General features: G+C 35.8%; 6 protein-coding genes and 2 pseudogenes across 12 annotated transcripts; 2 read left to right on the forward strand and 6 right to left on the reverse strand.

Moving 5' to 3' along the window:
* Nucleotides 1–19,328: 19,328 nt before the first annotated feature.
* On the reverse strand, nt 19,329–26,452 carry LOC132285554 (putative disease resistance RPP13-like protein 1). Its single transcript, XM_059787748.1, has 4 exons — nt 22,100–26,452; nt 21,068–21,220; nt 19,762–19,853; nt 19,329–19,639 (listed from the first exon to the last, which is right to left on the reverse strand). The coding sequence occupies exon 1, from the start codon at nt 26,247–26,249 to the stop codon at nt 22,104–22,106; it is 4,146 nt and encodes a 1,381-aa protein (XP_059643731.1). The 5' UTR covers nt 26,250–26,452; the 3' UTR covers nt 19,329–19,639; nt 19,762–19,853; nt 21,068–21,220; nt 22,100–22,103.
* Nucleotides 26,453–30,146: 3,694 nt separating this feature from the next.
* LOC132282310 (developmentally-regulated G-protein 2) lies at nt 30,147–40,869 on the reverse strand. 2 transcript variants are annotated; one of them, XM_059783932.1, is made up of 13 exons: nt 40,707–40,869; nt 40,147–40,209; nt 37,543–37,630; nt 37,085–37,152; nt 36,849–36,925; nt 36,216–36,396; nt 35,959–36,015; nt 33,634–33,708; nt 32,605–32,724; nt 32,185–32,355; nt 31,756–31,869; nt 31,472–31,642; nt 30,147–30,566 (listed from the first exon to the last, which is right to left on the reverse strand). In XM_059783932.1, exons 3-13 carry the CDS (start codon nt 37,610–37,612, stop codon nt 30,468–30,470), a joined length of 1,203 nt encoding a protein of 400 aa, XP_059639915.1. In that variant the 5' UTR covers nt 37,613–37,630; nt 40,147–40,209; nt 40,707–40,869; the 3' UTR covers nt 30,147–30,467. The 2 variants fall into 2 exon arrangements, with proteins under 2 accessions (XP_059639915.1, XP_059639916.1); XM_059783933.1 differs by lacking the exons at nt 40,147–40,209; nt 40,707–40,869 and adding an exon at nt 39,648–39,671.
* Nucleotides 40,870–43,366: 2,497 nt separating this feature from the next.
* LOC132285009 (uncharacterized) lies at nt 43,367–62,183 on the reverse strand. Of its 3 annotated transcripts, none has more exons than XM_059787168.1 (9): nt 61,835–62,183; nt 61,409–61,532; nt 57,744–57,909; nt 57,249–57,346; nt 55,928–56,749; nt 46,809–46,952; nt 44,682–44,972; nt 44,477–44,533; nt 43,367–43,768 (listed from the first exon to the last, which is right to left on the reverse strand). In XM_059787168.1, the coding sequence occupies exons 2-9, from the start codon at nt 61,496–61,498 to the stop codon at nt 43,601–43,603; spliced, it is 1,836 nt and encodes a 611-aa protein (XP_059643151.1). In that variant the 5' UTR covers nt 61,499–61,532; nt 61,835–62,183; the 3' UTR covers nt 43,367–43,600. The 3 variants fall into 3 exon arrangements, with proteins under 3 accessions (XP_059643151.1, XP_059643150.1, XP_059643152.1); XM_059787167.1 differs by having other exon boundaries at nt 57,735–57,909; XM_059787169.1 differs by lacking the exon at nt 61,409–61,532 and having other exon boundaries at nt 57,735–57,909.
* A 5,025-nt stretch (nt 62,184–67,208) lies between these two features.
* LOC132281282 (transcription factor MYB73-like) lies at nt 67,209–67,580 on the reverse strand. The gene has a single exon (XM_059782999.1). It carries the CDS (start codon nt 67,578–67,580, stop codon nt 67,209–67,211), a length of 372 nt encoding a protein of 123 aa, XP_059638982.1.
* Nucleotides 67,581–69,834: 2,254 nt separating this feature from the next.
* On the reverse strand, nt 69,835–71,626 carry LOC132285407 (protein ELF4-LIKE 4-like). 4 transcript variants are annotated; one of them, XM_059787587.1, is made up of 2 exons: nt 71,136–71,626; nt 69,835–70,404 (listed from the first exon to the last, which is right to left on the reverse strand). In XM_059787587.1, exons 1-2 carry the CDS (start codon nt 71,275–71,277, stop codon nt 70,058–70,060), a joined length of 489 nt encoding a protein of 162 aa, XP_059643570.1. In that variant the 5' UTR covers nt 71,278–71,626; the 3' UTR covers nt 69,835–70,057. The 4 variants fall into 4 exon arrangements, with proteins under 4 accessions (XP_059643570.1, XP_059643574.1, XP_059643572.1 ...); XM_059787591.1 differs by having other exon boundaries at nt 69,835–70,438; nt 71,475–71,623; XM_059787589.1 differs by having other exon boundaries at nt 69,835–70,438; nt 71,401–71,623.
* A 1,901-nt stretch (nt 71,627–73,527) lies between these two features.
* Nucleotides 73,528–91,603, forward strand: LOC132282787 (transcription initiation factor TFIID subunit 12b-like; annotated as a pseudogene).
* Nucleotides 91,604–97,266: 5,663 nt separating this feature from the next.
* Nucleotides 97,267–107,457, forward strand: LOC132285890 (transcription factor MYB1-like; annotated as a pseudogene).
* Nucleotides 107,458–107,977: 520 nt separating this feature from the next.
* On the reverse strand, nt 107,978–109,281 carry LOC132281283 (uncharacterized). The gene is made up of 2 exons (XM_059783000.1): nt 108,845–109,281; nt 107,978–108,686 (listed from the first exon to the last, which is right to left on the reverse strand). Exons 1-2 carry the CDS (start codon nt 109,279–109,281, stop codon nt 107,978–107,980), a joined length of 1,146 nt encoding a protein of 381 aa, XP_059638983.1.
* Nucleotides 109,282–144,179: the final 34,898 nt, after the last annotated feature.

Genomic DNA, 144,179 nt, shown 5'->3' on the forward strand with positions numbered 1-144,179 from the left:
ATTATATTAGCTATAGAATTTGAAAACATCGTGTGAAAATTTCGCACTCTTATAATTTTTTTTTTGCACGTGTGAAACTTAAGGGCCTCACATTTGAAAGTTTGCCTAGGGCCTCTCAAAATATTTGGAATCTCAAGGCCGGCCCTGCAGAGTCAAGTCACATAAACAGTTCCAAGTTATTCACAGAGCATGTTTTCAAGAAACCACAAAGCTTGTTTTCAAGAAAATATTAGCAGTATACAAAAATTGTAGTATTTCATTTGACCGAACAAAGTCATTATCTTGACATCACAAACAAGACGCTAAAGTTAACCAGAGCAAAGTTAATTCCTTGCAATATAACTGATTGGTTTTGAGTTGTAGTAGATGAACTGAGTACTAAGGTGGTCTGACTCACCACGCCTTGAGCTTATGTACTTGTTCCCTCCTCTTGGAGTTTTTCAGTGTTATCTTCTCCAATTTGGAGTTTCTTACTTCTAATATCACCCTGATGGATCCCTGGCTCATCTTCAAGTTGGTCTCGAGTAGGTTCCTCAGCAGCAGCCTCCTGTTTAGGATTAACAGGATCCTTTTGGGCCTGGATATTAGTTCTAGATTCTGACACTTTGATGTTTCGTCCATCAGTTCTAAAAATACAAATCAAGAAAAAGAAAAGATCTACCTTATTCTTCGGTTAAAAATCTGTTGCAATATCACTATTGCTATTAGGTACAATGGTAACTAAATATACATGAAGTATTCATATCCAAGTTACTGGGTTCAATTCTAATTGCCTGACATTAGACAAAGTGACAGAAACATATCCATATCATTCTGAGGGTAAATATTATTACTCGAGTGTATTCTATTGGAATTGAGGAACTGATGTAGGCCACCATGGGAGCACAAAGGGAAAGGCCATCGAATGCACCAGTGTATGAATAGAGCCAAGACAACAGACTTGTTTCAAAGTCCTGCTCCTCATGTTGCAGATTAGAATTTCACGAAAACTATGTAGATATATAATGTCTCCGTTAATGGAATGAAGAGGCAGTATTGACACATGATGAGAGAAGCCTGCATTATTAATAGGAAACCACCTGCAACTATCTGATTCCATCCCGTCCATATACACCTTGTGCACCAAGGACCATTCAAGCCCATTGTAGTCCTTGAGTTCCCAAATGCTGAGGGAGGGAAAATTATATTGAATAAACCTGAGGCGTCCTTGTTGCTCTCCCAACCAATGTCCAAAGGCCTTGGGGTATCTGTCCTTGGGCTGTCTTAATTCTTATGGTACGAAAATGATTAGTGCTGTTGAATGGATCATAGGCGAAAATCTTACCACGATAAAGGTACAACAAATGGAGTATTCTGTTGCAAGCCACAACACGAGAAAGGTAGGAACACGGACTAAAGTTCTGTCCCCGTGTCGAGATGATGTTTTCAGTCCATTTTCATGTGTCTGAAGAGAATATTTCCATTTTGAGATTGATTGAGCGTGCACATTTGGAATGTAATGGTAGGATATGTTGTGGTTCGAACTCGTGGATTCGAACCACTTTGAAGCTACTTGTGCAGCTAGTACTATCAAAAGAATAAGATGATTTGCAAACAAATTCAATGAGAACCCTTTCTTGGCAAGTGGGTGGTGGAGAAAGCTCAGCCCAATGCATTGTGAGGGGGTTGCGGACATAGTAAACCCTCTGAAAAGTCAAGGTTGAAGATCATAATACTAAGCCATTGCTTGATGCTAAGTAACGAATTGGGCGGGTCTGCTTGTTGTTGATCTGATGATGGGTTCGAAGAGGGTAGGAATTTCGTAGAAAACCCACGAGACTTGGAGATGGGTGTTTGGGATGTTAAATGGACAGCACATTGTGGATCATCGTACTGGAAGAAGAGGGCAAAAGGAGGCACCAAAGAAGAACAATTGTGGGAATAGGATAGTGTGGAGTGATGATCGGTTGGTCAATTAACATCAACCTTCGCAATAGCACGAATCATTGTAAAATAGGGCTATTGGTCGGGTAAGTCGAACCACAGGGACTACGCTAGTCTAATACAACCTAAATGTCTAGAATCATTCTTAGAATGATGAAGGGTGTATAGAGGTTTTGTTGGATGTCACTTAAGCTAGGAAATTAAAAGTGCATAAAACAATAAATTGCAAGAATTCAAGGGAGTGAAGTACAAGTAAAGAAGGCTAGGGAAATGAATCCACCTCCATCCCTATACACATGCTAGGTTAAGATTAATTTAAGGGGAAAACAACATATATGATAGTCATGATACATAACAATACTAGGTTGCTATAATATCCTTAAGAAGTTCATTTAATTAGAAAGGCAAGAATAAACCATCAAAGGTTCACATGATCAACTACCTAAACTAAAATGTAGCTTAGAACATGCTTACTAAGCCAAGGATTATCAAGCCCTAATTTAAATGGTGAATGCACATAAAGCTAAGAATCAAGTATAGCCCATCAAAGGGAAACCCTAAGCCATGAACTATCTAGGTTCTCCAACTCCATGCCATTAAAACCATTCCATGATCTAACTTCCATTGTCACCATGGAAGTGCAAGCAATATGATTAAGAAAAGCAACCATCCAAGACAAGATGAATAACTCACAATAATCATTTAAAACATTCAACATTCATTACAACAAAAATGAGGCTCTTGACCATGGAAAGACTATCAAAAATACATTGTAATCCCCAAAAATAAACTATACTAACACATGCTTACAAGGGAGGGGTTTCATCACCTCCCTAGATGAGGTTTAGTTACCCATTGGTGAACTAGAAGAAGGAAGAAGCATCATCCTCATCTCCATTTTCGAGCTCCTACTGTAGCACTCAAGAACACCCTTCTCCTTGCTCTCTTCTCTCTCCTCTCTCTTACTCAAGATAAAGCTTAATGATATATGTGGCCTTTGGGTAGCCTTTTATGCTCCAACAATACCCTCTCTCCTCCAAGGAACACCTCCAACCACTTCATAAAGAAGGAAGATGGCATTGAGGAAACCAATGTGCAAGTGGGCTGAAATGAGCCATTTCCGAAGGGCATTCTGCCTGATTTTCGAGCACACGCTTGGTGACTTCGAGCACTCTAACTTAGTGCAATGTGCAACATGCTCCTCTTGCTCAGTGCTGACTTATTTTGGGAAAACTGCTATAACTTTGTGGCCCGAACTCCGAATGACGATCTGTTTGAAGCTTTGGAGAGCTAATTCAGTGCTTTAAAAACTTCATGTTTTGATGAAGACCCAAATCTCAAGTCTGGTTGGTCGAAAATGGGGAGAAAGGAAGTACATCAGTGCTGCTAGGCAGTTCTGCGCACCTCTGTTGTGAAGATCATAACTCTCTGCTCCGAACTCCGAATGATGAACCACTTGAAGATTTGGAAAGCTGATTCAGAGCTCTAAATCTTTCATGTTATGAGGGAAGTCCAGTTCTTGAGTTTGGAAGGTCAAAATGGCAAGCAAAGTCCAGGCTCTACTGCTGCCAGAATTCAGCATTGGCACCTTTTGTTGCTCAAGATTCCACAAGGCCTTATTCTTGTTCCATTTTGGCCAATGAACCTGAAAATGCATAAAAACATAGAATTGGAGTTAATCTACATAAAATAATTAATAACTGGACTTTATTAATGTAATTTAGGGCGCTTGAATATACATTATTCGGCGCTTATCACACCCCCAAACTTACATTTTGCTAGTCCCTTAGCAAAACTACAATGAAAAACATAAAGAAAAGACAACCATGGGCATGCTACTACAAAAATATCCTCCATGGAAAAATGAGATAGAAACATAGCTCAAATACAACTTGAAACAGACAAAAACTGGAGATGGGGTCATTGGGAAAACTACCTTGCATATATGAAGCATTGATACAAAAATTGGCTAAATACTTTTCTACATACATGCATCAACATCAAAGTCTATATAAATAACTCAATTATCATCTCTTGAATGGAAATCAACTCTAGCTTCAGTGAAAGTGAATTGAATTCTCAACATGCGGCTTTTACTTTCTTTTCCAATTCCAAGGCACAAGTTTTCAAGTCAATGAATTCCCTTTTACATGAAGTCCCTAAGGCATGATTTTATTTTCAAGACAACTTTTGTTGCTTGTTAACAATTTATTTCAACACATAAGCGAAACATAGAATGGTTGTGCAATGCTGAAGTCCCTTAAGCTTTCTAACCAACCCTTGTAGCAAGCGTTAGGCCAACAACTCCCAAACCAGATGGCTTTAGGGTGCTAAGTGTAGAGACACTCCATAGGGCTTAATAGCTCAAGTTGGAAAGGCTACGAACTCCAACGAACCATGTTTATTACTAGTTTAATTTTTTTTGAATGACCGTGCAATGTTTAAGTCCCTTAAGCTTTCTAACCAACCCTTGTAGCAAGCGTTAGGCCAACAACTCCCAAACCAGATGGCTTTAGGGTGCTAAGTGTAGAGACACTCCTAGGGCTTAATAGCTCGAGTTGGAAAGGCTACGAACGTCAACTGGTCATTTTTTTTTTTTTTTTTTTTTTTTTTTTTTTTTTTTATAAAAAAAAAAAACATGCCAAAGGTATCCATCTATCAGGTTCATCAAATCAGATTAACTAGGCCAAGGTCAAGGTCAATCAAGTTGCATGCCTCACAGTTAAGTTTCCAATGTGCATCTGTGCATTGTGAAGCTTATAAGAGTGTATATCCAGCAAGAATCTAATTGAGGCATTTATACAGACTACATTGTATTTACATGATCATTTCAACTCAAATTTTTCTTTATTTTCAAAATTTTTCAATTGCTTCTATACACAAGGTATTAAACATATGTTTCATCTCCGACAAGTGTCAAGTTATACTATCATTGCTTAGCAAAAATTATGGAACCAAAAATATGCCAAGAGTGCTTGATGCACCCCCAAACTTAAATGACACAGTGTCCTCAATGTGGACATGGATGCAAGTGAGAGACAAAAATGACAACGAGTATAAAAGGAACAACAATACCCAGGGGGAGGGAACGGCATTTTGAGACAAAAACCCCCAAACTTGAACTGGACTGCGCAACCTGGAAAGCAACATGAAGAACCAAAAGAAACAACCACAAACAGCATTAATAGCACAAGCATAAAGACAGAAAACGAATGTATCGAAAGTTAACAGAACAGAAAGAATTTGCATTGCAAAAAGAGTTTACATGATGACAAAAAGAGCTGTACAGGGATCATGTCGACCAGAGCAACCTATACATAGCAAATTCTTACAGTGTAAAAGGAAAACAAAATATACAAGAGAAATAGTTACAGAGGAAACAAAAGAGAAGGTCCACACGCGCAACAAGCTACTGGCCAGAAGGTAAACGGGCGAGGATGGAATGGAGGAGAGATTGAGTCTTACGCCGTTCAGCGGAAGCCAAACGACGGTCCTCAGCAGCAACACGGCGATCTTCAGCAGCAAGACGACGATCTTCTTCAGCACGTGAAGAAGACTCACACAGAGCCTGAGTGCACGCGGACAAAGAATGCTCAAAACGATCTAGTCGCGCATGAATACCGGCAATGGAAGCCCGGATGAAAGCCTGGTCCTGGTGAGAGTCGACCGAAGGCTCTACCCGCGCAGTGGCTGCGTCGGTGGAAACTGCCTCAGAAGGAGGAGGAGGTGGAGCGTGGATGAACAGGGGGGCCGGAGGCGGAGGGGTACTAGAATGGCTCAGAACATTGATCCACCGGCGCTGGGTAAAAATTTTAATTTTGTCGCCTTTTGGTTCGTGGGGAGGAACAACGAAACCCTTGTGCTGAAGGAGTCGAGTGATGAAAAACGGCAAAGGCAATTTCCGATTTTCAACTCGCGGAGCCCGTGCATTATGAGCATTATGCCAGAACTTCATAAAGGTGGACCAAATGAGCTCTGGGATGGAGAACCATTGGCCTTGGTCCATGGCATATAAGGCTTGCAGAAAGAGGCCCCGACGCTCGGTGCAGTGCACCAAAGGGCAAACATTGTGCTTGAAGACAGTGTCAATGAACCATAGGCGTTCCGGAAGATTGGTCTTGCGGATAAAAGACCGGGGCCGAGTAGGATCGTCAATAGGGCAAATGGCAGCGGCAATCTGCGCCACAGTTAATGTATCCGGCTCCTCATATAAAGGGAGATTCTCACGATTGACAATGTCATCGGGGCACTCAATGGGGCAACCAGAAACCTGAATGATGTCGGTCATAGTGAAAGTATAGGCGGTGCCATCAATGGATGTAGTGAGAGAAATGGGTGGCTCTTCAGGGCACTGGAGATTCTGGTAGAAGAGGCGCACTACACGGGGGTAGGCAACCCTGGCAAGGGGTGCGCAAATGTGTTGCAGACGCCGGTTAGTCAATTCGGCGACAGCCCACGAAGTTGTGGGTAGAATGTCAAAGGCATCCGTGAGCGGAAATGAGAGTTCGTAGTTGAGTTGTTTGCGATCCCAAGGATCACGTGGTCTCTCACGAGTGACAGAACGGGCACCTGAAGAGGGTCGAGGAGGGCGAGAAGGACCGGCACGAGACATTTAGAGAGGTGGACTTGGTTGTGAAATTTCAGCGAACACCTGGCGTGCACCACAAAAAGGAGAAGATGAAAGTGAGTGGGATGGAGGAGCAAACCCAAAATTTTTAACAAAGAAACAAGCTCTAGCATTGACAAAGCAACAACAAATCACCAACAAAACCAAACTCCAACATTACTAGCCCATCCTCCGTGTAAAACACCATGAATGAACAAAGGAAAAGAAAAACTAAGGAGGAGGACACAAACCTGAATGTCAGGGTATCCGAGAGCAAGAAGGAAGGCAGGAAGAGGGAGGTGAGAGGATGGGGTGGTGAGGTATTGAGGTGAGTTGGTTAGGCAAGTGGATGCTGAAGGTGGTGGGTGGAGGAGTGCCGAGAGGGTGATGGATGTTGGATGGTCATGCATGCAAGGTGTTGTGCATGCTGGTGGTTGTGAATTTGGTTGTGAGTGGGAGAGGGTCGAGCAGGAGGGTGGGGAAGGTAGAGAGAGAGAGAGGTGAAAAGTGGGTGCAATGAGGGTGGTGAAGTTGGAGCCAAGAGAGGGGGATGAGAGTGAGGTGGTGGTAGCTTCGGGGTTTAAAAGAGAGAGAGTGAGAGCTTGGTTCGAGCACTCGAAGGCCCACTTCGAGTGCTCAAAATTTCGGCAGAGAGTTGGGTGAGGGGCTAGGGTGTGGGAATGAGGAGTTCGAGCACTCGAAGCTTGGTCTTCGAGTGCTCGAAATTTGAGCAGTGGGTTGCAGGAAAGGGTGAGGGGTGCCGAGAGGTGAGCTGGGTGGTGAGGGGTGTGAAGGGTGGCATGCATGCATGGGCTTGCATGCATGCATGGCCGAGAGGGTGGATGCAGGAAGGTTGATGGTGTTGGAGGGGTGAGGAGGTGAGAGGGGTGGTTTGAGAGTGTTGCATGGAAGGTGGTTAGCTGGGTGGTGAGGGGTGGCATGCATGCATGGGCCTGCATGCATGCATGGCCGAGAGGGAGAGAATGTGGGTTTGAGAGGGATGGTTTGGGTAGGTTGCAGGAAATGGGGTTGTTGTTGGGGAGGAAATGGTGTTTTGTGAGGAAGCCGAGAGTAGTGAGGGTGTGAGGGGTGGCATGCATGCATGGACGTGCATGCATGCATGCAGGGTGGTGATGTATGGTTTGGTTTGGGAAGAGAGAGAGAGGAAGGTTGGTGTGCATGGTGTGAGGTTGAATGGTTTGAAGTTTTTGTGAGGTTGTTTGCTGGGCTCGGGATTGAGTGAGTTGGGGTGATTGGATGATGTTGCCGAGAGGGGCATGCAGGGTGGCTTGCATGGATTGTGGGTGGGTTGTGGCGTGGGAAGGGTAAGGTAGTGATGGTGTGTTGGGCTCGAGTTGCCGACTGCATGGAGATGAGTGAGTGGATTGGGAGGTTGAGAGAGAGAAGGTGGAGTTTGGGTGGTGAGAGAGAGTTGAGGGTTTGCATGCATGCATGGACGTTCATGCATGCATGGGAGGAGGGTTGATAGGAGGTGGAGTGATGAGAAGTTTGGAGGTTTGGCATGCATGCATGGGCGTGCATGCATGCATGCAGTGTGGTGAGCTGGGTGGTGAGGGAGGTGGGTGGATGGGGAGTTGGCTGCGAGGATGGGAGTTGGAGCACTCGAAATGGCCTTTTCGAGTGCTCGATATTGTGGCAGAGAGTGAGGGTTGGCTGGGGCATGGAATTCGAGCACTCATACCAGAATTGAGAGTGCTCGAAATGAGGGCAGTAGGTTCGGCAGTATGGGTGGAAGAATTTGGAGCACTCAAATTGGAAGCTAGAGTGCTCCAAAAATGGGCAGTGAGCTTGGGATTGATGGTGAAGACATCTGGAGCAATCCAAATAGAATTTAGAGTGCTCCAAAATAGGTAGTAGCTCATGGAATTTTGATTAGATCATTCGAGCACTAGAATCTTGGCCCAGTGAGCATTTTGAATGGATGCAAGTGCTGAAACAAATGTGTCAAACTTTGCAACATCTTGCTAATGCATGAAGATAATTGAAATTTTTATTTTTATTTTTATTTTTATTTTTATTTTTATTTTTATTTTTTTTTCAAAATGTAACACATTTCCAATGGATGGATGAATTTTGAACTTTGCAAATTCATTCCATTCCAATGCATGGATGTAAAAATTTTTAAATTTGGCATGCCATTCCCATGCATGGAAAAATCATTACAAGCAGCAGCTTCAATTCAAGCCATGCATGGAAAATTTTAAAACGTTGCACATTATTCCAATCTAATGCATGGATGGATTTTTTGAAGCTTTGCATGCATGGAAAGAAATTGAAATTTTGCATGGGACAATGCATGGGGAATTTTGAAAAATTTTCAAACATTGCAAATGCATGGAAAAAATTTTAAACAGTGCAAGAATTTCAATGCATGGATGATTTTGCGAAAATTTTCAAGAATGTATTACAAATGAGACATTATGCACATGAGTAGCATTCCCAAGATCCGATGAAATTGCTAGGAAGCGATGGAAATTTCCGGGAATGAAAATTAGAGTTGAGAAGGTCTAAGAAAAATCAAATTTTTGGCTTTTCTAAACCATTTCCCAGAAAATTTTTGCAAGGCACGAGCAATTTCAAAAAGAAGGAAGCTTGGAAATTGAAAGAATTGCTTCCCTTGCTTTGCTAAATTTAATGTCGATAGCTAGACCAAGCTAGAGCAGGCACTAATCCTCATAAATTGGATCCGTCAAGAGGACTTCCTCAACTTTTCGGGTTAGAATTGTGCCGTCAATGCAAGGCTTAAGCCTTTGGCCATTTACCTTGAAGAGTGATCCACTTGCAGGATCATGAAGTTCGATTGCTCCATGAGGAAAGACGGTAGTGACAATGTATGGACCATCCCATCTTGACCGGAGCTTACCGGGAAAGAGTTTCAAGCGGGAATTGAAAAGCCAGACCTTTTGTCCCGGGGCAAAAGACTTTTTGACGATGTGTTTGTCATGGAAAGCTTTAGTCTTTGCCTTGTAAATTTTTGCATTTTCATACGCGTCATTACGCAATTCCTCAAGTTCATTTAATTGCAACGCACGATTAGAGCCGGCTTGTTTGAGATCAAAATTGAAACTTTTTACGGCCCAATAAGCACGGTGCTCTAATTCTACCGGGAGATGACATGCTTTGCCAAAGACAAGTCGATATGGTGACATGCCAATGGGTGTCTTATAAGCTGTCCGGTAAGCCCAAAGTGCATCGTTTAGCCGTAATGACCAATCTTTGCGGTCCGGTCTAACCGTTTTTTCTAAAATGTGCTTAATCTCCCGGTTAGAAATCTCTACTTGACCACTCGTTTGAGGGTGGTAAGGTGTAGCAACCTTATGAATGACTGAATACTTAGCAAGGACGGATTTGAGATAACGATTTCGAAAATGAGATCCGCCATCACTAATGATTGCTCGGGGTGTACCAAAACGACTAAAGATGTGAGATTGAATGAAATGGATCACGACTTTATGATCATCGGTTTTGGTAGCCGCGGCTTCAATCCATTTAGACACATAATCCACCGCTACAAGGATGTACTCATAGCCATAAGAAGATGGAAATGGTCCCATGAAGTCAATCCCCCACACATCAAAAATTTCAACAATTAAAATGTTGGTGAGGGGCATCATGTCTCTTCGGGACATGGATCCAAGTTTTTGACATCGTTCACACGATTTGCAAAAATTGTATGCATCCCGGAACAAGGTAGGCCAAAAGAATCCGCTTTGAAGGATTTTGTTAGCGGTCTTTTTGGCACTGAAATGGCCTCCACAAGCAAGAGTATGGCAAAAATTTTAAATGCTTGTGGCCTCGGTTTCAGGAATACATCGCCGGATGATTTGGTCCGGGCAATACTTGAATAATTCCGGATCTTCCCAAAAGAAATGCTTGACTTGGGAGAAAAACCGGTCCCTCTCTTGTTTGGACCAATGAGCTGGAATTTTGCCAACCGCAAGATAATTGACAATATCCGCAAACCACGGAAGAGTAGAATGTGAAACTTGAAGAAGTTGCTCGTCCGGAAAGGAATCACGGATGGCTGCAAATTCTGAAGATTTCTCAATAAGTAAGCGAGAGAGATGATCGGCGACAACATTGTCGGTCCCTTTTTTGTCCCGGATGTCAATGTCAAACTCTTGAAGTAAGAGGATCCATCGAATTAAGCGGGGTTTTGTCTCTTTTTTCGCTAACAAATGCCTAAGAGCGGCATGATCTGAAAAGACGATGACCTTGGAGCCAAGAAGATAGGAGCGAAATTTATCCAAGGCGTACACCACAGCTAGCAATTCTTTTTCAGTGGTGGTGTAGTTCAATTGGGCATCGCAGAGAGTTTTGCTAGCATAATAAATGACATGCGGAAGTTTATCCACACGTTGGCCCAAAACCGCCCCTAATGCATAATCGGATGCATCACACATGATCTCAAAGGGAAGAGACCAATTAGGGGGTTTCATGATCGGGGCAGAGGAGAGGAGAATGCGAAGTTTGATGAAAGCTTCCATGCAAGCGTCATCAAAATTGAACGGAACATCCTTGGCTAAGAGATTACACAAGGGCCGTGAGATTTTGCTAAAATCTTTGATGAAGCGACGATAGAATCCGGCATGGCCAAGAAAAGAACGGATTTGACGGACGGAATTCGGAGGAGGAAGATTAGAGATTAACTCAACTTTTGCCTTGTCTACCTCGATTCCCCGCTTAGAAATGACATGTCCTAAAACAATGCCTTCTTGGACCATAAAGTGGCTTTTCTCCCAACTTAGAATGAGATTCGTCTCTTTGCATCTTTGGAGCACAAGAGATAAATTTTTGAGACACGAGTCAAAGGAGGAGCCAAATACGGAAAAGTCATCCATGAAAACTTCCAAGAACCTTTCAACCATATCGGAGAATATGGACATCATGCACCTTTGGAACGTTGCCGGTGCATTGCATAGACCAAAAGGCATGCGTCGATAGGCAAAAGTACCAAAGGGACATGTGAATGTTGTTTTCTCTTGATCTTGGGGGGCGATGGCCACTTGGTTATAGCCGGAATAACCATCAAGAAAACAGTAGAAGCTTTGTCCGGCTAACCTTTCTAGGATTTGATCAATAAATGGGAGTGGGAAATGATCCTTCCTAGTTGATGAGTTGAGTTTACGATAGTCAATGCACACATGCCACCTGGTGGTGGTTCGTTGTGGCACGAGCTCGCCCGCTGAATTTTCAACAACGGTGAGCCCAGATTTCTTGGGGACAACTTGTGTGGGGCTCACCCACTTGCTATCAGAGATAGGATAGATGATTCCCGCATCTAGCAATTTGATCACCTCTTTCATGACCACTTCCTTCATGTTTGGATTTAACCGGCGCTGGACCTCTCTAGTAGGCTTTGCGTCATCCTCCATATGAATGCGGTGCATACAAATGGAGGGGTCAATTCCTTTCAAATCTGCCACTGTCCAACCAATAGCTTCTTTATGCTCTTGGAGCACCGCTAAAAGGTTGGTCTCTTGGTCTTTTTGAAGGTCCGAGGCAATAATGACCGGAAGGGTTTGCTTTGGACCAAGGAACACATACTTGAGATGGGCCGGGAGCGGCTTAAGCTCAAGTTGTGGCGGAGATAACAATGATGGGACCGGAGGAGTGGTGGAAAGTTGGGGAAGTGGTTCTTTTGGAATTTTCCAAGGAGGTACATCCATGATAGCATTAATATCAAGCAAGGAATTGACTTTTTGAATGGCTTGATCAACATCAAAGTTTAAGAAGTCAAAATGAGACATGCAAGTTTCAAGGGGATCTTTGCTTAGGATGAAGGGGAGAGATTCTTCGACCACTTCATCAATGACATCCACAAGAAAACAATCATCCTCATTGGAGGGATGTTGAGTTGCATGAAAGATGTGGAGTTTGACTTGCATGTTTCCAAAAGCAATGTCCATCACCCCGGTTCGGCAATTAATTGATGCATTAGCCGTAGCTAAAAATGGTCTACCAAGGATCACGGGAATGTGCTTTTTTGGGTCATGGACTGGTTCCGTATCAAGAGCCACAAAATCTACCGGGAAGTAGAATTTGTCCACTTTGATGATGACGTCCTCAAGAATACCTCGTGGATGCTTGACCGATCTATCGGCAAGTTGCAAAACCACGGAAGTCGGCTTAAGATCGCCCAAACCAAGTTGTAGGTAGACCGAGTATGGAATTAAATTCACACTAGCTCCTAAGTCAAAGAGGGCCCTCTCGATTTTGCTGTCACCAATGACGCACGAGATTGTGGGGGCACCCGGATCCTTATACTTCGGGGGAGTGCTGTGCTGAATAATAGCACTAACATTTTCAGTCAACCTCACTTTTTTTGGCAAATGATTTTTAGAAGTGCGCTTTTGAGTGCACAAATCTTTGAGAAATTTTGCATAGGGAGGGATTTGCTTGATAGCATCCAACAGGGGCAAGTTAATCTTCACTTGCTTGAAGACTTCCCACATGTCTTGAATTTTACAATTCTTGTTCCCAAAGTGTGTCGACTCTTGAAGACGTTGAGGAAACGGAGCTTTTGGCTCATAAGTAGTTTCCACATTTGGGGAGACATATGTGGGATATCCATGAATGGTATTGGGACAAGAATTTGGATTAGAAGAGCTTGAATTTGGATTTTTCAACGGCGAAACTTCTTCACTTTTGTCTCCATCGACCTTGTTGTCCACCACTCTACCACTCCGAAGGGTGGTGATAGCTTGAACTTGTTCATGAGTCGGCCCACTCGGAGGAGGGGTTTCGTCAATCACATGTATTCCTCTAGGATTTTCAAAAGGTTGAGAGGGAAGCTTGCCCTTGTCCTTTTGAAGCAATTGATTCACCGAGTTAGCTATTTGGCCCACTTGATTTTCGAGATTAGCTATAGATTGAGTATGAGAGTGAACCATTTGGAGAGTAGGCTGCAAGGATGTCAAGAGTTGCTTGTTGGCATCCATTATTTGCTTATTTAATGATTCCATCATTTGCTTGTTTGCAGCTACTATCTCGTTAGTTGGACACACAGGAGGTTGATTGGAGACATTTGGATTGTAAGGAGGACGGTAGCTTGAAGAGGCTTGGAAAGGTCTACCTTGATATTGAGAAGAGGACTGATTTTGCCGCCCTTGGTTTTGGAATTGGGAATTCTGTGGGGCTTGTTGCCGCCACGAGAAATTCGGATGATCTCGCCAACCCGGATTGTAGGTGTTGGAATATGGATTGTTCCCGGGCCGCGAGAACATGGCATTAGCTTGCTCTTGGTTGGGACTAGGAAATTGCTCCGTTGTGGGGCAATCTTCCGAGAGATGGAATGGACTAGTACATGAAGCACAAACTGAACTTGCCGAATTTTGAGACAATGAAGGAGGAAGATGTGGTGCCATCAATTGATAGAATTTATGAGCGATGGCATCCACTTGAGATGATTCCTCCCTTATTGACTTTGGTTGACAGGGGTTGGTGTTGTTTGGAGTGGTTGTGGTCGGAGCCCTACGAGAATTGTGTTGAAGTGAATTTTCACTCAAATTCTCAAGTAAGGTCCAAGCCTCATCCGCATTCTTGGACATGAACATCCCACCACAAGAAGAATCAACCATGAATCTATGGGTTTCGGTCAAGCCGGCATAGAAAGCTTGCACTAATTGCCATTTTGGGATCAAATGATGAGGACACTTCCGAAGAAGATCTTGTAACCTTTCCCAAGTCTCGTGGAGTTGTTCTCCATCAACTTGAGAAAAGCTTAGAATGGAACGCCTCATTTGGTTGGTTTTACTCACCGGATAATACTTCTTAAGAAATTCTTGTTGCAATTGAGCCCAAGAAGTAATAGAGTTGGGAGCGAGGGAGTTCAACCAATATTTTGCCCTATCCTTTAGGGAGAATGGGAAGAGATGGAGATGAAGTGCATTGTCCGGAAAACCTCTCAACCGGATGGTTGAACAGATTTCAAGGAACTCATCAAGATGCTTGTATGGATCTTCATTATCAAAGCCATGAAATGAAGGAAGCATTTGAATGGTACTAGACTTGATCTCATATTGAGCTGCATCGATGTTTGGCATCACTATGCAAGATGGAGAAGCATAGGTGGTAGGGATGAAATGATCTCTAAGAGTCATTGGCTCGATATTAGGAATTTCAGCCCTTTCATTCCCCGGATTTCCTACGTTATCCCCCATTATATTGAATTCAGTTTCAAGGTCCCTTGTAAGAGTGGGTTCCCTAAGGTTCCGTCTAAGAGTTCTTTCAAGAGAATTGATATCAATGGGAGAATCGATTGTGGGTAAGGAAAGTGACCTACGACCGAACATCAACAATAAAGCATATACTCAACAAAGCAATTCATCAACCACAACTCCACATACGATGTTCCCTTTCTCCTCAATTATCAAGACGAAAAATGTAAATGGCCACGACAAGGACCGATGCTTTAACACAAAATTTAAACAGGATAAGAGCCTCAACAAAGGCTTCACAACTAAACTAAAACTAAATTTAACACATGCACAATATTCACAACTCGAAACTAGAAGTCACGAGACTTACCTGGGGTCCTCTAGACTTACAATTTGCTAGCATTCCCACGGCGAGCTTCGAGTCCCTAGAATCTTACAACACTTAAAACACAAAGGTGGTCAAAACACACAAGGAGTATTCACAAGACACAATATTCACAATCAAACTAAATTTAACCCTAAACTTTGGTTGCTAAACCGTTTGCAGTCCCCGGCAACGGCGCCAAAAATTGATCGGTTGGTCAATTAACATCAACCTTCGCAATAGCACGAATCATTGTAAAATAGGGCTATTGGTTGGGTAAGTCGAACCACAGGGACTACGCTAGTCTAATACAACCTAAATGTCTAGAATCATTCTTAGAATGATGAAGGGTGTATAGAGGTTTTGTTGGATGTCACTTAAGCTAGGAAATTAAAAGTGCATAAAACAATAAATTGCAAGAATTCAAGGGAGTGAAGTACAAGTAAAGAAGGCTAGGGAAATGAATCCACCTCCATCCCTATACACATGCTAGGTTAAGATTAATTTAAGGGGAAAACAACATATATGATAGTCATGATACATAACAATACTAGGTTGCTATAATATCCTTAAGAAGTTCATTTAATTAGAAAGGCAAGAATAAACCATCAAAGGTTCACATGATCAACTACCTAAACTAAAATGTAGCTTAGAACATGCTTACTAAGCCAAGGATTATCAAGCCCTAATTTAAATGGTGAATGCACATAAAGCTAAGAATCAAGTATAGCCCATCAAAGGGAAACCCTAAGCCATGAACTATCTAGGTTCTCCAACTCCATGCCATTAAAACCATTCCATGATCTAACTTCCATTGTCACCATGGAAGTGCAAGCAATATGATTAAGAAAAGCAACCATCCAAGACAAGATGAATAACTCACAATAATCATTTAAAACATTCAACATTCATTACAACAAAAATGAGGCTCTTGACCATGGAAAGACTATCAAAAATACATTGTAATCCCCAAAAATAAACTATACTAACACATGCTTACAAGGGAGGGGTTTCATCACCTCCCTAGATGAGGTTTAGTTACCCATTGGTGAACTAGAAGAAGGAAGAAGCATCATCCTCATCTCCATTTTCGAGCTCCTACTGTAGCACTCAAGAACACCCTTCTCCTTGCTCTCTTGCTCAAGATAAAGCTTAATGATATATGTGGCCTTTGGGTAGCCTTTTATGCTCCAACAATACCCTCTCTCCTCCAAGGAACACCTCCAACCACTTCATAAAGAAGGAAGATGGCATTGAGGAAACCAATGTGCAAGTGGGCTGAAATGAGCCATTTCCGAAGGGCATTCTGCCTGATTTTCGAGCACACGCTTGGTGACTCCGAGCACTCTAACTTAGTGCAATGTGCAACATGCTCCTCTTGCTCAGTGCTGACCTATTTTGGGAAAACTGCTATAACTTTGTGCCCCGAACTCCGAATGACGATCTGTTTGAAGCTTTGGAGAGCTGATTCAGTGCTTTAAAAACTTCATGTTTTGATGAAGACCCAAATCTCAAGTCTGGTTGGTCGAAAATGGGGAGAAAGGAAGTACATCAGTGCTGCTAGGCAGTTCTGCGCACCTCTGTTGTGAAGATCATAACTCTCTGCTCCGAACTCCGAATGATGAACCACTTGAAGATTTGGAAAGCTGATTCAGAGCTCTAAATCTTTCATGTTATGAGGGAAGTCCAGTTCTCGAGTTTGGAAGGTCAAAATGGCAAGCAAAGTTCAGGCTCTACTGCTGCCAGAATTCAGCATTGGCACCTTTTGTTGCTCAAGATTCCACAAGGCCTTATTCTTGTTCCATTTTGGCCAATGAACCTGAAAATGCATAAAAACATAGAATTGGAGTTAATCTACATAAAATAATTAATAACTGGACTTTGTTAATGTAATTTAGGGCGCTTGAATATACATTATTCGGCGCTTATCAAGTGACGACTGGAGATGAGACTATTCCAACACTTTGAAACGCACTTGAGAGATGGATGAGTTTGAGTGGAATTCTTTGGAGAATTTCTACGAACAGTTCGTGGGATAGCCTATCAAAGTGGGATTTTGGGGTTACAGAGGAGGATGATGATGAAGATTCCAACGATTTGTCTTCTGGGAGGAGGAGGAGGTCCAAGCACCACCGTCGCGTGTAGGAAAATTATACTACTATTCACCTTTGTTTTTAGTCTGAAGAGTGAACCGACTACTATTTATAATTCTATCATTTACATGCCATTTTTTATTCAAATTCTAGTTTTGTGCATATATTTTGATAAATCAACATTCATTTTCTGCCCATTTCCCGGGAAAAAAATAATAATAAAGCATTCATTTTCTAGTTTTAGTCTGTCCCTATTTTCCTTTTTCAATTGTACATTATCTGTCATTTGTAAATTTATTTTGACAGGTCAAAACAAAATTTTGAAAGTAAAATCGGTGCAAGTAGTATAGACATGGTCACGTGACAATACGTCATTTTATTTTCTGTCAAATTCTGGAGATAAAAAAACATTCATTTTAAGTTTTAGTTGCACGTTATTTGTCATTTGTAAAATTACTTTGACAGGTCAAAACAATATTTTGAAGTAAATAGGTGCAAGTGGCGTTGACACATACACATTTAACACATTAAATTTGAAAAAGAAAAAAAAGGATACAGATATAGTGTGAACACACACGCGCACATATATATATATAAGTATTGTTCTTCAACAGCTATGAGATGCCATCACATTGCAAAGGGAAATTGAAAATTTGAAATGGAAAAATGATTCTTGCTCTGAATAGTTGCAGTGAATTGTTAAAACTATTCTTTTAATTGGTCAATTATATAACAAATAAGGAAGTGGCTACTCAATTGAAATTGCTATTAATCAAGATTATAAACTAACTGAAATGTTTGCTCATAGATAGAAGAGATGGTTGGACATGTAAGTTGAGATGGTTTGAAGGCGTGGATTCGAACCACTCTGAAGCTACTGGCGCAATCAAAAGAATCAGATGGTTCGCAAACAAATCTGATGCTAATACTTCTCGGGAAAGTGGGCGGTGGAGGAAGCGCAACCGAATGCATTGTGGGGGGTTGCATACATAGTAAACCCTATGAAGAGTGGAGGCTGAATAGCATAATACTAAGCCATTGCTGTATGATAAGTAACGAACTGGTTCTGGTTGACGTTGATCTGAATCTGATGATGAAGCATTCCGAGATGGAAGGAAGTTAAGAGAGAACCCACGAGATTCAAAAATGGATGATTCGGATGTCAATTTAACAGAACGATCATGATGGTAGAAGAGGGCAAAAGGAGGCACCAAAGATGAACAATTTCGGACATAGCATCAAGCAAAGTGAGGAGTGGAGATCAAACCGTACCAGCGTTTTGAACGCGCTTGCAGAGATATGGGTTTTGGTTGATGCCCCATCCTTATCTTGGGTGAGCATGAATCACTTTCGTAGAGGAGACCACAAGGCAGCAAAGAGTCGAACAAAATAGAGGATTTCCTTCCGTTCTTCACACAGTGAGATATAAAAGGTCGAACACTTCTTCTAAGTCTTGGAATCTTCCTCCAACTCCAAGAGCAATTGCTAGGAAGAGGGATATCCCAAAAGTTTCTATCTCTAACCAAGTGTCTCTTGGTCCACTCACTTCAAGTGATACTTTCTCAAACAATTTTTCCCAACTGGTAGGTCTAGGTAAAGGTTCCTATATAGATGTGAAGTATTATTAATATATCTGTAGCATTTTAATATGAAACAATGAAGAATATTGAGAAAACAGAATTGAACACTTAGACATATAGCTTAACAGTGATGAACTCTGAACTCTTACTTTTAGTCGTAGAGAGACAACATAGAACAATCCCAAGTTTAACACAGCAACGGCCAGACTTGCATAGAAAAATCCAACTTAATTTACAAGCACCATCAGAAAACCAGGTCATTTCCATGACTAATCTGATGCAGTTCTTTTTGGTTCTGACAACCGAACCCAATCAAATCAGTTGGATCGACCTATCAAAATTTCTTACAACCCAACCGTGTGCTCCAACACCTCACAATAACGAAATCTTAGTGCAGTCATATATACTTCATCTATGCCATGTGTGGTAACGGATTATAATTATATGGAACAGATTGATATATTAATAAGTCATTCCTGGGTGACTTTTCGATAACTACTAGTTTTACTACAAGTGAAGATGATTCATGTAAATGTTCCTAAACAAAGTGAAAGACAGTCAGCCACGCACATGCAATATTGGTTACGTAATCTTCCTTCATAAATGAAAAAGAAACTCCCAAAACCAAGGTACAAATTAGAAAACAGGATCAACAAGTCAACAACACACTGTACAATTCCCCAAACTCACAAGCAACGCAGAGAACTCCAATTCCTCCCTTCAAACATCGCTAAAGCATCCACAGTCACCCTTCCTGGGCACCCATAAATCATAGAACCCCACCAACTCCATGACATAGATATCGTCGTATATACCAACATATTACAACACATTCACACCTTGGAGGATGGAACTCTGGGATTTTGGATCCAAGTGCAAGCCACATCGCCAATCTACAAGTAAAAAATTCTCCAGTGAACTCCATAATTACAACCCAATAAACATTAAATCATAGCAATAAACTCTAAATACAATACAAATTATAACAGAAAAGCAACATTAACTATAATCTCACCTTTTCCCAGACTTGGCTTGTTCGGAAAAGCATCATTACAAATGAATCTCAGCAATGCTGTCTATCTTCAACTTGGTTCGGTTGGATGGACCCTGGAGGTATAGCAAAAAGATATGTGATTTAATCCTTTACGTGTTGCTGGTTTCCGTGGAAAGAATCAAAACAAGGTTTACTTTATTAGCTCTACCGTGAAAACAAAATTGATAGTGCCATTTTTAGGTTATTTAACCATTAGGAAATTCGAAGAATTCTCACTCAAAAAATTAGAAAACTGTCATTTTCTTTTTCTGAGCCATTATGATTCCCAGTCACTCCAGCAGTCAATTTTGTGAATTTTAATGGAAGCTCCTCAATCAATCCGAATCAATTACATATTAGAGATATTATTAGAGATTGTAATTGTAGTACTGCTTTTTAACCTCTTCAAACAGGTCCGACAACAAGATTCAACATAGCAAAGATGTTGCTACCTTTTTGGATCGTGGAAAACGGGATCAGGCTTTTCTGATTGTTGGGAAGAAAAACTTAATTAAGGAACGAATCGAATAGCAAAGAAGCTTAGGGGGCATGGAGATACAAAAGTTGGAACTAGGTTTGACAATTATCAAACTACATATACTAGAATTGCATCAATTCTTGGTCCAATAAAACTAAAAATAATTATGTTAATTATGCATAACCAGCTAATGTTTGATTTATGAATTTAAATTTTCCTATTTTTCTCTTTTATTTAAAGGAAAACTCCTACTTCGAAAGTAGACCAATGCTCAATGATACACTCATACTTAATAGACAAGACGATTAATCAAACTAATATAGCTAAATAGGGGGGAAGAACAATTCAAAACTTCCATTAGAGCACTGCAAAATTTTAATGTCTACAGCAATTAAAAAGATACCAGAGCTATTCTATAGAATTCTTATCTAATAAAACACAAAGATAAATAGAAATTCTGAAACACTGTAGATGAAATTATATTTCTCAAAGTCCTATTCACATCAACATTATTACAAATAAGCATACAAGAGCTATTCTATAGAATTCTTATCTAATAAAACACAAAGATAAATCAGTCGGAGCAGAAAAATCGCACAAGGTTAGTAGCCAAGAGCAGTATCTAGAACAATTTTGAGGAAGCAAATGCAAGAAATAAATTTCACGTCTCAAACTCTATTGAAAACACACACATATAGGTAATGTAATTTTAGAGGTCAGTAATTTTGAAAAGAGAACAGGATGAAAACAACAGCCACAGGGACAGCAAGGGCAGAAAAAATCAGTCCGCAGTGATGCTGAAGAAAATACCTTTAGACGAACTGCAACACCATCCTAAATTGCAAACAATTTCACACGTCTTCAAGTGATTGGAATTGTTGAATCTATAGGAACTGTTACCGGGGTTGCCCATTCGTTAAAAGGACTTCAAGTGATTGGAATTGTCACAAATTTTATCAGCTCCTGTACGTATTACAGCAATTTCATTTATCAGACAATAAGGCAGAGCCGCAGATGCAAAGGAACAGAACTGTGACATACCCAATGCTTCTATTACAACTTCTAACCAAAACAGACTCCAAGTTGCAATAATCTTATTTTAAAGCAACGAGATGCAATAATCTTATTTCCAAGTTGCAATAAAACACGAATATGGTATGAATAAGTTTAAAAAATAATTATATATAATATATTATATAAAAAATTTAAAAATTCTTTTCTTTTTTTTCTTTTTTTCTTTTTTTTTTTTCATTTTTAAACAGCAGTATATATTTCTTAAAGGTAAAGTGCTAGTGTTAAGATTATTTACAGGAAAAAGTATAAAATCAACGTGTGAGAAGATATAAATTAAGATTATTTACGGAAAAAGTACTCCTTTCATTACACGACGTTACAGAATAACAAAAAGCTTCCCTATTCCATAACATTACATGATTCAACACTGACCAATCAAGGAGATGTTTAATTGTTTGGTTAATCAAGTGATCATTAGACCACTACAGATTTTTAATCTATGTAGCAACATTGAACTGTCGTCCATATTTAGGGAACAAAATTAAAATAAAAAAATAAAAAATAAATTAAAAAAAAAAAAAAAAACAACAAGAAGAAGAAGAAGAAGAAGGTACTGTTTTGGTGAAATACATTATTTATTTTCTCGAATTCCTTTTGGCTACGTAATCAATAAAATTAAGCATTTTAAAAAAATAAAATAAAATTTAATTGATGCAAAAGAAAAGAGGAGGAAATTTGATGCACGTGGTGATGATCATATTGGATGTATGCAAAATAAGAGGCATCAGACTTTAGAAAATGAAAAAAACATGAGCTCGATTTGCTTACCTCACTAAAACAATAACATATTGGGGAACTCGGCATCTAAATTGACGTAGGGGATGTTGGGCCAGTAGTCACCTTGGCATCGTTCTCTAAGATTTGGACAACCAACCAACTGAAGACTTAGAAGTGTGGAAGGCAGGCCTTCCTTTGGTAAGGATCGAAGCTTAGGGCAGTGAGAGATGATTAGATGTTGAAGAGTGGTGAGATTTTGGAGGGCCTTCAATGGTATGGATTCCAGATTCGGCAGCTTCTCGATCCTTAATAAGGTTAGAGTTGAAGGAAGCAGATCACGAGGAGGAAAGGAGACCAGCTCTGGATATCCCCCGTCAATTTCGAATCGTCGAAGAGAGGTGAGTCTTTGCAGATCCCACTCCGACAAGGGCTTCTCTAATTTCCCACCATCACGAATAGTAAGTTTGATTAGGTTGGGGGGCAAATTCCAATTCCCTTGATGAAAGGACGTCATAATACATGGACAATCATATATTGTGAGCTCACTTAGGGTTTGACTATTCTGATCAAAAAATGGCAACCGCCTCAGATTTGAACAATATATGATTGTAAGCCATCTGAGGTTGTTGGGGGTAGAGCCTCCTCTTTCCGGGAAGTACATGGACTCCAGACTTTCACAACTGTAGATTTCAAGGGATTCGAGGCTTTGAAGAATCTGGTTGGTCATAGCCAAGGATTGGAGATTCACGCAATTGTAGATTGTAAGCCATCTGAGGTTGGGTAAGCCTCTTTCTGGGAAGGACAACGACTCCAAGACATCGCAATCCAATATATGCCATTCACGGAGACTAGCGAAATTATTATTATTTACGCACCCCTCAACCCCAGGTAGTAGTAACATTTCAACCTTTGGCGACTTCGAGATGCTTAAGCATCCAAGTGATGACATATTAATAACATTGATGTTGTTAAAGTCATCTTCCTTCTCCTTCTGCTGTAGCATCATCGTCGGCTCTGAAACCTTCCGAAAATACTCCAAATTCATGCAATCACTAATTGTAAGAACCTTAAGGGCTGTGGGTAACCCAACGGTGGGCCAGGACGTCAATGATGAACATCTATTAATTTCCAAGTGTTTAAGTCCGCACATGCCATCGGGCAGAGACGTCAATGATGAACATTCATCAATTACCAAGCTTTCAAGTCCGCACATGCCATCTGGCAGAGAGGTCAATGCCTCGCATTTCCATATTGTAAGAGATTTGAGCGTGGGCGAGACACCTGTCTTTGCAAAGAACACAAGTTGGTTGCATCCTATGATGACAAGACTCTGAAGCCCTACCAACGACCGCACCAATGCTTCCTCAAACTGATATAGCCCTATGATATTCTTAACTTCCAACTTACTTAGTGAGATCACATCAACTATACTTTTTAGGACCGCCCCATGACACTCTTCCAAATATAATGTTTCAAGAGAGGGAAGCCTCAAAAGTGGAACCGTAATCAATTTAGGACAATCACGTATTGTGAACACGCGGAGGCAGGGGAATTGACTTGTAGCTTCTTCAACACCAGTAGAACATGACCATTCTTTCCACGCCGGCATGTCCTCAAATGTCAAACTTTCCAATGACGGTAAGGGATGTCCCAGACAAAAATCATCCCTGTAGAACTCAACTCCCAAATTTTGTACTCCATGCATGCCTCGGATGTGTAGCTCTTTGAGCTTGGGTAGTTGCCCCAGTGCCGGTAAGGATATGCATTTTTTACAGCCTCCAAGAGTCAGTTTCACTATTTCAGAGAATGATGGATCACCTATCCAACTTGGAAATTTTGTGCCCCCGTAGAACTCAATAGTGAGCCTTTTCAAGTGTTTGTGTGGTTTTAGCTTCGCAAGCACATCCAATTCAAGCTTTTCTTTTCGAAGATCGTTGAACTCGCTACTCCATGCCAACTCTAATTCTTCAATGTCTTGCCCAGCCCATAAATTCGTCTCATTTTCATCTCGAACATTTTGCAACTCTTGAATAGAAATACTTCCCCGTAAAAGCCTCACATTCATCAACTCTTTTAGTCCTGGCATATTCTGTTTGCCCACAATGAACTTTGACAGTGTTTGCAAATTCGTCAGTCTACCGATCTCTAGGGACATCTCTTGCAATTGCACAGTACCAGCAATGTCAAGATGGCGCAAATTAATTAAATTTCCAATGTTTGGGGGCAACATTGAAAGTTTTTCGCAACCACGCAGCAACAGTGTTTCTAAATTGTAGAGATTACTCACCGATTCACGTAACTGTTTGATTGAAGTCCGAGATAAATTAAGATACCTCAGATGTTTCAAATCACCAATCGAGTCCGGTAGCTCAGTTATGGAATAACCAGACAAAGACAGCACTCTTAAACATCGTAACTTTGGCAATAAATCAAACAATATCTTGTTTGCTAAGTAATAATCTTGAGCAAAATGTGTCTGAATTGGTAATGCTAACAGAGTTCGCAAATGCTGAACTTCACCAAGAGGCCTGAACTTTTGGAGTTGTTCAAATTCTTGACGAATATATGACAAATGCCGAGCTCGGTTAGGAATTTTAAATTGCTCATCACCCTCAAACTTATCCAGCCTAAAGAATATATTCCCGGCAACATGTAGAGCTAGATCATTAAGAAGGTCATGCATCACAAACAGTGATTTACTTGCACTTGACTGTTGAAAAAGCGACCATGATAGCAAATCATCAAAATATTGTTTGCCAAAATCTTCCATCTGATTCTTTTCTGTTGAACGCGGCAAAAGACCTGCCCCCATCCACAACAAAACTAGCTCGTCTTTGTCAAACTCGTAGTCCTTTGGAAATATCGCGCAGTAAGCAAAGCATCGCTTCAAATGAGATGGGAGATGGTGATAGCTCAATTTAAGAGCTGGAAGAATACCACTCTGTTCAGGTAAATCCCATATTCTGCTATTCAATATATTCTCCCACTCACTCTGGAGTTCCTTAGTGCGCAAGAGGCCAGCAAGTGTTAGTACTGCCAAAGGCAACCCTTTACATTTACTCACTATTTCCTCGCCAATTTCTTTCAGATTTGGATGTGCATCAAAGTTTTGTTTCTCAAGTGCATGATGAGTAAATAAGGATAGACATTCATCTTTGGACAGCAATTTTAGACGATAACTTGGAGACAAACTCATGGTTGATACAACGGTTCCAAGGCGAGTTGTGACAATAATTTTGCTCCCAGGTGCCCCAGCCATAAAGGGAGCACGTAGGACGTTCCAATCTTCATAGTTCTCGTTCCAAACATCATCCAAAACAAGAAGAAATCTTTTGCCTGACAAGCTCTCCATTAGTTTTTGTTGAAGCATATTCAGAGTCTCCAACTTGGGAGTTTTTGAAGTGACCGCCTCAAGAATGGCCTTTGTCACTCTAACAACATCATAGTCATCAGAAACGCAGACCCACGCCTTGGGATGAAAATGACCCTCTAGACTTTCATCATTGTAGACCAGCTTAGCGAGAGTTGTCTTGCCAATACCTCCCATGCCCACAATGGGAATGACAGATACTTTGTTAACACTGTCTTCATCCCTCAACAACAATTCAAGTATAGCTTCTTTGTCATTTTCTCTGCCATAAACGTGAGATTTATCTACGGAAGAAACGGTTTCCGGTCTTTTTGGTACTGTGTTGGACATCATATTGCGATCAAGAACTGTTCCAACATTCCTTATCAAATCCAGTCTCCTTTTTCGGGTTTCGATACCTTCTAATCGGTGAGTGAGTTGCTCTACCTTGGACATCATAGTGCTATCAAGCTTAACAGCACTAGGAGGTGGAGTAAAGCAAGTGCAACAAGTTGGGATGAGCTTTCGTACCTTACTAGTACTGCTGCTAGCTTGAGATTCTGGCTTGATCTGCTCCAGTCGCAAAGCTTCGGTATCTAACTCGTCCAGCAGATCATCCAAATGGTAAACGAAGTCGGTGAGATCCTCCATCCACGGCTTGACTCCTTCGTGTGTCATTTGCTTGTTCTCTGCGTCAGCCAGAACATCACGAATATCTGGCAGCATGTCCTGCAACTTCTTCAACTGACCATCGATTTCCTCTCGACGGGCATACTTTGACACCGCCAGAGTGATCAACCTGTCAACCAGCACCTGAATGACCGGCCCGACAACGATTCCCACAGCGTCCATGGATAACAAGTTGCAATAAGCAAAGGAAGAAAGAGATGGGGGTGAGTTTGTGAAAGATTGATCGAGCAATACAACAATATGATAGATCAAAATGGGTTTTGCTGCAACTAATCAGATTCAGACCAAGCTAGTGCAAGACAAAGAGGGTTGACGAAAAGGGTAGAGTCGTTCAAGATTGTCGGCTAATGTGGAAATAATTCATAGCACTTTGTATAGTTGATAGAAAATAAGTGATGGACAACAAATGTGGAATCTTTATTCTCCATCACTCATTTTCAGTAATATCTTGGCTGTCATGGTAACTTAAACTTACTCTGCTACGAAGGAAAGTTGTTGGTTTGATTATAAAATACAGAGTCAGTTTTGAAGGGCTTGCAATTGTATTACCTCCCCCATTCTCAATTGTATTAGAGTTCTTACCCCTCAACAAAATTTGAGGTTGTAAAATGGCGGATGATATTTTCCAACTGCTATGTAAAATTTATTAATTTATTAATATTTTATTTTTTAATTAAATTACAATAATACATTTAAAAAAATTATCTAAGAGACTAATTTTGTTAAACGGTTATAATTTTATTTAAATGGATTGTTCATTAAAAAGAAACTACAATTCTTGTAATGTTCTTATTTTTTATTCTATCAAAAGTAAACTTTTGAAGACTCGTAACTTCAAAATTAAAATGTAAAAAAAAAAAAAATCAAATTCAGATTAAGTGCAAGACAAGGAGGGTTGACGAAAAGGGTAGAGTCGTTCAAGATTGGCTGCCAATGTGGAAATATTTCATACCACTTGTATTGTTGATAGAAAATGAGTGATGGACAACAAATGTGGAATCTTTATTCTCCATCACCCATTTTCTTAGGATGCCATTTCAGCAATATCTTGGGTGTCATGGTAACTTAAACTATTTATTTATTTATTTTATTATTATTATTATTATTAAAGTTAAATGTTAGGAAGGTGGTTGGTGCCGAGTCTCAAACCTCCAAGAATCAACATGAGGCATATTAGGATAAACTTACTCTGCCATGATGAACACAAAGAAAGTTGTTGCTTCGACAGTTTAATAAAATACACAGTCAAATTTAAAGATTTAAAGAGCTTGCAATTGTATTACCATTCTCAATGAGATGAGAAAGGGAAGGATTGGAGTCCACCGAACAGACAATAAGTGTGTGAGAGTTCTTACCTCTACAAAATTTGAGGCATGATGTGGTAAATTAGCATATGATATTTTGACATATACTAACTGTTATGTAAAATTTATTAATATTTTATTTTTAATTAAATAACAATAATACATTTAAAAATATTATCTAACAGACTAATTTTATTCGACGTCTATAGTAAAACGGCTAATTTTATTGCAATTATAAAATACGAGTACAATAAAAGTTTAAACAAACAACAATACATTAATTGAAACTAAAATACATTTTTAAAAAACAACAAAGAAAAATAAAATGACAATGCATAATGTCATACTAAAATAAGGGGTAAATTCAATGGCTAGTTTTATCCAACAGCTATAAAACGACTAGTTGTATTCAACGATTATAAAAAAAAACAGCTAATTTATTACAATTATAAAATACATTTTATAATAATAATAGGAATTCATATATCAAAATAATAGGTAAAATTCATTTAGTATACCACTTTTTGATATGCTAAATTTGACATATTTGATGGTATGTCAAATTCCAAGTAAGCTTTTGAAGTATTGGTTGGAGCTACTCTTGATGCCACCTTATGTCATATAAAATTTGATATATTGATTGGAGGATTTCTTAAGATATATCTTTCCTTGATATAATTTTATATTATGACTCGAAAAATTGGCTAATTTTATTTATAATATAATTAATAATTTCCATTACTTACTGTATTGGGAAATGCTAATCTGAATGAATTGTTCATTAAAAAGTAACTATGATTCTTGTAATGTTTTATTCTGTCAAAACTAAACTTTTGCAGAGTCACAACTTAAAAAAATAATAATAATAATATTATTATTATTATTAAAACTTAAAATTAAAGTCAATTGTTGCAACTTGTGTGGGAGTAAAAAAGACTTTGATTGATTCATTTAATAGCATCTAATTATGTAACATGTTTGCACCAAACATACTTGATTCATTTAATATCATCTAATTATGTAGTAGTACGGTTGCACCAAACATTCTAGAGTTAATAGCAAAATATTAGTTGTTAATTTGTTTGCTTCCTCTCCACTCCCCACCCCTTATTAATTTAATTTTTCTGTATTTTCTATTTAACACCTAAGTTCCAACCAAGATCATGTGATTCATACTAGAAAGTCATAAAAATAAATCTGTGTTAACAAGTAATATATATTTGTGAAATTTAATTTATATTTAGTAAACATAAATACTGATGCAATATTTTTTACCTGAAAGTTGAGTAACATTTACACAAATACAATATCAAGGTCAAATTTTTGTACCACATACATCCATCTTTATACATCACACTCAAGCTGTGTGTTAAATAAGTTTGATGTATCATACTCGAGCTATGTGTTTCATAATGAACTTAAATGCTATTATAACATATTTAAACTCACATTCGACTCCAACTATTATGACTAACAAGTCAAAATACAACCTATTGGCAAAAACATTTCTAATCTTATGAGTAGGCTCCATAGAAGAATGTTGAGAAATCTCTAGCAGGACAACTACAGTTCATATGGTGATAGATATATAGAATTTCACAATCATCTTTAGGTACTAAAAGCACTCTTTTTATGTTGCTTGTCGATCTCTGGCACCACCCTTGATACAAGAACACGATTTAATAAGGCCGGTAGGATCATGTGGTTCTACGCTCCGACTTCCGATTTAACTGATACTACTGTGATTCCTACTATGATCCTACTTCCTAGCAATTTTTCTTATGATCGATCGTTTTGGCAATTTGGATTTGTAATTTATGATTCCTGATCGGGATTTTAAGCACCATGAAGATCCACGGGTTTACCATATTACATACAAGACAATAGAATTAATTCTCAAAATAAAATGGTCTGCTCACCTTCTTCTTAACAATCTGAACCACATCCTCATCCTGAAGCACATGGCTGAGGCCACAATGCTGCGGGTAGTGTCTTAATCAAACACTCCAAAAACTCAAATTTTATGCAAAATACCAAGTTATGCCTAAAGAAATGCTAATCGAAATGAATTGTTCATTAAAAAGTAACTATGATTCTTGTAATGTTTTTATTCTATCAAATGTAAACTTTTGCAAAGTCATAACCTTAAAATTAAAATGAATAATAATAATAATAATAATAATAATAATAATAATAATAATAATAAAAACTTTAAAATTAAAGTCAATTGTTGCAACTTGTGAGGGAGAAAAAAAGACTTTGATTGATTAATTTAATAGCATCTAATTATGTAGTTGCACCAAACATGCTTGATTCATTCATTTAATATCATCTAATTATGTAGTAGTACAGTTGCACCAACCATTCAAGAGTTAATAGTGTTAATTTATTTGTTCCTCTCCACTCTCCACTCCCCACCCCTTATTAATTTAATTTTTCTATAGTTTCTATTTAACTTGCAATTTACGAACAATTGGAATACACCTAAGTTCCAACCAAGATCATATGATTCATACTAGAAAGGCATAAAATTAAATCTGTGTTAACAAGCAATATATATTTGTGACATTTAATTTATATTTGGTAAACATAAATACTAATGCAATATTTTTGACCTGAAAGTTGAATAAAATTTACACAAACACAATATCAAGGTCAAATTTTTGTACTCCACACATCCATCTTTATACATCACACTGGATATGTGAATTTTGTCATTATTGGTGGAGACAGTTATGTTGAAGTAGGTTTGATATGTCATACTCAAGCTGTGTGTTTCATAGATGAACTTAAATGCTATAACATATTTATTTTCTCAAAGTAAGAAAGCTGCCCTATTACCTCACATTTGACTCCAACTACGACTAACAACTCAAAATACAACCCAGAGGCTAAAACGTTTCTACTTTTATGAGTAGGCTCCATAGAAGAATGTTAACAAATCTCTAGCATGACAACTAGTTCATATGGTGACAGATATAGACTTTCACAATCATCTTTAGGTACTAAAACTTGTCAATCTCTGCCACCATCCTTGATACAAGAACACCGCACAAAATTGCAAGCTCCCATGTAGTTATGTCTTCAAGGGAGCCTTCTTTTCTCTGTCAGATATTCGAGCAGGGGCATTTGAATGTGATTTGAACCGACCTCTTCCTCCTCCATCGTCCTTCTCCTGGAAAAGCCAAGTTAGAATGTTAACTTTGGGTGTCAACGTGTATGCTCAGTTCGGTTGCAAGAAGGCATTATAAAAATAATAATGATAATAAGAAGAATTCCGTGGGCAAATATGGCAATGACTAATAAAATTCTAAGTTCTATTCCCAGATAACTGAATTCATTTTCAATAGTATTACTGTATAAATAAAAATAAAAAATAAATAAAAAACAGGGAGCAAATGATTTAGGGAACCCTCTATGTTAGCATACATCTAACTGAATTCATTTTCAATAGTATTACTGTATGAACGAACGACTAAAACTATAATAATGGAACATTTGCAGAAAGAACGACATGAAACTGAGATGGAAAAAACAATGGAGGAAAAAAAAAAAAAACAACTAAGTCTCGTTTTATTTTTGTAACAAAGACGGACAAAGAAAAGAAAGAAGAAAATAAAAATTAAGAAGAATAAAGCAAAACTACAGGAAAATTTTAAAGTTTTGATAATTCAGAAGTGGATAGTATCTACCATTGACGTTGGGTCTCTGGTTTTTGTTTCTTATTTAATGCAATTAGGATAAAAAGTTGGGCATTATATTTAAAATGATTAAATTTATTTGCCCAAATGAGTTGTAGGCCAAAATAAATCCAGAAGAATAACAAAAAACACGATTTAATAAGATCGGTAGGATCGTGTGATTCTACGATCCAACTTCCGATTCAACTGATCCTACTGCGATCCTACTTCCCAACGATTTTTCATGTGATCAATCGTTTTGGCAATTTGGGTTCGTAGATTCGTAATTTACGATTCCTGACCGGGATTTTAAGCACCATGAACCAGAGTGCATCCACGGATTTACCATATTACATACAAGACAATAGAATTAATTCTCAAAATAAAATGGTCTGCTCACCTTCTTCTTAACAATCTGAACCACATCCTCATCCTGAAGCACATGGCTGAGGCCACAATGTTGCGGGTAGTGTCTTGCACTTATGCCCCACACTAGCACATATTTCACATCCTTCACCAGGCTTCTGTGTATGTGGTTACAGAAGTCTTCAACTGTGCAGCCACCTCTATCCTAAAATCACATAACAAAAATAAAAAAAAAACACATATTAAAAAATCGGAAGAGAAAGATAACTATTTCCATCAAAATAAATTCGTGAAATGACATGAGGATATGTTACATACAGCAGAAAGAACGACAGGATCAGTGAAATCAGGTTGCTGGCCCTGTGGTTTTGTATAAACTCTAACAAGCCCCATCTCCTCCCACATCCTTGCAAGCACTCTGTCTAAATTCAGCTGTTTAAGCAGCATAACAAGAGAAGTTCAATTACCTAGACAACAATATAAATCCGAATATACTGATCTGCCTAAAACCACAGTATCTACATATATTTTCTGGCTTGTAATGCACATGAGATATGCAGAATCATGCTTCATATGGAAGAAAAACTACAGAAAAGTTAACAAATGCACTGTCATGCCCTGTCTGAATGTAATAGGTCTGTACATGTCATATAGGTTCAGTTTTTGCACAAGTCCCTTGCTAAAACCAAGAATTAACTAATTTGACTCTGGTGCATACTAAGTGGAAATTTGAAGTGTAAAACCTGCCTTCAAATTGCAGCTAATGACAACAGAATTTGGTTGTCGTGCTAATTTGTCCACATCATCAATACCAATAACATCAATCTTGTTGTAGACATATATACACTTCATGTATTTACGATTCCCCTCAATAACATCTATAAGGTCATCCACTGTAGCATCTTCACGAAATAACACCTACACAGCATCAATAACAAAAAGGGGGGGAAAACATCAGCAAAAGAGCACCTTTTACTTCAGGTAATTATCAAATAACTTGGAAAACCTTGATACTTAACCAAGTCAAGTATATTCCCAGTAAAGTTTTTCGACAAAGTAATTCATTATCTGACTGTGCAAAATAGTGCAATTATTATTCCTCCAGCTATGATGTCAATTATTAGTTCTCTAGCAAATTACATTAATAAAAATGCTGAGACTGAATACCTCTGCATTGTGAATCTTGTATTCATGTAGAATTTGATAGCAAAGCTTCTCATCAACATGAGTCAACGGTGCCGTGCTGTTGAAAGAAATACCCCCCGTTTTCTTCTTCTTGAAATATATCTGCCAATAAAACACGAGAAAATGAATAAGTAAGACAATTCGAGGGTCTGAAATTCCTTACAAAGAAATTGAAGGAAGAAAAAAAATTCTGTTGATAGATAAAACTTATTAAGCCACATACATCAAATTAAGTTTTACCTGGAGGAGCTCGAAAAGCTCAACTGAAGTGATTTTCTCCATAGTATACAAAAAATTACCATAAAGCAATGCATATGCCATAAGGGTAAGGAAAAGTTCCCTACAGGGCCTACACATTAGCACTTTGGGAGAACTATTTAGGTGGAATCTGAACCAGACTCGTGAACAGGGCAAAGGAAGAGGTTCACACATTTTCTAGAAGCGGTCAATTTATAAATATTTTGAGCATAACCATTCAGGAAGAAATTCATAGCCATGGACAATCCAAATTTTCAGAACTAGGGAATCAGTATTTCACAAATTAGAGGAGATGTTTTCAGGAATTGTTTTCGGTAGAGGAAAAGCAGTGCAAGTCAAATTATGGAGAAAAAGCACCAGAACATGTGCTTTAATGCTGTATAATTAGAACTACATCAATAATTTCAAATCAACTTAAGTACTAAAAGATAGCATTTGAGACTTTCATACAATATTCAAGAAATTAATTGCCAAACTTAAAAAATGATCCGTGGTTTTCTTGCTTTATATTTTTTTTTATAAGTCCTGGTTTTTTTTACTTTATTCACTAAAAAAGGTCATGTAAGCTTGTAGAAAAGGATGGTTAAGATACAAAATTTCAAAATTTTAAAGAATCCTGTTCCAAAAAAGCAAAATACAAGCTTGAAGTTAGGGACTAAAAAATAAGAAAGTGAGCCCACTACTTTAGTTGGCAGAGACGTGCTTTTTATATTAGATAAAGTATTATAGGCTATCAATGGCATGACACATTACTTGGGGCGGTCTCTTATTCAAACGCAGGCCTACAGCTTCCAGCTCCTTGGTCAATATTTGCCGATGTCCCTCGCTCTGTAAGAAATTTTCAATTAGTTCACAATTACAGCAAGCAAACAAGAAAGAAAAACTATAATATATTACTATGAAAACATAAAAAATAATATATTCCACAAAATTTTAACTTGCGACACAACATATTGGTAGAGTAGAAGGCAAATGAGAATTCTTTTGAAAGGTTCACGAAGCAGCAAGAATAAAGTGAAGAAGAAACTCCAGAAAAGAAATAAAACGTGAATCACAAAGGAAAATTGAATACTTGTTTCCTTTATTACCATGTATATGAATAAAGCAGTGCCGGAGACGCATAAGGACGAGTGGGGGCAGTTGCACGCACTCAATTTTTGTTTTATTCTAATTTCGTACCTATAATTTTTTTAAACTGCTAACATGCCCCACTTCAAAATTATCAAAACAAAAGGTAAGAAAAAGAAAAGCATTGAGTCTCACTCTTTTTTACACTCAATCTTTTTCCAAGGCTAATATGATAAGAGAAAATTATAAAAGTCTTCTTTCAGTCTACTCCTCAACCCTAAGCCAACAGGTGAAAATCCTCAATTCCCTTTTTTCAACAAATCTCACCCCTCTGAGCAAAATAGATATCTCATTTTAGATTACAAAATAAAACGCTAAAGATTTTGTTAACATCAATAGATTGGATTTTTTTTTTTTTAAGTAATTGGTTCAAATAATTAAAACACAATTTACTGGGATTATTTCATGATATATCAAAACAAGATATCATACAACCTTCAAACATGAAAACTAGTCAAGGACAATCATCAATGGATATGTTTTTGTATTAATTATTTTGGTAAAGAATATCGTTGCCCCCACTAAATTAAATCCCTGGCTTTGCCACTGTAATAAAGAACAAGAACTTGCATCAGAGATAGCACATAGTTATACCACCAACAATAGGTGCCATTTTCCCATTTACAAGATAATCAGAACACCATCAGTGAGATAGTACATAGTTTTTCTTCTCTTTTTTTTTTTTCTTTTTTTTTTCTTTTTTTTTTTTATATATATACAAGAAATAGAGTTTTATTCAATCATGAGGAAAATCCTTGGAGTACGCATTTACAAACCATAGAGGGCACTGGGCACACATCCCATTCAGGATACATGAACCACAATTTTCCCATTTCGCACTTGCATCAGTTTTTTTTTTTTTTTTTTCCCCTCTTGGCAAGAAACTCACACACACCCATTGGCACTTATGGGGACTTCAACCCATACATCTTATTTTGGGAGGTTGAGGAAATACAATTAGGCTACACCCAGGGAAAAAAAAAAATTCCATTAGGCTGTACCCTTGGTCACACCCACATCAGTTTAAAATCTAAACCTCTTCGATCAAAAATACACACATCATCAAAAACCCCAGAGGAAAACTCATCTGCATGTTGCAAAGTCATCACAATCTTGTTATCTCCTTCAACAACTTGATGATGTGTCTTGATTAAATATTGACATCACGTATGTGATAGTACAGCAAAATACTTTAAAAGGTGATATCAAGTCTTCAGGCATATTTACCAAAGGGCCAAATGGCCCAGCGGTACCAAGGCCCAGCCTTCCAAAAGGAGGTCCTGGGTTCGAACACCGGTGGAGGCGTGTGTGTGAGTTTGCTTTACCATCCCAAAAAATAAAAACTTATCAAAAAAAAAAAAGTCCAGGCATATTTCTATTCTTTTTCTGTGCCTAGCATGCAAAAATATGGGACATCATCAAATTTACTAATTGATTTATAAAAAATAAAAATAAATGAAGGGGTTAAATGCTTGTACAATTACAGATTTTACAACATGGTTGAAAACCTAGTTCAACAAAGTTCATGTAATAAAGTGGATTAGAAAAAAAATCTTAAGATGAAGGAGTTGATAACTAAGATGGTTGTATCAGGTCAAACTCCTTTTAATGGCAACATTTTAACAAGAACACAAGCCAGTATTGAAATGTCAAGCCCCCAGGATCTCAATTTCAAACTAGTAACATGACAAAGGCTATGGAGCATCTAAACATATTAACAATAATTATCATAACATCACCAAATAAAAAATAGAAGCATGCTTTTTCTGTTCCCTGATACTATCTGTTACTTTTTAGATTTTTTAGAGAGTGAAATAATATGGAGCAATGAAGAACGCAAATTAAAAAGAATCCATGTGTGGCTTACTGACCTAATCAGGATTAAAATACAATTAATACACCTACAAGCATTAGTAGAAAAAACACTGCTATTACAAAATGGACACTTACTTTTGAGGCATCAAGAACCATCAACACAATGTCAGATGATTTGGAAACAGCAATAACCTGAGATTGGAAAACAAAATTTATTGTAAGGTTTAATGTAAAAGAAAGAATGATATAAAAATGCAGCTCTCGTCTCAGGAATGTTATCCACTCAAATATGACAGAAGATAAATAAGGAAATTGATCAATAATCTTTATACTAAAGAAAAACAACATGAAATAGTATAAAACAAATAACAGAAAGCAAATGAAGCTTTTACCTGCCTACCACGTCCCTTCCCTTCCGAAGCACCTTCAATAATTCCAGGAAGATCGAGCAGTTGAATTTTAGTATCATTATAGTGAATAATCCCTGGAATGCAAGTAAGTGTTGTGAACTCATATGATGCAGCTTCTGAATGTGTTCCCGTCAAGAGCGTTAAAAGAGTCGACTTCCCCACACTGAAAACATGTAAAAGTCACTGAAAAAGGTGTATCCCATAATAGATTCAACCTCGATGGTACTATTCTAATGCATTTGTGCATCTTTGGCAGAATAGGGAGAAAGAAAAGACAGGTTCTGGTATTTTCTAACCCAAGGCAAGTGCAGTCGACAATTGGCAAATCATATATACACACATTTCTAAAAAAGTATTGTTCTCCAATTTGTAGCGTATCAACTAAAAACACTTGGAACTTGGGCCTGCCACCATGACCATGACAAGCATCAACTCAGAGAAAGCTACAAAACTTTCAATTAGCTAAAGTTTGTACCTCCGGCAATGGGACATGTGGCAGAACATTAATCTATTTCATTTCTTTTATTCCTAAAGTAAACATTTGGTCCTTTTTTTTTTTTTTTTTTTTTCACTTTCAAAGAAGACGCACATATCCAGGTGACCAATATGACAGACCTTGGGAATCCTATTAGGGCAACACGTCCATGTCCAAATTTTGTAACTTCAAAGCCCTCTCCAGCTCCACTCGAACCCTGGTTCATTAACATCATCATACTCACAAGCACAAAAGTACAACTTAAGTTCAAAATATTCTTGAAAGAAAAAGAAAGTGCACAATCAATCTATTAAAATCTAACATCTTTACAAGAAAGTGCAGATCAACCACAACAAAATCGTAACAACTTGCATACTTTTGGAGGCTCCAATAATTGTGTCCTCAGTTTTGCTATCTTTGCCTTGAGCTGACCAAGATGATACTCTGCGTATTCAATAGTATAAAATGAATCTCGCAATTTGCACTAAGTACTAAGAAATAAATTTGATTTTTATTTGAGAAGAGTAGAGATATGTAACACATAATGAAATGGAATTTCTAAAATCAAGTAAGACTATAAGAGATTGACAGTGGCATGCAGACATGACACAAAGAAAGCCAAGAATTCAGAGGAATATTAAGCAATAAGCAATTGATCCTTCAGTAACAATAAATTAAAGCAACAATTTTTATGAGAGAGAGAGCGAGAGAGAGTAATATACTTTTCACTCCAGCATCCACTTGCAGATACAATAGTAAAAACTACAACTAGTACAGTGCAAATAGATGAAGACTTGGATAAAAATGAAAATGCTGCTGGACTAAACAAGGAACCTGTGGCTTTATTTTTCTGGGTCCGAGCCATCTCGGCTTCAATTTCTTTAATCCTTTCTATGATCCCCATTTTTCCGTGAGTTTAGCTCTGAGAGAGAGAGAGAGAGATGAGAGAGATGAGTTTTACAACTAGAAATCATGCAAATTTGATAACCAAACCAAATTAATGTTATAAAATAATAATCAATAGCCAGAAACACATAGCAAAGAGAAGCTAGAAAACTGAAAGCTAAATAACCACATACAAATGCAAACAATAAAGTAAGACAAAATCATACAAAAGTTGAGTGCTCCAAAATCATAAGAGTTCAGTGCTCGTGAAAGATTAAATTAGTTAAATCAGTTATATTATTAAGAACAAGGGTAATAAAGTTCTACAACTCTGGTAAGGATTTTTTCAAAAAAAAAAAAAAAACCGTATGATACACCTAATAATCAGCCAATAGGCCCACTACAAAAATATTTAACGAGAAAAAATTAAGTAAACATTCCAAGCAATATCTAACAAGAATATATATCTATATACTTCTAGCAAGGTGCTATAAGCACATATTGTTGACTTTAAGAGAGAATCAAAACACGAGTAAAGTAGAAGATGATAAAGAAGAAGAGAAGAAAGACAAGGTGAGAGAGAGAGAAATGGGGAAAGAGTGAAAGAATGAATAGGATAGTTTCATCCCTCCACCACATTCTATTTATACGAAGAAGTTTCAGAAATTACACATAACCACCCTACATTATATAAGTAACAACAAATAAGCCCCTTATAACACATATAACTTCTAGCAATTGAAGAGCTAAAACATTCACATTGAAATGGTAATAACAACAAAAAGTATGCCCAATTTTCTCCTCAAGCCATAGGGCTGCAAATGAACAGACCTGTTTGCGTACAGGTTAGGCTTGGCTCGATAAAAACTCAGTTCGTGTTCGTTTTCTTAGTAAATGATCAGAACTCAAAAAAGTTCGATTATTAAACGAGTCAATCTCAAACCCTCAGCTCGGCTCATTTGTTCGTAAACATATTTGTGAACAAACTCATCAAATGGCTTGTTTAAAGCTCTTGTTTTATTTACATATATCTATAGATATAATATTATATAAGTTTAGGTAACCATTAATTTTGATTTTTACTTAAAGACTAAGCCCAAGCCCAAGCAACCTAACCCAATTTCATCTCTTTCAAACTAAAACAGCCCAAGCTCATCTATGTATTCCCAACCCATCTGTTACTCATTATAACACCTAAATCCCTAATCTTTTATTATCTTCTCTCTCCAACCTTAGCCATAGAACCCTAGTTCGTGACAGCAGCTACTTGATTTGGAAGGTGCCTTTGAATTGTGGAATTGAAGATTAAGGTGAAGATCTATAATCGAGCCAAGATATGTAGCGATTTCTTCCACCAAGTACTTGTATGACCGCTGGACACATATATGTCGAACATACACCTGCATAGACACAGATTATATGCGGTTCTCTGTGATATGGATAACGAGCTCAACCAAGCAGCTGGAGTTCGCTTGAAAACTCTCGAGCCGAGAGCGATCTTGGCTAGCAAAAGCTCGATCAAACTCAAGCAGAGCTTGATCACCCCTTTGGGGTTGACGAGCAAAGTCCGAACACCCCAATACTCGGCTTGTTTACAGCCGATCAAGCCATCATGTACACTCATCAAAAATAGTAGCAGAATTATACTACAGGGAGAATAATCATTGATAATTTTACTAAAAGGTACAGAAGAGAACCATAAAAAAGTGAGCAAACCACTTCTTGGATGGTGCATAGCCAAAATACGACACTTCAATAACCTTCCAAATAGATATTAAATTTTAATTCGCAAGATAAAATTAGACACTTCCATCGGTTAGATTACTCATAGTTCTGGAGCTTTTCAAAAAGCAGAACTGCCAAACAAGGAAGCTATAAAAAATAAAATCAAAATTAAAAAAAAAAAAAGTATGGGTTAAGGAGGCGAGAGCAGACATGATATCCAACTATTGAATCTGAAATATGGTCTTACAAGTACAACTTAGTGTATCTGACACACATAGATTGTCAATTTGATTAGAATAATAGTATTTCAATCAAGAGGGTAAAACCACCTGACAATGACAAACAAACAAGCACCGGAAAAACTCACTGTGGTTCCAGAGATGTATATATCATCTGTTTTCAAAACATAATGAGATAAGATCAAACAAGAACTCAAGAAAAACCTAAGACTTAGCCTAGAGACAAGGAATGACGAAAGCAATAGAAAGCTAGAAGATGAAATCCAACTAGACTAACAGAGAGCTCAAGTAGAGGAAGACAATGTTCTCTCTTTATTCTCTTGAGAGGCAAGGGAAAGTAGGTTTCGTCCTTCGGGCAGAAAACCTGGCTGGTATACACTTCGCAGAAGAAACTGGGGCTACGGGCATTCCTATTTGTCTTAGTAAAGCCACAATGAGAATAATTATCAGATGGAACAATAAAAACAAGAAGGAACTCCGTTTTTCATTCCCAAAATTTGAATTAATAGCTAATTTGTTCTCAGAATTAACACAATGTTATTACAAAAGAAATAAAATAACATGTAAAAAAGTAATTAATAACAAATACCTCAGGTAACTAACTCCTTCAGACGAAACAAGAGTTCAAAACTCTATCCGCTTGCGGCAGAACCTGCAATCCAAAGCGCATGAGCACAAGAAGTCAATATATGTATGTATATATGTAAATATTTTGCGCAAAATGCAATAATGAAAATAAAAAATAGAAAAAAACAGAGACCATAACTATTTATATATATGTTTGGATAGAACACTAAGAAAACGAAGATAAATGAGAAATGAAAACCTCTGTGCGTTCAAATTATTTTGCAATTGCAATCACTCAGATAATTTCTAAATTAATTGTTCAGATTTCCATATTGAAACATTATTAATAACAGGAAACTGTAAAGAGAAGAAATTCATGAAAAAAAAAATTGGGGTTTTAGGGAACAATCTAAAGTCTCTGGTCAGAGAGATAAGTAAAGTTGGTGGTGTGAGAAGTTAAAAAGTATTGAGGGTGCAATAGAACTAGACGTTATGTATAAGGAGATAGAGAGAAGTCTAGAGAGAGAGAGTGTGTCTCGCAGAAAATGAAGTAGATGTGATGAATTATACATATATACGTACCTGGATTGAGATCGGGTATGAGGAATCGTTGTACTGACGTTGGATGTTCGTCAGTTGCCGATTGCCGGCGAAAAGATGCGCCGTCGCCGTGCAAGTTCAGAGTGAGAGAGAAAGATGAGGGGAAGAAGAAATAATCCCGACCCACAGTATTATGGAGAAAGGGATCTAAGGAAAAAAAAAAAAATCAAAATATAAAATATAAAAATTAAAATAACCTAAACGACGACGTCTTGAGCTGGGTTCTGGCTAATACATTCTGAATTCCTCTCGCCCCCAACCGAACCAAATGATGCTTTTCTTCTCATTCTTCTTGCCAGATTTCAAAATCTTAATTTCTGAATCTTATGAAGAAAAAAAATAAAAATAAATTTGAATACTTTCTCTCACTTGTTCTCTTTTCTTTATTTTTTTTCTTCTCATCCTTTTGAGGATTTCAAAATTATTCAATTTGAAATTCTGATGATTAATTAGTGATGGCATGTTGCCATGTTGTGGGATGGGAACATATTATTAATTCTTAAGGGCAAATTTCGTAAAACCCTCTAAATTATCAATAAGTGATCATAAAACTTCAACCAGTTTTTAAAACCCCCAACAATATAACAACGTTATTATTTTATCACAACTCTGTCAATTGGCCGTTAATGGTATGTGAAATGACTAAATTACCCTTATTATATTTCCTTTTATTTAAAAAATCAAAAAATCATATTTTTAAAACTGAATGAGAATAGTCTACACCACCGGCACCTCTGGACTCATGATGAAAGCCTTACCCTCCAACTGCTTCCCAACGGCATTTGTTCGCTAATTTTCCTTCTCCATTGATGACCACAGATTCGGACTCTGGCTTTGACGACTCCGAAGCTCCTATCCCAAAAGCTTGTCAAGCGAAACCACCAAATGATAGTGAACCATTATGGCCAAATTCACATAATTTTAATTTCAGTCAAATTTTTAAAATTTTTAAGCATTGACAGAATATAAACAATAAGAAAGCAAAAGGCAAAAGTGAAATCTTTGAGAAACAAATCAAGAGATCTTCCTTGTGAGAGAGAGAGATGGATGAAGAGGGAAGGGATTTTGGGTTTTTGAGTGGTGATTGTGTGGACATGAGCCTAGTGTTCGGTGCTCACTTCTTGGAACGCATCATGATTTGTGGTCTTTTGTGACAAGATCAACAGGTTGCGGTAGAAAGCCCATCAAAGGGCTCGCGACGTCACCACGGTAAATTCATCGCCGGTTTGATCACCATCTCCGGTAGAACCTGTAGGGTCATGGGCATCATGGTGTTATCACCTTAGGTCCGCCTACCTGAACCGTGACTTTTGCAAAGAAATCAACGCCATTTGCAGCAGAAAGCCTATCTACGGGTTCGCCGGCGAGAGCTTCATCCAAAAATACACCAGTGCCGATACTCCCTTCATGACAAAACCCGTTCCAGAAATGAGCAGATGATGGTCCTTTGGTTGTGACGACTTCGGAAGGTTGCAAGCTTGTCACCAGATATCAGCTCATGTAGTTCCCGGAAGCTCGTCTGCTGTTCTTCACCAACATTCACATGCCGGGGTATTTTCGTCACAAAAGTCAATTTGTCAAAGCATTTGTTCAATACGCGCTGGGTTAACGGGGCCAATTGCCAGAGTTGGGGTAAAATGACAACGTTGTTATAATGTTGGGAGTTTTAAAAACTGGTTGGGGTTTTATGATCACTTATTGATAATTTTGAGAGTTTTACGAAATTTGCCTAATTCTTTATTGTAGGTGTCAAAATAATTGATATAATAAATGTATTATATGGTGAATAGATTGTAGTGGGGTTTATCTGTCTATTCAGGGCTTTCCAAAGCAGAAAGAATAGAAGAGATCACTTGGAACGTCAAAGCTACCATTAGGTCCATGACAAATCCAGTAATTAATTGGGTTAGCAACTGAACAGCCCCAATTATGTCAGTCTTAATAGAAAAATGCCTCTGAGGTTTTAACCCTGCAATAATAACAGATTCCCAAAAACATTTAGTAATCCATCTTCTGGATATATGTTTCCATCTCGGGTAAGGGAGACGGTAACCTCGGATCTTCCTACTTGAGACGGTAACCTCGGATCTTCCTAATTTTGGATGACATCTCGCCCCAATCATCCATCAGGTAAGCACCACCATCAACAATTGGGAGACCCAAGAGTCATCATGCACACTGAATATTCTAGAATTTTGCTCAACCATAGGATCTTTTAAGTTTGAGTGCTTGCCATCAGACACAAGTTTTATTTTTAACAGGTTTCAACTTACAAGTTCCGAACAGATGTGCCCAAATTTTTCAAACACAAACACACACACACAGAGTACCCTACTAACTGAAACACAGTTCAAATTTGACAATTTAGATTCAAAAATGGGCACATAATTTGCAGACGTCAAAGTTGCAGTGACAAATATGAGGATAAAGCTACAAGCTAAGACTTCTAGAAATCAAAAGGAGAATGTGCTATATACAACTGTCAAGAGCACTTGAAGAAGTCACCAAATGGGATGGCCATAATGCTATATCATGAATGACTAACATGTATATACCCAGATTGCCAAATAGACTGCCCCATCATAGTTAACTCCTTCATCGCAAAATTGGGTATGTATTGTGAAGCGAACAAGCAACAGCTATGAACTCTTTAAGACCCGACAATAAATAATTCGAGAACCAGTTGTTTCAGACCACCTCAAGGTATACAAAATAGATAGCGTACGCGGAGACATGTAGAAACTTAACAGTTAAATGCTACAAGTTAACCATAAACAAAAAGGACTAACTAGGAGGCAATCTTAAACACAGTATACAGTTATAGTGTTCCTTATTTCAATTTATGGACTGTGCTATGTACAACACTACAAGAACCACTACAAGAACCCTGGTCTTGCTTCATTTACACTTCTACCACTACACCCAACAAATTTGCCTGAGCTAAGATGTGGTTCCACCTCTGCTTGCATTTCAGCAAGTTCTCTCACCCGCGACAGAATCGGAGCAGGGATTGGCATTGAAGCATGTTTCCGGGAATTTTGCATCTGCATGTTTACCATAGAAAGAAATTCTAAAAAAGGAAACCACAAAATAAACATAATTAAAACCGCCATGTTTAAATGAAAAGAATATAACCAAATTTAGTTAGAAAAATTAATGCCACATTCATCTCTACTGTTGTATCCCTTTGAAAGTTTCACTCGAATTTCTGAAATTTTCAGAAGCCTGTCGAGTAGGAAATTGCAACGTGCAAAGCAAACTTTGTCACATGTGAACTATACCATGCCTAAGGGAAAGAACAACTAAAAAATCCCACAAGTATTGCACACGTGTTTCCAAAGAGTTCAAAGAAAGCATGCATTCCAAGAGTAGGTGAACCCTAGGTAAGTAACTGCTAATATTAGTGCCTAAGAAGAGAAACAAGATTAAAAAGAAAAATCAGTAATAATAAAAAATGACCTCAGGTATAATGACATTATGGGAATCTTTTTCCAACATCATCACCTATGCAATACAAGAAAAATATCAAAGTAACAGAATATGTTGACAGTAATTCTCAGATAAGGATGATTTTTGTTAATTTGAGTGAATAGTTTACCACCAATTGAACTACATTTTCTTTAACTATCTTTATTTGGATGAGCCCACATGCAGCACATATTTTTCTTCAGTACTAAATCTGAGCGTAATTCCAATCAACAACAAAAGCATGAAAAGAGAACCACGCACACTCATACACAAAAATTACTCACATCTTTTTCTGCAGGCACCTGCGCAAAGCTAGCTCTCAGCAAATTCCTCCACTTGTCCTACAAAAGGATAATTTGATCTCAGCCTAATTACCTCTAGCGCAAAAACGAGTCCTGTATCTAGTACCTCACATCTCTGAGCAAATATATTAGTTCCATATGAATTTATGTTGGACCACTAAAATAATCAAACCTGTCAGATATATACCTTAAGGTCAACTGAAGTTCGGTATGTATAGGAAGCGAATGCAAGCCGTTTTATCTCAGACCACCTACCAGCACCATACCTGGCTACACCATCAACAAGCTTCACAACCTCAGAAAGAGTCCAAGGTCGATGATGTTTCCTTCTCATTCCACCTTTTGCAGTGGGCACAGTTTTTACGTTATCATCTGAATTATCCCCACAAGAAGTCATTTGTTTCAGCTCCACATCTTTCTCCAACTCGGCTGTTTTTCTTTCCAAGTACTCCTTATCTTTCTTCAACTCAGTCATAAGCTGGGCAAATAAGAACATTCCAATAGCACTAAAAAATTTAATATCCATCAGTTTTAACAAATAAAAATATAGCAACCTGAACCTGTGTGAAATTTGAACCAATCATACTAAAAACTCGACCAATCAAGTAAAACCCAAACCTCGTTAGAGATCCAACACAATAGAATTTTCAAAAAGATTCCATTCAAATTTGATCCAAGTCCCGTTCTATTTAGTTTAAAATCCTCAGACTTTCCATCAATGCTATATCTTTGCAATTTTACTCCATACATACCTTTCAAATTGTTTGATACAAGTCTTTCAAAAATGTAAATAAATATAGCACCTGTACGGTGATAATACATAGAATGTGGACCCGTTACAAAGCACAAAATAGAATTTAAGTATGTGATAGGTGTAACACTTTGAAATATATCATGGGGGAATAAGATAAGTTAGAATCAAATGCATGCAGCAAAATAGATGATGGAGAAATAGAAAAGAAAAGTGAATCAAGATAACATCACGTTCTAAAAGCACGGCTTTTATATAATTTTAGAACCAATCTTTATGTCACCACTAATTTCATATTTATACAAGTCAATTGTCGATTGTGCATTCTCAGCATTAACCCTTGCTAGTTGATATAAAATTCCAAAATGATATTACTTCGCAAATCATTACCCTATTATAATACCTTGATACAAAGGAAAATTGAAGGCATTACCGAGTCTATGTCCTGCCTACACACTTTAACATTGGTATTATGTACAAAATAGCTACTCTAGACTCAAACTCATGAATCACGCTTGACAGTTCAAACTTTTACTATTGCATCAAGAAATGACCCCTATATGACGGAAACTAAGAAGATACACTCTAGCTCATAGTCCTATATTTTGGAAAGAAAGTGTACCGTATTTTGTACTGCAACATCTAAATTGCAGATAGTGAATGTGAATCCGTGGATCATATTCTTGCATTGTCCTGTGGCATGTGATTGTTGGAGTTTTATTTTTTGCATGTTTGGCGTTTTTTGGGTAATGCCTAAGCACTCCTCACAATTGATTAACGCTTGGAGAAGTTGTCATGTTAAAGAACAAGCTCGTGATTATTGGAGGATTGTTCCACATTGTGTCTAGTGGTGTTTGTGGCGTGAGAGAAATAACAGATCCTTTGAAGGAAAAGAATCGTCTTTAGCTAATTTAAAATTTCATATTCTTCGTTCTTTGTTCCGTTATGTAAGAGGAAACGCATGCTCCTCGATTGATGATTTCTTTGATCTCTTGGATACTATTGGTCCTTAGATTTTTTTTCTTCTTGTATTAGGGACGCGTTCCCCTTTTGAACGTTTTTCTAATATATTTTTACTTATCAAAAAAAAAAAAAAAAAACCATTTTTTTCTAATTTTTTTTAAATATGCTTGCAAGCCCTCATCCATAAGATATTTCTATCATGCTTCATGGGTCTCATTATGCATAATCAATGCAGGTCATACATCACCGAAACATGCAATACTGTTGTTACCTTGAAAGGCAAACAACCATAGAATATAAAGGTAATTAGCATTATCAAATGGCTTGGCCCTTCAAAATTTATAATTTATTGCAAGATCTGAAGCTTAATCAACCAATCAAGTAGAGGATTATACCCAAACAATGACATAGATGGGACAGGAATGGGTTTAGGCCAAGGGCCATTAACGAGATGCACCAAGACAAACTCTATTTAACAAAACATGACTCAGTGTTCCATTCAAAAAGCAATACATAGAAATTTCATTATCAAAGACATGCAACATTTATCAGGAGAATGGTTAAAATGACATTATGTGACATGTATATAATTTGACTTACAGGTTGTTGAATCCATCCAGGGGCCAACCTGGCCTTAAAAAGGCCATTCCCTCTTTCATTATTTGGTCGCGGACCACGTACACCAATGGCCTTCTTTACCAGTTTGGCTGCCATGTCCATTCGCATGCCACTAGGTTGGAGCTTCTACAGAGTAAAATATAAAGCACATCAATCACTGCATAATAGAATGATTTCCACTAGTACATTATTTTTTCTATCATAAAAACAAGCTGAGTAAAAAAAAGAACCATTGAATCAATAATCACTGGCTTTCTATCATAAAAACAAGATGGTTAAGAAAAAGAACCATTGAATCAATAATCACTCGCAATTTTTCATACAAGAGTGGACATTATCAACTAATTTTCCACATAGATTGATCAGATATACAGAGATCAAATCACTGAGATCCACATTTCACAATAGATAAATTAGGATCTTTGAGCAGAATACGCTGAGCACCAAAATCTGCCATTTTTGTACCTATCATAAAAGAAAAAAAATCTTGTTTTAGTGAGGTACAACTGTACAATTCTGCTTTAAAATCCCTAACAATTTCAACACAGATGCCCCCTTATGCTGCAATAATCCAAGTTGCAGCTCCACGAGTCTGCTCAAAACCAGTCAATTCCTGAGCCATTCATTCTCCCCCCTCGGTGTTTTCCAGCCACTAGAGCAAGTAAGAGGAAACACATGCATAGTTAAAGAGCTTAAGAAAATTATACAACTCCCATATGCTAACCATCATTACTTATCAAAAAAAATATGCTAACCGTCATTAATAATGCATATTGTCATTAATAACACCGATATATAACTGGAAATCATGGTCAGCAAAGAAATGAAACCTATAATAAGCATGGTGCAAATATGCAATAATATAATGATCACTAGGAATAAATTATGTACAAAAGTGGACAGCATTGAGAAGAGAAAATCTCAGTGGACTAAAACGAGTCCATAAACACATCCGTCGAGGAAGTGGCAGCCAAAAGCAAGGAAAGATACTGCATAAGCTGAATAATAACTTGAGTCAATATATAATAACCGTTCTTGTGTATGCTTAAGGCAACACATGTTTCAAACAATGGGAACTCATCTTAAGCTCGGTATACATTACAGTAATTTACATATCGATAGGGAAAGCACATTCAAAGGTAGAGAGTAGTTACAAATAGAACTTAATTAGACCCACAAAGCTAGATAAGTATACAGAAATTTACACTGTAAATAACAGAGTAAGTTCGTACCAAGAAGGTAGACGACGTAAGATAAAAAATTGAACAGATGGAGATGGTGCTGTGAAATCACTATTTTAAGAGAACAGATAACTAATCATCCAAATGCAAAACATACGCAAGTATGATCAGGGAAAAACATATCCAAAATGAATAGAATACAGCCAACCAACAATGAAGCTAAATCATAAGCATGTCATCAGCGGAAATCATAAACCCAAAGTGGATAGTACTACTAACAAATTACCCCACAACATGAAAGGAACAGCCTGTCTGGTTATAACACCGTTGTTATTAATTGCCACTTCAATGTTATTCACATAAATAGTTTACAAGAGTGAAGAGAAAGAAAACTAGTGTTATGCTTAGGAGACAGAATATACTGCTCATACTAGTTGCCACTACATTTCATAGGAGTATTATATTGCTCAAAACTGGGTTGGGTGTTTGGGGGGGGGGGGGGGGCCGCGGGGGGGGGGGGGGGGGGGGGGGGGGGTGTGGGTGTTATATTGACTCCTCCCTCCCTCCCCTTTTTGGTTTTGCCACGCTCACAGCCACTTAAATTTTTAAATTTTGGTTCCTTTAACTTCTAAAAGAAGCATTTTGAGTAACAATCTCTGAAGTTCACACCAGGGTACAAGGGCTTCCTATGCCTTCAACTGAGTAAAGTCTTGTGAAATAAAACATCCCAATCACATTACAAATATAGAGGAGTGTCAAGATTAAGAGATGCAGGGGAGTTTTTGGATTGTATATTGAGTTGACAACTATAATCATCCAATATATCACTTACCGCAATATACACCTAATCTTATTTGAGTGATTCCTCTCAGATAAATTCAATATATCACGCGACATAACAACCAACATTACAAAATCTTGCTAAAAGGCATGGACCTGTTACTATACCACCCAATGCAACCTCTTCTCTTTGGCAATGCAAAATTACTAATGTATTTCCTTCTCTGTAAGAAAGAACCTATGTCATCCTTTCCTTTTCAAAATTTGCAATTCAACCAAAAGTGAAAGACCAAAAGGCAAAAATTTTGAATAAAAATATTGAAAAAAAAAAAAATGGCATGAGACAAAAGTTAACAAAGTCAATCAGCATCAAATAAACACAAGTTGCCTATGAATATAGATATTTTTCTTTCTTCTATTCTTTTTTTCCTCCTCCTTTCAGCTTCTTCCTATAACCTAGAAATTGGTTTCATCCAGATTAAGCAAATCGACATCGTTTCTACCTTGATAGCCTTTACAATGCCGTGGGCGAGCTTGTCCAGCACACAAACAACAGTTGTGGCTGAGAATTTGATGATTTATAGCATGTTAGCAACCAGTCATCTTTTATAGCCATCGATATTTACATTTCTTTCTTAGAGGCATGCAAGTCCTATAAACTCCATCCATTGCCTCAACTACGGCAACTTACTCGCTAAAGTTTTTCACTTGTTTTTGTTAGGAATTGTGTCTCAAACTCCTCTTCTAATTAGGTTTCTATTAAGAGTTGTATTTTATTGGGCTCCAAGAAATTGTAATCCTTGTCCAACAAGGAATTGGGTTTTGGACTCTATAAAAAGATACCTAGGTTATGAGTTGAGACTGATGAGAAGGAGAGACATGAGGAAGTTGATGGGTAGAGCCATAATTCTATAGTGGAGGGTGGGAGCCCCATGAGGGAGTTGATGGGTAGAGGGAGTTTACTAGTTGGGCCAAGCCACGTTATAACTTGTGCTTTGTGTATGATTGCTTTATTGCTTTTTGTTGGATCTCCATGTTTGTTCGCTTCCGCTGTCCTAACAGTTTTTACTCAATTACTCTCTCAAAGGTAATAGAATTTTATGTTCTAAAATTTAGAACTGTTATTACTATTTGTTAGAACCCACTTCCATAGTAAACAATATTGTCCACTTTGGGCTCGCCCTCACGCCTTTAAAAAGGGTTATAACATATGTTGTACATTCCCCCCATATAATTCTCAAACAACTTCTGCCTTCCCAAGTGATGTGGGATCCCATTCACAGGTGTCCACCACGCTCCCGCACACACGTGTCCTCACGTGCATAGCTCAAGCAGCTGGCCCACTTCCTTCTCAAGTCTGCACACTTCCAGTTAGGCATTGGCTTTGATACCATCTGTCAAGCCCCACCACTATAATCAACACTAATATTCGCTTTGGGCTCCCCTTGTGGCTTTAAAACGCGTTGTTAACTAGTAAGATATGGTTACTTCTCTTCACTCCTATGAGTTCAAGTTTGTATACCTGAAAGCAGGGGCAGAGCCAGCATGTGCCAAGGGGCAGCTCCCCCCCCCCCCCCCCCCCAACAAAAAAAAAAAAATATGCTTTTCGAAAAATAATTCTAATTCTTTCCTTTTTTTGATCTTACTCTACTTTTTCTTCAATGTTTTTTCATACTCGTCAAATATATTTACATTCCTTTTCTACAATTAAATTATAATTTTTCCCCTTCATTTCCTTCTTTGTTATTCTTTTCCTTAAAATTTTTTTCTTCCATGTACATTGCCTTGTTTAGTTAGATTTTTTTTCTATTATACCCCACCTGAATCAAATTTCTGGCTCCACCCCTGCCTGAAAGTCTGAGATCTGCCCTCAGAGTTGATATCTTCCACAAATCTCTCAAAATTTTCATTATTGATTTACTTTGCCCTGTAAAGATCTTTGTATCACATTAATGCTAAATCTTCTGCCAGGTATATATAACTCCCAATAATTAAGTTCATCGAACATCTTAACCAATAGGATCTGAAGTTTTTAATATAGCATCCTTTTACTCTGGTTAAACATAACTCCCAACTATACATTCGCATAAGTCAGATCCATCATTTAAGAATTGATAGACCTAAACTCCAAATTGATATTCATCTATGTTCTACCATACTTTAATCCATAAGTAGATTTAATTCCGTAGTTCTAGTTATGCACTTAAATTTTTAACAAAGCTCGCCATGGTGTGCACTTTCTCCCTTAGGGGTGTATTCTATTACATCCCAAACCCTGAATTACGAAAAACTCAACTTCTACCCTAGAATCCAAAAGTCGTGATCTATAAATTTATACAAATGTCCATTGGATCTCATCAATATCCAACAAATCAAAAATATCCATCAAAATGAAATGCTCAATGCTTAGTCCTCCAAAATTCCAAATATCACATGCAACAAGATTACTCACCTTAAAAAATTTCACTCATAACATTGTACATGGACAAATTTTTAGAACCTAAATAATAAAGAATTTATAGTTTTCACTGTCCAATTAAATACATTGATTATTTTGATCTCCTTCTGTGCCATATCCTAAAAAATAGGAGAAGTGAGCTAGACAGCCTAGTTGGAAAGGACTCTACACTTCATTAGTATGTTACAAAAGCATACAATAAAAATTCATGGCACTAATTTATTCCTAAAACAAGTTCATCAAGTATCACTATCATTAGGCAAAAGAATTTTTAACATTATAGTGCAAAGTTATTCACATTTAAAAAAATGCAAGAGCAAGTATAAAGTATGCCAATAAATCAAGTCAAATAATAAGCCATTTTACCAGTTATCAAAATCAATGAGACCATGCATGACAATATCATGCAACCCCAGGATTGTGGCAATCCTATGTGCCACACAAGGACGTTACAGTAGCCCTCTACAAGTGGTGGGCATTCCACCCACCCTACATTCCGTCACACTAGGCTTCTGCCAATAATTTGAATGTGCAGTCCCTCCAAAACACCATCCATCCAAGACAGCTCTGCATCAGATTGTTCCACACAGAAATCAAGCATTTTCTTTAGCACCTCATTCTCACTGGGACTTTTCTACAACTGTCTTTTTTTGTCCAGAAGCCTTCCCTCTATCGTTTGTCTCTTTACTGCAATTTTTTCCCCAACTCTTTTCTCTTATTCTTCGTGCAACTCTCTTTCTCAATCTCTTTACTCTTTTGTTTACACAGTGTTGAGTTGGTGTATGTATGTTATATTTTGGTGTCCATGATGTATTTATAGGGCTCCACTAGCTGCATAATCACAGCTAGAATTCAGACAATAGTTGTAGTTCAGCAACCCATCTCGGCAAATTTGAATTTGAAATTTCATGTCTAATGGCTGCTTAAATGCAACCTTCTTATACAGAACATGGTTGTATTCTTGCATAAGGACATACTTTATATTGACAAATGACATACAATATATATCAAATGGGCTGCTGACTAAGTTGTAAGAGCTGTGGGTCTTCACCATGTATTGGGTAACTACTACTGAAAACAATAATCAGATAAAAAGACTAATCAGAATTTTTATTTTGAACTGACAGCCAGCTTACTCAAATGGAAACTACTGGCATCAGTTCTCTTTTTCCTTCTTCCAGACAAAATTCATCCCCTTCAAAAAGTTTCCACTCCAAAAATATTTATTTACTTGATTTCTTCCTTTCTCAAAATATAATCTTTCCAATATATATACATATATTTCTTGATAATAGTCCTCGCACTTTCCTACCTTATTCGATCTCCCTCTTACTTATTTAAAGCAAGCAAGGTTGTGTACTTCCATACACAAGTTCAGATAACAAAGGCTATAGGTTATCGGTTGTGATGTTTACTAAGGGTCAACCCCTCGGATTTTTAAGTTATTGGCCTCTATTCACACTTACACATCATATGCTTGTGTGGATACTTGCTGAGAGGGTAGGCTATAAAATTGAATTTTATCATATCGAAGAATATCAATTACTGATAATATGCTAACAAAATGTGGTATTTAGTAACTTGGAACCCATATCCATGCAAGAACCCACTTGCAAATGTGACACAAAATATAGTTCAAGAATAACTAAAATACGGTACAATATGTTTTAAATTCATTATTATTATTATTATTTTTTGGATAAGTAAAGGAATTCATTAAAAGCGTTCAAAAGGGGAACGTGTCCCGAATACAAATAAAACAAACAAATTGCCCTAGGGCCCCAAAGAATCCAGGAACTCTATCGTCTCCTCCGGGGAGTGACAATATCTACCCAAACCCCAAAAAAAGAGAGAACTAATAACGAAAGATTTGATAGTAGCAACCGAGGAAGTCTGTCCTTCAAAAGCTCTTTTCTTATGCTCCCTCCACAAACACCACCATAAACATAATGGCGCCATCCTCCATAACCTCTAACCTGTGAAGGCACAAGAGTCCCTCTCCATGCCACCAAGCAACCTCTCACTGTTCTAGGCATAACCCAAGAAACTCTAAAGAGACCCAACAATAAGTTCCAGCAATCCGCAGCCATTATATTTTCATTATTAAATATTAGAAACTAAGTCATCGTACTATTATTGTATATATTCTCCTAATTTTTACTTCTAAGTGTCCATGCTACTATAACAAGTTGTTTACATGTTATCCCAGTGCTGACTTGTGGTATTTTATAAATTGCATATTAGTAATCATGAATTTTCAATAAAATACTACAACTCTATTGTTTACATGTTATCCAGCAGGTTTTGGTATTGTATAACTTGCATATTAGTTAATCATGACTTTTCATTGCAAAATTGAAACTCTAAATGGTCAAGTCATAAAATACTTCAACGTTCTTTGAAGTTCACAAATTCCATCTTTTACAACTAAATTTCATAATTATTCATGCATATCATTATGTGTCTCCCTATTGTAAAGCCTCCAATATCCCCGTCAATATCAATAATTTAAACAGTAGGTTCCACAGCACCTCATAAATTATCACATTCCTATCAATTTAATAAATCCCATTTCTTTTAGCTATGCTGCCATATTGTTGTAAAAGAAAATTGTTAAAAGATAAACAGAACTGGTCTTATGCACAAAGGTAAATCCAGTAGCATGCCATTATAGAGGAAAATATATATTATCTTGCACGTCTATAGCACCTAAACTATGGAGGATTAAAATAGATAACCATTTTGACGCAGCTTGAGAACACGGGTGAAAGTCTAAGGCGGGCGACGTCTTTGTTCAAATATACCAAGTGTTGAAGTATGTAACTAATTCACCCAGCCCAACATCCACAATAACCAAATGTCCCGACCTACACTGGGTCATATCTTTTTTAATATAGATACAATGGTATAATTAACAGTCAAAACATTTCACAACCCAAAAGGATTTAGGATCTACTTTGAATATGATAAACAAAATACTACAACTCATACCCACGAAAAGGGAGGTGTTCCCACCATTCACAATAAAAGCAACGATATGGTGTCAAGGAAAGCATTGATCACGAGAGTGAGAGTGTGTGTCTAATTGATGCATATCAGGACCCACTCCCCACGCTGTGCAAATACTGTCCGCTTTAAGCTACACAAGTGCTCAAGGTTTTCAAAATGCGTCTACACAGGTAGGAGATGGCCCCCTTACAAGTGCTAGCAACTTCTCCCCCCGGGCGATGTGGGGCACATAGAACATATAAACATGATTGAAAACAATTCTCAACTAAACAAAACCTTTTTCAAACTACTTGAAGTTGGTTACATGAATCCTATTTTCCTACTCCGCTCTAAGGCCATAGCCTCGGCCAAACCTCATGTTATCATCTCTCTCCTTAGTAACTCCACACATGTTAATTTGGTCGTCCACTTCCCCTAGCATTATCCTAGATGTGGACCATGTCACTCTTCCAAATGATTTGTCCGGTAGGAAGGAAGAGAGGTGGAGGGAAAATAGGAGGGAAGGAACAAACTTCCTTCGATTGGTGGAGAGTAGAAAAGGAGAGAGGATAATAGGAGGGATGGGTCATCCTTCCTCTTTTACAAATTTTCATCCCTCCAAACAAGGGCGGAAGAGAGGAGGGAAGACCTATTATGGAAGTTTTGAATGATAACACTATCCTAAATTATACAACATTAAATTACAATACTATCCTCTATATATTACAATATTATAAATAGTGATTGGTATAATAGTAAAAACAATTCAAAAATCTCTCTTTCCTTCTCTCCCAACGAACACAATAAATTGTGAGCTTATTCTCTTTTCTTCCATCAAACCGAACAAAAAGAGGGAAGAACATAATCTCTTCTCTACGGATGTCTCGTCCATCTCTTCTTCTCTACCTTCCATCCAAATCTTTTCCTTCCTACCGAATGAAGCATAAATGATGCACATGGTGGTCCTCTTTGCAAATTTGCATATCCAAACCATCGTAATTGATTATCTCAGTTTATTTCTAATTGGTACTACTTCAACCATCTCAAAAATGGTTACTTCCAATTCTATCTTTTCTTTTCTAACTGCACATTTATTTCGACATTGGCATCTGCACCACAGTCCTTTTATGCATACGTTCTTTATTACTTATACAACATTCTAATGCATGAAGAATGGCTAGCATAAGAGCTTTCTTATAGAACTTCTTTAAATCTTAGAGGGATACACCAATCAAACAATTGGAAACAATAAGCATTTATTTTGGAGGGGTGTGATTGTAAGCAACATACACAACTCCCTAACCCACCTACCAAAAGTAATCACCTTCCAGACTACCGGCCCTACCCACATAGTGTGTGTGTGTGTTGGGGGGGGGGGGGGGAGTGACCACAGATTATCTAAATGAACTAAAAGATCTATAAGAAAATGGAAAAAAACAAAAAATGCCAAATTCAAGTTGCCAAATTCAAGTTGCCCAATTAGAGATAGATATACAGCTAAACACGGTCCGCACTGCACATGCTCGGCCACAATAACATATAAAGGACATACAGTCAATTAAACAAATAAACTAATTAAAAGTGTATTGGGCAGTCACCTATCCTTTAAAGTTAAACTACACACAATAAATTTACAAATCCAGATAAAAACAAACCACATTCATATTACTCGGCTAGGTAAGATTTCACATTACCATAAGAGCCATATAGTTTTCCCTTGGACGGCCTCTTCGAAGTCGAGAAACATATGGAACTTGAACCCCAGAACCTCCAAGAGAATCCTGTCTGGTGACAACAGGTCTCACATCTGACCGGACATATTGAACAGGACTGACATGAGATCTCGGAGATGACTGGCCATGTCCAGAACTTTTTACTGAAGATATCAACTTTCCACTATATTCTCCAGATTCTACTTCTGAAAGTTCTTCAATATATCGTTTTGTGGGCTTCCGAACTCTTTTGGCTGCTTTCTGTTCCACATGAAGTTCATCACTAATAGAATCATCTTCCAAGCTAGGATTTCTTGTTCTCTTACCAGAAACATTTATAAGATTTGATGTTTGATTATTGTGGCTAATTGGTGAACTTCTGCAGTCCTCATTCATTGCTCCAACTACTGAATCCTTGGCAAGTGTACCAACCACAGCCTCACAGTTTCCTTCTTTACCCTTCTTCACTACTTTATTATCTTTAATTACAAAAGTTGTAGTTGTAACATCACAAGAATTAGTCAATCCCATGGCAATCCTCCTTTTAAGCCACTGCTTGTCCTTGACAGAAGTTTCCCTCCCAAATGTTGCTTTAAATGTTTCTTGTAGTTCCTTAACTGATAGGTTTTCCAAGCATATTTCCCCCTGTAACTTAGAAAAATCAGGCTTCAAATTAGTACCGACAGCACCAGTTGACCTTCCACTTTCAGTTGGTTCACCAGGTGGGATTGAGCATTCCCCAGCAGTCCCAGACTGATCGATCTGGCTGCCATGTGAACTCAGTGCGGATGAAGGAACAACTTCCTGCAAAGGAAATTTCAGATTGAATCTTCTCATCAGTAGCAACAAAACTTATCACACAGGTGACAGGTTAAATACTACAACCATAAAAGCAAAAGAGAGATCCACAAACAAACACTCTTCCAGATTAACCTTTTGCAACGTCTCCTCAATATACAAGAAAAGGCGTCAAAGGCCAATAAGAATCCAACATAACTAATAACTTGATGAACTGAAATTAACACTAATTTTTAGAAATGGCAGAAAACAAGCAAATAAAAACAATAGCAGTAATGATAGTAATTAGTATTTTTGGCCAGGGGAAAAAAATAAACCACAAAAATGTGGGGTTGGACCTCAGCACAAAATGACTAGAAATAGGCAACCCAAATAAATAAGATTCCTAATTTTGGCAAGCCAGCCGTACGCCTGATTTGTTTAAATGACAATTTTTGTATCCATTCAACTATGTCAAAGAAGGGGGATAAAAAGTGCTTCGTACTGTAGCAAGGCCAAGCAATACCTCAAGTCGAGCATTTAATTTCCCCGAACCAATTCCTGTGTCAAGCTGAGCATTTGACTTCGCCACATCAGCTTCCGGATTATCAGATTGTAAAGTACCTGGCTCATATATCTCATTCAGATAAACATATAACAAAAACACCAATAACAAATAATAGCAAAAAAATCGGCAAATAGATCTACTGAGCCCAAACACCGTGTTGACAACATGCTGACATCAAAACAAGGTATCAAACCCACAAGTTGGAGAAAGCAATATCAAGAAAATATTAAAGTATGTAACATCTAGAAAATGGATTAAGCAGTTTGTTGTAATTTTAGAATATACAACTTCATGAATCAAGGGGATTCCTAAAAAAAAAACAAAGTGACAGGCAGAGTGGAAAAAAGGCAATATACTGTACACGGCTGAGAACCGCGGCTGAGAACAGCATCATTATCATAATGTAGTGGCATATAATAAAATAAAAATTTAGAAATAATTGACCTTCAGAACCTTCTAATCGGGTCTTGCCAGAAGGAAATCCATTGTTGGAAGTGCATCCTACAGTCTGCCCAGTGTCTGCAGCAAAAGGCATTTCACTCTTGTCATCTTCAAGCAAATCCTCAACTTCCATAACTTCATCATCTGTTGCAGGCACTAATCTTCCATCGCCCTCAACCTAGCAATAGATGAAAGAGTTTTAGTTCCCGATTCCCACTTGAAAAATACCACCTTTGAGGGAAAATGAGAATAAATGAACAAGAGGTGCAAACAAAGTAGGCACATCGTGAAGACGATTACAATGAGAACTTTTGTTAGCAATATTTATTTACAAGAAGCTACAATTTCATCAAGCCAACAGGAGAAGCACAAAGGAAAACAAGATGTCAAACCAACCACCAAAGGTTGTAGCCTAGTGGTACTTTCTCACCTTCCAAAGTAGAAGGTCGAGGGTTCAAGTCCTCATAGGGGCAAGTGGGTGTAAATGTGTGTTTCTTGCCAAGTTAAAAAAATAATAATAATAAAATATAAAAAATATTTATATATAAATATAGAAATCACAAAATATGAAGAAAGCCAGCAAGCCCACCCCAACGAACTAGCACCAAGCATTCTACCCACCACTTGCAAAGAATAGAACTACTGCTGGGAACAAGGCCTGAGAAGAGTTTCCTGGACGACATTAGGGAACAAGTCCAGCGATCATTTAAAAAAGAACCTATTCAATCACTTATCAACTATCTCCCTAGAGTTACCATTTGAGAAAAGCACTGTAACCAGGAATCCTTTAGAATACACCCCCTAATGAACTGATCAAATCCCTCATTCTTCAGTGATACCAAACATCTCCATGATTTTAATGATAGATCTAAGCACATTCAAGTCTCCATCCAGGTACAAATGGACACTGCTAGAAGGGTCTGACATATGTAACATAACGGCCTGAGGTTGGTTACACCTCAATATATTGGGATGTAAATTATGTAATAAACTCACAACATATTGGTTATCATGTAATGTAAACCCGTTTGTAACAGCGTAAACAAAAAATAAATAAATCTGGCCTAACCAGATCTCAATTTTTCTCATTTCTTCAACCTTTACTTTCCCAACTCATATTAGAGGCTTGATATAATAATTTTCAGATCCAAGCTACCGGTCCATTAGATCTGTCGTTTTTTTTTTTATAAGTCTTTTTAGGACTTCAGATTTTATTACTTATATGTTGTTTGTTAACTCGATTCATCATCATCATCATCATCATCCTTGCATTAATCCCATATGAATGGGGTAAGCCACATGAATTCTCTCTCCAATCTTTTCTACCCATGCCATTTCACTTATTATATTTAACTTTTTAAAGTCATTTTTAATAACCTCATCCCTTGTTATTTTTGGTCGGCCTCTCCGTCTCTTGCCTTCTATTACACCTAGTGTTCCTCTTTTGACCAACACGTCTCTAGGTCTCCAATGTATGTATCCAAACCATCTAAGTCTACCCTCTCTAATTACTCACCAATGGGTGCTACACCTAATTTTCTCACTTCCATTGGTGACCCTATCTCTTCCAGTCGCTCCATTCATCCATCTCAACATTCTCATTTCCGCAACATTAAGGCGTTGTTCTTGTTTCCTTTTCAGGGCCCAAACACACCGCTCCATACTACATGGTCTAATAACGGTTCTATAAAAATTTCCTTTTAGCCTATGCATTATTCTTCTATCACATGGTACACCACTATGTTAACTCAACTGAGTTCCTAAATTTATATAAATTAAGTGTTTATTCAATAAGTGAGTTTGACAATGCAATTCAAATAACACTTAGTAGAATAAGTTTTTCTTGAAATTTTAATAGAAAGAGATCTTACTTATCACTTAAAATTCAAAAAAGAATATCAAAAAAAAATCTCAATTTATAATTAGCACTTCAAATTCATATCTCACTATTTTCTATACTTTACTTTCAGTGCTATCAAACTTCACCTTAGTATAGCATGAATATTTTCACTTCATGAATAAATCTATGTTTGACAAGATGGTTAGGATCATCAAGAACCTGCATGCATTTACCAGTATTATTATGAATCCATGATGTATAAAATGTCTGGCTGTTTCTTATTTAAGATTTATGAATTACAGTCACAATTATAATTAATATTTGTATAAGTTAGTGCAGGATTCTTCACAATAAATGGTAATTTGTTCTTAAATTATTTTAAAAGATTATAAAATCCAATACAATATTTTTTTTACCATGGCAAGAAAAACACTCACGCACCCACTTTCCCCTATGGGGCTTGAACCCTGGACCTTCTACTTTAGAAGGCAAGGAAGTACCACTACGAAAACATTAAAATGTAACAAATAAGGATCAAAACATGCATATGGTTGGCTTTTTAGTGGTTTGCAAGTTATTACAAAAATTCATGACATCAATAAAAATTCTCCTCAAGATCCCAGGCCTGAAGGAAATATGTCCTCTTTTTTGGGTCAATGTCTCTTAAAAGAACAACTTTAGCAGAAGTAACTTTCATAATTTCTTTTCTAGCACCTTTAACGATTCTAATAAAGTACTCTCTTAATAAAAGAAAATGACCTAAAACTGTTCTCCGTCCCTCGAATTTGAGAAGAGAGACAGTAAGTGGTTTGCTAGCTTGATCCTTTATGTGCATCAAGGATCATCAACCAATTGATATCAATAACAATTACCATTGAGGTAAGTAATTGAAAGGTCGTCAATCTCACAACCAATCAACAGCATCAGTCAAAGAAATACAAGAGGTTGAAAGAAGTGTTTAGCTTCATAAGCATGGCAAGTTGAAGAAATTCCTATGTGATAATAGTTAGCTAAGAAACAATAAAAACTATCTCATGGAATTTATGTTGTTTGGAATGAATGGAATTTAAAACGCGATTCGATTTGTCGGGATTTCAAACACCAAAATATTACTTTGAAATCCCATGGAAAATTGTCGGATACCATGGGATTTGAAATTTACGAAGGCAAAGTTTTCAGTTTACCCAACTCTATTATTTTCTAGTTTATTCCAAACACACAAATGGAATTTCAAATAAATCATTTCATTTCCTTTTCCTTTTTGAAATCTGATTCCAAAACACTGTCTGGAATCAATTTTTTTAAATTTGAATTTTAAAAACATAACCAAATCACGTAACAGAATTCAAAATTTTGAAATGCAATCCACCAAGAAACTCAACCATCTTTTACGGGATTTCAAAACTCAGTATCTAAAATCCCTTCGAATCCAATCCCATTACAATTTCCAAACATTCCAGAATCTAAATAATTATAATCCAAATTTTATCAAATCCCATCATTTAAAGCAATGAAGATTGCATCACATTTGAACAATATGCAGATATATTAAATCCAGTTTTTCCAGAAAGTATCAATGTTGTAAGCCACCAAAGCATTTAAATATAGAAATTTATCCACATACTCATTTGCCAAGTTTAAAAAGCCCGAGTATTTTTACCCAAAATGGAATACTAGTAACCAATTTGATACCCACAATATCTTAATGTAAGACAATTAACCGGAAATGTTTATACTTTCGTCATCAATTCATTTGAATTACCTAATATTCATCCTTTTTCAACCTAAAGATCTTTCTTTCTTTGCAGAAAATAAAATAAAATAAAATTAGATATACCCGAACGAGCTTGTAGACAACAGGATCAGCAACTGTTCCATCCTCGAAGTTAGCATCATCATTTGCCTCAACTCCAATCACTGTTTCCATGGAAAATGCGCCACATGCAACTCAAAAACACAAACTGAAATGGGGGAAATTAATTCCCACAAAGTTAAAAAAAAATTCCCCTTTAATATTTACACACGGAGACACAAGAACACGTACGTATAAAGGGATAACATGTGCCACTAAACATGCTCCTAATTTTCACATTCAAAAATACAATTCACAACTAAAACCAAACTAAAACAAATCCAAGTTCGAGTTTTTGTTCATCAGCACAACACACTACAAATTCACAAATATTGTTTCTCAGCATATGTGTGTGTGCATATTATATATGTAAAACCTACTTCACTAGAACTCGTAAGCAGTCGAACTCACCATAGGACTGTATGGTTATCTGTACTCTGCAATTGACATTATCACCGACGGTAATCCACTGGAAAATGACGATTCCGGTGCTCGGAAGTCGACGGAAAAATATAAGGGTGAAATTAACCAACAAAGAGAGAATAGAAATGGACTAATCGATTGAATACCAAGATTTGAAAGGTTTGACCAGAGTTTGAAAGATCTGAGACTGAGTTTTCAACGATTTTTCAGACAGATTGATAATATGTGTTTGTATATATATTGAGAGAGAGATGGGGGAGAGAGATCACTTTTCTTGTTGAGTTTTCAGTCTTCGCTTTTCTAGTACGCTAGACCTTACCCATCGTACAGTTCCGGAATCGAAAGTTCTTATGAATTGCATTTGCTAAGTGGTCTTGGAGTCCGGATAGCAATTTCGTGACTTTTTACAATTTAATAACTTTTTATTTAATTAGGCATTTTAAATGACCATTTTGTCCTTTAATTTTAAAACTTTTTAATATTGCAAATTTAATTTAAGACAGCAATTTGCGACCTACTTTACCCATAAGTTCCGTAACAAAAATATGTTTCGAATCAAAATAAAAATACAAAGTAAAAACGGTTGTTAAACATGTCGTTTACTTTTATATAGAAGGTGGTGTCCATATCTAGCACAAAAGTAAGCAAGAAACATAAATAAGCAAGAAATGAAAAATGGAAGAAAAAGTTATTTTCTACTATGCATTTAGTTAGTATAAAAATTTATTCAAGAAATTTGTTAAAAATATTAGTTTGTTTTTCTAAATAGCATTAAGTGAAAAGAAAGTTATTGAACTTACTAAAATTACCCTTCTAATTTTAAATGCTAAATATAAATAAAATTGTATTTGATGGTGTCTATTTTTAGTAAAAAAAATAATAAAATAATGAATTATTAAATTTAATACTATAATTATTTATCTTTTATTTATATTTAAAATAAAACTTCATAATATTTTCTTAAGTAGAAGTAGAACTAATTATTGACTTAAGATAAACAAACTTTAAAGAAGAAGGAAAAAAAAACTAGGATGTAGAAACCAAAGGCAATACTAATTTTTTTTATTGCCAATTATATATGAACTTATAGAAAAATAAAAAAATGATTGTTTTGTTTGTCTCTTTGAAACTTAGTAAAATAAGTAAATAAAAATAAAAAACCAAGTATTTTGTGCGAGAAAAATTTTAGAAAAAGATAGGCAAATATAAAAAAATAAAATTTTTCATGACATTTATTTATTTATTAATTAAAACTTAAAAAATATATATTAAAATTTTTATCTTTCCTTCCTTCCTTCCGAAGCCTAATGGACTTCAGCAGTCAGAACTCATATTCTCTTTGGCTGCTGGGATTAATCTAATGAACTTAATCGTGCACTGAAAAGTATAACGAAATTACTCATACTTAATACTATAATAATGAGTATATTAAATGACATAGTATCTCCATCTCGGATGCGCTGCACCTCTGACACCTGACATAACAGTAGCTTTGACCGATGGACATAGGTTCTCTCACACGCGGATTCCATTCTCATACATATATATATATATATATATATATATATATTTTTAAGGTGAAAAAGTTCAAAGTTATACCAATAAATGCAAAAACATTGAGGTTAATTACAACGACACTTCCTGAAATTTGTCATATTGACAGTCATATACAACTTAGTCTTTTTTTAAACAAAGACACCCCCTAAGTTTGTAAATTCGAACAATGACACCCCAAATATGATGAAAATACATGTTTACCCTTTGACCATATAAAATGACCAAATTACCGTCATTCAAAAAATCTCTTCTTCCAAATTTTCCATCTTCCCATTCATTCCCTGTGAGCCCTTCTTCCCCGCCGTCCATCAAGCTGCCACAACCCACAGCCGGGCTTATCACCATCCCGTTATCACCCTCATCCGAGCCATCTACAGCCGCAATCTATTACCCTCCTTGAGTCACATATGGTCTATTTGATTATTATAAACAAAGCCTCAATATTTCAGTTAGTGTAATGTAGAATTATTGAGTCAATTTGAAGATAGATGGAGCTAGGATTTGGGTGGAAAAAAAATTGCAGAAAATATAATAAGGGTGGTGCATAGTGTGTGCAAGATAACCACCAACATCTGGTAGTATAGTCCCATCTTCAAGAATCCCACCCTCACCTCCCACTCCAACCGGAATGTCGTCCCGGTCCATCATGTAAAGAATGTCATAAATTTGATTAATAGCATGCCCAGCATCAGTCCATGCATTAGTGTTAACAATTATTGCTTGCACCAAGTTAAGGTAATGTATATATATAAGAGTCTGAAATTATATCACCAGTGTTGTGCATATGATCAGGAGCTATCAGTTACAAGTGAATATCACTAGAGCTTGTTTCAGTAAACTATATCAAAGAAGAAAAAGAATTAGGAAGCATGATCTCCAAGTGTATATATAGTATATCTAAAGTACCAAAAACAATTAAAGTTTGCTTGGAGCATACTTGTTGTTGTTTGCTTGGAGCATTGAGAGGTTGCTTGAACTCCATATTTTCTGGCGTATTCTATTATTGCCGTTGTTTGCTTGACGCATAGAGAGGTTAGAGAGAGAGTACAGGGTTTGAGAGAGCTCGTTGCCATCATCCGCAAGCTCACAGCCAAAGCCATTCACAGCCAGCCCATCTCCACGTCGGGGTTCACAAGCCGCTGTAGCCAAAGCCGGATCCGTCTCACTGGGCACTGCCACAGTTTATCTACAGCCGCAATTGCAGCCGCCGTGAGTCATCCACGGCAATTCAGTTCTACCGCTGTTCCAAGCTGAACCAGCCCGTCGCCCACGCCCAGCTGTCTGCTGTCCCCATCTCCCCACCATCCGAAGCGGCTGCCATCAAAACTAAGCTCGCAGTCGCCTCCATCAAAACCGATCTTCTTATTTACGGCTTACTTTTCCACAGTCGTAGCCTTCTTCACAACCGCAAGCTGCCTTCGCCATCATCCACGCCCTAATCCACCGTCGCTGCCATCTCGTCGCGAACCAGACCATCACAATTGAGTCTTCCCCACAGCCCATCGCCGGCACCACCTTGCCCGAACCAGCCCATCCTCACCGTCCGAGCTCTTCACCGTCTGTGCGTTTTGGGTGGATAGCTATGGAGCACATTTTTTTTTTTGTCAAATATTTATTCATAAGGCTGTGTTTGGTCAAGAAGGACGGAAAGAGAAACAACAGAGAGAGGTAGTTTAGTCATTTTATGTGAGAATTAAAATATATCTTAGGGCATATTAGACATTTTATGTCACTTAAGGCTGTGTTTGGCTATGTTTTTTTAAAATGGGGTGTCATTGTTCAAGTTTGCAAACTTAGGGGATGTCTTTGTTCAAAAAGGGGTTAAGTTGTACATAACTGTCAATATGGCAAATTTTATGGGGTGTCGTTGTAATTAACCAAAAAAATTAATTTTGTCCTTCCAAAGTCTACCGAAGACATTAACCCATAGATTATCAAAGTATTTGCGATTCCGTTCTCATATCACCATCTTCTCCTCTGTCACAAAATCAAGTTATGTGTGTCTTCTTATTACATTTAAATTGACAAACACAATAATTTTAAATTGTTTATAAATAATTTTAGATTAAAAATACAAAAAATATGTAAACAAAATTAAGTTATGTGTTGTCTTATTATATTTAAATTGACAAACACAACAATTTAAAATTGTTTATAAATAATTTTAGATTAACAAACCAAACAATATATAAACGTGTTACATTTTTTTTTAATATTTTACAGCGTTACAATACAATATTATATATTCCACGAATATTATATTTTTGATGTAAATGCATTAATATCATTTGCATATTGTGACGTAGTAGGTTATAAATTATAATAATTCACTATCTGTTATTACAAAAAGATGATTGACTTAAAAAATAAAAAGTTAGAGTTTACCTTTTTAAGTCGAGGATTAAAAAGAAGAAACAAGAAGTGCTTAACATTAAATATTAAATAGTGTTTTAACTTTTAACTATTCCTTTATAAAATAGGAGGATTTGAAAGAAAATGGTGCAATTATGCAACAATAAAGGTTTCGTTTGTTTCGATGTAAAATCTTTTATTTGAAATTTTTTTTTTTAAAGAAAAATATTATTTTATTTTTACTTTGTCAGTGTTTGGTAAAGGTTTACGTCAAGATTGAAGTCGAATTCATCGAGTGAGACATGTAAAATAACTTGTAAAAAATTGATAAATATATTATTTTTGTTAAATTTTAATATTTTTTTCTTCGTAAATATTATACGACAAACATAAAAAAAAATAATAAAATATTTTTTGAAAAATATTTTGCAGTCCAAACCTAAATTACTATTGGCTTATAAGAAACCCAGACAAGGTCTCTACTTTGAAAAGGAAAGACAATATTGGTTTTACTTTAGTCTTGTGATCATACCAGAAAAGGGATTTACAGAAAATAGACAATTACAATTCAAAAATCAAAATGTTGAAGCCTAAATTACTATTGGCTTATAAGAAACTCAGACAAGGTCTTTACTTTGAAAAGGAAAGACAATATTGGTTTTTCTTTAGTCTTGTGATCGTACCAGAAAAGGGATTTACAGAAAATAGACAATTACAATTCAAAAATCAAAATGTTGCTATTAGAAGCAGAGAATATGTGCTTTGAAATTTAAAATCTTCCAATTTCCAAATCCAAATTGAAGATAATAGTATAACACGTGAAAATATTTTGGTTCTTCCTGTTGATATACTGTTCTTGTTTGAACTAAAGAAACTAGCTTAATGCACATGGATCTCCCATCTTCAAACCAAATAATAATAATAATAAGGTCAAAAGTTACTTTGTCTACCAACCAAAGTAAAAAATAAAAAAATTAATTAATTAATTAATGACAAAAATATTAGGGGTTAGTGTTTAGAGGGAGAAAAGAATGGAAGGTCCGAACATTTCCAACCACTCACAGAATAGGCAAATCCTCCAACTAAAATATTTGAACATTCATGTGTACATGTTTTGAAAGAGAAAGACACAACTATGAAAACATCAAAATAAGTAACTTGAAATTCATTTCCATAATTGGTCCTAATCATCTCCTGTCCCTTGACACACCAGAATTTCTTTTGAATAACCAAGCTACCTTATTTTATTAATTTAGATTAACTTTAGTGACATCTTTGAGATTTGGACAAATAAGATATCTTTTGAGAATAAGTATCACTCAAACCTTAATTTGCTTTTTCGTTATTTTTACCGTTAAAAATATTTGAAATGAAAATTTTACCTTCAAAATTTTAATTCACTTTAATTAAAAAATATATGAATAAATTTAAAGGACAAAAATGCCCTCATTTATTACTTAAAAGGAACGCGAGAATCCACTAATATCCAGACCAGTTCCCATGTTATCTTCTTCACATCATCGATCTCCAATGGCTTCAGCACCTGAACCGGCCACTCATCTCCGCCGCCACCGCCGCCGATCAACGTCGCGGGCTTCCCCTTCAACGTCGAGTTCCAATAATTCTTGATCCACACGATCGTTGTTGAGGAGTGTTGCAATCGTCGCCCACTTGTTCCTGGAACCTTGCCTGCGCAGGCACGATATTCCACCTTCGACGAGAGTTGATTACACCACCGGAGACGGCACGAGTTCCCGGACCTACCCAGAATCGATTGAGAAATCAACGTCCAGTTCCGCGCTTCGTGTTGATCCAATCCCTCCATCGTTGATTCATTGTTCCTCTATGCACCATCGTTATTCCTATGTACACCATCGACTCCATTGTCGATTTGCTGGAAATCAAGAACATAGGCTTCGTTGTTCCTTTGTACACCATGGAAGAAAGTGTCAAACACTCTATGCGATCACATGTGACAATTGTCGATGCGCCAGTGAGACCCAAATTCGATTCCCACCCACTATTTCTTTTGATTTCGCAATCTAGATAGTTAAAGTTTTGACTTGCGAATTCCAATTTTGGAGTTTATGGTTTATTGTATATGATTTTTATTTTTATTATTGGGACAAAGGCAGAAAACACACTTAGGTATACTATGCATAACACTTTCACATCCTATTTGAAAAAATGTAAAAAAAAATACCATAATCTTTGCAAATTGTGTAAAAATACTCCATTTAAAATAAATTTATATTATAATACTAATTTTACTCTTTTATTTTTCTGAAAATGCCCGACCAATGGAGTATTTATGTTAGTTTTTTCATAAAATAGGTGTGTTATACGCACATTGTCTTATATTATTATTATTATTTTTTGTAAATTAATCAATTCCAGTGAGACAGAATAACCATTAACTGTTTCTTTCAATTTATCAATCGGGGAATTCACATATTTGATTTGGGAATTATAATTTTGGAGTTTATGGTTTATTGGGTATGACATTTGGTGGTTACCACTTACTGGATTCAACATGCGTCCTCCAGCCAATATTCACTATCACCACCGCCGACGACTTCCGTAAGGCCTCAAACGTCGTCGAGTCCTCCATCGCCAACCTCAATTCGGTCCACTCTATCTTCCATTCTGAAGAAGTTGGAACAAACCTCTCTCCCCCTCTAATCTCCCAGAAAAACCCCATTCTCTTTTCAGTTTGGTCCTACATCACTTCACTCCAAATGGGTCATCTCCGAAACCGCAAAGACCGTCCTGCCAGTGTTTATGGATTTTTGAGGCACTGGAGAGGACACAATATATATATGGTACGTTATATAAGACATAATAAAGAGATATACTGAGTAATTTAATTAGTAAATTTACAGAATATTTAGAGATATTTTAGTCTTTTATCTAATTCTTTAGGTTAAGGAGTATTTTGATAAAGTCATCGAGTGTTTCAATCATTTTACATCTTTGACGATGTGAAGCTAACCGGTTGGGGTGTGAGTAAAAAACCAAACTTCTATTTGGAGAATGAGTGACAGTAATTTTTAAAAAGTATTTCATTATGATAGTTAGCTAAACCATAGAGTAGTGTCATTGAAATTAACCCTATGAATTATTTTCTTGATTAATGCAGTGCTAAATGACATTTCAAGAGCAGAGATTGTTATTAGTTTGGACGAAACAGTGTTTTTAATTCCAATTAAGACAGTGCTCCCAAAAAGGGACGGACCTAATAAGCAGTTTCATTTTTTTTTTTTTTTTGTATATCTCTATAAAATAATAAAATTGCCCCTACTAAAATTATAGAAAAACCGCACTTTTGTCGGCACAAATTTTTTTTCTTGTTAAAAAAGGCCCCCTCACATAATGTCCTGGATCCATCCCTTCTCCCAAACACAGCGAATGAGCTACTTCCATACTTTTCCCAAAACATCTTCAAACCAAGGGCCAATGATATTCAAGGTCACTATAGAGATGGATGTATCACTCTTCTCCACAGGGACAAAAGGTGAGAGAATCATGAAGTGCACAATAGACATAATATTGAGAAAAGAGTATGTACCAACCCTTCTTTCCAAGACTTTAACTAGAAAGCAAACACTAGAAGGAATATCTTTAGACAAGCATGGGTAAAGAATAAAGAGGGCTGTTGAAAGTTTCCATCAAAGAAGATAAAAAGAGAGTACATCAAGAAATGGATAAGACAATCAACAGAAGAACCAAATCACATTATAAGCCTTTTTGGCAAATCTGAAAGGATGAGATAATGAGAGCAATTAAAAGCTCCAATGTGGAATTCAAGAAATCAAACACGTGTTATCAAACAATAATTCATGATCTCACAAAAATTCCCAAGAAGCAGTTTTGAGTATATGAAGTTTATCCCACTTTTACTAGTCGAAATCTGTAGAATTAATCTAGATGGTATAATCTCTCTTTTTTGTAGGGGAGGTTGGTTGGAACCTGTAGAATTAATCTAGATGGTATAATATCTCTTTTTCGTAGGGGAGGTTGATAGTTCGAACCCTATCAGGGCAATACTGACAAAAAGGATATATATATATACACACACACATCAAAAGAGACCACTAGACAATGAAACTATGCTTGATTACAAGTAGACACCATAGTTGCACTGACTTGCAGTGGGAAATATATAACACTGTTATTTCCTCAGAAAAAAATGGTGAATAAAGTTGAATCTAAAGGTGGAAACTACTGATATTTAAACAGATCATATAGAAGACATGTCTTCTTTTACCAAAAATGCAGAAAGTATATGAGATCTTGGTTAAATTACCGGGACCTCATTCTCTTCTGACTGCCTTTTCCGTCCGATTTCATAGTCCCAACCGAATCCCCTTCCGATGAAGTTTCCATGGAATTGGCGAAAGAGCTCGAAAGATCAGCATAAAGATCAACCACCCTTCTAATGTTGCTGTTGAGCTCTCTAATTAGACCCGCGTTTCGGGTTAAGTTATCGGGGATTTTAGACTCGTGGTTTTGGTTGATCTCATTGATTATCAACTTGTTCTGGTCCAAAATGTCTTGGACCTGCACAAAGCTCATCTGAAATGTCTGCAAAACTTTGCTATCTACTTGGGTTCCATTGTCAATGCCACAAAATATATCACCCTCCATTTCTGTTCCACCAATTCAAACAAAAGCACTTATACCCTGCATTTAAAAAATCAATAAATGATAGGGAATTCTTACCAAAATAAATAGATAAATAAAAAGTTTACTGAATTTAATTTCTGAATGGTACCCAGATCTGATCTTAGCTTTTTCATACAATTGAACAAAAAATCATAACGCAATATATAAAATCATGGAATCATTCAACCAAATTTGTGCATGAAAAACAATGTATGAGGCAAAAACCATAGGTTACAGGTAGGTTTACAGATGTTATTGGAAAAAATTATCAAACACATATATATATTTTTTAACCCAAACCCCCAATTTTGAATGAAAAATCCCAAAACTCGGACACCCAAAAATTAGTCAATTCTAGAGAATTGATAAGAAAAGCAATTCAGGAGAAACAAACAAAAAGATAAAAAGTTCAAAATGGGATGAGTTGCAGGAGACAAAAATTGAGTTAGATGAAATGATACTCTGAATATCAATCAATTAGATAGAGATCTAATCATCAAAGTAGACACATAAAAGCAAGTGTTCTTTGCGAAGCATATAAAAAGAAGTATAAAAGTATTGGAATTTACAGAACAAATAATTAAGATACATACTCAGATAACCAAAAAAATTCATATACTATGATTTTAAAGGAGAAAACAAACATACCCATCAAGGAAAAGCTGATAAAATAAAAAAGAATCTCAATTTATTTTTCGCAATTTTTTTAGCTTACTTGGAAATTCTGGAAAAGAATTTATTTTCCGAAGAGAGAAACGGCAAAGTGAATTTATCGGAGAAAGTGCGGGAAAGGTCGGCAGTGGAATCAAATCTCGGATTGTGGGGAGACTGGGATTGAGCAGAGATCCATAAATCATGAACAGGAGAGAGAGAAGGTGTAATTATATATAGTAATACTTACGAAACTTTGACACTACAAACGGACCCTATCGTTTTTGTTTCTCTCTCTAGATGTTTCTCTCTCTATAAGTTTACTTCACCTGAGGGATTCTGCGTTCACCTATCGTTTTTGTTTCTCTCTCTATATGTTTCTCTCTCTATAAGTTTACTTCACCTGAGGGATTCTGCGTTCATTCGTCCGCGCTTGGTGGTCAGCAGTTTCGGTCATATCGCGATATCGGTTGGGATAGCTCGAACAAGGTATAAACTGACCCATATGTATACGCGAACCATTTGATACTGTTATGGTTTCTGTTTCATAAGACGAGGCAACCGTAGTAACTAGTAAGTTCTATACTTTATAATACAAAAATATATATGTTTTCAATATATAATATATTATATAATAGTGTAAATTATTTTTCCAGACAAAAAAATTTTTGTTTTAAAAATATATTTTATATTATATTATTAAATTATTATGCAATTTTTATTTTATATATACCATATCTATACCATATTATACATAAATATTGAATTGTAGTTAATTTATAATATTATATATTTTATTACATATAATATTCATTATTTAACATTCTTTATTTGTTATAATTATGATATATTATATGTTAAATATATTATATATCACATAATAAATATATACATATTGCATTTATATGCACTTATATATATAATTGTTTTAGTATATCTTATTTTGCACTTATTTTTTTAGTATTATATATTAAGATTTGTGATTTAATTTATATATTATATTTTATTATCATGGCGTATTGTAAATATATGTGAAATAACTGAATTACATACATATTTTAAGCTTTATCGTACGAATAAAAAAATTAAAATTAAAAAATATTATTTACATCTTATAACAAATATGTATTAGTAAACAACATGTTAATAAACGTTATTCTTGCTTTTAGTTTTCTACTTCCACTCGAAAAAGCAAAATAATGTTTTTGATTTTTTAAAATTGCAAAAATAAAAAACGAAGACGATACCAAACGCAACCCCAAACTATTTATCACAACATAGATCAAAACTTATAAACATGATAAAATATGACCAATGGCATGCTCTAAAGCCGACTGAGGTAAACCTCCTCTGAGGTTTAGACAAATTACACATAAGCATACCATTTACCATTTGTTGCTTTACTTTCCCTGATATTGTACCTATGTGTTTAATACCGAAGCGTTTTCTTTCTCCTGTTGATCAAATTTTATAAAATAATAATTTTGCTCTTATCAAAATCTTGCCTTTCCCTTTTATAAAAATCAAGGCATTATTAACTTTTTATGTATAAAGTTCCCTTTTGATAGTCCGCTAATAGATTTAAAAAAAGTCAAAATAATAAACATTAAATGATTTGTATGTCATTTACCCAAAACTTATAAGATGTTAGTGTAAATCACCTTTATCATAACATAAACTAATTAACCGTAATAAAATTTATGGCAATCGTTGCATGGAGGCAGAGAGCCATTAAGGATGGTTGCCCCACTAATTTTTTATTTATTTATACGTCCCAAACAAAAATTATCAAAATTTTAAAACACAGCCTTAACTAAAATTTTAAAAACCTCCTTACTTCTCGTTGGAAAGGGGTGAAAGAGGATAAAACTTAAATTTGCCTGTTATAGTAAATGGCACAACCAATTTATTAAATATTGATACAAAGTAATAGGATTTGCTAAAATAAAATATTTTTTTTATGTTACATGATACAATTGGTTAATAACTTAAGTATCTAAATATTAAAGGTATATGCAAGTTTTTCTCGCAAAGGAGGGAGAAGGAAAATAGAAAGGGCGGGGTGAATAGAGAACCTGATTTACCCCAAATGAAGTTAGGTTAATTCAAATTAATTTTTCTTATTTATTATTTTTTAAATTTTGTGATTGGGCCACATAATCGGAGGAGAGTGAATATAATAGAGAATGTTAATCAAATATTATATTTCATATATATTCCTCTTACTATTTATTAAGTCATTATTATTTATTTATATTTGTTTTTAGGCATGTTCGGTTAACAAAACATTTTGTTTTAAGCCAAACAAAACTAAAACAAAAGAACAGCGTTACTTTGTAGAGTGCTTTGAACAGTAATCAAAACCATAACCATGTTTAGTAATGTTAGATTTTTTTGAAGCAAAAATAATTGTTTTATTTGTATAGTTGAGGAGGCTTTTATTGATTTGTGTTAGAAACTGATTCTCTATCTCTCACGAGGGTATGAAACTTTGGATTTCTTTCCAAAAAACAATGCCCATGAAGTAGCAGAAATGCCGGATTCCTCTCAATTTTCTCGATAACCAAACGGAAAAGAAAAATGGCGGAGAGTTCGTCATCTTCCCCAAAACCAATCCAAACAACGAACAGCGTCGAATCAATCCCCCAAAATCCAGCGAACCTAGCAATGTCCTCTCCTTCAAACATCTCTCCTTCCCCATCAATGGACATTCAACAAATCTCTTCCCCACCTCCCCCTCAAATTCCCTCAACCCCGTCACAGCACCACCACCACCAACAACAAGAACAGCAAATCGCAACCTACTCCTCCGTCGGATTGGATTACCAACAAAAACCCCAACAACAACAACAATCGCAACAACAATTGATTCAGCAACCATCACAACAACAACAACAATTGATTCAACAACAGTTACAACAACAGCAATTACAGCAGAATAACTTGATGGGCACATCGAGTTATCAAGTTCAGCAGAGTTTACAGAGATCACCCTCGATGTCGAGGTTGAATCAGATGCAGCAGCAGATGAGGCAGCAAGTGGGTGATTATGGACAGATAAATTTTGGTGGTGGTGGTGGGGGTGTTCTTTCTCAACAACAAAACCAACAAAATCAGCAGCAACAGATGGGTAGTGGAAATTTAACGAGGTCGGCATTGATGGGTCAGACCGGGCACTGGCCGATGTCACCAGGCCAAGCAGCTGCAGCTGCTGTCCAGTACAGTTTACAGTCCCAATTGTTAGCTTCGGTATGAAATGATACAAACTTAGTGCTTTTCTGTTATTGGGTTGAATTAGAACTGAGAATTGCTAGTTCAAATTGCTAGAATACTGAATTTACCAGAGTTCATTAATTTGCATTGCTAGTTCAAATTGTTAGAGTACGAATTTAGCAGAGTTCCTTATTTTTTTATTTTGTAAATTTTTTGTAAATTTTGAATGTTGTGTGTATTTACATATAAAAAAAAGAATGTTGTGTGTATTTCTTAATAAGGAAAATGGAATTATGGGTGCAGCCAAGGCAGAAAACGGGTTTAGTCCATGGGTCCCAGTTTCATCTGGGTAATTCAACTGGGCAGCCTTTGCAAGGAATGCAAGCAATGGGGATGACGGGGTCTCTCAATTTGAGCTCACAACTTAGAGCAAATGGGCCCTTCCGTATGTGCAGCAACGGATGAATCAGGGACAAATAAGGCAGAAAATGTCGCAACATAATCCACTCATCTCAGCTCAGGTATAAATTTAGCTGTTCTGTTTAATACTTGGGTTAAAGTTTATTTCTTTTCTTTTCTTTTTTTGGTAGGACTTGGGTTGAAGTTTCTGAAGTTGTCACTAAAAAGAGTGCTAAGACACCTTTTAATGGGGGTGCCTAGGTAGTCAAAGTATAGGTTCTCTCTTAATTTTGTAGCCTCGTAGGTGCTCTTTAATTTAAGTTCAAATTATACACCAAAGTTACCCAATGTTCATCCAATTCTGCTTTATCTCATGCCACAGTTACTGTAAATTGCACTTCATCAATTCTAGGGTGTACTTTACAGGGAATATATTATAGCATTTGAGCAATAATTCTGAAACCCGGTGAAAGTTTTCATTGCTTTATGCTCTCTTAAATTATTGCTTATAGTTTGGTACCTTGTATCCTTCTTATTTGTATCTTATTTGAATTGTATATTGTTTTTTTCTGGAGGAGGGGTTAGGATTTGAAATAGAATTTTATTAAATAATATCGTTTGATATTTTCATGATACGCAACATATTGCTTAGAAGTTAGAAATTACATAGCAACATATACTTGTGGGTTATCTTACAAACCACATCTGATTGCACGATTGGCTTGTTGATTGGCCCAACGATTGGCCATCACTAGTTCTGGACCTGATATCCCTGGAGGGATTGACACTGGAGATAGCATTGCGCTGATCCTTATGCCTCTCACATATATCCTCTTGACCCTTTTGAAAACAATGTAAGACTCATTGTCACGTGGATTAAATACCGAAAATCCATAACCATTTGAGAAATAGGTCCTTGTTTAATTAAAGAGTCATCATGGGTTGTTGGACATCTAGAAATTACTTTAATGGACTCCATTGCCGAGTGAGATTGTCTTCACTAGAGAACCCAACTTTGGAGGTTATGGTACGAGATGGGAAGGAGAAGGCATCCCACCTAATCCCATCAAATTTGGACCTTCACTCATCAGTCACTCGAGGTTAATGGTCAAAATGCAAAAAAAAAACATAATTCAATAACATTCCACATAAGGAAACATGTTTTAGCATGTAGCATATTCTACCCAATAAGCATGCATTGGCTCCCATAGTCCCATATTAAAGTGCAAATATAGAAATTACTAAAGCATGCAAGCACACAAGAACTTGCACCGCCAAGAACACGCTCTCCTAATGTGTACCACTTTAATAAGCAAAGACACAAATAATCACAAAAGAGAACAATGGAGCATACCTTATGCAAACAATTCATTAGCCGGTGCCAAACAAGAAAAATAATCATAGTAGTAATGATGATAGTGACAATAAAGAGAAAAAAGGAATAACACATACTAAGCTACACACTATATATCATGGTACACGCTCATAAAGCAAGAAAAAACTAGATGACTTCTAGATCATGTAGTTTCCATTAACCAAATCTTAATTAAAGTCGCAAAATGACTATCAAGATCCACGAGAACTGATGAAAAACAATGAACATTTAACTAGTTAGTATACTCAACACGCATGCAATGATCATGCTCTATCAGAATCTCTAAACTGAACAAATTATTACTATGCAAATTAATACCTACAACATGATTTGGACTATATAATATTGGATTGTCTTCTATAAATTAAAATAATATGAAGACTAAATCTAAAATCAAAATATGCATGAAATAAATCCTGAAATCATCAAATGATTTTAAAACTGTGGAGCATGCAAAGTATCCAAACAACTAAAGGAAGTAACTAAAAATCAAAATTCCAGAAACCTATTCACTCCTTCCCAAGACTTTCCAATGATAAAATTAAGTTATAAATATAGAATCACTCAAAACCTTGGCAAAGATTTGAACTTATTTCTCATAAAACTTAGTCATGCAAAACTACCAACGGGCCAGTGGCCTAGCGGTATCAGCCTCTTACTTCCCAAAGGGAGGTCAGGGGTTCAAGTCTCAGAAGAGACAAGCGTGTGTGAGTACCAACTAGGAAAAAAAAAAAAAGGTCATGCAAAACTAATACTCCATACCAAATTCTAAAAATTCGAAGAACTAGAGCGTGTTTGAACTGAATTCCAGAACCTATTCATGGCCCAAAATATCAAGAATGACCAATTAAAACAAATTAAAATCATTAAAACTGAAGAAAACATAAATTCAGATTTATGGCCCAAAAATTCAGATATAGGAATATATAAATTTCATAACACCTGTAACAACAGGTATGGAAAATCAAGCACAGATCATTTACAATGAATTTTCTAAGACTGATGAATTTATAATGAAATTTCTAAGCATTATGAATTTAGTGGGCATCAACGGGCTTGATCATTAAAATCCATTCAAGAAAAATATAATAAGGAATTTTATAAAATAAAGGCTAAATGAATTTTAATTGTGATATTAAATTAATCAAATCATCCTTAGGAATCATCAACCAGAATTATTTTAAAAAAGATCTGCTAAAGAGCCCTTAATTTAAAATGAAAAAAAACGATACAATAAATGTTAAATAGAGACTAAGTCATATTCTAGGCATTCTTAATCATTGTTAATCACCCTTGTGTTGTATTAGGAAATGGATTAAGGTATTTCTTTACTAAACTGAAGGCACAACTCCGAACTAATGATTGTTCTCGTTTGTGTCAATGAGTCACCATAATGCAATTTTTGACAAGTAGTATGGAATGTGCAGGTCCTAAGTTGCTGGAAGTCTTTTGCGGACTATTCCTACATGTTTTTCACACGGTTTATCATTGTTTATTTATTTTTTCATGTTTATATGGATTTCTTTAGTGAGTTTAAACACTTATACAGTATTTTTATGTTAATTTTTCTGCATATATTGTTTTACATTTATTTTTGCGTACTTGATTTTTAAAATTCTAATTTTCTCTGGATATTATAGGCTCAAAGCCTACCAAGGACATCATTTATGAATCCTCAGTTATCTGGGTTGGCTCAAAATGGACAACCAGCTATGACACAGAACTCTTTGTCACAACAACAGTGGTTGAAGCAAATGCCAGCAATGTCTGGTCCTAATTCTCCATATCGTCTTCAACATCAGAGGCAGCAGCAAGTACTTTTGCAGCAGCAAGTAGCTTCATCACCTCAGATGCATCAAAATTCTATGGCCTTGAATCCACAACAATTATCGCAGCTGGTGCACCAGCAGCAACCAATGGGGCATACACAGCTGCATCAGCAACAGCAGCAGCAACAAGAACAGCAACAGCAACAACCACCACAACAGCAACAACCACCGCAACAGCTTTTGCAGCAGCAGCAGTCTCCCAGGATCGCCGTACCCGCAGGCCAAAAATCTTTAAGTTTGACAGGATCACAGCCGGATGCTACTCAATCTGGGACAACTACACCAGGGGGGAGTTCAAGTCAAGGAACAGAAGCAAGCAATCAACTTCCTGGGAAGAGAAAGATACAAGATTTGGTTTCACAGGTCCTTCATGCAATCTCATTTTGCCACTTTTTTTTACCACGTTAGGCAAACCTTAATGAAAGCTTTGAGATTTGAATTTGCAGAATTTGGAATTTAGGATTAATTGTGAAAGATCAAGAATAACTGTTTATGGCTATGGAAACTTAATGCATGTTGGGCTATTTTTATTTTTGATTTTGTTCTTTTTTTCAATCTAGTCACCTCAAATTATTTACAATACCTGGTATCCATGAAAGTAATGTGGTGATTGTTAGCAATACTTTTTATGTTTTGATTAATTTTGATTATTGGATTTTACATTTTTGGGTGCGCAGGTGGATTCACGAGGAAAGCTGGACCCTGAAGTTGAAGATCTTCTTTTGGAGATCGCTGATGACTTCATTGATTCGGTGAGGCTTGCTAAAACTGCAACTTCTTCTAACCATATGTAGACACACTATGTTTTGCTGTTTAAGCACATGCACATGTATGTGCATCTTGTGCTTTATTTCATGTTTAATCTTTTGCTACATTAAGATTGGTCTCCAAGTTATATTTCTTAATCTTTGCGGTCAAACTTGTAATATAACCATTACATCTGAGAATGGTGTGTACTCATACATATTCTGATAAGATATTCACCTTCTGAAGTGGGTAAATTAAGTTTTGACCACCACCATCGCCGTCGTCATCATCATCGTCATCCTTGCCTTTTTCCCAAATGAATGGGGTCGGCCACATGAATTATTTTTCTCCATTCTATTCTTTTATACACAATGTCTCCTTTTATATTTAATGTTTTAAAATCTGTAGAGGTTTCAAAGGAAAATGACATAGTTTGAAGCCTAAGGACTGACTGACTCTCACATTTGGTCATATCTCAGAGGGAAAAGAAATGGTAAGGACAGTAGGGGAGAGAATGAGAGCAAGAAAAGGAAGCATCTGACTGGGGCCATGATGATCCCTCACGTCAGGGCACAATGCTCTATTTATAGAGGTCGGGCACGTGCCAGTCACAAGGGAGTCATCCATGCGGTACCAGCTATCTGGGTCGCGTGTCATATCAACATCCTTTTCTGTGTCCGAGCACGGATGTCGCAATCCCGTGGGTTTTGTGTCGCGCAAATTACCCGTTTCTACCTCTATCCCACTCGGACGAGGCTCTCATTCAATCCTACCATGCCTCATTTAACCCCGTTTCCTATGCCGGACTATGACAAAGTGTGCTCGTGACACTCACCATAATCTCCTGGGATGATGCCATTACAGGTGATGATTACACCACCCCACCTATCCCGCGCCTAGACTCTAGAGTTGTTTCTCATAATGTTTATTCAGAATGCGCAGCGGTTCGTATCCTTGAACATCATCATGGGTAGCTATTCTTAGCCTTTTCGTGTGTTTTGTTGTGATTGCCAATTGCCCGGTTTAGACTGTGACGTTAGTTTTCCTTGTGATAACCTTGGCAAACAAGTTATGTTTTTGTTTTACCAAAGTTAAATACCAGTGTCTCCCACACAATGACCACCTACCGCAAAAGAATTTTCGTTTACATTCTTTGGCTTTTCAGAACCTGTGCTATGACGGAAACATATTGCCCTTCACTACACACACCTTTCCATTCCGCCATGGAAGTACTTGCTTATGTGATAGCTTGGGACAATATGTTTGGACATAGCCACGCCACCTGGGCAAGTCCTGCAAGAGATGGCCTCATACTCTCATGTGTGCACGCCTCCATGCCTTGTGAGTGGTCATGCCCGCGTGCATTACTAGCACGTGCATGAATAAAGCCTGTGTGTAGGTGATGTGTGTGCAGGAGCTATGCCTGAACGCTGGTGTGACCGTGTGGCGCGGGCATAGGCCATGCCCACGCTAGTCATCCTGGTATAATGCCAACTAAATATGTATCATATCCGCGCTAGTCATCTTGTTATAAATCCTTTGCCAACGAAATATGTATATACTTTGTGCTCACCAAACTTGACACTCTATAATCAACTACACACACACACACACACACATATGTATGTATATATATTAGTCAAAGCTTTCACCCATGTTCCTTACTATTAGAAAAATGATATAGACCCATGCCTTAGCAATGATCATTAATAAATTCCCATGAAGTATATATATATATATATATATTCCGGATGTGCCCATAGAGATACCCGCACGACTGGTGCGTATGGGGACGCTCCCGTACCGCCGGGAACATTCCAGCGCCGAGTGGATAATTAAACGCTACAGGAAGAATATACCTTTTAGTTTATTTTTCTTCATTCCTAACTAGGGTGATGAGCTCAACATCACAATACCCGTGTGCTTATCACCTATCCATGTCTTAAGGCCATTGGTAAATACCCACCATTAGATACCCAGCACCACCTCATATGTGAACATTTTATTTGTAATTTAAAGTGATTTTTAACTAACCTATTCACTTGTTACAAGTTTTAAACCCATTACAAATTCCCCCTCCCCCCCCCCCCCCCCCCCCCCCCAAGGAAAATTAGTTTTTTTGCACATGAAAACAAAAAACTGACGCACACACACACGCTAGTTTAAGTTTTATTTCCACAATTTTTAAGATAATCCTTATGCCGCGAGTATTACCTAACCCATGCTACTAAAGTTGCAATTTATATAACTTCCCTTGTGACCCTAAATTTACGTATCAGTTCTTGCTCATTTGCAATTCTTACCCCCTTATGTGCGTGTGGACATATTCTAGTATAGAGTCTACTCCATATCAGGCATTTTATCAAACAACATAACTGCAACACAAAGATTACTTTGTATGTGACTCCACCTTTCGCTGTGCCAATGAACACTTGACCCAGGAAAAAAACAATAATTTAAAATATAACACCAACACACAACTCTGTGAAGGAGGTTGCTCAGAGATGACAAACGGTTGTACACGAGAAAGAAAAATCCAAATCCTTCTCTCTTTTCACAGTTGTGGGTTTCTCTTGACCCACGCGACTTGACCTGGTCATCGCTTATTCTATAACCATATCCTATATGTGCAACTTATATCAGTTGTGACTTATTTCTATACATTTCGATATTCCTCACAACCTCAGTTCCATGACCTACTGATGTTATTTCGGATAATATCAAAATAATTTGCTTCAATTTCTGAAGCGTGACCCAAGTGACCTGGACATATCATGACTCTTATCCGCGTGAAACAGTCCTCCAACATGAGAGTTCTGTGTGAAACAGTCTGCCCCCACGAGTCCCGCACAAACCCGCTTCCCTTTGAAAATTCGGCGATCACCCTTAGTTTGTTGTTATGGACCAGATGAGAAACACCTTATTTAATGTTTTATTATTATTTAATTTTTAAACAGTGACTATTTCAGTTCGTTTATGACCTATATATATATATATATGTATGTATGTATGTATTATTTTGCCAATATAGCAGTTGTGCCTCTCGTTCTTTGCATTTATCCGTATACACATGTTTTGTCAATTATTACTGTTGCTCCTGTCTCTCTCTATTAACTGTTGCCCTATGCCTCACACTTGCATAAACTCCATTCCATAACATTCTCTTATATTCTAAACAGTCCCATAGACCTGCTTCCCCTAAACTTTCTATCCATAAACCCATGTTCCTTATCTTTTTCAATCTGTAGACCATGGCATACACCCATTTCTACAAACAAACCCATTTTTTCTTATCCATCTCTTTTTTGTCTCCATGTCTGACAAAGTCTTGTGCTTGCTAGATGGGTCCATCCCAAGCATCCCTGCACACGCTGAATGGCGCAAGCCTCCCTTCCTTGAGACGAAGCAGATCATTTTCGGGAATCTATGGGTATTGAGCAAGAACAAAAAGACTTCTCAATTCCGAGCGATCCAATATTTTTGGAAGATGAAGTTAATACTGATGAAGCTTTGATCTCCCCTTCTTCCATTTCTCGGCTTCTGATTGAACGAGGCGATTTTCCTCACTCTTTCATTGAGTTGGATGGTCACACAAATTCTCCCTTTGATTGGAATTTATGGGCGCGGCATGTCTTAGGTAGACATGATTGTATTGACATCTTGGAGCATTCAAATTTTTTGCATGACATGTATTTATTTTCTGTCAGTCACCATTAGGCATGACAATTTGAGCCTCAGTTCATTGATTTCCCGTTGGAGTGTGGCCTCTCATACCTTTATTACATCTTGGGGTGAGTTCTCACCTACTTTGGAGGACGTTGTGGTGCTATATCAACTTCCCTTGTTTAGCGCTCTTGATAATAATGTTATTAACTCCCGAAGACCACTTTTGCCTTATCACACAGGTTCATGGTTTGATGGTTCAACACTTTTGCCTTCGCTACCTACACTTCCAGGCAAAAAGCTAGCTTATGTGAGTTCGGTTCGTTGCGTTTTCCAAGACTACGAAATCATTACACAACGTTCTGAAAACCGCTAACGTTGTAACGTAAACGGCCCCAAGTTTGACACACCCCTTCATTGAGCGGGTTTTCTATCTTATTGGTTGGACCGGTTCATCTTTGAGGGTCGCCCCAAGGATGGTTCGAATCAGAGTCTTTCCTTTTGCCGCCATTCTTGCTCGCAGCTGTGCTATTTCCTTCGCGCCTATTTTCCTTGGGACATTATAGTGCCGCTTATATATGATCAGAGAAGACTTGCCACCTTCTTTAGGAAGATAAGATATTAGCTCCTCCGTTACATGTCCATTCTTGATGCTATTTTTGTTTGAGCAGTTTCCTGGTTATGGGCGTGATCCTACTGAGTTTGAAGCATATGGCGAAGAGGGAAATCCACTTGATAATAGTCAAGCATACTGGTCGGCTTTGGGGACTTCATAATTGCAAGGGAGAGTTCGTATTTCGACATTATGCTATTTAGAGGGACGACATTGAACATTGAATTTCCAATGTTCTATTTAGACAGTGATAAGTTGCTTGACTTGAGTCGCTCCATTAGTTTTCCTCAGTTGATGTTTGCCGCCATCACATTCGGTTGTTACCTTCCAAGTTTTACTGAAACCAGGATGTCTTCAGTTAGTTACAAACTGGCATGGGTCTCATGCTAATTTGGGTTTGAGCAAGGAGTCCCACGCTTTCAAAACAATGTCATGTCTTTTCGTGATTGTTTTCACGCTACCAAGCTTCACGTGAATTATTCATTTGATCCTTTTCATGCAATTTCTTCATTCCTTCACATCAACATGAAGGTGGATGTTTGGAGGCTTATTGTGAATTTTGGAAGAAGAATATTAGTCTCTTCCTTATTTTCCTACAGAGATGCCGTGTATTGTGGTTCCTACCACCATTCTGTAAGTGACTTCTCACTTAAGCTTCCAAAGAAACGTCCGGCTTCTGCTCGCGGTAATGGAAGTTGGTTCGCAAAGGAGTTAGCTTCTATTTGCCCATCGATTTCCCCACATCCTCCGACTTCCGCACCTCCTTAAGCACTTCCACGTTGACGCCGTTCTACACGGGTATCATGCTCTAGTTCAACCCAAGGTCCTGCTTCTCTTTAGGTTTCTAAGCAAAAGAAAGTTGTCGATCGTCATGCTCCCAAAAGGCCTCGAAAGTTAATGCCAGCTTAAATTTTCTTTTTTCCCTTTGAGTTTACACTTCTACATCTCTTTACTTATTTAATTTGGAGTTTCTGGTATTCTATTCATAGACTCGCTCTAATAATAAAATTTTTGTATGTTGTAGGGCGATACCGCAACCACTAGGGCCGTCAGAGACAATCCAGAAGAAGTGGACACTCCTCCTATAGAGAATAGTCCCGTATTGAATACTGACACACCTACCTGTGTGTTGGCAATGCCGCCGCACGCGCAAGGGAACACACCAGAACTCTTTCAGACGGACATACTCCTGTGCGTGCGGGTTAGCACTTCTGCGCATGCGCAGGTGAACACACCAGAATCCCTGCAGACGGACATCCTTCCCCGTGCACCATCAGACACACACCCATACGCACAGGCCACTACTCCCGCGCCTTTGCCATTTTCTCCGGATGGTGATCACCTTACAATTTTGGGACTCGGAAGTGCACCTAGCGAAGCAACCAGGGGTTTTGGTCTTTCTCTTCGGTCCCATGGTGAAGGTGTCGAAAATCATGGAGAGATCTTGTACCCGTTGGTTGGGAATGTAGCAGAGGAGTATCAAGCAAGTGTTATACACTCACAGGATACGATGGATGAAATGTTGAGATCCGAAAACTTTGCAGTAGCATTGGGGCTTGTTCCTGGGTTTGTCGATACTCGCAAGACCTTGGGCCGCGGGGACTTTACCAAATACCCTCAATCAAGTGCCTCTTCGAGACTTGTTAGTTGGCGCCATCTCTCTTGCAGTTCCAATAATGTTATTACTTTGGACCGCATCTTTGAGCTGCACCCCGAGACGTTTACTGAGTTTAAGGTTCAATGCCCTATTCTTCAATGTGCCTATCTAGATGGTTTAGCGGACGTTATTAAATCATTGGCGGAGAAGCCCACTGGTGACGTTGGTGATACTGAGCTAGCCGTGGTGGATGAGCTTCTAACAGATGGCAAATTAGTTGGTCTGAATCTCTTTTGGCTTGAGTCTCGAATTCGTGCTATTTGTGTTCGCATTACTTTGGTTTCCCTTAATAGAAAGTATGAAAAGATGTCTCATGAAATCCGTCAGTCCGAGGAGGAGATAAAGGCTTTGGAGCACAAAGTGAAATCCTTGAAGTCCTCTTCTTTGGACCTTGTCCAGGAGATATCTACTCAAGAAGCATGTGTTGATGTCACTTTAGATTGGGATGGTCCTTCCCTCGGTGGATTGATGTAGTCACTTGCTAGATGTTTTCTTTTTGGGTGTATGGCACTCCTAACAAACACTCTTTTGCTGTGTAAGGAAATTTCCTTTTGGCTATCTAATCTTTATACCTGATGGAATTTTCTCTTTGCTATCTAATGTTTGTACTAAATGGTTGCTAGCTTTTATTATTTCATGGGAAGTACATTTTTATTGATTGTACATTCAAAGTCCTGGTTCTAAAGCTGGTGTTTACATCTTTTAACTTGTAATACCCGTTCTTATTTGCCTCAATTACTTCGTCGGGGTCTTCCCAATTCATGGCAAACTTTGTTGTTTTGCCACCTCTCATTACTTGCCCCACAACTTTTAGCACTAAATCTCCAACTTGAAATTCTTGTGGGACTACTTTTGGATTATATTATCGCACCAGACCTTACAAGTAATTTTGCTGATTTTGCCTTGCCTTGTCCCTACGTTCTTCATACACTTGCTGACTTGCATATCAGATTCATACTCCAGCATTTTCAGCCATTTCGGCGGACGGCACCGCGACCTCTGCCGGGACAATACCCTCTATCCCGTACACTAGTGTAAAAGGTGACTCCTTAGTAGACACACGTCTAGTTGTGCGATACGCCCGTAGTGCTAAGGGCAAATTATCAGCCCAAACTTTCTGTCTGTCATGCACCATCTTGCTTAGAATTCTTATCAAAGTCTTATTGGTGGCTTCGGTCTGGCCATTTCCCTTAGGATAAATGTGTAATTGACCAGTGACAGACTCAGAAAATTATGTGAGGGGGGCTGCCTTTAACAACAACCTGAGTTGAACACAAAACAGCATAATTGTGTGCCTGTGCATTGTGCATAAGGCAAATAGCAACTAACTAATAACTGTCACCCACAACAGCATAATTGTGCTTTGTGCGCCTGTGCATTGTACCCGAAATATAAAAAAATAAAATAGAAATTAAATATTCAAAAATTGCATATTCCATATTATTAGAAAAAATTCAAAGAAAGCAAGCCATAAGAAGCAGAAAAAACAAGAATAAGTAGATTGATTCGGTGTACCGTGAGCTTAGGATCTGATTTCCACCTAGAGGTTTTTTGACAACACTTCCAATTAATCCAGATGGCTGTGAATAACAAAATAGATAAACAACTAATTTAGGAGAAATTTAATATTTAATTAGACTTAAAATAAAACTTGATTGGAAAATTTTGAACCCTAATGAGAGATAAAAGTGTAACTGTGGCCTTAATCTTACACCTTCAATGTTGAAGAGAAATGTTGAAATATTGTTTGTTACAAGCTTTAAAGAGAACTTGAAGTAGTTGCAGAGCCAAAGATTGTGAAAACTTGGGTTAGATCACCGACTACTGAAATTGAAAACTAGGGTTCTTGGCAAATGGCAAGTGTGTTTGTTGTGAGAGAGAGAGAAAGATGGCGGATGGCGGTAGGGGGCTGGTGCTCGTCAACGATGGGAAGAAGAAGAACTGCAGAAGGCCAGGAGCCATAGTCGTTTGATTAGGAGCCAGAGCGTGAGGAGCATGTATGTGTAAGGTTTAGTCTTGTGATAAAAAATGATGTGGGGGCCAAAGTTATATAATGGGGCTTTTCTGTAATTTTAGTGGGGGCATTTTCTTTAACTTCGGTGGGGGCATCTAAATTTATCAAAAAAAATTTAATGGGTATATAATGAAAAAAAAATCAGTAGAGGCATTCGTCCCCACTGAGCCCACTATAGGTCGGTGCCTGGTATTGACTTGTGATGAAATATCACATATTCTTGAAGCAGAGCCTTTATATTAACATGGACAAGTGTTCCATTATCAGGGGATGCTGAACCTGCAAATTATATTTTCTTTGATGAATTCCCCAATCTGCAAGGCTGTTATCCTTTTCAACGGCACAGCTTCCACCCAGTTAGTATACAGCTCTGTTGCAGTCAAAATCCAGCAATTGTCTCTTGAGGCTGGCGTGATTGGCTTTATTATGTCCAAAGCTCAAGTGTGAAATGGCCAAGGGGTGGTGAGACTTTGAAGAGTTGTAACTGGCCTGTGTATATTAGATTTCCATGCAACTGACACTCATGACTCCGCCTGACACAGTCTGCCGCGTCCCTTTCCATTGTTGGCCAATAGTAACCCGCATCCAGTAACTGCTAAAAGAACTTGGTTTTGCCCTGGTGACATGTTTGTGCATGAGTTCCATTACTTCTTTTGCCTCTTCATCTCCTAGGAATTTTAGGAGTTTCCCATCAAAGCCTCTTTTATAATGCTGCCCCTTGTATTCAATGAATCTCCAAGCTTGCTTTTTCAAAATAACAGCCTTCTTTTGTTGCGGCAATTTTCCCTTTCTTATGAATGCTAGGAATTTTCCCTCCAATCAACAATCTCCTTGAAGCTTCCTTCGGTAAAGTCAGGAAAACTCAAGGATCTTGAGCATGCCCCCTGAACTTCTGCAGCCTTCTTTTTCATGTCAGGCAAGTAATAGCATTGTCGTTGCATTCTACTATATAGGCTGTTGTCCCCTAGTTCACACTCATGCAGATGATAATAAAAATTTATTCTAGTTTGTTAATATATGGATGTGACACAACAAATTTGAATTAATGTATTTTCCTATTATTTTGATGTAGTGAACTTACCTCTAATGTCAGCAGCATTCTCTAATTGCATTGCCCGAATCGCCAAAATGTTGGAAGGCGTGTTAGACAACTGTTGTTGTGGGACATATGTAGTTGTGGATACTTGTGGATAATAGATTTGCTATATAGTCCATCCACAGATATTATATATATGTGGTGGATGATCACATTTAGCATAGATTGTTGTGGTCTTGTTTATGGCAACTCATTCTGTCATGCATGTCCTTCGCAGGTAACTACGTTTGCTTGCAGTTTGGCAAAGCATCGGAAATCTTCAATTTTGGAGTCGAAGGATGTATTGCTACACTTAGGTTGAATTCTATCGGCAGATTTTTTGTATTTTATTTAAGAAAATTAATATGATACTCTTTTTTCACTCGTTGGATGATTTTTAGAAAGATATTAGATTACATGTGCGTGTAATGGAAGAATCAAAACAAGTGACTGTAACATGCCCATGGTTTAATTAACATTTTCTTCATGTTAATTGGTGTTTAGTACATGATCCTATGTTCAGTAGCCACTCTTCCACTCAACACCCTCATTCCAGCTGCACAGTTTTTTTATTTTTTTTTCAAATGTTATTTTTAGTTGGCTAATCCTACGTAACATGTAGCATAGTCTATCTTGCAGTCAACTGAGGTTATAGCTTTACAAAGAGTTCACCAGAGACGAAAGTCCAATATAACAGACTCCAAATAGTTGTCGTTAAGGTCTGTTGTGTTGTAGCTTAGGACCACTGGTACCACAACTAGATGCACTGCATTCAACAGCATGATACAGCTGTTTTTCTGTTTTCATTTAGAGTTAGGCCATTGGATTCTTGATCTAATAGGAGGAATCTGTGTGCAGAGAAAAATTTGCATTTGACTATTCCAGGGTTCTCAAGCGAAGAGAGGAAGTACCAACATTACTATGTAAGCTTCTACGCACACATACTTGTGTATGTATTTTTAAAACACAGGATGATAGACCAGTTTTGTGTATTTATTTCAAAGAAATATATACTACTCCACTTTGTGTTTATGTATATTAAAGAAATACATACAAGATGTTACTTCTCCCCCGTTGTCATATCTCAAAACCTTAACATTTGTACCACACTGAGTTTTTTGTCATCTCATGAAAATAACTGGAATATCAAAGAGGAAATGAATTAATTTTTATGAAGGTTCTGGTTAAATCTATAATGGAAATTGTGGATGCAAATTAAAAATGTTACTAGTGTACTACACAACTAAAATAATCTATATTCATTTTGCCTATTTTCTCAATATTTTATGAATTTTAACAACTTACGTATCTTTTGTTGATATTATGATGATATATCTCACTTTATAATTGTTAGTGTACTTTAGAATTTCAGATGCACCATATTCTTGATTACATCACAATTTATGATATCTATTTTGATATTCTGGTACATGCAGGGGATCAAGTGATATTCATAAGAAGCGTCTTGATATGGTGAGTTGGAATTATTTGTATGTGTTTTTCATCTCTTGTCTTATTTGATTGGGTACTAAAACTTTCTCGTTGACACAAATTATGAGTTAGATACGAGCACTGATGGAGCACTCACGCACAGAAACAAATATGAATAATGCTAAAGAGATGGGTAGACAGGGGCTTGGCAACTCAGTTGGTGCCAACCGCCTGATAAGACCTTCCCCAAGTTCAGAGTTTTTCGTTCCAGAAGTTGCTTCTCAAATGCTGCAGCAAACAACACGGTTTTAGTGGATACGTGTGCACTTTCATTTGATCTCCATGTTGATTGGGTATAACTGCCTCAACCATTTTGGTAAGCATCCGCAGCTTTCAAATACATAACTTATTGCTTTCTTTCATGTATTGGTGCAGTTTATATTTATTTTCATAGATGAAATGGACAAATTGTTGATTGGTGGTGAAGTTTCATGATCTGCTTGCATGCTTGTGGAACTTGCCCCTGTTAGCCTAATACTGTATTATAGTGTGAAGATGCATTGTTGGGAGTCCCAGCTGATGCTGTCTTATTAGTGGCAAGGGCAATGGGGAGGTGATACTTCCCCATGGAATGCCTTTGTACTTCTCTAGACTGATGCTTGTGTTCTCAAATTTCTTAACAAGGAGTCTCCTTATATATGTTTCAGAAAACTGGCAGCTTGGGTCCTATACTTCAAAAATTGCATGTACTCCGTAATAAAAAAAGAGATTATTTCCCTGAAAATGTCTTAAACTCTAACCACCCATTAAAAGATTATAGCGTGTTATTTTCAATTGTATAAATTGCGCTCCGACCACCTATTGAACATCTATCATCTCCACTCTGCCATTGTTCTCTTTCGATGTCACCTTTTCTGATGTTACTCTATAGCCCATACTAAAGTGGGGATTTCTGTCGATGCCTTTTTTAACTTCTGATTATTTATGGAAACGGCCAATAGTGCATATTACGGTACATGGAAAAATATTAATAAAGAAAAAACTTGTGACTTCTAGTAACATGAAATGAGTGTTCTTAAATTGGAATGGGAGTAAAGTTTCAAGTTTGAACTAATTCAGACCTCAATTCCAATTTCAAGATGCTGATTCGGTACTTTATCAAGGTATTTTTTGGAGTTCAAGTGGAATGTAATAACAAACCAAGTTTTCAAGTACTAACACTAGTCACTAATTGATGTATTCAACTTTGTGAAGTTGTATCTGGTATGTATGCTATGAAAATGTCAAGCCTCAAGCTAAAGAAGGCAAAGTGGGGAATCTTGTTGAAACATGTTGGTAGACTACGCAAGTGCTTTCTGCTTGACAGTTTGAACAGGTAGGAAAAAGGAAAATGACATGGAAAAGCAAAACCCTGAAGGAGAGTAAATTTGAAAGTAAGGGGAAAATATAGAGAATAATGTAAAAGTTATATCTATATATATATATATATATATTGTATCAGTGTGCTTTTGAATTGTGACGGTATAAATGTTCACAAGGAAACAAAAAAGAAGAATACAGCCTACAAGGGACATATCCAGGAATATACATTTGGATATCAAAAAATCCCCAAGGCCACGAAACAACTAACCACCTGTGTGACTGAGGGATTTCCATAGGAAATTTTTTAAATAATAATAATTTAAAAAAAAAACACTTATGTCGCGTTTGGGAGCACCAAATCGGCGCCTTGGAATTTTTTGGAATGGAAGGAAATTTACTTCAAAATCCAAACATAGCTTTAAAAGAGTCTTAACAGCTTCAATAATGCTCTTTTGAATTGTGACTTGGTCCTTTGTCGTTACAAAATATTCTAGCATTTTTTTCACACTAACTAGAGTGAACTGTAGTTGCAAATATAAGTTATTTTATTTTACCTTTTCCAGTAATGTTTCTAACCTACCACTTACTGGTTTCTTCTCATTCTTCATCAGGCCAAACAAGAACTCCTTTTAGACATATTTCTATATTCTGTTACTAAAGGAGCAAGAGAAGAATAAGTGCTGAATGTCTTCCCTAGGTTCTCTGCAAAAGAGACGCCTAACTGACTGAATAGTATCTTTCATTGGCTTAGCTTATCCCGATTTTGTAACATACCAAGGATTGCAAGCCATAAAATCAATGAGTGCTTGGGTATATTCTTCTGGAAATAGACCATCTTAAGCCAAGAAACTCTGTCAACGGATAATCTAGAGGCCAAATTGCATGTTACTGGTTTTTCCTTATGATTCATTTCTGAAAAGTATATACTTCCTAAAGGTTATTTTTTGAGTTTGCTATCTAGATGCAACCTGATGTGAACATCATTTTGATTCTTCGTCCATTTCTACTATGACTTCAAGTGTTTCTATTTCAAATTTGTCCATTTAAATTTTTTTTTTTTTTATGGTTCATTTCGGAGAAGTGTACACTTCTAAAGGTTATTTTTTGTGTTTGCTGTCTAGATGCAATAAAATGTGAATATCATTTTGATTCTTTGTCCATTTCTACTATGAATTTTGAGTGTTTCTATTTCGAATTTGTCCATTTTTATTTTTTTATTTTGTATGGTTCATGTTACCAAACACTACGGTTTTTCCTTATGGTACATTACTGAAAAGTATACACTTTCTTGAGGTTATTTTTTGAGTTTGCTATCTAGATACAAATTACAGTATGATGTGAACGTCATTTTGATTCTTCATCCATTTCTACTACAAATTCGAATGTTTTTATTTCAACATTGTCCATTTTTATACTTTTTCCGTTTGCTAAGTGAGATCTCATGAATCATTGTGGACTCATATTGGTTAAATGTTAGGGGTACACGGTAAATTTTTTTTTTTGTAATTGTCATGAGGACGAGATTAGGACAGTTGTGCGGTTTCAAAGCATTCCTCCGTGAGGATTTTAAAGCCAGGTAAACCCCAAATCCTTCACTAATATGGTCAATTAGTTTGGCAAATTTTGAGCCCTTTGGATGCACTATTTGTATACTTCAAAGTTCAACCAGTGGGGACTAGATTTATTGTGGCCTTGCTTCAGGATTTTGTACTAAAACTGTAGGGTACAATCTGAGCTGTGGTTTTCATTTGGATCACACTGAATGGGATGAGAAAGGTGGGGACTTGGGTGGTTATGACAATTACCGGTGTGAAAAGATGACAATTATGATTTAGGTTTGTTTGTCTTTCATGATGAAACATCCTTTTACATAAAGAAGAGAAGCAGAATTGTTTTAAGCCAACGGCTATATGATTTTCTAGTATGGTATTATGATGTATCATAGAATGGGTTCCATCCTGAGTCACACGAAGTGGGAACGGACACGAGAGTGGTAAAATATAAGTGACACAGAGTGGGAGGGGGAGCGAGAGCGGAGAGAGCATGTGGAGTAGAAGAGCAGTACCCGTTGAGAAGAATTGCGTGACTCAAATATATTTGCCAAGCTTTTCCAATCATTCCACGATTTGAGTATTACTCTTTAAGCCTTTGCCTGACAAGTGACAACATGACTTGTTTGATTTTTGAAAGTTTGATCTATCAAGTGACATGGTGCAAAAGGCAAAAGCCAACAAACTTTCCGTGCTGTTTGGAAGTTGAGAGTAAGGGTGCAACTTGAGGTTTTCTTTTGGACAATTTGTGTGTGTGGTTTTTTTTCCTCTCCTCCTTTTTGTTATGTGTTTGGTTGTGGGTTGAAAATTTCAGTTCCATGCCTCAATTTGTGTTATCACAACCCAAACCAAACTCGAACCTAAACTATGTTATTTTCAATAAGAGCAGTGATAGAAAAACCGAAGATTTCTACTTAAATAAACACCGAATCTTACGTGGCTTTGTCCACGTCAAATAATTTCATTTCCTAATTCCTTATTATCGATCTTTTCTCTCCCAATTTTTCCTTTTTCTCTCCCTTCCTCTTCGTTTCTCTCTTCTCCTCTCTGTGTCGGGTTCTTCACCAATTCTTCTTATACATCCCCTATCTTGATATACACATAACTAAAGTATTTTAGAGACAAGATCCAAAATTCTTTATCCTCGCTCCTTTTTCAAGATCACCTATTTTTCTCTATTCATAAATCTTCTAAGAATAAATCTTTCCAATCCCAAATGAAAAATATGCAGAAGAATTTTTTTTTTTTTTGGGTAAGTAAATATCTACACAAGAATTGCCATTACAAAACACATTAATATCTTACTGAATATAAAAAAATAAAAAATAAATAAATAAAAAAAGTAACCCAGAGAAGAGAGACAAACCAAAATCAAAGATAAAATTGAATACAAAAGAAAATCGAGAATTAGAGGAAGAGAGGAGAAAGAAGGGAAAAGGTAGGAGTTATGCTTTTAAAAAATAATCTAACGCGAGCCACGTTAAGTTCGACTTTTTATTCGGTTGTTTGGTTCGGTTTTCTTATCATTTTCCTTTCAATAATAGTATTATGATTAAAAAAAAGAAGAAGAAGAAGAAGAAGAAGAAGAAGAAGAAGAAGATAACTTAAGTTAAATCCTAGCCTAACTTGATCTACACTCGAGCAGAAATGAACTAATCAAACTCCAATATAATCCAATTAAGTTGACCATTTCGAAGCTAATCCTACCAGCCGAGCTTAAAAGGCAATGCTTTGTTTTTTATTTTTATTTTTTATTTCTCTCTCTTTAAATGCTCTCAATATTTAGCACTGCTCTTTATTTCTCTTCTCTTTATATACACACACATATATACGTGCGTATGCAATTTTGGTTCAGTTATTTTTTTCCATCAATTTTTGTTCAGTTGTGTATGACTGAGCAATTCTCTTTAGAAAATTTGATTTACCAAAAAAAAAAAAAAAAAAAAAAAAGTACTCTTTAGAAAATTTATATTTTTGCCATATTTATTGCAAAAAGTACTCCTTGAGTAATGGAGCGAGAATATCAGAGTTCCCTTTTTTTTTTTTTTTTTGGTTGTATTCCAAAATATAATAAATTTTCAATCTTGTCTACTTTATCAGAAAAAAGTAACTAAATATCTTAATTTAATCCTGTCGCTTCTTCAAGTTTTACTCAATGTTGGTCATAATATAATAATTTGCAAGTTTATATTATTAAGGTTTTCATTGTTTTGTTTTGTAGGGCCTAGCAACAGTGATACAATGGTGAGAGTCGTGAGACCTGGTTTCTATTGGGAAAGAAGATTAAGGAACCACAGGAGAGCTTATCGTCGTCTTTTCCGGTGACACAACAGAAGATTTTTCGGACTTGGACGGTTTCAAGATCAGTTTGAATATTCATTTGACCTAATATACCATCAAAATACATAAAATTAACATAAACAAAAGAACAGAAGAGAGAGAGGAAACAGTTATCGATATATTGTAGGGTTTCGATTGGGGAGGACAATGAGATGATGAGGAAATCCTTTAATATGTACTTTAGGGATGAGCCCTTTTAAAGTAATTTTAATTTTTACTCATTTGTCATTATTATTGTAAAAGAATCTTAGGGGTATTTTCGTATATTTATCTATCCCAAATTATTTAGCTGACAAAAAGTCCTTTTTTATCACTTTTCATATTAAAGGAGCGGAATTTGAACACAAGTGACGTTATTTGCATAATTGTGTTACTTACATATACACGGGTTGTATATTCTCCTTGACAAATACAGTACAAATATTATCGGTCAATGTTAAATCCTTATTTTTCTTTTATTTATGATAGGCCACTCCACTTTTGTATGGTTTGCACTTCACCAAAGTTTTTAAGAAAATTTTATTTTTAAAACAATAAATATTGCTGAGTATGAGATTTTTTTATTTGTTATTAAATAAAGTTTTTTTAAAAAAAATATTTTTAAAAAATAAAAATAATTAATGAGTTCACGGGTCATAAAGAGCTGATCCTATATATTTTCAACCTGTCCACAAAACGGGTTGAATATGGGCCAAGTCTTGACTCATATTTGACCCGTCTATTTTCAACCCAACTTAAATCCGGCCCAACTTGCTCATTTTCAATTACATCGTTAAATTTCGTTATTTCTTCATTTTGTGAAATTGTGAAAATCTTTTATTATTAATTACAAAGATTAATATCAAATCTTAATGAGAGATAAAAGAGAGTTAATACAGAATAGGAAAAGAGGGGTAAACACAAAAAAAAAAATAAATAAATAAAAGCACTGATAACACTCTGCGTAGCAATAACAAGGTGACAAACGACAAATCCAGCAACAACTCAGTGAGTTGGACTTGCGATACCAACACAAACAGTGAACTGAACGTAGAGTTGCTTTAATGGCTAGCTTGTAAGTTTTGACTTTCATGCAAATAAGTAAATGTTGGATGCGAAGTCGCGATTACGTTCACTTAATAAAAATATATCATAAAATTTATCTTATTTATTTTTAAACAAATGTTTATAAGTATTTTCATTTGCATCGAGTGAGCATAGCAATGAGAAATTACATGGTCCGAAATTAAATAATTTATTACATGGTCCGAAATTAAATAATTTAAGTTAATTACACTTCAATATGTAAGTAAAAATCTATATAAAGACGACACATTAGCTTGTGGAATGTAAAAAAAAAAAAATTCTTGTAGTTTGAAAAGTTTACAAATAACACATTTCATGTTGAAATCCCACCATTATAGTATGAAAATTGAGGAAATAAAAGCTTATTGTTAGTTAAATAAAGTGCAATAGGCAAAAACACGAAAATTCCCCTCAAGATTATCTTTACAAAAATAATAAAAATTGAATAGAAGTTGAAATTACTTAAAATGCCTTACATAAAATTAGAGAGTAAAATCAAATTAAATATAATATAAAAAATCAATATATATATATATATATATATATATCTATATCTTTAAATCAAATAAATATTTTTTATTATTATCTGTATCCAAAAAATCAAATGAATATAATTTAATATATATATATATATATATATATATATATATATATATAAAGTCAAGTGCTAACTAAGAAAAAAAAGTCAAGTGCCAAATCACATTCCTATGAATAATTACTGGATAGTAATATAAATAAATATAAAAATAGTATATATTTTTTGTACGAAATAAATTATTTTCTTTAATACCAATGATAAACTCTTAATACTTCACTAAAGATTTCATTCTTAAAATAGTATATAATAGGTATAGATACTTAGGTGTATAGATATTTGTCTTATTGATATTTAATTTTATTTTTTTTTTTGATAAATTATTATTTAATTATTTGATTATGTGAATACGAGAAAATAAATTACTAGCATAATATGTAAATCACTTTTATGTTTTAGAAAATATTATTATTTTTATAAAAAAAATATAAATTATTGTATATATACATGCGACACAACATCTCACAAATGGACATGTAAAGAGCTTCTGATATACATTAGGATATAAGTATAATTTTTGAAGAAAGATAAATCTAATTTATCTATTATTGATAGTATTAAATAAATATAATTTATATACGTGGTTAGAGAGAGACATAATGGCAAGGAAAAAATATATACAAACAGAAATTATAGAAAGAGAAAAATATAAAATATAAATAAAGTATTTAAAGAGAGAAATAATGAAAGTGTGGTATTATATATAGAAATAAGGAAGTAATGAATGAGGGACAGTTTGAAAAGTTAAAAAAGATAGTGTTGGTTTTAAATAGTCTTTTTTGATCACATGACCTGCACATATCACTTTTTAGGGTCAGAATCTTTTATTTGCTCATTTTTTATACTGCCAGGGTGAGATTTGAATTTGAATGTGATAAATATTACCTGCACACTTTTCAAATTACAAATGAGTTTTACCCTTTGCTTATGTGTAAAGTTGTTATTGGCCAGTACTAGGTACGAACCTCCTATCGGCCTGTGGGGCTATTGGTGCCACTAAAATTATTAGTTTTTTTGGTATTTTATATGTGTTGTTCTCTTTTTCTGTTTTTTTTGGTGGTCTTGCTTGACACGTGGAAAAAAAGATGCTTTAAATTGCCCTCACATCATAGCCAGGCTGCCCCGGTCCCTTTACATAATAAATTTTCTGAATCCGTCCTTGGCCAGACCATTGTAAACCTGTCTACGTGCATGTGGGTCCCCATGCAAATGCATCCTATCAACATACTCGAGTTCTTGTATATCCTTACAACATTGGTTGCTCCTTTACATAATTTTCTGAAGCCAGGACCATGTAAAAAATACATCCTATGGCTATCAACATACTCGAGTCCTAATAAGTACTCTTACCAATGTTTATATATATATATACTAATAAGTACTCTTACCAATGTTTATATATATATATATATATATATAGAGCATAGAGAGAGAGAGAGGGGTGTTACAGACTCACAGTGATCAAAGGTGAGAGAAATGGTTAGAAGCACGTATGAAAGAGATGGCACGAACACAGGAGCATGGTCCTCCCAAGAAGACCAATCTCTCATAGACTATGTCAAGAAACATGGACCTGGGAAATGGAGAACTGTTGCTCAAAGAACAGGTACGTATATAATTGTTCATTAAAGAGGGGCCAATTTAAGTTTTTCAACAAGTAACCATGACCTTAATGTAATTTTGTTTTGTACTACTACCATATATTTTTGAAGGTCTAAAGAGATGTGGGAAGAGTTGCAGACTAAGATGGCTAAATTAATTGAGGCCTGATATAAAGAGAGGTGACATTTCCCAAGATGAAGAGGACCTCATCATCAGACTTCACAATCTGCTTGGAAACAGGTGACAAACGTTATTTGCATGTTCTTATACTTCTTCACACACACACATATATATATATACACACACATAAAATTGACTATATTTGTTTATGTTTAGGGCAGCAGGTTAATTCATTGTTCCTCATTCTTGTCCTGAATTTTTCTTATACTTCTTCATACACACACACATATACACACACATAAAATTGACTATATTTGTTTATGTTTAGGGCAGCAGGTTAATTCTTGTTCCTCATTCTTGTCCTGAATTTTAAAGCAAAATGCATGCCATTGAATTAATCCCTTTAAGTACAAGTAACTCTTACCAGGTGGGGATACTAATGGTTCTTAAGCTGTTGGATATATATATATCTAGCAATATAATCCTTCACAATATAAGAGGTCTACAACAAAACCTACTATATATATATCAGTACTGAACAATGTTTTCACGTTGCATATATTCCAACGCCAAATATTGAAATTACTTCTCACGGAAGTTTTATGAGGCTGCAACATTCACTTGAATTTCTTGAATTATCCTCTACGTACCTATTGTTGGGAAACGTGCAAGTTTTTAAAACTTTTGAGGAATTTGCAATCATGGATCTTGATTCATCACATAGAGACAAATTTTATGTAAAGATAAATAAAAAATGATACATAATTCAATAAACAGATTGAATACTTACATCAAAGGTTTGAGTAAACCTTTTGAATTTTCCTCTAAAGTGAATGTTCTCACTTATTGTAGATCCCTTTAGTAAGATCCTTTCTTTTTTTTTTTTGATTATTATCTTCCCTTTAGGAATCACCAATATGCCTTGATGAATGACCTGGGAATCTAGGCTGGTGGTAGCCTCCTTTAGAAGAGAAAACAAAACCCTAAAATCTAGAGAGAGAAAGTGTATTCCTTTTTCTTATTCTCAAAGTCACACCTAAAATATACATGAACTCATGTATATATAGGCAAAATAAAAATAAGAATCTGGAAACAATAAATCATTCTCCATCTCTAATTCAACTTTCTCAATCCTAACATGACTCCAATATCAACTTGGGCTATTGGTGAGAATCCTTTTGGGTTTACTATTTTCTTGGCTCCTATAAATTAATAATTGGTCCGGTCCATTAGACCATAGACCCAATTCAATTAATTCATAAATTAATTTCTACTCCACTAAAAGAAATTAATTGTACTCCAATTAAATAGTAAATAACCTCTAAGTCAATGTTGCACTTTGACCCCTCTATGCTTAATTATTTATCGGATAATTAAAGTCATCAATCCGACAACATAATTAATATAATTATTTTGTTACCTTTGATTATTTCCGGCTCGATCACAATAAAATATTTATTTGACAAAAAATAATAATAATTTATTAAATAAATATATATAGAAAACATTTGTCTAAAACATACGAAGGCCTTCGAATTTAATTTGTGATCAACCATAATCAAAATAAAATAAATACAAATAACACTGATGCAAATATTGAGAATATAGACCTCTAATTATTAATTACATAACTACCCAAAGTGTCGATTTAAGGATCCCGAGGTATCCGCCGAACAAATCAAAATAATTATTAATTAATAAAAGAGTTTATACTTCTCTCATGCTTGAGAGTCAAAAGCCATGACTGTGATAGAGAGTAATTGCATACGACAACTCTCGCAATATATCTCAATCTATCGTGGACTCGATTTAAGTCTTAACTAATTAAATGTCCATCCATAATTACTGACTTTAAACCATTTATGATTACTAATTTATATTATAGTATTAATTGCCATTACATACATATATAAATATATTTTATAATCAAGCAGACACCATCAATTCCATAAAGAATCGAAAAATAATACATTCCATTCACCAATTGTATAATGCTTTAATAATAATATCCAAATAAGAAACCATGACTTTTACAATCCAAAATTAGAATTTGCTATGCTAGGACACATATATCCTAACAGCTCCCACTTGCACTTATAGCCAATTCAAATCACATCTAACTCCCATGTTCTCCATATGACGATCAAACATCTTGATCGGTAAAGCCTTTGTGAACGGATCAACAAGGTTATGTTCCGATGCAATCTTGGCCACAAGTATATCTCCTCGCTTTACTATATCACGAACCATATGATGTTTCCTCTGAATGTGTCTTGTTCCTTTATGAAATTTTGGATCCTTGGTTTGGGCTATAACTGCACTATTGTCGCAATGAAGCGTCATAGGCCGATCTATGTGCTCCACAACCTCCAGTTCAATTAGAAAGTTTCTCAACCAAACAGCTTCTTTTGCTGCCTCAGAGGCTGCAATGTATTCTGCTTCCATGGTTGAGTCAGCAGTATAACCCTGCTTGACACTTTTCCAACTAACTGCCCCTCTATTGAACTTGAACACATATCCAGATGTAGATCTCCTGGCATCAGGATCTGATTGAAAATCAGAATTCGTATATCCGACTGGAACCAGATCATCACCTCCATAAATGAGCATTAGATTCTTAGTTCTTCTAAGGTATTTTAAGATATTCTTCACAACTGACCAATGATCAAGTCCAGGATTGGACTGATATCTACTGACAATCCCTACAGAGTAGCAGATGTCCGGTCTGGTACAGACCATGGCATACATGAGACTACCAACTGCCGAAGCGTATGGTACCCGGCTCATTTGCTCAATTTCCTTATCAGTCTTGGGAGACTGGTCATTAGAAAGAGCCAACCCATGTCTAAATGACAAAAACCCTTTCTTAGAGTTTTCCATTCCAAACCTGATCAGAACTTTGTCAATGTAAGACTCTTGAGACAAGCCTATTTTCTTTTTAACCCGATCTCGCATAAGCTTGATCCCAAGAATATAACTTGCTTCTCCAAGATCTTTCATCTCAAATTTATTGAACAACCACCTTTTAACTGATGACAAAGCCTCTACATCATTACCAATGAGTAAGATGTCATCAACATATAAAACGAGAATCATGATGACATTACCCTGTTTTTTCTTGTAAACGCAAGGTTCAAACACGTTTTGTTCAAAGCCAAATAATTTGACTGCCTGATTAAAACAAATGTTCCATGTGCGTGAAGCTTGCTTAAGTCCATAAATAGACCTATTCAACTTACATACACAGTCCTCACGACCTTTAACCACGAAACCGTCTGGTTGCCTCATGTAGATGTCTTGTTCAAGATGGCCATTTAAAAATGCCGTCTTAACATCCATCTGCCATATCTCATAGTCATAATAAGCACTAATGGCCAAAAGAATGCGAATAGATTTAAGCATTGCAACTGGTGAGAATGTATCTTCATAATCAATACCTTCACGTTGAGTAAAGCCTTTGGCAACCAGTCTAGCTTTGAATGTCTCAACATTCCCATCCATTCCTCTTTTTCGTTTGTAGATCCACTTACAACCAATGATTCCAACTCTGAATTCATGGCATCTTTCCAACGATTCGCATCTATATCGGTCAACGCTTCCGCATAGCTTACTGGGTCCGACTCATGCTTATCGGGGACTGCCTCATAGACCTCACCCAAAAGTGTGAGTTTTTCGGGTTGGATGATAGTCCTCCCACTACGCCGAAGGACCGGTGCAAGAATCGATGTACTAGATGATGGTAATTCAACATGGACTTCTTGTCTCTCATCATTCTCAGTATTTATATTAGGTGTGTCCATAGGGGGTATATCTGACGTGCCAACCATCTCCTCTAACACTATCTGGCTACTAGGTTTGTGGTTCATAATATAATCATCCTCCAGGTAAACAGCATGAGTGCTGACAATAACCTTATTGTCCCTGGGATCATAAAATAATCCACCTTTAGTGCCTTTAGGATAGCCAACAAACAAGCATGCATCTGATCTTGCTTCCAACTTGTCTGCCTGTTTCTTTCGCACGTGTGCTGGACACCCCCATATATGCATGTGATTTAAACTAGGTTTATGTCCAAACCACAGCTCATATGGCGTTCCTGAAACAGACTTGGATGGAACACAGTTCAAAATATACATCGCTGATTCTAAGGCTAATCCCCAAAATGATAGAGGTAATGTAGCAAAACTCATCATAGATCTAACCATGTTAAGTAAAGTTCTGTTTCTCCTTTCTGCCACTCCATTCTGTTGAGGGCAGTCAGGTGCGGATAACTGGCGCACAATACCCTCATTGACCATATGATCCTTGAACTCCCCCAAGAGGTATTCACCTCCTCGATTAGATCGAAGTGTGTTGATAAGTTTACCTAATCTACGCTCCACTTCCGCCTGAAACTCACAGAATTTTCCATAAGCTTCTGACTTGTGTCGCATTAGGTAAATATATCCAAAACGTGAATAATCATCAATGAAAGTGATGAAGTACTCAAACCCTCCTCTCGCTTGGGTGTTCATGGGACCACACACGTCTGTGTGCACCAACTCTAATTGTTCTTTGGCTCTATATCCTTTGGCTGAGTAAGCCCTTCGAGTCATCTTTCCTTCAATACATGATCCACAAGTTGGCATAGGCTCCTCTGCCTCACAAGGTAATAAATCTTCTTTAACCAACCTTTGAATCCTATTTTGATTGATGTGACCCAATCGTAGATGCCAATGATACAATGAGTTTGGAGAAACTGCTTTTCTTTTAACATTCAATCTAGATGAAGTTACATTTAATTCATAATTTTGCATTTGATATGAGCTAGGAGTTAAAACATATAGATTATCTTTCAATGCACCAGAAGTTATAACACAACCATTTAATTTAATTAAAACATTTTTTCCAAAAGTAAAAATATAATTTTTGCAAACCAACGAAGAAACTGAAATTAAATTGTGCATAACATTTGGCGCATAAAGACAATCTTCTAAAATAAGACTCCTCCCACTATCAAACTGCATATGAACCACTCCCACTGCTTTAGCTTCCACCTTAGCATTAGATCCCATATGCAAGTATATCTCTCCTTCATTGAGGCTTCTGGACTCCTGGAATCCCTGCAATGAATTGCAAACATGATTAGTGGCTCCAGAATCTATGCACCAGGAATCTATAGATTCAACCACATTACATGCCTCAACAATGAATATACCTTTTCCTTTGCCTTGTATGCGAAGTATTGGGCAGTTAGGTTTCCAGTGACCCGGTTGACCGCAATGGAAGCAGTTTCCTTCGCCTTCAACCCGCACTTTCTTCTTTCCCTTATCCTTTTGGATTACTTTATTTGGCACAACCACAGTTTTGGCACCATCCTTCTTATTTTTCTTGCCCCTCCTCTTGGGCCTAGAAGTGGATGGTCCAGCAGACTGAGTGTAGTTGATAGATGCACCCTTGCTTTTGTTTATCCCTTCAAAGGTTACCAACTCATTCAATAGTTCAGCGAGTGTGTACTCAAGCTTATTCATATAATAATTAACCCTAAAAGAGTTAAATGAGTCTGGCAATGAAGTGATAATCATGTCAACCTGAAGTTCACCATCCAAGTTGCATCCAAGGATCTCCAGTTCATTTAAAAAACCAATCATTTTTAAAGCATGTTCCCGAACTGAAGTACCTTGGACCATCTTAATGGTCATCAAATTTGTCATAGCATTTTGGCGTGCACTCTTACCAATTTGCCCAAACATTTCCTTAAGGTTAAGCATGATGTTTGCAGAAGTGAGATATTGAAGATGTTGACTTTGGAGTACATTCGAGAGTGAAGCAAGAATGTAGCACCTAGTCATCTCATTTGCTTTATTCCATTTCTTAAAAACTTCATGCTCCTCAGGAGGATCCTCAGGCAAAGGTGGAGAAGGTCTAGGAGTAGTAAGTACATAATTCAACCCCTCATATGTGAGTACAATATCTAGTTGTCTTTTCCAATCGATATAATTAGCTAGTCATGATAAATCTGAAAATAAAAGCAGTCATACAATAAATAAAGTGAATAATAATAATCATGCAAGTATAAAATAATTAATTAATTGTGGGTCCCTAAACCACATTGCATGAAAAATCGGACAATCAATATGCCAATAACTTATCCGGTTGGCGGAATTCATTATTACTTATTGACGAGAACAACTCATTATTTCCATATCTCTTTAGACAATGCCTTATCTATATATGAAATAATTCCCGATTAGATTTAGCCTTTCTAAAATCACCTAGTATAGACCACTCCGTTGGGGAGCTAATACTATTGATTTTAGATTGAGTGTATAACATAATTAATGCTCCAACAGAAAAACAAATATTAAATATATTGCCATTAATAGCTTAGACTCTTTAAATCATGCGTAGGGCCTTATTTTTAAAGATCTAACTATAATGGTTATTTAATAAATATATTTTCGTGAGACAACCATTCTTGTAATCTAGACTCTTTAAATCATGCGTGGAGCCTTATTTTTAAAGATCTAATCACAATGATTATAATTACGAAGGCCATGGGGTAATGTATAAAAATCCCCGCTCCCACTCAACTTTTAATAATATAAAACTAGGGTTTTCAATTCATGATTTAATGCATGCAAAACGCCTTGATTTTAATCCAATTAAATTTAGAAAATATATGGATTTTAAATGATTCACTAATATTTAATTTGAGGCAAAAAATAATTTACAAAAATAATTTTTCTGTTTCCCAATAAATGCCCTCAAATTAATTAGCAATCAAATCCAATTTATCTTCATAATTTAATTAATATAAATCAAGCCATTTAGTTAAAAATCATGGATCCAATGCATGAACAATTATAATAAGCATTAAATTATTCCATGCATCAAATAATAAACAGAAGCAATATAAAAGGCTAATGGATTCAGCTTTTAACATTTAAAAACTATTTTTGCTGTACGAGCGTCCTTTAACTGTTTGTAAACACCTATAGGAAGCTTGTACGCGTCAGGAGAAGCAAAACGCCGCTTGGAACGAGCCCGGAGGACCCTACACGCACTGGCACGCGCCTAGGGCATGCTGCACGTACTCCCACGCGCCGGCACGCGCTTGGGGCGCGTGGGATGTGCCCTCACGCGCTTGGAGCGCGTGGGATGTGCCTTCACGCACGTGGAGGGTGACACACCTTTGGCTGGCGCGTGAGATCCACGCGCCAACTTGTCCTCTCCTTGCCACTTCCTGGCGCATGAAGAACACGCACCAGGCTTACCTACCTGTGCCACACTCCGACGCCCCTTCTCGTTGCCGGCGAAGCTCCGGCCACCGGAAAAACGCCGAAAAAATTCCAAAAAATTCGAAAAATTCCAGAAAATTAAATTAAGCCTCAAAAAAATTTCAGAATTTTTTTGAAAAATTCAGAAAAATTTCAGAAAATTACTGAAGCATAATTTAACCCTTTCGGACCCTCTTGAAGCTTCATAGCATCCTTTAATGAATATTACAAGGCTTTAATAAATACTTACAATTTGAAATACAATGGAAAAAATTAAATTACATCATTGAATTTTCAAACGGCTAAAACAAAGCCTTAATTACATTCATCTAAAAATAAAATTACAATCTATATACCTATAAGCTTCATCCATGGCCCAAACACACATTATCATCCATTCACAATTATACATACATCATCATGTATTAATATATATCAACATAATAAATCATACATCAACATATATCAATAATTTTATATATGTATATATAATTTGGATCCATGAATGTGATTTTTATAAACACATGTTCTCTAGTAATGAATCAAACCATGTGTTCTGATACCACTGTTGGGAAACGTGCAAGTTTTTAAAACTTTTGAGGAATTTGCAATCATGGATCTTGATTCATTACATAGAGACAAGTTTTATACAAAGATAAATAAAAGATGATGCATAATTCAATAAACAGATTGAATACTTACATCAAAGGTCTGAGTAAACCTTTTGAACTTTCCTCTAAAGTGAATGTTCTCACTTATTGTAGATCCCTTTAGCAAGATCATTTCTCCTTCTTTTTGATTATTATCTTCCCTTTAGGAATCACCAATATGCCTTGATGAATGACCTTGGAATCTAGGCTGGTGGTAGCCTCCTTTAGAAGAGAAAACAAAATCCTAAAATCTAGAGAGAGAAAGTGTATTCTTTTTTCTTGTTTTCAAAGTCACACCTAGAATATACATGAACTCATGTATATATAGGCAAAATAAAAATAAGAATAAGGAAACAATAAATCATTCTCCATCTCTAATTCAACTTTCTCAATCCTAACATGACTCCAATATCAACTTGGGCTATTGGTGAGAATCCTTTTGGGCTTACTATTTTCTTGGCTCCTATAAATTAATAATTGGTCCGGTCCATTAAACCATGGACCCAATTCAATTAATTCATAAATTAATTTCTACTCCACTAAAAGAAATTAATTGCACTCCAATTAAATAGTAAATAACCTCTAAGTCAATGTTGCACTTTGACCCCTCTATGCTTAATTATTTATCGGATAATTAAAGCCATCAATCCGACAACATAATTAATATAATTATTTTGTTACCTTTGATTATTTCCGGCTTGATCACAATAAAATATTTATTTGACAAAAAATAATAATAATTTATTAAATAAATATATATAGAAAACATTTGTCTAAAACATACGAATGCCTTCGAATTTAATTTGTGATCAACCATAATCAAAATAAAATAAATACAAATAGCACTGATGCAAATATTGAGAATATAGACCTCTAATTATTAATTACATAACTACCCAAAGTGTCGATCTAAGGATCCCGAGGTATCCGCCGAACAAATCAAAGTAATTATTAATTAATAAAAGAGTCTATATTTCACTCATGCTTGAGAGTCAAAAGCCATGACTGTGATAGAGAGCAATTGCATACGACAGCTCTCGCAATATATCTCAATCTATCGTGGACTCGGTTTAAGTCTTAACTAATTAAATGTCTATCCATAATTACCGACTTTAAACCATTTATGATTATTAATTTATATCATAGTATTAATTGCCATTACATACATATATAAATATATTTTGTAATCAAGTAGACACCATCAATTCCATAAAGAATCGAAAAATAATACATTCCATTCACCAATTGTATAATGCTTTAATAATAATATCCAGATAAGAAATCATGACTTTTACAATCCAAAATTAGAATTTGCTATGCTAGGGCACACATATCCTAACACACACACACACACACACACACACACACACACACACATATATATTTCATTTCATTCATCTCTTTGTTTATTTTTCGCCCAGGTGGGCTTTGATAGCTGGACGACTTCCAGGTCGAACAGATAATGAAATCAAAAACTACTGGAACACGAACTTGGCGAAGAAATTGCATGGCCAAACATCAAAGTCCTCCATCAAACCGCTCAAATCTGAAGAGAAGCCAAATAATGAAGAATTGGAAGTGGCGGGAAATATTCCTCAAGTGAATATTGGTTGCAATACAACTTTCATCCCACCTGAACAAAATCAGCTACAACTGGAAACAAAAACTTGATCTATCAAGGCGAAAACCCGGCACCTTAATAAGATGCTTCTTTAAACTTTCTGATGGACATTGATATCAATGAAGTTTTCACACCAGATGTTCTATGCTCGGATTTATCTGTCATGCACCAAAATGGCAACATGGTAAGATTTAATAATTATTACATTTTTTCATCTTCTTCCAACTGTCCATTATTCTCAGCATATGAAGATTTGGTTCAAAATGAGATGATCAAAAGCAACCCTCCCCAACCGGTAAGATTATTTATTAATTGTGTGACCCACATGATTTAAACATATGAAATATTTCATTAATTAGTGGTTAAGTAAATAGATATCAGATTAAAATTATATTATTTGGTCAACTTATAAATTACCTTTATAGTAATTAATTATTAGAGAAGTGTTTTCCTATTTATTTCTTACTTTGATGGAAAGTTAAATTAAGGTTACTAAAAAGGAAAATTAGTTCTCTCTCTGCCTTTATAAAAGTGCATATATCCCATCATTTATGTACGTTAATGAAAACAACACGTCAAGGGCGGATCTAGGATTTCTCTTTGGGGTGGGCTAATATTAAACATAAATTTAATAACAAAATTTCTTAAGCAAAAAAAGAAAAAAGAAAAAAGAAAAAATTATAACATAATATAGATAAATATTTAAATTCAAAGATTACAAAATATCTATCTAAGTTGTGCTCGACGAGTCTTTAAAGACTCGAATTCGTCAATAATAGACTCCAAGTCAATTTTCCAAACTAGCTCCCGTTCAAGATTGATGGTCATGTAGCTAGCAAGAAATTCATCTCCAATCATACTACGCATCGCTGTTTTAACACGTTTCATGCTTGAAAATGTTTTCTCCGCAGTTGCTGTAGAAACAGGAAGAATCAACACAAGACGGATCAATCTGTCAACCAAAGGGTAGTACTCAAACTTCTTGCTTACAACCAGTTCCTGACTTAAATCAGTAAGAGAAGAAATATTCTGAAACTCGGTATCACTAGATACTTCAAGTTGATAATGGATCAACTGAAACTTTAATGTTTTAACATCTTGGTCAGTGAAGTCCCAAGGATAGAATTTCTCAGCAAGATTGCATATCTTTTCCACGTTAAAAGATTTAAAAGAATCACTAGGATCCAAAGCTGAGCTAAGAGTAAGAAGTTCCTTTACTTCATTGTTGAATCTATGTTCTAACTTCATCAATTGTAAATCTATTGCAGAGTTAAAAATGTCAAAGTGATAATGGTGCTCAACTGTAATATGATCTTGTTGCTGACAATGACGACCTGTACCCTCTACATAACGAGAACTCAAATCAGGTATATCAATGTTATGTCGATTGCAAAATGACACCACATTGGCAAGAAAAATATCCCAATCATCTTCTCTGAATTTTTGAAGGAGATTTTTAGTCGATGAGACTAATTTCAAAGCATTTAGAATTTCTTGAGATTTGCATTGCAAGGCCTAGCAAAATGTGTCAGTGAATCTCATAATGTTATCCATTAGGTGTAAAATTAATTTGAATTCAAAGTTTCTTATTACCTTGTAAACACCTGAAGCTTGCCCACACATCTATTGACTTTGTCCACCGTTTCTAAGACTTTAACAACTCTGCAGGATGCTGTATACATACAAATCAAATCCTTCATAGAATCATAGTGTGAGCTCCAACGATTAGCTCTAGCTCGATGTAAGGTGCCAATCTGATTAGCCCCTTTACCAGATTCACGTTCACCTGTGCTTAACATACATGCAATCTCATCCCTTTGAAAAGATTTTAATTCAACAAGACGCTTAGGAGAGGAAGCAATAAGATTGACAATACAAGTTAGGTGAGAGAAGAATTGCCAAATATTCATCTTATCTTTTGCTGCTGCAACTAATGCTAGTTGTAATCGATGAGCAAAACAATAGACATAATAAGCAAATGGGAAATCTTTAAGAAATAATGCTTGTAGTCCATTCCATTCGCCGCGCATATTACTAGCACCATTGTACCCTTAACCTCTCAAATTTTGAATTGAAAGATCAAACCGACCAAGAATAACATATAGTGCATCCTTAAGCGTAACTGCTGATGTGTTTTCATGCTGATGTGTTTTCAACTCCCACAATGGCAAAAAAACATTCCATTACTAAGCCATCATGCTTCACATATCTTAAAACAAGAGCCAATTGCTTTGTATTAGACTTATCTTATGCTTCATCAAAAAGAATATAATATTTGCCTCCTGTAATTTCATCACAAATCATTTTTCTCGCTCTGTTTGCAAGAATATGAAGAATCTCTTTTTGAATTGATGGAGCAATGTATATATTGGGCATTTTGTGGAGCATTGTCTAAGATAACACTTGAAAGTTCATCATTTCCTTCCGCTTTGTACTTTAACATTCAATAAAATTCTCTCGATTTAATGAACTTGAACTTTCATCATGGCCTTTAAAACCAATTCCTTGCAATGCTAGCAACCGAACGATTTCAATAGTTGTTTTAAGCCGCATTCGATTCTTCAAAACCTCATCTCTTGATTGGGCATTCAACATTTTATCAATATGTTGTGCCGATTTCTTGAAATTCCCATAAAGCATGGCACATTTTGTATGTGGTGAGGATTGAAGTCCCATGTGTTTCAAGAATACACAATTTTTTCCATCATTAACTCTCTTCCAACTGCTAAATCCACCAACTACAAGTGAAGAACGAATCGCCACCGTATTTTCAAAGAGAAAGTATGGAAAACAATATACTCTATCTTTTGAAGGAGAATACTCTAGCCAAGGAAATTGCTTGAACCATTTATACTTAAATCGTTGATTCTGCTTTCCATCTGAAGATAGGATAATTGGAAAGTTTAGATTGATAAGGCCCCAAATTGATATAAGCTTGTATAACCTCATAAATTTAATTTACAGGGTATTCATGTATTTGAATACGTAACCCAGGATCTCTTTCAATAGAAGTGGAGTGAAGTTGATTGGGTTTAACAACTTGAGGTAGGGCAGGAGGTTGCAAATCAAGATCACTAGGTATATCATTTTTCGATTGATCATCATCAATGTTAGATGCACTACCACTAGGTATATCATTTTTCGATTGACCATCGTTACTCATTTGGCCTCTCTTTTGATAGAATGAGAGAACAGACATACTTTTCACTTTCTTATTTAGAGGTTGATGTTGAGCCATTATTATTTAACTTAATAAAATTAAAGAATGAGTTAGATGAAAAATACCTAAATCGAAATATATCAACCAATACCATGCTAAGACTAGCTGACAGCTGTAGACTGCAGTTTCTACTTTTTAACATTCTATCACTGCTTGTGTAGTTTCTACTTTTTGATATTCTATCACAGTATCACTGCTTGTCTGCTTTTTCCAAATTAACATAAGTGCTGTTGTTTAATTCTATTTTAGACTTTTTAGTTTACAAAACAAGTAATTTTAAATTTTTAAGTAATTTACCTAAATCAAAATATATCAACCAATTAACCAAACCCTATATTAAGTAATTTTGTTAAGAAAAAATTTGGAATAAAATATATATATAATAATAATAATAATAATAATAATAATAATAATAATAATTGAAGAAATGACTTACCTTGAATATCAATTGATCCAATTTGTTGTGCACTTGTGCTTTATACTTAGAGTCTGAAGTGATGAAAGCAATTCCAATTTGTTGGCCTTCAGTAATTTCTGCATAGGGAGATCCAATTACAAATTGTGTGATTTAATTCAATTTGTTGACCTATATTAAGTTTGCAAAACAAATAATTTTAAATTTTTAAGTAATTTACCTAAATCAAAATATATCAACCAATTAACCAAACCCTATATTATGTAATTTTGTTAAGAAAAAATATGGAATAATATATATACATATATATATTGAATAATTGAAGAAATGAATTATGACTTACCTTGAATATCAATTGATCGTGCACTTGTGCTTTATACTTAGAGTCTGAAGTGATGAATCATGAAAACAATTCCAATTTGTTGGGTGCATGGGACCGTGGGAGGGTGAAAACAAAAGCCTGAAAATTTGAAATGATTTGCCCAAAAATCTGAGGGAGCCGAACGTGGGAGGCTGAAAAGCCTGAAATGATTTGTCCTAAATTTTTATTTTATTTATTTATTCTGGTGCCTATCCATGGGGTTATTTGGTTTGGGCCTTTATTTTAGTATGGTGGCTGAGTTGAATTGGGCTTCATTGGGTTTTTGGGGTGGGCTAATACTATTAATTTTTTATTTTATTTTTTGGGTTGGGCTAATATATTAGTATATATAGTAATTTATTTATTTATTTTTTTGGGGTGGGCTACAACCCACCCTTGTGTCCACTCTTGCAACACGTATAATGTTTATGTGTACAAAAGGGCAAGAGAGAGAAATCGGTTTCCACGCTGTGGTTATTGCAGTTTATCATGTTGTTCATTCCGCAGAAAGGATCTCGACGTTGGACTTGATCCCTACGACATGTGCAATCACAAATCGATGAATTTATATTTAACTATATTTATTTATGCATTATAGGTATGTAAGAATAATGGAGTTCTAAGATTTGGGATTTATGTTTATTTGTGATGAATAATTTGCACGAATAAATTATAGTTTACATGTGGTATCAGAGGTTACAGTTTATGAACTCATTATTTTTCATTAATGTTGCATAAGTTTAAATTAAAATTAAATAATTGTATGCTTTAATTTTATAAAATCGGTGCACGTATATATATATATCTGTTTATATATTATATGGAAAATTTTATTACTTCTAATATTTTGGATCAGTGTGTTATTTGGGTTTGGAAACCTTGATTTCTGAACATAATTGAATTGCTTAAAAATTAATTAATGACACATGTATGCATATGTAAAATAATAAGACAAACAATATGCCAATTTATGTATTTGCCTTTTTATTTCAGTGCGTGATGGAAATAACAATTTGATTTGAAAACTTTTAGTAGCTATTCTTTTTGTTACTGTTTTCATGAAATCAATTTGTATATTAATTATTATAGTTGATTACAGATTATATGTTATTAATTATCTTAAAATTAATAATATATTAAATAAATAAAGTATGTGTATTTATTTATTTTATTAAAGAAATTTATATTTTTAGAATAATGCGTAAGTCTAAAATTTTAATTTAATGTTATTGGACATGCAAATAATTATTGTTTTATACCCATACATACATACATACTTGAGAATCAATTTTAAATTGATTCAATTATGATCTTCAAGTCCGAAAATAAAAAAAATATATGTTGTTATGTACATAAAGTAAACTGATATTTGAGAACCTACTTAAATTTAGATCGATCAGTATGAGTATGTGTGTATAATGTTAAATGTGTAACTTAATGATGAATTAATTACTGTCTAATTTAATATTTATATTATGTGAAAATTGAAAGTTACCAAAGTGGTCCAACCATAATAATTGATGAATATTAATTTTAGTAGTAAACATGATTAATGATGAATTAGTCACTAGCTAATTTAATATTCATATTATGTAAAGGTTGGTAGCTGCCAAAGTGGCCTAACCATAATAGTTGATGAATATTAATTTTAGTAGTAAACATAATTGTAATAGTTTATGAATTATGATGCTTATGATTTTTTGTGATATTCATGAATATTGAGTTTATTTAATTATGAGAAATAATTCTCCAAAGGGAATTGATTTTCAAGTGATTAAATGAAAATTAAGGGGTTGTATTTATTTTTTAATTAGGTAGATATAGGATATCCAAAGGTAACTTATCTGTTCAATTAAATAAGGATAATTTACACAAACCTCCCATATGATTTGCCATAAGTATAGGCGGCACCCTTCCTGTTCCAAAAATTACGCGGACTTCCCCTACTTTTTAAAATATCCTACACGGACCTCCCTTCCGTTACGGTCAACGCCAGTCAACGACGAAAAATGATGACGTTAGCACCTATTTTTCATGAAATGCCGAAAATACCCTTGCATATATAATTTCAGATTATATTTAATATATATATATATATATACACACACACACACACACACACACACACACACACACACACACACACACACCTTATATTTATGAGAAATTATATATATATATATATACTTTATGTTTTTGAACAGTCGAGGCATTGGCTCGGTTGCAGATTTTTAAGATAAAGAAACTTCCTTTGATTGAATTCCTCACAAATTGAATTTTGGAAATTGCAAGAAAAATCAGAGAAAATTGAAAGAGAAGTCTTGAGAATTTCTAAAAAGCATTACTTTTGACATTCTGAAATACATGATAAAGAGGGGATTAATTCCCACTCTCCAGTGGAGTGAGAGAGTAGGAATGGGGTGGGCAATTGCCTTACACGGTGGCGCTGGCGACATACCACGGACTTTGCCTCTAAAACACCAGGAGCCACGACAATCGGCCCTCCGCTATTGCCTGTAAATCGGCGTCGCGGGTCTCAAAGCTAAATAGTCTGCTTTGGATGCTGTAGAACTTGCGGTATCTTTAATTCCATCATCTATTTCTTCTTGTCTTTATATATATATATATATATATAATACTGAAATTTATGGTTCTTACACTTATATCACCAATTGCTGGTTGATGATGCACATATCATTTGCCTGACTCAAATAATATAACAAATTAACAATGTTTAAGCTTCCTTGCCCATAATTCAATTCTTTTTTTCTTTGTTTTTTGGTTGCTTAAATTTGTTGCTATAGAATCTAAACCCTTATGGGTTTATAACTCAGATCTCACCCTTGGGTTTAACATATTCGCCTGTGTTCTGCCCATGTTTCGATAACCTCATTTCGAAGCATTCAAACATATTCTCCAACTACTCCAACATTCACATCAGAATTATGGTTCCAAAGCAATGCACCTTGTCCTACAAATATAACCAACAAGGAAAATTGGACAGTTTCCTATAGAACCCAATTCTTTTCATGCATGGGTCTCACAGACAAAAAGGAATTCTTATTCCAATCCTTTATCCCATATCTAATGTAAAACCCAATTCAAAGTAAGCCTCTATATATATATTTTGCTGTAGCCACTATAGATTTAAAAATACCCACATCAAAGCAAGTCTCTGTTTTTATCAAATTTTCCGGCATCCTCCGGCCATTATGTGACAGAAGAAGAAGGAGAGAGAAAGAGGGGAGGGGGTACTTTAGTCATTTACCATAGAGAATTAAGGGCATTTCAGTAATTTTGACAGCTCCGTTAGTGTATTTAACGGTCCGTCACACAAAAGGGAGGTCCGTGTAGGATATTTTAAAAAGTAGGGGAGGTCTGCATAATTTCCGGAACAGGAGGGGTGCCATCTGTAATTATAGCAAACCATAGGGGAAGTCTGTGTAAATTACCCATTAAATAATGCATTACAAATGAATGTATACATATAAATACATTTAAGCATCATTATTAGTATTTTGTAGTTGCTATCCAAAGGGGTTCTATAGTTGTACATTGTATTAAAATTTTAAGTTATATATACGTGTTGTTAACTCAAAGCATTATTATTGTGAGTATTTTATCTTATTATGTTTATTTTGTTACATCTTTTAATTCGCATGCTACATCTGTTTTAATTCTCAATAGTACTAACTTCTCATAATGGAATGAGTAAGTTAAGTTGTAATACTCCTAGTTTTCAAAAGGATAGAATGGGAATTTAATTTTGATAATTTTGAGTTTTATTGCATTTTTAATATGTGAGCTATGTGTTTTGGTTTGTTTAATTGTTTAAGTGTGTATTTATTTTTAAATAAATGATTTACTTAAATTTGTTTTAATTATTTACTTGAATAATTTGATTGAGTTAATTGTTTTATTTAATTATTTTAATTGGATTAATTTTGTGATAGTTGATTTAGTTTGTTCTCACCGTGACTGTTATATAGCTTTTCATTGGGTTTATAATTTTCATAGGCAGCCGTCATTGATTTGTAACCTAGGTTTACATATGGGCCGGGTTATATATGGATTAGGGTTTAATGTCTAAACCTATATATATGTATATTACAGTGGATTAGGGTTTAAAACAATACAAAACAAAATGAAGGTTTTCTGTAGAACAAAGATACAGTGAGATATTAAGAGACAGAGAGGAAGATAAAGAGAGGAGGTCTAGGTTTTGGTCTGGATTAAGTTTGGACCAAGAAGGAGGAAGGAGAGGTGTTTTTGGGTTGAACCAAGGCACTGGAGGAGCAGACTTACGGTTTAGGAACCAAACATATTACAGAGACGGTGAATTAGAATTTCAAATCTGAAATTCAAAGGCAAGTTTCTAATCTTCTCTTTCCCAGGAATTTGTGTTCTGTGCATGCTTAGTTACACTCCAGGAATTAAAGTAAGACTTAATGACATCGCTTATACATGTTGTAACAGTATTAAACATCATTGAATATAATCTGTTTTCATAGTTTTACACGTTCAACTTAAAATCTTATTGTCGATGCTTTACAAATTGATGTTTAGTTCCGTTCTTGTTTGTATAACTCTGTCTTGTGGTTACTCTGGGATGTGAGTGGGATCTTAAAAACTAAAATTAAACATGTTAAATAAGTTTCTAGCATGATGGAATTGAATCTGTTTCTCAGTCGACTACAAGTTCAGTCTTTTGTATGGTTGCCGTTGTTTCAAACTTTGATCTGTTATTCAACTAAAAGGGGTATAACTTTGTCTGGTGATTTATATGGGATGAGGATAGGACTTTAAAATCTGTAATAAAACTATTTTTTTAAAGACTGTAACTGCCGGAGTCGAAGATGACAGATGCAGAACAAGCCAGGGCTCTTAGGGGTGAGAGTAGGCTCCAAAAATAGAGGGAGCCTGCTCCCAAAACACTAGAGCCGGCTCTCTAGGGGTGAGAGCCGGCTCCCACCCATCTAGAGCCGGCTCCCAAGGAAGGGGAGCCGGCTCTCCTAAAGTGGAGAAGGCTCTGTGAAACTTAGAGCCTTCTCTTTCTCGTAATGGTGCGTAAAACTGAAATTTTATGTTCTGTTTGGCTGAGTTTGGGTTTCTGGAATGGTTTAAAGGCTGTTGAGTGAGGTAATACACTGCTTATGATGTATGAAATAATTAAGAACCAAGCTTACATTCAAAATCTAGGACAGAATTAACATCAGTTTGATCAAAGGTCTATATGTGGTTAAAGGAGCAAATGGCTTGTGTTGCAGACTGATGTGCAATTTGTTTTCTTTGCATGGTCTTAAGTTTTGAATTATGATCTGTAGTTGAGTTATGAACATTATGTTATTTAAATACATGTATGCTTAGTTGGGATTGACTGATAGCTTAAATCTATTATATATCTCATTTGCTACAATACTGTCTGGAAGAGATTTGATTTCTTTACATGTTCTTAGGTTTTGAAGCATGGTTGGCAGCTCTGTTATAAGCAGGTTGTTATTCAATTATGTGTATGTGTGTTTGGAATAGTTTGATGCTTAATTCAGTACATAAATGCACAATTATAGTACTGTTTGGAGAAGGAAGTTGCATAAACCAGTTATATCAATTTAATGGACTGAAACTTAGGTTCTAAGTCTTTCAGTGGAGGCATGACTTAGTTACACCCATGTTTAACTATATTTATGTTGGACCAAATTTATATACACCTTGCTACGGAACTGCATCGGTTTATGTACAAGTGGAGGAATGTGAATGCTTAGATTATTTTGGCAGTTTACATTATTGGAATGTTATAGTTAGGCCTTATAATGAATGCCTAATATTGATATATATGTATTTAGATTATAATGATGCATATTTTGGAGAATGGTTATTGAATACATTGTGTTATTTGTAAACTATACTATTTGGAGGGTTGTATGCACCGGTATAGGACGGTGGCATATTAGGGACGGATTAGTTAAAATACTAACTCCTACCTATTTTGGAATAAGTTGAATTAACTATAAAAGTTAAGTTCTACTTGTATGGATGTATATGCACCGGTATGGGACGGTGGCATATTAGGGATGGCTTAGTTTAAAAAAAATACTAAGACCTACCTATTCTGAAATAAGATGGATTAACTACAAAAGTTAAGTCCTACTTATAACTTTGTGTCAGGTCAATAAGTTTTTTGAATGACACACTTTGAACGGATTTTATATACTTATGTTATGGTGCCATGGTATGAGCTTGAGTCTTAGGACCATGGTTAGGGTGCATATATCGCCTAGGATGGATAACTGGACAGTGGTTTTGTTCCCTGGTAGGTTTAGATACACATGACCACATTACGTGTGATTTGCATGGTATCTCTACTCAGGCTGAGACATACCTATTGGACTAGTGAGCGTCCTATAGTGTGTAATATATACATATATGGACTACTCTAGATATTGTTGAGTCTATCTAAGATGTATCTGCGTATCGAATTCCTGTTTGGATCGTAGTAGATCAGGACTTGTATGTGGGCCTGACCCACTCCTTTATTTTTCAGGTGTTCGATAGTACCAGGCTGAGAGCTTGATCGTGTTGATGTAGATACAGACACTCACTCTTCCGGTTACATAGGACTTCCTTTCTATTTTAATTTTGGATTTAAATTTTGTAAATTTATTCAAGGATTTGGAATCAGGGGTCCACTAGGTGGATTCCCGAGTTGTACGGTTTTAAATTATACTTAATTTTATTATTACAAGTTTGAGGTTTCTTATTTTAGATTTCATTCAGTGTATTATTAGTTTATTCTTAATTCAGTTTTTATTTTCTGCTTGTTTATATATTAATTGTTTGGTATCCCTCAGATCTGTGCTCGGACTTGATCACCCGTGGCTCTAGAATCGAGGGGTATCACATAAGTTCAAAATTTAGGTGTGCTAAATCTTGATTTAGCATTTTAAATTGAGAAACCTACTGCTATTACTGATAAAGACAGTGGGGGAGAAAAGATTCTTTATAGAGCTTGAGAGAGATCGAATAGATTAAACATTATAATTATGCGCATAATTGTTTCCTATAGTGATAGTGCTAAGGAATATTTGACTAGAAGAATGTTTTCGTATTATAGATAAATATCTAAAACGAAAATTATTAATTTATATCACTACTATGTAATTTTGTTGGTACTCTTACCATGTATGGGTATGTTTTTAAGATGACTAATATTGCTACAAAATTGAGAATCTTAGGGATGATTGTGGATGATAAATTTCTCATTAAATTTATTCTCAATTTCTTGTCCACTCAGTATGAGTTATTTTGAATTAAGACAAGTGGAAGTGAATGAATTGATCATTATGTTAATTTAGGAGGAGATAAGGCTTAAGCAGTAAGTAATCATTATGTTCATCTCATGATTCAAGAAAATAGAAAGAAATTTAGAAATAAGCCTGAAAGGGCATTAAGTGAGCAACCACCAAAATTAAAAGATTTATATCAATCTACTAAAAGAAATGAATGTAATAATGTAAAAATGTCATTTATGGATTGAACACTTTTAGAAAGATTACATGAAACATAATGACTGATTCGAAAAGAAAGATAAGTATTTTAACTTTTGTATATTTCGAATCACTTATTGATATTTCTTTTAATACATGATAGGTTGACTTAAGTACTAATGTTTATGTTTCTAATAGATGCAAGGTTTTATTATGGCCTAAACCATAAATTCAAATGAGAATTTCTTATTTATGAGAATTGGGAAAAAGTTTTGTTGAAATCATTGAGATATTTAGCTTAGTCTTAAATAAGGAATTTTATTTAAATTGTTTTAAACTCTTTATATTTCTTCAATTTCTCTTAATTTGATTTTATTTCAAAACTTTATGTTATTGATTTTTTCTTTAAATTTGATAATGATATTTATTCAAGAAATTCTAATTTGTGAGTTATGATATTATTGTTGATGATTTTTGTAAATTCAAACTGATAGTTTATTTATTAAAACCCTTTTGACCTTGCATCATAATGTTAAAATTAAGTGTAGCTCAATTAATGAAAATTCATTTATCTTGTGGCATAAAGATTGGATAATATTCAGTGAAAGTTTAGGAAAATTAGTAAATGATGTGATTCTTCTGTGTTTAAACTTTACTGATTTTATTATGTGTGTAGATTGTAGTAAGGGTAAACAAACCAAACACACAAAAAAAATGAGCCGCAAGAAGTACAGAGTTTTTTGAAATTATTCATACAGACATTTGTAGACCTTCTGATGTTCCATCTTTTGGTGGAAAAAAATATTTTATCGCCTTTATAGTTGATTTTTTCAGGTTATGGATATACCTATTTGTTGCATGAAAAATCTCAAGCAGTGAGTATCTTGAAGTATACATAAATGAGGTTGAAAAATAATTAGATGGAAAAGTAAAAATCATAAGGTCATATAGAGGTAGTGAATATTATAGAAAGTATGATGAAATGGGTTAATACTCTAATTGTTTGCTAAACTCTTTAAAATGCATGACATTTGTGCTCAATACACTATGCTAGGATAATTGTTACCAATAACTTCTAAAGAAATAATTGTTCCTTCAATTGTTGAACCGTATAACAACGAAGAATAATTGAATGATCAACAATTCTAAGATGAGATTGTTATCAATGAATAGATTGTAAAAGAATCACAAGGAATAACATTAAGACGATTTCAAAAAAGGAGATCTGCTATTCCGGATGACTATGTGGTATATCTGCAAGAATTTCATTTTGATTGATTTTTTGAATGAGAGTTTAGAAAGAGGAAGTCTATATGGAACAACCTGAAGGCTTTACATTAGAGAGTAAAGAATACATGGTCTGTAAATTTAAGATGTCAATATATGAACTTAATCAGGCTTCCTGACAATGGTATATTAAGTTCAATGATACCATTATTTATTTTGGTTTTAAGTAAAACACTGTTATTTAGTGTATATACTATAATGTTAGTGGGAGTACGTAAGTTTATATTTCTGATTTTATATATATTGATAATATTTTGTTTGGTAGTAGTGATCTTAATTTATTATATGAAACTAGAAGTTATCTCTAAGAACTTTGAAATGAAATATATGGATAAGGTATCTTGCGTGATAGGAATATATCACGTGAATTTTTAGGATTGTCTCAGAAAGTATATATTGAAAGAGTTCTAGAAAGATTTGGTATAAAACATTATTCAACCAGTATTGTTCTATATATATAAAGGGATAATTAAATTTAGCCTAATGCAATTCCAAAGAATGAGTTAGCTAGAAGGTAAATAAACGAAAAATATTCCTTATGCATATATTGTGGAGTTTGATGTATATACAAGTTGGTATGTGATAAAAGATTATATGTTCACACTTAGGAAGATATTTTTTAATTGGTTATTTGTTTCTTTTGGCTGGAGGAATAATATTATGAAAAAGTGTAAAGTAATTTATTATTACTTTGTTTATTATGAATTTTTAAATTTGTAACATACTTTGAGGTTATAATTTATGGTTGCAGATTTATTTCAGGATATGAAGTCATGAGTACCATTTTCAAATTGATGAAAATTTATGTTGCAATTATTGATCTTCTTATATGAAAAATGATAGGTATTCTAAAGTTGAAATACTTTATCATTAAAGAAGATATTTAGAAATAACGAATGTTTATTAAACATATAAGCACACAAATTACAATTACAATCCACTAACGAATGGACTACCACCCAAGACATTTATGGAACATATTGAAAGAATGGGTCTTGAATGTAGTCAATGATGATTGTTTCTTAATTGTGAATTGCTTAACAGTACTTATATATATTTACATTTTGCGCTCATTAAATGTGTTTATGATATTTCCTATTAATTAATTTACATGTTCGTATTACTTTAATAAGTGGTAATATGAATAGTCTGGGAAAATGCATTATTGTTAGATCATTATTGATACTTCTCATTTATAAACTATGTTGAATTGGTTACTAGTGTTGTGTTACATGGAAGAGATTGTGTCATTTAGTGATATATAACCGCCATAACTCGCATTGGTAATTTATTTACCTTGGTATTTATGATGACCAACTTAAGGACTTAATCTGATTTAAGGTGCACACTAATGACTATTTTACCGAACCACTACAAAAGTTATCATATAGGTTAAGTGGGAGAATTTAAGATTATTTATTAATTGCGTGGCCCACATGATTTGGACATGTGATATATTTCATTAATTAGTGGTTAAGTAAATAGATATCAAATTAAAATTATATTATTTGGTCAACTTATAAATTACCTTTATGGTAATTAATTATTGAAGAAGTGTTTTCCTATTTATTTCTTACTTTAATGAAAAGTAGAATTAAGGTTACTAAAAATGAAAACTGGTCTACTCTCTGCTTTTATAAAAGTGCATATATCTCATCAATTATGTACGTTAATGAAAACAACACGTATAATGTTTATGTGTGCAAAATGCTAAGAAAGAGAAATCGGTTTCTACGCTTTGGCTATTGCAATTTATCACGTTATTCTCGACGTTGAACTTCATCCTTACGATATTTGCAATTACAGATCGAGATATTTATATCTAACTATATTTATTTATGCATTATAAGTATATGAAAATAATGAAATTTTAAAATTTGGGATTCATGTTTATTTGTGATAAATAGTTTGCACGAATAAATTATAGTTTACAAACCTACATTGGATTTGGCGCTCAAGAATGTGGCTTCTTTTCTAGATGTAAAAGAATAATGGAAAGAATTAGAGTCAAAAGCCGGATCTTGGTCCCTTAAAATTCTTCTTCTTGCGCTCGGTTATGATGGCAACAACTTTTTTTTTTTTTTTTTTTTTTCTTTAAATTTATTACTGTAAAATATTTTATGAACTTAATATTTTATGGTCAATACATATTACATGTTTATTGTTTTTTTCTCACAATTATATATATATATAGTTTGTAGATTGAATAATAATGCGTATGGAGTATATGGACATAAATGGCAGACCCTTAATAAACATTCAGTGTGTGTGGACTATACAGTATACACTACTGAAACAGTGCACGTTTAAATCATTTGATTCAGAACTCTCGAGTGCAATTATTAATAAGCAGCACTTTATGTGTAATGATATATATCTATCTATATTATTATTTTAAAAATAAAAAGAGTTTTTATATAATTTTGAATTTATATCTATATATATATATCTATCTATCTATATTATTATTTTAAAAATAAAAAGAGTTTTTATATAATTTTGAATTTATATCTATATATATATATATATCTATCTATATTATTATTTTTAAAATAAAAAGAGTTTTTTATATAATTTTGAATTTATATATTATATTTATTTATTTATTAAAAAGAATTTTTAGAAGATAGTTTCTATAAAATTCTATCACATGTAGTATTTACATATTAATTTTTAAATTAGATTTTTTTTTATTTAGATGAGTTTCTATAAAACTCTATCATATATTTATATACAGCATAAAAATTTTCTATTGGATTTTGAATTTCAATTCAATTTTGAGTTTCTATCCTGCATTAAATTATTTTTTAATAGAGTTTTTAGAGGAGAGTTTCTAAAAAACTTTATCACATGTTTACGTATTTATTTTATAAAAGATAAAAATTATATATATATTTTTATTTAGATGAGTTTCTAAAAATCTTTATCACATATTTATATATTTATTTTTTAAAAATAATTTTTATTTAGATGTTTATTTATTTATTTTCTTTAAAAAAAGAGTTTTTTATTATTTTTGTTAGATAGAAATATATATATATATATATATGAATGATATATATGAACCAAATGGAAGCCAGAAATCATTACATGCATGATTAGATAGACAAGGACATCATCTGTCAAGTTTCCTGGGAAAGTAAGATAAGAATTTGGAGTACTGTTAAGAAAAGAAGTACAAGACATATATTGCACTCTTTATCGTTTAGGATCGACCACGTAATTCCAATCAATCAAAAACTCTGTCTCTTTTATTATTTTGTTACAACACACTTTTGATTGGTCAGAACCATTCTCAAACTGCTTAATAATTTATTTTCTCTTTTCTCTTTCTCTATTTTCATTATGCATATATGGCTAGGCTCCCCACTATGATTGGAGCCAACAATCATGAGTATCAATATAACGACATTCCAAGTTAATTAAATTCAACTATTTTGGTACTATGTTAATGTTAACAACTAATTCTGCAAGTTTATTATAGAGAATGGAAACCAAAAAATGACATAGGACTGACCCTTTTCTATTAATCCAAAAACCAAAGAAAAGGGCTGCAAAATTTAAGCAAGGTTTTTGGTAAATTTAGTGAAATGGGGGCTTCCACTAATGAAAAAAAAAACATTATAAAGACAGATTTTTTTATCATAGTTAAAAGAAGAGAGAGAGTATTGATAAGATTAACATCGAGATGAAATAGAAAGGAGACAAATTCAAAAGAGGGAGATAATATGTACAGTTAGAAAGCTGACAAATTCAATAGAGGGGAACATTTCCCCTCCCCTCCTCTAAAGATCGAAGAAGTTCAGTTTTTAAACACCAAAAATAAAATTTAAAAACTTATTTTACATATTAAATATTTTGGAGTTATTACTCGCACTCCAAAATTATAAGAGGAAAAATCACAAAACCCTCGTCTACTATTATTTTTGTTCAAAAAATTCCTTACTAAAATTAAACACCACTATTATTTTTGTTCAAAAAATTCCTTACTAAAATTAAACACCCCTTGAATTAAAAAAATGCTATCAAGTTACCATATACCTATGACCGACCCGTTTATTAGGTTGTGAAATGACAAAATTAACCTTATGATTTAATATTAAATTAAAAACTAATATTTATTATTATAAAATTACGAAAATGCCCATCTTCCTCCTCCTCTTCCTCTTCATTCTCTCTCTAGAACTTTTGCCCCTCTCTCTCTCTCTCTTAAAATCAGTCTCTCTCTAGCAATTGTTTCAAATTTTTTTTTTTAAATTGAGTATATAGATTCCACTTTAAAAAAGATATTGTACTACTTCAACTAAATAAAATCTCCCAAGCTTTTAAAACATGATTATTAGGAACAAAATATAAAAATACTTTAATAGCTTATACAAAGGAATAGCTATAGATTTTTTTTTTCCCCAACAAGTAACAATAGCTATAGAATTTGTCATTTAATAAAGTATAACTAAAAATATTAAAATATATATTATTATTGTTGTATGCTGACCTTTTTGCTAGTTTTTGCTATCTTGGTTAAGGCATTCTAACAAAAATGTATAAGGAGTGTTTACGTATCTTTATTAAATATCTATAATCAATATTATACATGTATAATAATATATACGATTGTAAATGTAGTAATAATATGTTACAATAAGGACTACTAAAATAATAAACTTACATTTTTGTTTCATAAGTAAGGCTAAAATTGTTTAATTAAAATTATTATGAATTTCGAAAAAATATATTAATAAAATTGAGGCCAATAAATAAGTCTTATGAAAAAAATTGGGGTGGGGCAGTTGAATTTTTTTTGTTTTATAAATCCTGGGAGTACAAATACAATTTATTTACTAAATAATATTTTTTAGAGGGTATTAATAACAAATTTGAAAAAAATTGGGGACGCAAGTTGGTCGTTAGAAATTGCATGGAACTTACCGATTAAGGATGTCGATGCTTAACTTTATTTTAAACTTTAAAACCAATTTTCATGATTGTGTCGAAAATATTTGTGGATGACTTCAAATTTGGACCAGCAAAGTTTTATGTAACTGTGCTTGGAATTGCCGCTGCTAATTATTGTACTTCACTAGATTCCATCTGTTATTGCTGCCAAACAGATTAACACCTCTAATCGCTCATTATTCATCTTTAATCTGTCTTTCCCGAAACATGTTCATGCTCTAAATCCAATAATTAAAAAATTGTTAATAGTCGGATTGTTAGATTAATTTATTGGCTAAAGTTTTATGTTCAAAACTTAATTCAAACACATATCTCATTCTCCCAACTCCCCTCTCAAATTTTAAACCGTCAAGTTGACATAGAAAAAACATTTCCACTTGCAGACGGTTGTTCTTAATTTTCTTTTATTATGTTATTTCAGAATATATATCATTTTTTATTATATATTTATATTTATATGATTATCTCTTCTTAACGTTGGTTGGATATATTGTCATTGCGACGTAGTTCCAGCATCTCTCATTCTCCCAGGCTGCTTAAATTCGTCATCATAATAACTAGGAAATTCATCATTAACTTTAGATTTTCAGTATATACAAATAAAATTGCTTTAGATCTTATTGAATTATTTGCTACACAAAAGAAAACAAAATAACAGAATAATCAAACTATTTTCAGACTCACAGAACCATCAGACATACGAGAAAAAAATTGCAGAGAAGTTACATCAAACAAGCACATGGTCAGTTGTTGTTTTATGTGGGCACATTTTTGTCACCTTAAAAATTAAATTTTATCTTAAAATAAAAGGACCACCACTGGGCCAAGAAGGTCACTGCCACTGTCCAACATGTTGCATATGATGATCTCTCTCTCTCACTGTCGCAACGTGACAGAGACTTTTTTATGTGTGAGTTTGTTCTCCACAATAGTCGCGAGTTTTGACCACTTAAACCTTAACTGTTCCGACTTATGATACCAAATTTATAAAAATAAAAATAATAATAATAAATATGTGGATATCCAATGGTCTAAAAACATCCTTAGTTGGGTCTGATATCTAGTTTAGGTCTGGGCTCTAGCCCAATCTTTTGTAGCTCCTTGTTACCCAAAGCCTCGTTTGGGCTTATGGGCCCATACATTTTTTTACACAATATATACACACAAATCATCACAAAGGTTTAACTTGCTCCCTAATGATGAAAAAAAAAAAAACAAAAAAAAAAAGACTTGCTCTCTAATGTACTGGAAAATGTATGCACATTTTAAATATTAATTTTTGAAAAAATAAAATAATAAATAAATAAAATGAAGGACGTTTTATGGCGTTGTAGACTTTTTATTCAAGACTTGTACGTAGTACCATTTAATAATGCAATGGCACTCGGGGTTTGGTATAAAGGATATGGGTCTTCTTTTTCAAAAGAGAAGATTGAGGGTCGAAAGTCCAATGGGATTCAAATGGGTAATGAATACGTGATTTGATTTGCCTGTAGGAAAAAAAGAAAAGAAAAAGAAGTATGTTGGCAAACCTCAAATTAAGCAATTTTTTTGAAAAATAATTAGTAGGACGTGGCCTATGATTAGGGGTAAAAGAAAAATATGATTTGGATAGCTGGCCCAAAAAGGTGTCATCATATTTAGTGATAAAATATAGTACTTGTTACTGTTCAACATACCAAACATAAATGGTTCTGTCTTCAAAGTTCAAACATGGTTTTGTCTATTGGGCATTTTAGTTGCATTATTTCGTTAAATGTAGGAACATTTAGGTTGTAATCATGTTACATAGTCATCAGTGATGGAGTCAGAAATTTTTTTCAGAGGCACATTATAAGTATTATATACCATAATATATATTTATAATATAAGTATTATATACCATAATATATATATATATATAGAAAGAGAGAGTGATATTTTTTGAATTAAATACAGATATAGAATGTAAGTATTAAAGAAACAATTAAAGAGAAAAAAATATGAAATATATATAGAATTTTATGAAGAATGAGAAAATTCAAGAGAGTACTTTTTATATTTTTATTAAAAAATATATATATTATTATAAAATATATATAGAATATAAGAGGGAGAAAATCACTATCTCCGTCCCTTTTAATCATTGTTATTAGGTCTTTCAAGACATAGGCCATAGATGGTATTCAAATTTCGTCTTGTACTCACTCATTTTGTGATTTGAATCCTCAATTTTTCGTTTCAGAATATCCATGTGAGATGTTAGGCAATCCTCTCAATCCCTTAAAGCCAACCATGTTAATTGTTATGCATACATTCAATCCATTTATAGAATCAAAACACTAAATTTGTAAAGGTAACACAAATGAAATGAAATTTTCATGAATGGTCTGAATTTAAATTTGACGAGAGAGTTGCATTAAGATTTGTTGATGAGAGAGTTGGATTCAGATTTGTTTAATAAATGGTTAAGTGCAAAAAAACCCTGCAATATAGGTTTTGTGCATAAATAGTTTTTTCTTTTTGAAAATGTGCATTTCAATCTATAAAATTAAAAAAAAGGTGCAAATAAGTCCATCTGACTACTTTTTGACAAAAAAATAAATATGAAAACCCGATTTTACCCTTTTTGTTATCATTTTGCCCCTAGAGAAGTCTTTACACAGAATATATATGTAATGTTTCTGAATTTTGTCATTTTTCAATTTTTGGGATTTTCTATTTTGCGAAGGGTATTTTCGTCTTTTTCCGTTTTGCGTACCGAACACCGTGGGATGTTCCAGGAGTGTCGAAAAATTGATTGGGGCATTCCACTAAGTTCGGGACTCTTGGAAATGTAAGGTTTGCCATTTCGGCATTTTTTTATTTTCGGGTAAGACGGTCCCAGGTGGGACCCGTTACCGGAATTGTAATGTATGGGGGTTGTGTGTCACGGGTCCAGTGTATATCATGTATATTTATTTTGTGCATATTTTTATATGTTTGTAAGTTAATTTGAGTGGTTGTAATTTAATTTGTATATATGTATATATTTTGTGGTGTAAAATTCAAAAAAATGGGATTTTAGCTTAGTGGTGGGGCCCACTCCCCACTCACTTTTGTTTAGTGGCCAAGAGGCCACCCAAGGCCTCACTTTCTTCTCTCTCTCCCCGGCTATATCTCTTTCTATCAATTCTTTTCACTTTTTCTTTTTCTTTTACAATTAAAACTTTAATCCTTGATTACTTCTTCATTTGTGGGGATTTTTGGATGCCGTTTGCGGCAAAACGGAGAGCACGGCAAGATCTATAAGTGGGTGTAAGCAATTTCAGTTTTGGTGCGTCCTAGGAAATTCGAAATTAGGGCTTGGGAATTGGGGATTTTCATCTAACCTTGAGGTAAGGGTGTTCTAATGCATGATTTCTTGTACTTTTGTAAGTTTCTAGCTTAGATTGATGTCTAACATTTGTAATTGGTATAAATTCATGCAAAAGTTTGTTTAAATGATAAGCATGGAATATACGTGACTACTTGTTAGTTATTTTATGGTGATTAAACATGCTTACATGCTTATATGAAGTTGAATCCATGTCTTATATGCTTGTTTTGCAAAGTTAATGTTGAATGAGAGCTTTAGTTATGTGGTTTAGAAATTTGCTTTGTATAGTATGTATGAAAATGTTATAGTTACATTGAAGATTAGAAGTATGAAGCACTCATGCATTCATTGGGAAAGAAAAAGGGGAATAAAGTATTTTTAAAACAAATGAAATTGTTTGGGAAAATGTTTTTTTTTTTTTCAAAAAGTATTTGCGAAAACCAGACCTATAGGAAACGCCTAGTGGCCCGTGGTGTTAGTGTAGTCTAGAGGGGAGTAAGGTTGAGCTAACAAGGCCGGATATGACGCCTTGGAGGTGCCTTATGGTCGTGGATAGTTAGTCAATTCTCTTTTCGTGACGCATTGGAGGTGCCTTGGGTCGGATTACACTAACGGTTTGGAAGTTGAAACAGAAATGTTTCAGAAATGGGGAATGACATTTGCATGACATTGCACTCCATGAACATATATGGTGTGATTGTGATTAGATGACATTTGTTACATATTTGCCATTGTGGTTGTTGACATGTACCCCTTTAGTATGACCCCATTCCTTCTCATTTATTCTTTGTGTGGATTCACGGGGTTATAAGAAGTGTGTCTTAGACACTTCTTATTGGGCTTATGCTCACCCCATTATTCCAACATTTTTCAGGTTCGGTAAAAGAAGTGACAGACGACAACCCACCACAATTCTAAATGGGATTAGGAGATTAGTTCTGTATCGTTTATAAGGATGGGATGTAATTAGAAATAGGTTGTAAATGTAGAGATTTTGGAAGCAATGGAACTTATGGAAATGTAGATTTATAAACTTTGGTTATTTTGTAAGAGATTATGAAGAACCATATATGATTAAGTTATCAATGGACTTAAATGGATGTTGTGATATTATATTCAATGTTTACACATGTATGGGGATGGAATTCATTCAGTTGTAAAGTCCCATAGCAAGTCTTATACATAGTTTCAGGTTCACGAGAGTCCAGCTAAAAGTGCAGCTCGCAGGACCATTTCGGTCGACCGAAATGGCCATTTCGGTCGATCGATTCTTCTAGTGGCCACCATCACTGTTTGGATCACACCTGGCCGATCGAAACTGGCCACTTCGGTCGACCGGTACAGAAGCTGATTCAGTCGACCGAAGCTCCATTTCGGTTAACCGATTTGGCTGCTGTTTGTGATTCTTGTTCCTTTTTTTGGCTTATCAAATCTTGAGTCTTGGGAAATCGTTTGGGTCCTTGTGGATCATGATAATGAAATAAATAATGTTGTAGCATACTGAATTTGATGGTGTTGATTTAGGTGGCCTCGAGTTCGGGTAAAGACCCGGTTGGCGGTCCGGACCTATGGGTTCGGGTCGTTACAATAGACACATAATATATATATATATATATAGAAAGAGAGAATGGGGTAGAGGGGAAGAAGAAGAAGAAGTGGGTGGTTGCCAACTCCATTGTGGCGGTACACCACCACCACCATGACTGTGCCTGCCCTAATCCATGACAACCTAAACCCACCATCACCCGCCGCCGCTGCTGTTGCCACTAGCACAGCCCACCCTTTTTTTTTTTTTTTTCACTCACCACTACAACCTCAACACCACAACCACCACCACTGTCATAAAAAATAAAACCACCCCTTCAGCACCTGCAACAAGCAAAAATATCTAACCCATCTTACCAATTCTAATAAAAAAATCGTAACAGTCACCAAAATTACATATCATACCATCAACACCCTTAACGCCATTGTAACAAAATCAAAGAGAACCCAAGTCCTAATCCGAGGAACAAAAACCAAACCCACTACCAGAATTACATAGTCATAACCTCAGCATCGTCAAAATCGTTGATTTTTGTCAACGGAATTGTGAATCCTTCGTTGCTGGAATTTGATATAATCGTGGTCATCAGATTTTGAAATGTGTTGGATCACCACCGGACTCGTTGCATGTTGTCGCGCATCGCCAATTTAGTCACAAAGTTCAGTTTTTCCTCATCCAACAATCATTGGAATCACGACACTGCCTATACTCAGTCCATTGACCCAACAAAGTGTTAAATTTTAGGATGTAGAAATATAATGTAATACCCCTAGTTTTCAAAAGGATAAAATGAGAATTTAAATTTGATTTCTGGTGCATTTTTATTTGGTTATGTGACTTATGTGTTAATTTGCGTAATTGTCTAATTGTGTATTTATTTAAATTAATTGTTTAATTATAATTATTTATTTGCTTTACTTTATTTATTTGTTTTAATTGTAATTATTTAATTATTTATTTAATTGTAATTACAGATGTGCTTTGTGGTGGACGTAATTGTTTAGTCATTTATTTAATACATTGTTTGCGTTATAATTAAGTTTAGGGTTTTATTTTATGTAAGTAGGTTAACTGACTTAATTAGGCTGGAATTAGGGTTAGGGTTTTATAGGAGCCTATAAATATATCTGTATTAATCTGCCAAGGGTTTTAGAACCCTATACACGTACTGGAGGCAGAGAGAAAATAGAGAGAGACTTGAGAGAAACAGAGAGCGAAAAACTAGGGTTTAGCTGGGACTAAGGCTGAACCAAGGAAGGATTAAAAGGGTGGTGTACGGGTGTGGAACCAAGGAGAAACAGAGGGATTAGAACGGTGAACGATCGCCGAAAAATCTAGGAAGACAACGTAGAGATTTTAATTCAAAATCTCGCAGGCAAGTTCTATTCCTAACTCTCTCCCTTTTGCTCGTGTTCTTTACATGACTAATACAACTCCAAGACTAAATAAAGATTAAGATTAAACTGGATTGCATGTCTGAGATACTTAAAATTGGATGTGTTTACAAGTTGGTTATTGTTTGCTTTAAATTGTTTTTTGTGTAACTCCTGATTTATTTCATGTTTTACTTGATGTCAATTAATGAATAAAGGATTTAATCAGTGCTAGAACACCTTGGGAAAACATTAAACTTAATCTGGTCCGCATGGCTGATCACTTGAAACAGTTTGTTCATGAATGGGTAATTGTTCCGGTTTAAATTCGTTTTGCATAAATTGTATTTTAATTGATGTTGGTTGATGAATTAAGAGTTTAATTAATTTTGGAAATACACTGGACCTAGTATTAGACACCTAGGAGCTTTAGGAATGGAGGACAGATGATCAAAAAGTCAGAAAATAACCGGCGTTGGAGAAGACGGAGGTTGGGAAGAGTGGAGGCGGCTCCATTGAAGTGGAGCTGGCTCCACACTTTATTGGAGACGGATCCAAGAGGGTGGAGGTGGCTCCACACTTTATTTTATAGATAATCATCACAATATAGCTGGCCCGACCCAGTTATGATTTTGTCCTTATCAGGAGATGACACGTGTCATCATCCTATTAATCCAAGAAGCCTATAAATAGAGGCCTGGAGGAAGGAGGAGAGGGGTCTAGAAATTTAGAGAATCAGAAATGTAGAGAGCCAGAAGTTCAGAATTCAGAATTCCAGAGAGAAATATAGAAACTCTGCCAATACTTATCCCCAACATCCAAACCCAAAGGCGAAGAACACCAAGCACATCAAATCGTGCCTGAAGATGCAAAATAAATCCTTTCTCAATTTGGAAAGAACAATTCTACACTTCAAATATTTTCCAACCCCTTTTTTCCCTCACTTTTCAGTCTATTTATAGACTGTTACAAATATTCTAGAAGCTTCTTATCTAGCTCCTTACATTGGGCTGACCTTCTGGGCTCATCTTGGTTATGGGCTTACTTCTTTTTATCTTAAATTGGGCTTCCCAAGTGATCTTCCGGCCCTGGGCCTGATAAATAAAGACTTGGTTCCTATTGATTGTTTCTGCCCGACCCATTCTTAGCAATCTGGGTCGTGCCCGGCCTAGGCCACTTTTGGTATCCTCAGCTACCCCCATAATCTCTCCCTAATTAATTAGGGTGAGATTATCGAAATGACACAATCATGATATGATGGCTTAAGGCGGTGATGTGGGGAAGCGAATGGTTGGCTCAGAGACCCACGCTTTGAGATTCGCTGCACCATTATTACCATAGCTCCTTGGATGTTGAATCATTTTTGCTTTAAAAACCTAAACTTCTCACCTTTTGTCTTTCTTCTATCTTTCTCACCTCTATCATCAAGCGTCATCTTCTTCAATTATCTCCGTCACCTACCAGTACTTTCAGGTGAGTTTTCCCTGTTTTTTTCGACGAGTTTTTCCCCTTGCGATTCTTTGACTTTTGCTTTGTTACGGGGTACTTTGCAAACCCCCTTTCCAAGGTTAGTTCTAATCCCTTACTGTTTTCCTGGGATTTTGATTTTTACATCTTTTCTTTCAAAATAGAAAAACCTTAGACCGGGATTTCTTCTGCCATTACAATGGCTCCAGATTTAAGAGCTTTTCGTTTGAGGAACGAAATTCCTAACAATGTTTCCATTAGGGTTTATCCCAGGGGTTTAGATAAGAGGTCCGGTGATGGTCTTCTTCCCGGAGAGATCCTCTTTTATGTTCTTCATTTAAACGTCCTTAGGTCCCCCTTGCACTTATTCTTTTGTTATACCTTTAACAAGTTAGGGCTCTGTCTGAAGTCGGCTATGATCAGAGTGTTCTTCCTCTGGCCCAAAGGGCTCGGTCATTCAGGGTCACCACGACTCTTCGTTCCCCTCAGGTAACCATTCCAGAAGGTGAAGCAGCCAGAAACTCTACCTCTTCACCATCAGTGGCTCCATGGCGTCTCTTGCTCAGGCGTGAGGATGGGTCAACCATTGTTCCCATAGAATCTTTATTCAAAGACCCAGTCACTTCATTTGCTTTATACAAGGGCCTCTGGACCCTTAAGGACTTAGAGGTTCAGAACAAAATGACCTTCAATGAGATGTATCAACGTTTTCCTGCAGCTGCTGTTGAGGTAGGTTTTTTTTTTTTAGTACCTACTTTACTTTATTTTTTCTGTTCTGATTATTTGACACTTGTACTTTCTAAAACACTTGTATCTTTGTGCATACTCTATTTGGGATGTTCACATTCCAAAAGAGCATTGAACACGCAAACAAGAAGATCAAATCCCTCTCCGCCGGTTTCAAAAGATTTGTTGAGTCAGAAAGAATAACTGAAGCCAAAAACACTAAGCTGTTGGTTAAGCTAAACAAGTCAGAGAAGGAGATAGACGCTCTAAAGGATGAGAGGGACGCTCTAAAGGCCGAGCGGGATTCTCTCTAAGATTCCAAGATGAGATAGATGGCCGGTGTTTGCCGTACCACCGCTAAGCTTGAAGAGTTTGTGCATTATAAGGCGAGGGCCAAGAGTTTTATATTTATAGAAGCTACTACTACCTTTCACTATAAATATAGCTAAGGCGAGTAAGGATTGTCCCAAGGGATTGTGAGAATCGAGCAATGTCGTAAAATCGTTATTAGGGCTAGTAGGTCGAGTGATCAAACAATTGGTTGGTTGGTTGATTAAAGAACAACTAAATTAAACTAAGTGATGGCAAAAGAATGCAATTAAGAGTAAGTAAGAGAGAGAGAGATCTTGGGATTTAGAGATCATCACCAGGCAATGCATTTCTATACCATTGACAAGTGATTAATGAGGGCAAATGGTGTGTTGCAATATTGGTGTGTGTGTGTTTGGTTGATTCAACAAGCAAGGATGACTAGTTAAGCATGAATTGTCTAAACATCATGTGAAAGGCACAATATATCTAAGTAATGAAGCATATATTGTCTAAACAACATGTGAAAGGCACAGTAGATGAAAACAAGTCATTAATCCTTTCATTAAGCTCACAATCCAAATACAACACAAGGATAGAGACATATGCTACTTGCATTCAAAAGCTTGGATCATCAAACAACAAGCATGGATTATTCTCCCATTTAACACTACACTACATCTACACTACTAGCATGAAAATAAACTAGGGGAGAGGCACAATCCATCAAGAAATAAGTATGAACCATCAAGAGAATCTCAAGAGCATTCCTTTAAACACTATATTTTGACAATCTCCAAATCTATAGCATCAATACACATAGACATGCATCAATAACACAAAATCTAAAGACAAGCACATGAACATCTATTTAAAGACAAGCACATGAACATCTATTTTAGCATACATAGACATATGAATAGAATGAAATGATCAATTGGAAGCATTAAACCACATAAATCATTAAATAAACAAGATCTAAATATATCAAAGTGTCAAAACATTAATTACAACACTAATCACTCAATAATACACAAGATTAAGATATAGAAAGCATGCTTGGGGCTAACTCTAGCCCCAAGAGGATGTCTAGCCACTCATGGTGATGACGCTCCAACCCTCAAGGGCTAATTCCATGGTTGAAATCTGCTCCTTGTTGATGAATTGTCTCCTATGGTGTCTCTAGCCTCCTTTTCCTTTAAGTTTCTTTTCCAAGAGATGATATCAAAACAATATTGGCTTCTTTATAAAAAACAATCCTTATCCTTATATAGGTAGGTCAAAATGACACCCAAAATGAGCTAGGGTCGTGCACACAATATTCCCTAATGATTGGATAAAGGACAACTTTCAATGAGATGGAATTTTAACTTTTTTGCACTGGAGGAAGTTCGATCGATCGAACCTTGAACTTGGATCGATCGAATTGGCTGAGATCTATCAAACTTAGGCTGGATCGATCCAACTGGTTGAGCTGTTTGGGAAAAGACAAATCCGAGATATTTTGGAGAGATATTTATGGGAAAAGGACAAAAGTGGTTAGTGGGTGGTACAGCTGTGGATAGGATCAATAATTTGAATATGGACAAAACTGTTCGATCGATCGCAGGATGGTGTTGGATCGATTAAACTTTTGGACTTTATGCTTTTGGGTCTAGGCTTGGATCTATCTTGAAGTGCTGAGATCGATCATTGTTCGATCGATCGAACCTTGAACTTGGATCGATCGAATTTTGCTGCTTCCCACTTTTGGCTTCATTTGCTTTCTTCTTTCTCCACTTTGCTTTTTTCTTTGTTTGGCTGAGTTAGCTTATTTTCGGGATAAGTGCCTGAAAATGGAAATAATACGAAATCAATCTAAAACGGTAAAGTAAGATAGATAAAGGTACTAGAATGCCTAAGCTTAAGTGGTTTAAATACACACTTCTCAGTGCTCATCAATAGACGTTCTGAAGACAGAGAAGAATGTTGTGCAGACAGAAATGGATGCTCTGAAGGTTGAGAAGGGGGACCTTCAGCGCACTCTTATTACTGAACGGCTAACGCATTATGTCTCTACAGAGAAATTCTCAAATGAGCGCACTGCTCTGATGAACGTCATAAGCAAAGTTGATGGTGGTATGAGGGCTCTTCACGCCCGCTTTTCCAGAATCGGGGCTCTCAGATATGCCGAGGGGTACAGAGACGGTTTCATTGACCGTTTTCCTCCCGAGGGTGAATCCAGCTCCTGTGCAGGTCCGGACGAACTAGATGCCTCCTTAGACATTGACCCACTGAACGTTTATAAAGATCCATCCCCTACTCCTGCTGAAAATATATTCGTTGAGTGCAATGAGATTGCAGCTTCGGGGGTCATCCCACCAGTTTGGCCTCTGAATGTTCCCCCCATCACCACCATTGTTCCTTCTACATCTGTTGCCTCTAACAGAACTCTACCAACTGAGGAGATCATCCATCTTGATTCTCCCTTTAGAGACGGTGAAACAGCCAATGATGGAAAGGGAGACAGTGAACCGGCTGGTGATGATGGGGCAGGCAATTGATCTGGCACAGGAGAAGATGTAACAGAATAGCGTTCTGCTGACTTTTGTAGTTACTTCCTTTCATTTCAGTGTCTCTTCATGTACTTCAAGAATTATTTTATGATGAATGAAATGACGACTTTGTTTTGTAAATCTTCCATATTTTTACCTGTGCTTGAATGAATTGATAGTTTAATTTTTCTATTTAGTTTTCATTTTGTGCAAGTGTTTGGCATTCGGCTCATAGTATCATTTGCCACTTACTTGGCTAAGTGCTTGATGCCCGGCTAGAATGCCACTTGCCACTTAACTTTTTTATTTTTGCACAAGTGTTTGGCGTTCGGCTTATAGTGCCATTTGCCACTTACTTGGCTAAGTGCTTGGCACTTGGTAAGAGTGCCACTTGTCACTTACCTTTTTTATTTTTGCACAAGTGTTTGGCGTTCGGCTCGTAGTGCTATTTGCCACTTATATGGCTAAGTGCTTGGCACTCAGCTAGAATGCCATTTGCCACTTAACTTTTTTATTTTTGTGTAAGTGTTTGGTGTTCGACTAGTAGTGCCATTTGCCACTTACTTGGCTAAGTGCTTGGCGCTCGGCTAAAATGCCATTTGCCACTTAACTTTTTTATTTTTGTGCAAGTGTTTGACGTTCGGCTCGTAGTGCCATTTGCCACTTACTTAGATAAGTGTTTGGCGTTTGGCTAGAATGCCACTTGCCATTTAACTTTTTTATTTTTGCACAAGTGTTTGGCGTTCAGCTCGTAGTGCCATTTGCCACTTACTTGGATAAGTGTTTGGCGCTTGGCTAAAATGCCATTTGCCACTTAACTTTTTGAAACAAAATAAACTCTTTTTATAGATCTTCAAGATTCTATACATCTGTAAACACGCAGCTCAAAATGAACATTGTTCAGAATGGAATTCAATTTCTACTGGTAGTACCTTTTTAGAGACGTGTCATTCTATGGTTTGCTGACTAACCTTCCAGCCATGGTCTCTAAACTATATGCCCCCTTTCCTATTGCTTCTGCAACTCTGTATGGACCTTCCCATGGTGACATCATCTTTTTGACAATCCCCACATTCTTTTTCAGATCTAAATCACCAGGTGCAAAATCTCTATGCCTCACCTTTTTGTTGTAACTGTTTATAAGCGTTTGCTGATATAATGCGAGCCTTATTGCCGCTACGTCTCTTTTCTTTTCTAGTAAATCGAGATTAAATTTCAACATACTATCGTTCTGCTCCTGATTCCATGCCAAACTTCGAACAGTTGGAACTAAATGCTCAACCGGTATTACCGCCTCGGTGCCGTACGCCATAGCGAATGGGCTTTCTCCGGTTGGTCGCCTTGGGGTTGTTTTATAAGCCCACAAGATGTTTGGAAGCTCGTCTAACCATTTCCCCTTTTCATCTTCAAGCTTATTCTTAATATATGCAAAGATTGTTCTATTCGTGATCTCAGCTTGACCGTTTGCCTGCGGATGGCTGATCGCTGCTAACTTTTGATTGATTCCATACTCTTCTAACAGCCCCCTTACTTGCTTATTGTCGAGATTAGTCCCATTGTCTATAACAATCGATCTTGGCACGCCAAATCGACAAATGATATTGCACCCAAAGAAATGTCTTACTTAAGTCTGGGTCACACTAGGATACGGTTCTACCTCCACCCATTTGGTAAAATAATCTGTTGCAAGTAAAATGTATTTGTTTTGTGATCTCGCGGTTGGCAGAAGGCTAACCACATCCGTCCCCCATTGCGCGAAAGGCCATGGTTTGGCCATTACGTGCAAGTCTTCAAGTGGTTAGTGGATCAGTGGTCCAAACCTTTGGCACTTATTGCATCTTTGAGAAAATTCTTTTGCATCTTGCGGCATGTTCGGCCAAAAATATCCTTGCGTCATCGCTTTGTGTGCCAGAGAACGCCCTCCTGAGTGACTGCCACACACACCCTCATGGATAGTTCGAAAGATCTGTCTAGCTTCTGTAGGGGCAACTGTAATACCCCTAGTTTTCAAAAGGATACGATTGGAATTCAAATTTTATTTTATGTGAAATTTTAATTTGATTTTGTGGATATGTGCTTAGGTGTCAGATTTTAATTTGATTAGTGGTTTGTTTTAATTAATTGTTTTATTTAAATGGTTTGTTTTAATTAATTGTTTAATTGTAGTTTTATTTTCTTTAATTGAATTATATTCGTTTTTTTTTTAATTGTTTAAACGCTTTGTTATTTTAATTGAATGAGTTAATTAGGTTTATATTATTAGTGTATTAAATTGTAGGGTTAATTAGGTTTTCCATCGGAGGTTAGGATTTAGGGTTTCTTGGTGCTTATATATATATACTGTTATACTCTCAAAGGTCAGACGGAGCAATAACAAAAGAGAGAAGGCTCTCAAAGAGGGAGAGCTGGCTCTGGAAGGCAAAGAGCCGGCTCCCCCAATTGTAGAGCCGACTCTACCTTTCTAGGAGGCGGCTCCATGGTTTTTGTGAGCCTACTCTCCAATTTTGAGAGCAGGCTCTCTTGTTTCAGTGTGTTTCTAGGGATTTTTGCGTACTGTTAGGACAAATGGGGTTCCTGAATTTGTTGTGGATGTTATCAAAGTTATAAACATTAAGTCATGATGTATTAAAACCATTAGGATGCATAATTTGAACTTTATGCTAAGGATCTTGAACAGTATAGAAGATTAAGAACAAGTTGTATACTATTAACGAATGGAGATAATTTAATTGCTTAAGTTGATGCAGCAATGTAAATGACTGATTTATGATTTAAAATCTATTTTAGATGTGTAATATGGTCATGTAATTGTTAGACCTTATTTGCGCATAGGTTGGATCTTAATTAAGGAGCTAGTAAAATAGGTTTCATTAATTAAATGGAGTTTGTTATTTTAATTGTTGAAATGTTCTTCTGTTTCTTTAATTATTGGTTAGAGCTGTAGATTTCCTGAGTTATATTTTATCCTTCTCAAATTTATAAATTGACACTTTACAATTGATAATGTTGTCAACTGATAGATTGTATTAGGGGTTAGTTGAACTTTAAGTTAGATAAATTAAAGTATCAATGACATGGATGAATTATGGATTTTAACTTGATGAAAAATTAAACTTTGTCTCGTTAATTACATGGACGGATTCTGGATTTTAACTTGATGAAACATTAAACTTTGTCTCATTAATTACATAGACGGATTCTGGATTTTAACTTGATGAATTAGTAAACTATGTCTTGTTTAATTACATGGATGGATTCTAGATTTTTAGTTGATGACTTGTTTAAATTCTGTGTTTATCAACTATGTGGATACTGTGGACTTTATTTGATGTAACTGTATAAAATGTTGCATCATTTACGGATCATTTGCATGTATACACTGATATGGGACGGTGTCATACGGAGGGATGGATTAGGTCACAACACTAATTCCTACCCATTCATACATACGGAATGGATTAACTAAAACAGTTAAATCCTACATGGTTTCATGTCCTGTCAACTAAAACAGTTGAACGACATACTGGATGGTTGTTTATATTTTTGTATTAGGAAGGATATGGTTTTAACTAAAACTTTTAAATCCTGATTACATGTTGTGTCTTGAGCAATGAACTATTGACTGGCACAACATTGTACTTGGAGGGAACTTATATATATAATTGGGATAGGGATTTAATTAAAACATTTAAATCCTAATTTTTATGTCGTGTCATGGCAACGAACTGTTGAGCGGCACTACATTGGTTTGGATGGGAATTTATATATATAAATTATGGTACCGCGATCTGAGCTTGAGTCTCATAGTCGACGGTTAGGGTGCGTATATGCAGTAGGATGCGTAGCTAGCTATGTTGGTTGAGGTATACCCTGTTAGGCTTAAATAGTCATGCCCACTCATGTGCGTATTGCATGTTGCCTTCTATTCAGGTTGAGACCCTCAGCATAGTTTAGTGAGAGTCCTGTAGTGTGGATATATATTTATCTATTACGGACTATAGAGATATGGTTGAGACATCTAGGATGTATCTGTGTATCAGGTCTCTGTTTGGATTGTAGTTAGGATATAACTTGTTCGTGGGTCTGACCCACTATTATTTTTTTAGGTAACGGACGGTATTAGGTCTTAGAGCTTGTTCGTGCCGAGCAGAGACGACTACTCACTCTACCGACAGCATAGGTGGTTCTTGTATGGTTTAGCATTGGATTCCTTTCCGGTGATTCGTTTCTCAGTGTTGGTTTTATTAGAGGTCCACCAGATGGATTCCCGAGTTGTATTAGAATTAGAAAAGTTAGATATATCAGATTAATACTTTATTTATAAAATTTTATTATGAGGTTTTCAGTTTTTGGATTATCGTTCTAGTTTCTTTTCAGCGAATTTTATTTATTCCTGTTTATCTAAATTATATTCTGTGTTCATTTATTGCTAATTGGTTTGATATCCTCGGGTAATCGGGCGTGGGCCTGGCCAACCCGCATCCGGAAATCTGGGGGTATCACAGTTGGTATCAGAGCACTCCAGGTTATAGTGTCCTTAGGAGTGTCTTTTGTTATAGGACTTTCGTGTTGCGTCTCTTAAAACTTAGAGCCATATTAGGATTTGTTGTACTCTCTTTACGGTTCGTTAGGAGGAGCTGATGTTAATTATATTCCATAGTTATGGAATGGTTGACATTTGGAGGAGGATGGGGTTCACGGCGAAAGCGATACGGACCCAACAGAGTAAAGGAGTATGTTGTCGAGTTCTTTGCCAGAAGCAGAACTTGGATCGAAGGTTTAGTTCCAAGGTTGGCATTACTTAGAAGGTATACGCCAAGAAAAGATGAAGGTGTTGGTGTTAGGTCACCGCATGTCGGGGCCAACATAACTTCGGATGATCTCAAAAAGGAGACAAGCGAAGAGTAGGATTCTGAAGAGGATCCTAAGGGAGGAGATATCAGCGTCACCAAGAATGGGGATAGTGAAGCTTGAAGATGAAGGATCGCACGAGGGTGCTCTCATTCACTAGCAGTATAGTGAATGATACTGGTAGCGTTGGTGTGAACCAATCTACATATGGATGTATTTCGTATCGTCTCTCATAGAGTTAATTGAAAAGTACTCTTTAGGAGTTCGGGAATCGAATGGAGTACTTATCAGAACAAGGATGTGATTTTATCTCACATTCAGGATAGTATGAGGATTAGGCTGTGACATTATAAGTTGCTTTGCAAAGCCGCGATAGACGGTTTGCATTCCGCGTATAAGGAGGATAAGGGGTAAGCCTTTGGTATTTGCTTAGGCAAAAGAATGTTGCTTTTAAGCTATGGTTACAGATAGGTTTCAAGGTTAGATGATTACCAACGAAACTACGAAATGAACTTTTGTGACATAATTTGGGAACTTGAGTTCAAAGGAGGTTTTCTTCTCTAGAATGGAGGAAGTTTTAAATAGAAATTATATTTCGGTTGTTTTGGTGTATTGTGTGTATCTATGTGTTTGATTTTTTTTTTTTGTTATTCTGTGTTACCTTTTGTTGTTACGTGTTTCATTTTTGTTAATTGGTTTTGGATTTAGAATAGGGTTTAGTTGGGGCACAAGTATGTCAGCCAACTATTATTGTAATAACATGGAGTAATAGCGCTATATGCGCTAGGATTTGTGGATATAGGGTCATATGATTGGGTAGGGATACAAACTAGCCAATTTATTGGACCTGGATATACTTCATTACGTTATGCTACTTGGGAAGGGATAGTTCAACTACCCATAAGAGTCAAATAATCTACAATGATTAGCTGGATATGCTCTACGCTAGGTAAGGATTTATTTTTTCAACGCTATAAGAATGGTGGTTGTGAATGTCTTGGGGGATTCGTGAGGTTGTGGTAGGTAAATATCACTGTAATGCCACTAGGGTTCGGATAGAGGATTTCGTGCTTGTAGGTACTTATTAGAATGACGTCGAGGGAGGATAGTGGACTGATGCAAGCTTTATCAGTCTATTCGTGATCTACGCATTATTTTACGAGGGTGTCATTTGGAGGAGTTGCTAGTGTTGCACTCGGAGGAGAGACCAAAGTTTCTACACTTTATAAAATATTGAAATATATATATATTTTTTTAGGGTTATCTTTCGCAACAATTAGCTGTTGCTCCGACATTTATGACTATATGGAGGATGGAAAAGTTTTATATTCGTCTGAAGTGAGACAAGGAGTCAGTTTGACACTTACCTATATTAGAGAAATAGGATGTGTCAAGGACATGAAGGAGAAACCGAACGTCTATATAAGGAGGCGGTGCACGGTGTGTGTGGAAAGTCATGGTGAATTAACTTTCGCTGAATGGAAGTACCGGTTGATTTTATTATCGGTATGCTTATCACTAACTGGTAATGCATAATTACAATTGCAGGGTTAGCTTTTGAGGATGTTTCGATGTAAGCAATGGGTGTAAGCAAAAGCTAGTGCTACCAGACCAGTTGGTACCTACAGACAAATGGGAAGAAGGATATAAGGACTGAGTTTTACACCTCTTAGTTCTTTATCAATCCCGGTGCAAAATAAAATGCTTCATGGTACGAAGCAGTTGTTTGGAGGATCGGCAAACAGTGGGACGTGGTGATTTGGATACCATTTCTAATATGATCGAGATGGACCTTTCGAGATTACGAGACCCTTATAGACATCTTCTATGTTCAACTGATCAACCCTTTTCACGGATTTGGATGAGGGGTTGCTAACTTTTACAAAAGGGTTAGGATTTGGTTGGGATGTTGGTTCGTTTCTTTATTAAATCAGCTAACTTCTGGTTTATTGCGAACTGGTGGGTCATCAGTTCGTATGCATAGAGCGGATTACAAGACGACTTAGATACCTCAATGTGGTGGTTCACATTTTGCATTAAGTTCTGTCTGGGGAAAAGGAATAGGGAGGTGGATGCTTTCAACAACCGATCAGATATTAATACCCTGCGATTCATTGTTGAGTTCACAGTGGCGGTTTCGCTTGTATAACAATGACACGGGCTGTTATCACAGGAAATCAGGAAGTCAATTGCACATATCGGGGTTGATCTTCGTGGAGGTGTTACCTTACTCAGTTAGAGCTTAAGGTACTGACGGGCGATTTGTAGTTTTGATAGTACTGTCAGAAATGAATGCGATTTCACAATCGACACTTCTTCTCCATGCACTCGGATGGTTATAAGGAACATCAAGACATCAGCTGTCAGTTCTAGGGATCAGGTTTGAGAAGAGACATGTATATAACTATTTATACGAGTAACACTTGTTTGAAAGGTAGACGATGGATAATCGGAGCTCATTAGAGATTGTTGCCATTGCCTAAATCGAAATGGGAATGGGAAATAGTTGTTTTGGGGATGTCTTCTATATCAGAAGCAAAGTGCGTTACTGAGGAAGGTCAGTTTTTATATTTTATATTGCCGTTCATGGAGGGTGTTTCTCCATTTAGGCGGTAGCCTATAAATTCGTGATTTACACCGTTGGGATGAGACCCATAGCAGTTTTACACATTTATTCTATGTACCTTGGAGGAATGTGGATCTGTACCCTGTATAAACAATTTGGGTAAGGCTTAGTAGTTGCTAAATACAACTTACGTGTTGAATAACTTTTATGTTTCCTTATATTGGACTCATCAGTTTTCTTGGAGGATTTGGAATTCAGTTGAGCTCCTACACGATGGCAGCATCCACAATGGAATGGACCTGAATTTTAACAAAACTAATTCAGAGTTTCGTGAATTCCGAGGACGGAATTCCTTTTTGTTAGGGGGGAAGAATGTAATACCCATAGTTTTCAAAAGGATACGATTGAAATTTAAATTTTATTTTATGTGAAATTTTAATTTGATTTTGTGGATATGTGCTTAGGTGTCAGATTTTAATTTGATTAGTGGTTTGTT

The sequence above is a fragment of the Cornus florida genome, unplaced genomic scaffold (assembly GCF_030987335.1).
Source record: "Cornus florida cultivar Cherokee Brave unplaced genomic scaffold, ASM3098733v1 CherokeeBrave_3.0.0_Hap2_Chr11, whole genome shotgun sequence".
NCBI classification, from domain to species: Eukaryota; Viridiplantae; Streptophyta; class Magnoliopsida; order Cornales; family Cornaceae; genus Cornus; species Cornus florida.

What these genes read in the sequence shown, in the direction of transcription:
- LOC132285554 (XM_059787748.1), bottom strand. Translation starts at nt 26,249, where the DNA reads ATGGACGCTGTGGGAATCGTTGTCGGGCCGGTCATTCAGGTGCTGGTT.
- LOC132282310 (XM_059783932.1), bottom strand. Translation starts at nt 37,612, where the DNA reads ATGGGGATCATAGAAAGGATTAAAGAAATTGAAGCCGAGATGGCTCGG. An exon ending in AATTATTGGAGCCTCCAAAA is followed by an intron (nt 36,926 to 37,084) that starts GTATGCAAGTTG and finishes TTAATGAACCAG; the next exon opens with GGTTCGAGTGGAGCTGGAGA. An exon ending in GGAAGGGACGTGGTAGGCAG is followed by an intron (nt 36,016 to 36,215) that starts GTAAAAGCTTCA and finishes TTCCAATCTCAG; the next exon opens with GTTATTGCTGTTTCCAAATC.
- LOC132285009 (XM_059787167.1), bottom strand. Translation starts at nt 61,498, where the DNA reads ATGGAAACAGTGATTGGAGTTGAGGCAAATGATGATGCTAACTTCGAG. An exon ending in AAAACTATATGGCTCTTATG is followed by an intron (nt 46,953 to 55,927) that starts GTAATGTGAAAT and finishes TTTACTCTGTAG; the next exon opens with AAGCTCCAACCTAGTGGCAT. An exon ending in CTGGATGGATTCAACAACCT is followed by an intron (nt 44,973 to 46,808) that starts GTAAGTCAAATT and finishes TTATTTGCCCAG; the next exon opens with CTTATGACTGAGTTGAAGAA.
- LOC132281282 (XM_059782999.1), bottom strand. Translation starts at nt 67,580, where the DNA reads ATGGAGGGATTGGATCAACACGAAGCGCGGAACTGGACGTTGATTTCT.
- LOC132285407 (XM_059787587.1), bottom strand. Translation starts at nt 71,277, where the DNA reads ATGATTTATGGATCTCTGCTCAATCCCAGTCTCCCCACAATCCGAGAT. An exon ending in TTCTTTTCCAGAATTTCCAA is followed by an intron (nt 70,405 to 71,135) that starts GTAAGCTAAAAA and finishes TTGGTGGAACAG; the next exon opens with AAATGGAGGGTGATATATTT.
- LOC132281283 (XM_059783000.1), bottom strand. Translation starts at nt 109,281, where the DNA reads ATGCGCGGCGAATGGAATGGACTACAAGCATTATTTCTTAAAGATTTC. An exon ending in AAGCTTCAGGTGTTTACAAG is followed by an intron (nt 108,687 to 108,844) that starts GTAATAAGAAAC and finishes TCAAAAATTCAG; the next exon opens with AGAAGATGATTGGGATATTT.